The 118975-nt window shown below is 41.5% G+C and overlaps 7 protein-coding genes across 12 annotated transcripts; 2 read left to right on the forward strand and 5 right to left on the reverse strand.

The window, feature by feature from the left end:
* The first annotated feature begins 1933 nt into the window (after nt 1–1933).
* On the forward strand, nt 1934–11872 carry fancg (FA complementation group G). Of its 2 annotated transcripts, XM_042420077.1 has the most exons (14): nt 1934–2101; nt 3240–3336; nt 3462–3584; nt 3707–3879; nt 4432–4585; nt 5334–5464; nt 5554–5700; nt 7812–7972; nt 8132–8198; nt 8377–8693; nt 8776–8816; nt 8924–9097; nt 9661–9775; nt 11428–11872. In XM_042420077.1, exons 1-14 carry the CDS (start codon nt 2021–2023, stop codon nt 11519–11521), a joined length of 1875 nt encoding a protein of 624 aa, XP_042276011.1. In that variant the 5' UTR covers nt 1934–2020; the 3' UTR covers nt 11522–11872. The 2 variants fall into 2 exon arrangements, with proteins under 2 accessions (XP_042276011.1, XP_042276010.1); XM_042420076.1 differs by lacking the exons at nt 9661–9775; nt 11428–11872 and having other exon boundaries at nt 8776–8813; nt 8920–9039.
* An 874-nt stretch (nt 11873–12746) lies between these two features.
* Nucleotides 12747–21629, forward strand: LOC121904353 (valosin containing protein). Its single transcript, XM_042422045.1, has 17 exons — nt 12747–12878; nt 15024–15135; nt 15284–15456; nt 15540–15682; nt 15804–15934; nt 16025–16156; nt 16703–16805; nt 17384–17517; nt 17774–17909; nt 18567–18679; nt 19257–19421; nt 19530–19652; nt 19750–19962; nt 20113–20421; nt 20531–20686; nt 20819–20973; nt 21132–21629. The coding sequence occupies exons 1-17, from the start codon at nt 12862–12864 to the stop codon at nt 21235–21237; spliced, it is 2421 nt and encodes an 806-aa protein (XP_042277979.1). The 5' UTR covers nt 12747–12861; the 3' UTR covers nt 21238–21629.
* Nucleotides 21630–23503: 1874 nt separating this feature from the next.
* Nucleotides 23504–26529, reverse strand: akr1a1a (aldo-keto reductase family 1, member A1a (aldehyde reductase)). The gene is made up of 8 exons (XM_042421788.1): nt 26449–26529; nt 26227–26346; nt 25265–25416; nt 24973–25168; nt 24817–24866; nt 24569–24718; nt 24292–24451; nt 23504–23926 (listed from the first exon to the last, which is right to left on the reverse strand). The coding sequence occupies exons 1-8, from the start codon at nt 26527–26529 to the stop codon at nt 23861–23863; spliced, it is 975 nt and encodes a 324-aa protein (XP_042277722.1). The 3' UTR covers nt 23504–23860.
* A 1342-nt stretch (nt 26530–27871) lies between these two features.
* dnajb5 (DnaJ heat shock protein family (Hsp40) member B5) lies at nt 27872–38213 on the reverse strand. 2 transcript variants are annotated; one of them, XM_042422476.1, is made up of 4 exons: nt 37961–38213; nt 36305–36590; nt 34815–35476; nt 27872–29784 (listed from the first exon to the last, which is right to left on the reverse strand). In XM_042422476.1, the coding sequence occupies exons 2-4, from the start codon at nt 36513–36515 to the stop codon at nt 29551–29553; spliced, it is 1107 nt and encodes a 368-aa protein (XP_042278410.1). In that variant the 5' UTR covers nt 36516–36590; nt 37961–38213; the 3' UTR covers nt 27872–29550. The 2 variants fall into 2 exon arrangements, with proteins under 2 accessions (XP_042278410.1, XP_042278411.1); XM_042422477.1 differs by lacking the exon at nt 37961–38213 and adding an exon at nt 37381–37906.
* Nucleotides 38214–41505: 3292 nt separating this feature from the next.
* On the reverse strand, nt 41506–64041 carry epg5 (ectopic P-granules autophagy protein 5 homolog (C. elegans)). Of its 4 annotated transcripts, none has more exons than XM_042421466.1 (46): nt 63916–64041; nt 63343–63450; nt 62343–62999; nt 61631–61891; nt 61337–61535; nt 61044–61180; nt 60829–60936; nt 60671–60744; nt 60431–60539; nt 59531–59645; nt 59287–59434; nt 59040–59201; nt 58794–58951; nt 58419–58570; nt 57968–58108; nt 57676–57837; nt 57465–57587; nt 57120–57382; nt 56883–57023; nt 56619–56763; nt 55989–56186; nt 55530–55637; nt 55283–55405; nt 54874–55040; nt 54530–54766; nt 54287–54410; nt 54016–54160; nt 53500–53671; nt 53208–53370; nt 52963–53105; nt 52679–52835; nt 51951–52145; nt 51637–51850; nt 50375–50559; nt 50080–50287; nt 49877–49952; nt 49271–49374; nt 48993–49168; nt 48009–48233; nt 47704–47913; nt 46657–46801; nt 44472–44714; nt 44117–44330; nt 43105–43323; nt 42909–43023; nt 41506–42818 (listed from the first exon to the last, which is right to left on the reverse strand). In XM_042421466.1, exons 2-46 carry the CDS (start codon nt 63394–63396, stop codon nt 42636–42638), a joined length of 7758 nt encoding a protein of 2585 aa, XP_042277400.1. In that variant the 5' UTR covers nt 63397–63450; nt 63916–64041; the 3' UTR covers nt 41506–42635. The 4 variants fall into 4 exon arrangements, with proteins under 4 accessions (XP_042277400.1, XP_042277397.1, XP_042277399.1 ...); XM_042421463.1 differs by having other exon boundaries at nt 61631–61894; XM_042421465.1 differs by having other exon boundaries at nt 61631–61894; nt 63901–64041.
* A 976-nt stretch (nt 64042–65017) lies between these two features.
* LOC121903995 (protein limb expression 1-like) lies at nt 65018–70450 on the reverse strand. The gene is made up of 6 exons (XM_042421468.1): nt 70111–70450; nt 69281–69486; nt 67858–67998; nt 67637–67732; nt 66442–66519; nt 65018–66317 (listed from the first exon to the last, which is right to left on the reverse strand). The coding sequence occupies exons 1-6, from the start codon at nt 70190–70192 to the stop codon at nt 65853–65855; spliced, it is 1068 nt and encodes a 355-aa protein (XP_042277402.1). The 5' UTR covers nt 70193–70450; the 3' UTR covers nt 65018–65852.
* A 1050-nt stretch (nt 70451–71500) lies between these two features.
* On the reverse strand, nt 71501–75852 carry riok2 (RIO kinase 2 (yeast)). The gene is made up of 10 exons (XM_042421471.1): nt 75652–75852; nt 74668–74806; nt 74439–74555; nt 74169–74344; nt 73956–74044; nt 73626–73817; nt 73431–73523; nt 72737–73159; nt 72308–72404; nt 71501–72026 (listed from the first exon to the last, which is right to left on the reverse strand). Exons 1-10 carry the CDS (start codon nt 75715–75717, stop codon nt 71865–71867), a joined length of 1554 nt encoding a protein of 517 aa, XP_042277405.1. The 5' UTR covers nt 75718–75852; the 3' UTR covers nt 71501–71864.
* Nucleotides 75853–118975: the final 43123 nt, after the last annotated feature.

Below are 118975 nucleotides of genomic sequence, written 5' to 3' on the forward strand. Positions count from 1 at the left end.
TATTGTGTTAGAATATAGGCTACCTGCTGGAGAAATATTACAATCAAGCCCACATCTGGGGTTTATTAGCAGTGATGAAGGTCAGAACTCATCATTTATCAAGCAAAATATGATGGTTCCAGCTTCTTAAATATATGGATTTATCTGTTGTACATGATTGTGAATTGAATACCTTTGAGTTTTGGACTATTGACTGGACAAAACAAGCTATTTGAAAGCACTGCTTAGGACTCTGTGAAACTGAAATGGCTGAAAAGTGACATTTTGGAAAATGAAAATGAAAAAAAGACTCTGTAGATGAATTAAAAATTAAAATAATCATTAGTTGAAGCCATAGTTGGTCGTAGGCAACACCATCAGGTAGCTGTCGTGTCCTCTAATTCACCTGCGACTTTTACTAGTTTACCAGCCAAAATCCCATTTAGGACAGAAAAAATTGCCAGCAGATAACACAGAGGAGACAAACTGTCCAGTGACAGTCAGTAATACAGACAAATTATGGCTGTTGTTAGTTTCTCAAAAGGGACATAATCTGCATAATCTGGGGTTATCACTGCAACATTTTTAATCAAAGTTTGAAGCCTCACCATGTAGATGACATTGAGAGGGACAGGAGAATAGGAGGTGGGAGGCTTTTGCCATGTAACGACCTTGTCCTTGACGGGAATGTATGGAGAGACAGAGACAGGGAGGGAGAGAGAGAGAGAGATGGAAAATAGCAGGATCGATGCAGAGGAAAATGCCAGAAAAAAGTTGAAACCCAACCCAGGAGAAAGAAAGACACAGGGAGCCGGAATGAAAGGTATCTTTTGTGCATGTATGTGTGTGTGTGTGTATTCTTATTGAGATGCAAGTATATGAGTGTGTAGTGTGTAGCAGTGGAAGTCAGGAGCTTCCCCTGTTTTTCCACAGTGTTATATTTAGAGCTTTCTGTGATTTGAGACAATGAAAGAAAGGAGGATCAGTGAGGATGTGAGGAAGCCAGACAATGGAGGCTGTAGACAACAGGGAATGAGATAATGCACTGATGGAGGGATGGCACAGAGAAAACAGAGAGGGATGAGAGGAGAGGAACTGGGTGAGAAAAGAGGGAGTCACCTTGGAAGGGACAACTAGAAAAAATGGCTGTCCTGGCAGTCTCAAGGATGACTCAGCTGCAATACAATTAAGGCCTTGGATTGCGTTTACTTGCTTTGAACCTGGGGGTGTGCGTGCATGCATGTATATACATGAGATTGTGGCAGTCTGCCACTTTGGCCAATGCTGCCTTTTTAAGCAGTCAAAGGCCATCAAACTGAGTCAAAATTAATGCACTAATACAACTATTAACATTTCTTTATTCTATTATCAGTAGATTTCTGTTGTTTCCTATCAAATAATGGACATCTTGTATTATCCCCACTAACATCTCTTTATTTTATTATCAGTAGATTAAGACTTGCATTGTTTTTGTCTTGCATCATTAAGGTCACATTGAAATTGTACCAATACTAACTTGATACTTACTTATATTACTTATACTACTTATTACTTAAAATATATATTATTATATATTTTATTCTATTAACCAATATTGTTATTCACATTATTTTTTGTTAATTTCAGTCGTTAACCTTGTCTTTCATAATTGTAATTGTGCTTTGTCAACACAAGCTTATTGAAGTGAATTGAATTGAAGTGAATTGAATTGATCGTACAATTTTAATTGTGTCTGTATGTTTGTGTGCAGAGTTATGAAGAAACAAACAGCAGCAGCACTTCACAGTTTAGTTGCAATGTGCCATCCAGAGACTGGAGGATCCAGACCACAGCTGGACTGGACTCTGTCACAGCACCACCTGCTGGGCTCTAAGCAGACTGTCGGTGTCACTTCCAAATGCGTCCACAGGGGGCAGCAGAGCCCCGCAGCAGTAAACTCACTGATGTGCTGATGTTTACTTCCGGGTTGTTAGTGCCCCCTTGGCAGACGAGGGAAAGTTCAAATGAAACGCCACCATCCCTCCCCCAAAATAGCAATATAATGTCTGATAAAATGTATAAACCACCTCCTTTATTAGATAGATGGATTCAGGAAAACAACGAGTTGGTAAACAAATGGAAGGTAGGTTAAGATCTTTTTTTAGCTGTTGACGTTAGCGTCTTCTAGCTAACGTACGTTATGATTTAATGTTACTTAGCCTATAAGTGTTTTAATGCTCGGGAATAGATGAAGAGAGCAGAAAGTCAGTGTAATACTAACTAATGGTAAATTCATGCTTTTGGTGGGCTTAAGTGCTTGATAAACAGACCGTCTTTCACTGTTGTGTGTGATGTTTTAGGTGGGGACAGTCATTAATGTTGTATTATGTCGGTGATGAAGAAATAGTCATGCTTTTTCCTTAAGTAAAAGTACCAACACCAAACTACAGAAATACTCTATTACAAGTAAAAATCCTGCATTCGGGGGTTTTCACTTAAAGAACAGAAGTATTGATAGGAAAATATACTTCAAATATCAAAAGTAAGTCCTTTCAGATGATTACATGTATCATATAGATTGTATTATATGACTATATAATTATGACTGACGCACTTACATGTAAGTAGCATTTTAATGCTGTAGCTGGTTTAGGGAGAGCTAATTTTAACTTATTTTTATACATATTCTGTTGGTAGGTTATTATGTAACAATCCATCACATTTTATAAACAAATCAGATATTACTATTTACTATATTTCTATATCTATAACACAAATGTAGTGGAGTAAAAAGTACTATATTTCCCTCTAAATTGTAGTAAAGTATCGCAGTATAAAGCAGGGTAAAATGTAAATAAACGGGTACAACTACTTTAATCTTGTACTGGAAGAGTAGTTAAGTGAATGTACTCCATCACATACTATTCTCTAAATGTAGCAAACACTGTGTTTCTTCCTGTCCCAAGTTATCAACCCGTAATTAATGGACATGCCAATATTGTTCTGAATCCCATGGCACCTGGCACTTTATTTCTTAAATTGGTCTTAAATTATTACAAATTATTTCAAATAATTTTTGGTAATTTAATCTTTGCTTCTTTTTACAAAGTTGCATCTAATATAGTGTATTTGAATGGTTTTACTTATCTTTTTTGTGACGTATGATGTGATATCTGATGTTGATTGTCATGCAAGCTGAAGATGAATTTCTACTTTTGTGCAACAAATGTGGACAATAATGTTTTTTTCATTCATTTTTTCATTTCACGTCATTATTTTAGCATCAAGAAGGAGGAGGAGATGCTTTGGGCCGAGACCAAAACCAGAGCCGGGGATGGTGGTCCTCTGAGTTTCACAAACTTTTAAGGAAAATCCAAGGTGCTCCATCTTACACCTTCATCCTACAAAGACTCTATTTTGTGAATTTGGGGAACTCAGCTCTCACCTTTTTCTATCCTCTTCTCTTCCTCCTTTCCTTTCTACCTCATGTTGCTCTCCTGCAGGTGTTCCTCCTCTTGCAGACATGCAGTTGGAGCTGTCAGTCGTGTACAATGCCTGTTTGTACTCTATCGCTCTGTCTCAGGTTTCAGAAGCTGAGCTGCTCCTCACACAAGCCACGGAAAGAGGTACGTCTATGCTGTAAAAGGTCGATAAAACCAGAGACTGAGATGACGTGGAAAATAATCCAATTTCATCCAATTTCATGGTAGTCTGACTCTTATAGCCTCCCTGCTCATGTTCCCTGCAGTTCTACAGATGACAGGAGATGACCCCATGGCTTCAGACCCCCCTGTAATTTGGCAAATTGTTCTCAAATCAGTTGAGAACACAGCTTTGAATTCCAGTGTACTGCACCTTTTCTGTCTGCAGTGGGCAATCTGGCTGGCAACCTGCAGGCTGAAAACTATACAGGAACTTCAGGTAAGATGCTGTTTCAAAAGGCGTTTCTCAGCTAGTGTTCAAGTGAGCAGCATGTTTTTTTTTTTTTGGTTTTATGATGTAACCAACCAGACAGTTATGTGATATGGATATGTGCCTTATACATTTAGAAATTCAGGATCCTAACAAAATAAATTTACCTGATTTATCTGCTAATCCTGGTAACTATTTTACCCATCATATTCCTGTTCAGGCCAGAGACAAATGCCTCATGCCAAATACTATCCATTGTTGGATTTATCCTCCAAAATCCAACAGGGAAGTTTAATTTTCTTTTTGGTTTGAAATACAATTTTGGTAGAAAAACATGTAGAAATGTGAATTTAAGTGCAATTTCTCCCAATGTCACTTGTGTGCCCAGTGCACAATTTGTAGGATAAGACCACCTTGTATTTGTTAGTAATTGTCAATAAAATGGTATTAAAACCTAAAACTATTCCATAATGTTTGTATTTTACTGAGAATTACGTACTTGGTGTATATTGAATACCACTCATCAGTATGAAAGGTTATGTTTTTTTCCTGTGATGGCAGGAGGAGCTGTCCTCTCTGTTTGAGACACTCTCTGCCGGAGTTGGGGATGACATGAGAAGTGAGGCAAGGGGAAAATCTTCTAATGCTCCACTATTGGTGATGGACCCAAGAAGACTTACTGAATTATTGCAGATCTGCACCTTTATTGCCCAAGGTCAGCAACATTCATGTTTTTGTTTATGGATATTTAAGGACCAGATGGTTTTGGTATGGTTTGGTGTGACCAGACCAGATTATCATATGGAGCTTAATCATAGAGTTAATGTTAGTTTGATTGACATGGTATAACCATGGTTTAATCTATTCACCTTTTTTGCATGGATGCTATTAAAACAGTGCAGAAGCAGACAACCTCCAATACTGTTGTACTTAGAACAGAAAAGTATTATAAAATATATTATTTGAATCCAAACTGCTGCGTTTTTATATGTGTTTGAATTTTGATTGTTGTTGTCAGGGAGGCATTACCGCAGCCTGAGGATCAGCACAGAGAGGCTGATAAAGAGTTTCTTTCTTCAAGTTGTCAGAATGGACTTTGCTTAAAGAATGTATAATCAACCACAAGATCAAAACTGACTTTTCATGTTCATCACCACTTCACTCATGTTAAATTTCATATCCATCAACTACTATGACTCTTTATTCTTCACTCTTTTTAACTTTTAAAATTGCTCCTGTTCGCACACCGTCATTTTGCAAATACGTTCTGTTACATATTTTCAGACAATAGCAATGTAGCATTGATAAATGCTAGATAGTGCTTGTGCTCTAAAAAGTAAAAACAGAGACATTTTTCTTTTAACTGAAGGCAAAGAATCTATGTCAATGATTTATAAACAGACTCCTTGTGTTTGTAAAGTAATTAATCCAGTGTTTTGCTGTGTTCTTTATGATTTATTAAGGTGCAGAGAGGCTGAATGAGGGTCGGAGTTCAGAAGCGCTGACTGATCTGCAGACAGCTTCCTCCCTGCCAGCTCCCAGAACTCTAGTAGCATACTCACACCTCCTCTCAGGCTCCTGCCTCGCCCATATGGTACACACGCAGACAAAGTCTACACACACAAACAGAAAATGATGGGCATAACAGCAGTGAGAGTGACTGTGTTTTCATCTTGTCTCTAGAACTGCCCTCAGATGGCATTGCAGTGTTTCAGGAAGGCGCTGGAGACAGACTCCCGCTGTATATGTGCTCTTTACCAGAGCATACTCATCTACAGACAGCTGAGGAACACACAGGCTGAGATACAAGCTCTCCGTTTGCTGCACTCAGTGGGTAACATACAGTACAAATAGAGTTGTGCTCATAAGTTTACATTCCCTGGCAGAATCTGCAAGATGTGTACCATTTTTAGTGTCTATAGTTGTGACCATAAAACTTAATTTTGGTCTCATCACTCCAAATAACTTTGTTCCAGAAGTGTTAAGGCTTGTCTAGGTGCTGTTTGGCATATTGTAAGTGGACTGTTTTGTGGCATTGGCACAGTAACAGCTTTTTCCTGGCAACTGGACCGCGCAGTCCATTTTTGTTCAAGTACCTCCTTATTGTGCATCTTGAAACAGCCACATGTAACTTTCAGCTGAAGTTGCATGTTGGTTTTTCTTTGCAATCTGAACAATTTTCCTGGCATTTGTGGCTGAAATCTTTGTTGTTCTACCTGACCGTGGCATCAACCGTGGTATCAACAGAACCCTTAATTTTCCACTTCTTTATCAGAGCTTGAACACTACTGATTGGCATTTTCAAATCTTTGGATATATAAATATAGTAGAGTAGTATAATAGTATAGTAAATATATATCTTTGGATTTATAAAGTTCATCTCCCTTTTCTTGGAGGTCCTTGACAGTTCTTTTGCTTTCCCCATGGCATGATTTAAAAAGGGCAAACACAATTATGTGAAAATAAATGGCTTCACCTGACCACTATCCCTAAATAAAACAAAAGTTTTCAGCATGATCAGTCATATTTTCCAAAAAATGACCAATATTTCACAAATTCTACCAGGGTATGTAAACTTATGAGCACAACTGTATATATATAAACTTAGCACAAAAAGTAAGGAAACTTGTGTTTGGTAGATTATTTCTTTGTTGTAACAATGCTTCTTGGCAATAAATGTTATACTGTTGGAAAGCCTGTTTATTTCCCTTTTAAATGATGCCACATTTGTAAGGAACATGTATTTGTGGGATGAGCAGCAGAGCTGAGTATGTGGGTTGCGCCCATGAAAAATATGCCAAATCTTCTCTGCCAATGCCAAACAGCTTATTCTGCCATTGACTCTTGTTTGGTGTTTGGTGGATTGGATGATTGAAGTTTGAAGAAACAAGACATATTGGCAATTTAGCCTCAGTAGCGTGTGGAAGAACGATACACAGCCACAACAGCCTGGCACCTTCTCCTCATGCTGGTCACCAGCCTGGTCACACTCTGCTGTGGGATGGCATCTCATTCTTCAACCAGCATCTGTCGGTTTGTGGGGTTTATCAGAGACTACCTCCAGAATTTGGGAGTGGAGAGGATGGAATGGCCTGCCAGCAGTCCTGACCTCAACCCTATTGAACACTTGTGGGATCAGCTTGGGCGTGCTGTTCGTGCCAGAGTGACCAACACAACCACATTAGCTGACTTGCGACAAATGCTGGTTGAAGACTGGGATGCCATCTCACAGCAGTGTGTGACCAGGCTGGTGACCAGCATGAGGAGGAGGTGCCAGGCTGTTGTGGCTGTGTATCGTTCTTCCACACGCTACTGAGGCTCCTGTTTGTTAAATGAATAAATTGTTAAATTGCCAATATGTCTTGTTTCTTCAAACTTCAATCATCCAATCCACCAAACACCAAACAAGAGTAAATGGCAAAATAAGCTGTTTGGCATTGGCAGAGAAGATTTGGCATATTTTTCATGGGCGCAACCCACTTACTCAGCTCTGCTGCTCATCCCACAAATGAATGTTCCTTACAAATGTGGCACCATTTAAAAGGGAAATAAACAGGCTTTCCAACAGTATAAGATTTATTGCCAAGAGGCATTGTTACAACAAAGAAATAATCTACCAAACACAAACACAAATTTCCTTACTTTTTGTGCTAAGTTTACATAGAGGGAAGGTAGGAGGAAAAGCTGCATTTTATCTCTTGCCTCACAGGAACTCAATGAGTTCTGTTGCATTAAATCATGAATAATGAGAGCACTGAAAAAATCAGTGAAGTTATGTATTTTTATGAAAAATGCAGATAAAATATTTTTATTATTAAAGTATTCTCTGGATATATTTTTGTAGTTGAATTGCCCTTAGTAGGTGGGACCAAAAACACAAAGACACATTCACATAAATGTAATTCTGAACACTGAAACATGAAACCTCTCTTGTCCCACAGACATTGATGTTGCCCTCTGCCACAGAGCCTGTTGTAGCTGATACTCATCTCCTATCTCCGACCTTACTGCTCCGGAGCCAATCCCTGAGCAGTCTGCTCTTTGTCCCCTCTGCCTTCACTGTCCTCCACAGTTTGGCCCTGAAGTGTGTGCTCCATGGGAGGTGATAATACCAGCATGGAGCTCAGAATCTCTGTTTGTAGCTCTGCTTCACTGACACCTGACCACTACTGAAAATCACAAACTGTAGACTGATCTAAGAATAGCACTCACATACACTGGAGTTTGTTTAATGGGTTTGGTTTCTGTTGTGTGTCTGCAGGGTGTCAGACAGTGTTGAATATTATCTGGATCTGCTGGCTGCTCTTCACTCAGAACATCAACACGGAGTAAGACTGAAAACAGTGACAGCCACGCAAGATGATTTAACTACTGATGAGTTCTAGCAGGATATTAATGATTATATAATTTTTGTCCAGTCTTTTAACAAATATGCTGGAAGTCTTGTATGGTGAAAAATAATTTCATAAGCTGTTAACTGACATCTGTTTGCTGTGTTTGTCTCAGGTACATGCTGAGGTGCCTTCACTCCCCAGATTACCTGAGCTCTACCTGGAGGCTGGCGCTGCCTTGCTCATGGCCCGGCGGCCTGTTGATTGCATGGCGCTGTGTGATGAAGTCATCAGCACAACACTGGAGCTGCTGCCAGAGAAGGTGGTGTTGGAAGAGCCAGACGAGAGGAGTGAGGCTGAGACCGGGGTTGTGTGTGCAGAGGGTGAGGAGAGGATGGCGATGCTGCTCTGGACCGGTGCTGCCTACCTCCTCCAGGGTCACTGCCACACTCACCTGAAGGACTGGAAACAAGCTTTGACTCACTACACAAGGTCTGTGAGATGGGAATGACTTTATTTCTGTCATAAATGTTTGTCACTTTACAAACACACAAGACTGTATTCTGCATTACAGGTGTATCAACCTGCTGGTGAAGGTGCGCTTTAAAAAAAAAGGTGGGTACTTTTCTGGCTTTATTGATGCTTTGGAGAGAAGTTGTCTCTCCAAAGAAAACTGCCAGCTATTTTTAACTGTGCTTGTTATTCTGTCTGTTCAATTAAAGGGTTCCAACCACAGATTCCTAGTGCGGACATGGTTGACAAGCAGAGAACAGATCTGTGTATCCTGCAGAGGCTGAAGGGGCTTTCATTAGCTGGTAGAGGCATCAGCTTCACCCAGACAGACCAACTCAGAGAGGCACTGAGAGACTTACAGCTCAGCCTGCAGGCATTCCCAGGTACACACAACACAGTTGTACCTTAATGACGTATACAGCAGCGCTCAAATGTGTTTTTGACAGGATTATTGCCAGTGCACCGTAACAACTTGGTCATATAGAGGCAAGTTAAGGTCAGCCATTCGCAGACACTTAACACTCTACTCAGGGATTATTAACTACTTGATACCACTGTAATTTTCCCTCATTTCAAAGTTAGATAAACACATTTTCCCTACTACTATTATTATTATTTTATTTCATTGTTAGGGTCTTGACTAGAATTTGAAATTAATATATCAATCTATAACAACATATCTTAGTAATGACCGTACTGTGAAAGTGTCTGAGTGCAAGACAAAATAATCATCCACAAAACTTCTGTTTGTTAATGAGGAGCAGCCGCTTAAGAAATGTGAAAACGTTGCTGTAATTATGATTTTTGCATCTTATCGTTAATATTTTTACACACAGCACCTACCATTCTGTTCATTTATGAGTCAGTTTGGCATTAATGCACCATAGGGTTGTAGTGAATCTGTACTTTGTCATAATACGTCATCATGCTGTATGTGCTGTCCCAGATAACGTGGGTGCAGGGCTGTGGTGTGGTGAAGTTCTGTGGAGGCTTGGCAGGAGACGGGAGGCAGCTGCCTGTTGGGAAAAGACCTGGAGTTTCACCACACAGTCCACGACAGAGTAAGACACTGTCATTCTTACATTTAATGACTTTTAGAATGTAGTTTATACTATACATACAGGCCACTTGTGTACTCTTTAGCCCTCTTCATTCAAAAATGCATGTTGGGGGATCCGCTTACATGTGGACAGATCTAAATATCAGTGTGAATGCACCCAAAGTGTGCTGCAGATGCAGTGGGATTTGATTGTGCAAGCCATATTCAGAAGCGGTCATAAATGCAAATGACTGTACACTATTTAGAGTGGTGTGAACACAAATGTGTCCCCAACCACAATTAAGATGCACTTAGGAGTGGACAGCTTTAAGTACGTCTGTTTACACCTGGCATTAACATGCGTCTCCACATGCGTCCTGAGTGACCACTTGTGTTCACTTCCCCGCTCTATATGCAAATAAACACGGACATCATTTCTGTTTTCAAAGACCAAATTAATTCGTTATTCGTCCAAAGCTGTGTTCAACTTGTTTGATAACAGGATAAATATTCAGGATATATATAAATATTCTGCGTCGAGAGAGAGAGAGAGATGCAACTCTCGCTGCGCTGCATGCGCATTTACGCACAAGACACAGCAGCATAACTTCATTGAATATTTAAATCTCCAACACGCCTACAGGGTCAGTCAGGATCTAATGTTAATTAATGTTCTGTATTCTTCTACACACCCAATAGGTCAGCTGTTACACACACAGTCCAGGTTCATACAGTGAAACTGTTTGGAGTAAAGCAGCCGTCCTCCTTATAAATCCTGAGCTCATTATGTTGAACAGCACAGCAAAACTAAAAACTGTCGTTATCAACTTGACAGACCAGAGGAAACTATACAGCTACATTTACCTTCTGAAATATTTTTTTAAACAGACAAGAGAAAAATTAATAGTTTAATTTCTATTCTAATTGTCGATTTGAAGAGGGAATCCGGTTAGGGGAAAGGGAAAAACAGGAAAAAATGGGAGGTGGCTTATGTTTTTAATTCACAGGAAAAACAAAATAATTTGTTTATCCTGTTATCTAACAAGTTGAACAGCTTTGGACGAAGGGTCTGCCGGAAAATAGAGGACGTCAGTTGAGTCAGTTGGTTCTTCAATGTGGCCCAGGACGCATTGCGTTTACACTACTAAAAGGATGTGGTCTCATGCAGCCCAGACCACCTCCGAATGTGGTCTGAGTGATCGGATCTCAATCCGTCCTCAATGCGTCTTGGGTGCGTTTACACCTGTATTTAGAGCTGTCCACTTATGATCGGATCACCCAAGACGGATGTTAATACCAGGTGTAAACAGTCATTTCTGCATGTTCACATTACAGGAAAAAGTGTTGGAGCATATAGTGCTACATAATGTCGTTTCACCTCAGTGTTGTTGGCATGCAGGGGAAATGTAATCACTGGGTAACATTAAATCAAACATATAATTTACTTAAGTAATAAAGTTAGACAGATTTTCAAATATGAGCTCCAGCTGTCTCAGTCGGATCTAGATGCAATCTGAATGTGTTTATCTAAGGTGCTTAGTCTGAACAGAACATTTTTCAGAGAAAAAAAAAAGACCCCTTGTAGTGATAGTCTCTTGTTGCTTCAAGAAGGGTACATTTGCTATGCTGTGATGTTACTTTTCCTCTGACTGTAAGATACTTTTTGTGTTTCAGGACAGTCCCTGTGTACTTACAGGAACCCCAGTCTGGCCCTTTGTTGGATTCCACAGAGCTCCGCCACAGAATACAAAAACTTGGTCCTACGTAGTCTGCCTGGAGAGGGACAAAAGAAGAATGCCCTCTCACCTGCTGAACGGGATTGACTTTCTCAGGCCTGTGAACTGAGATCCGTACCCACAACAAACATGTATTTACTGGGATAGCAAAATAAAGCATCTTGAAGGGCTTACAGTCATTTAAGATTGAGAATGAACTGTGGATGGTAAACCTTGAAGGTGGTTTATGCATGAAATGTTGAGAAATTGCTGGACATGCTGTGAAGTTGCTTGGTCACTGAGGGTCTGCGCTGCCTTGTATGAGGGAAAAAATGTGTATATAAGACTGTTACTCTAATAATGTATGATGATTTTCAAGATAAACTTAAAGTTTCACTTTCACTCAAAAATGTGTCTTGCTTTTTGTTCCTAGCTTCACTGTACAGAATGATGCATGTGCAGAGTTTGAGAAGGCTTTTTTCATATTCAACTGCTGAAAGTGGAAAGTTTTTCTGTGCTCACTGAAAATCTGAGCCTATGAGCATGATTTGTGGCACACAACTAGTTTGGAGACAGTTCCTGATCTAGTATACAACTTACATAAGTGTGATGTGGAAACTTGAAGCCTCCAACTCACACACACTAGGGATGAACTTTTCAGTAAAGTAGGAGACAGCTTGTGTCCAGCAGTTAAAGTTTTGACATGAAAAATATTTGCATATTTGTAGATTCTGGGTTTTTCAATGAGGGAGGAAGAGTAGATGTAATTTTAAGAATTTTCACATGGTAATTATACTTTTTTTTGTGTGGGAAAACCGTATCAGACACACATTATTGTTCCAGAGCAGGGCATTTTTATTTGTCTTAATACATGTCTGTAGGGAATCTTAAATGAATACAGACTGCTTCAAAAGAAAAGATACGCACCATAAACAACTGCTGCTCTAAAATGCGTGTTTTCACAGCTTTTTATATGGATTGCTATATAAAACAAATTAATTTGCACTGATGCTGGGAGAAAATCAGAGTAAAAGACTATTTTCGTGTTTTCACGATTCTTCAATATCAACGCGGTACGTATCAATTGGATGACTGAAGTTTGGCGACAGGCTTAAACGACCAATAAGAGAAAAGTTGATGGAAATAGGCACCACCCACTCATTTGTAACTGGCGACGTCAGATTCTAGAGTCTTTGATTGGTTTCCGAATTTGATGGACGGCATGTAAGCCAATCAGAGCGGATGATGCATCCAGCTCACGGTATAATTGTAAAGAAAAGCACGGAAACTGCTGCTCTTTCGTGTGATATCACTGTTGGGTAACGAGAACCGGTTAAGCCTCTTAAACATTTAGCTAGAATTTATTTATTAATCGTAATCCAGGTGGACGACCATGGCATCGGGAGGGGAGTAAGTAGAAATAGCTTTCGGTCTTATTGAAATGCGTTTTTACTGAACAACGGTTGCCAGCGAAAACCTTTTTAAACGGTTAATATCCGCTCAGAACACGTTAGTTTATTAAAGTTAGCTCGATGGCTAATACATAACCGAGTCTGATAGCAGGGGAGCTAACGGGGTCAGGTACTTCAGCCTCCGCACTTTTGTCCGTTGGTTGGAAAACACTAACCGTTGGCCGATATCCCGACGAACTGTTGACGGTTGTCAAACGGTTGTTGTCGGCCGGTTAACGGTACTGAGTTATCCAGCGGTGTGACAGCGACGTGACAAAGCGCAGTCATCGCTGTCGCGTTTGAGTGCTAGCATTAGCTTAGCTTAGCAACAGTGTCAAGGCCAAAGCCAGCCACCATCACACCGACAGGCTGGCCTATCCGCCGGATAATAGCCTGTCTAGAGACTGGGCGTCAAACTGTAAATGTAACAAATACGAATCTAATCGCCAAATGGCATAGACTTAGCTAATGGGCTAACGGCTGGCTATAAACAAAAAAAGAAGACGCCCGTCATTCAGAAAGCTAACTTCAGGGCGAGCTGTGTACAGTGCACCGAAGCTAGCAGGCTATTCATTCCTAATGATCGACAATTTACTCTATTTCAGCTGTTAGCTAAACAGTCGTGAAATAATACATTTCCTCATCTGATTTAAAATGTAACGTTAACTTTAGCAAACGGTAACGCTGGCAGTTTACGTATTTAAAAGGCACAGTGTGAATTGTAACGTTAGTCTTTCTGGAAGGGGGAGCTAACAAAGTTTTTTTCCCAATTCTTTTGCTGTGTCATCTGCTTGCTCGCCAGTCAGTTAGCTTCAAGGCTAGCATTAGCATGCTAACAACATGAAAGAGAAACTGTAAAAGAGCATTTTAGAAATCTGAGGATATTTAAACCTAACGGGTTCTTTTTCGACGATACTTTGAATGTACATGTGATTATCAGTGTTAGGCATAGATGATTATTAGTCGTTGTAACTGGCGAGTTGTCTAAATGACCTGTTATGGTTAGTGTTACAATATTATTAACAACATAGGGACAGATCCACATACTACAATATTAATTAAATAAACTCATACCATATAAGTTAATATACAAGGTAATTTTCACCTTATTTTCCGAGCTGTGCTTGCCAGGAAAAAGTACAGAGACAATACAGTAAAAAAACATTTTTGAAAAACACAATCAATAGTAAAAGCACTAACGCCTGAGTGCTTGGTATGCCTGATCCCTCTTCACAACGGTTTCATCTCGGATTTTAAAATGATCCCAGTTGTAATCACTTTTGAGATCTGTGACCAAGTTCACCCTGAACACTGAAAGCAGAGAAACGCAACCTGAAACTCAGAAGTTTCACTGTGACACAGAACACCTGAGGAGCATGGCACATTTTAAAGAAGCTAACAAACTCAAAAGGTCCCCTCGGGAAACGTTTAAGATGTATATAAAATTCTATACTCTGAATAATAATTTGTGTCTGATATGGTTTTTCCACAAAAAAGTCCAGTTGTTAAAATCCTTAAAATGACATCTACTCCCTCCCTACTACTCCCTCATTTAAAATTCCAGGATCTATAAGTATGCCAATATGTTTCATTTCAAAAGTTTTTCTTGACAGAAGATGTCTCCTATGTCACTGTAAAATCCATTCTCAGCATATGTGCACTGGAGGTTTACAGTTTCCATATCACACTTGTGAAAATTGAACATTGGTCCAGGATTAGCTTCCAGACTATTTGTGATGTCATAAATCATGCTTGTAGGTCCACCCCATAAAAATCAGGTTTTCAATGAGCACAGATAAATTTTCCACTTTCAGAAGATGAATGTGAAAACATAATTTTAGTGTCACAGTGGAACTCAAACATGCAATTTTAGGAACAAGAAGAAAAACTAAATATTTTTGAGTGGAGGGGGACTTTAACATTCAGTTGCTGCGAAACCTGAAAAACCGAGACATTATTGTTTTCTTATGCTAATTTTTCCTTTTGCACAATGACTTATCAATTGGAGCAGTTTGTTTATTGTAGGAGCTGCTTGAGACCTTGAAGGTGCACAATAAGAAGACTTGTTTGACCTTGAGTTTCTTTCATCTGTTTCTCATCATAGAGCAAAAAATGATGATCTAGCCACTGCAATTCTGAAACAGAAGAACAGACCCAACAGACTGATTGTCGATGAATCCATCAATGAAGACAACAGCGTGGTGTCTCTCTCTCAGGTACACATTCAGAAGGCTTTATGTATTACTGATGTATCTACAAAATCAAAACCCCCATGATCTGTTGTGATACTATTTATCATTTTGATATTTTAAACGCAATAACACTGAAATTCTCAAAATAACTTTGTTACAATGTGTCTTTAAGACCAAGATGGACGAGCTGCAGCTCTTCCGTGGAGACACAGTGTTGATGAAGGGAAAGAAGAGACGGGAGACTGTGTGCATCGTGCTATCTGATGACACCTGTTCTGATGAAAAGGTTCGCATGAACAGGGTGGTTCGCAACAATTTGAGGGTCCGACTGGGCGACGTCATCAGGTATGGATAAAGTGCACACTTGTCTTAAGTTTGTCTGGAAGATTTCTATATAGAAGTGGTTTTAATTGTAATACGTCCCTCAGCATTCAGCCATGTCCTGATGTGAAGTATGGAAAGAGGATCCACGTCCTTCCAATAGATGACACAGTAGAGGGAATTACTGGCAACCTGTTTGAGGTCTATCTCAAGCCATACTTCCTAGAGGCTTACAGGCCAATCCGCAAAGGTGAGTGCAACACTTCCATTGTCAGGACAAATATTTTATATTGTCTGGCTGATCAAATCTGTTTAAATGTTTGACAAATATTGTGTACGAGTGCTAAAATTGACATCTTTTCCTTGTGAAGGTGATATTTTCCTGGTCAGAGGAGGCATGCGTGCGGTGGAGTTCAAGGTGGTGGAGACTGATCCCTCTCCCTACTGCATCGTTGCTCCTGATACAGTCATCCACTGTGAGGGAGAGCCAATCAGGAGAGAGGTGGGTAGCAGGTTCACACACTGTACATGGGTTAACATTATCCAAATTTACATTCAAATTTGATTGAACTTATTGTGTACGAACATGCAGGATGAGGAAGAGTCCCTGAACGAAGTGGGTTATGATGACATTGGAGGAGTGAGGAAGCAGTTAGCTCAGATCAAAGAGATGGTGGAGCTGCCTCTCAGACACCCTGCACTGTTCAAGGCCATAGGAGTCAAGGTAAGGCATCCTTTTAATTTACACTGAGGAATAGGGTGACATGTTTGGCCTTCATAGTGGAATTTTAAGTGAGCCTGTGTAACTTTAAAATGATTTAAAAGCACATTGTCTTATAGACTAATGTAATGCTGAACTTCTAAGCTGTAAAATGTGCTCATCCTCAACTTTAAATACTCACGGGTTTCCCTGCTACTGTCTTACTCTTCAGGTATGACCAGTGAGTGGCTCATGTTCGATATTACTATGAGTCTTGTAATTGAGTCAGTTTGTTGACTTTCAAAGTCTTCACTTGTGTTACTGTTCTGCCCCATTTAGTGTGTGATGGACATTTTAAGTATCAAATTTAAAGAGTAAAGTAAGCAGTTAACACACTACCCGAGTAGAGGTAGAGGACTTTTGTTCCTGTTTGACTCACTGTTTCCCTAATGCTGACATTAAGCGAATATAGAGGAACTCATTCATCAAATCCTTTGGACATTTCACTTGTGCTGTTTTCAAATCATAAATGAGTTTAAAAATTTGTTTTGAAACATTCACCTTTCTCAGCCCCCACGTGGAATCCTGCTGTATGGACCCCCTGGAACTGGAAAGACCTTGATTGCCAGAGCCGTTGCCAATGAAACTGGAGCTTTCTTCTTCCTTATTAATGGTGTGAACATTAATTTATTTGTTTTCTTTTATAAGGGCTCATTCATGGTCTGAGTCATTCTGTGAAAACACTGGCTTTGTTCCAGTCTGCATTACCTTATAGTTACTACCGGTTGTGTTCCTTTTGATTATTTAAATAAGCATATTTAACCAGAATCCTGAATACACCGGATGATGATGTTATTTTTACATCATTCTGAGTCAGTTTCAGTTTTAGAGTAGGAGATGTTTATCATGAAGGAAATGCTTCCAGAATCAGGAAAATTGGTTTGTATAGATAATACTCTGATAAACATGTAGTTTTGCTGTGGATTTACTGTAAATGCTAGATTTTAAAATCTATTTGAAATCTTACATATTGGTGGGTGATGTACCTGGCACATAGATGCAGTTAGGTGCTTTACTAACCCTCAGAGTCCTGTTTTGAATTTCTGTAAATTAGATCTGGGAGCTTAGTTTTTTTATTCTAGGCCTTTTTGTCCAGTTAAGTTTTTATTTTGATTTATGCATAGTATTTGAAGGGAACGCTGTGAGGTTAATGTTAATCTAAAATAAAAATGTTTCGCTCTCTGTTTTTAGGCCCTGAGATCATGAGTAAGCTGGCAGGAGAGAGTGAGAGTAACCTGAGAAAGGCCTTTGAGGAAGCAGAGAAAAATGCTCCTGCCATCATCTTCATCGATGAGCTGGATGCAATTGCTCCTAAGAGAGAGAAGGTGAGTGGGGAGAGAGGAAAACTAAACGGATGGTTGAAGGAATAAATGGAAAATGGCAAGGAGTGTCCAAATCTCAGCACAGAAATTGCACAGTGAAATCTGATATGAATATTTGTTTTGTACACTTTGTGATTTTATTTTTAAAAGAAAGAACTCAAAATTTAGAGACTAATGCCTAGAAAAAGTCAAGATGTGGGTTCTGTACCAACAATATATGTTGTGTGTATTTAATTTTATTTATTTATGTTTTTGGTAGACTCACGGAGAGGTGGAGAGGCGCATTGTTTCTCAGCTGCTCACTCTTATGGACGGCCTGAAACAGAGAGCTCATGTCATCGTCATGGCTGCCACCAACAGACCCAACAGCATTGACCCAGCTCTGAGGAGATTTGGTAAATATTGATTTTTAAGCATGTATTCAGTTGCTGTTCAAAACAAAAATTTAGGATGTTTCTATCACAAGTGCACCTCATATTAGACCGTATTGTGCCAAACACCATCAGCAGGTTGGTTTATGGTGTTTTAAGGAGGAGTGAGGAGTTATTGTAGCATGAAGGTTTGGACTTTTCTTCATCCCCAGCAAATTGAAATGTAGTTTTCAACCAACAACAGCACTTGAGTGGTGTTGTACTTCAGTGTCACTGCAAAAGACCAAAAGTTATGTTTTATTTCTGCTTGCTTGTTTCATGTCATTGATATGATGGCAGTTTTTGGTCTTTGAATTTGTTAATTTGTGGGTCAGTTTCTCACAGCGCTGTGCAGACACACCCTTTAACAGTGTATGACAGGATGTTTGACAGCTGGCATACTTGAGCAAACAAACACAGGGTTGGAAATGAATCTGGCTTATTTACCATTTAGCAGTGTTTTTTAAAAATCAACTTGTGAATGATTTGAAATATGTGCATTATGCTGCCACCCAAATAAAGTGGAGTCTATAAGTTCCTGAAGGCAGTGCTCTTAAACTTTCTCGTATGCATCTATTTTATTGCTACTAGTCTGTTTCAGTGGAACTAATAAGTGTGTTTTGAACCCCTCACCCTCTGCAGGGCGTTTTGACAGGGAGGTGGACATTGGCATCCCAGACGCTACTGGCAGATTGGAGATTCTCCAGATTCACACTAAGAACATGAAGCTGGCTGATGACGTTGACTTAGAACAGGTCTGTACACATAGTCAGGTGACATCTCTCAACACACTGTTTCCTTGAAGCAAGGTAGAGTCATGTGGTTATTATTGCCAGTAACTTCAAAGTAAAACCGCTCAAATTGTAGACTTGCATGGAATCTGATGGTAGTTAAGCTTTTAATGTAGAATAACCAGTTATACTATGAAATAAGATGCTCCAAGTTTGCATTCCTTCATTTCTGACATTGACTACTGTGATCTCTCTTGGCTAGAGTGTGCAGCATCCAGTATGTTTGTTTCATTCACTTTTGCCATTCTACATGAGGCAGACATGCTTTAGTTGGAAAATGGTGTCCGCACACTGCATTTTAGCTCCAAAAAAACTTAATTTAACTGAACAAAGCAACATTTTGACCTTACTGTGTCTTCATCAGGCAAATCCTGCATGAGTTGCATAAGTAAGTACATAAATATAACCATCATTTTCATTAGTTACTGCATTGCAGCAGAAGTTTTCATGGTTGGTTATACTTAATGAAGAAGTATTGGGCAGGATTCTGGACAGGAATTGCTGGTTAAGTATTATTGAGCTCTCTGTATCTTTTATTTAGGTAGCCAATGAGACCCATGGACACGTTGGTGCAGATCTGGCTGCTCTCTGCTCTGAGGCTGCCCTGCAGGCTATCAGGAAGAAGATGGACCTGATCGATCTTGAGGATGAGACCATTGATGCTGAAGTCATGAACTCTCTTGCCGTCACCATGGATGACTTCAAGGTAAGAGCTGTAGTATAATCTTTGCTATAAGCTGAAAGTAAAATGTTTTTCACATAGTCTATAATGGCCTCCTGAGCACTTACTAACATGCTCAACTCTGTCCTGCAGTGGGCCCTGAGCCAGAGTAACCCATCAGCTCTCAGGGAGACAGTTGTTGAGGTTCCCAACATTACCTGGGAGGACATCGGAGGTCTGGATGATGTCAAGAGGGAGCTGCAGGAGTTGGTGCAGGTATGAACCTCATCCAGAACTGCAATCATATCTCAAACGGAAGTATCACAAACTGTAAAGTTAGAATGTTTTCTTTTTTCCATTTCCTTAAATTCAGTACCCAGTGGAGCACCCAGACAAGTTCCTCAAGTTTGGCATGACCCCATCCAAAGGTGTGTTGTTCTATGGTCCCCCTGGTTGTGGTAAGACTCTGCTGGCCAAAGCCATTGCCAACGAGTGCCAGGCAAACTTCATCTCCATCAAAGGACCTGAGCTACTCACCATGTGGTTTGGAGAGTCTGAGGCCAACGTCAGAGAGATCTTTGACAAGGTAACCATGTTGATACGGAGTTGTTCTAAGTGTTGTAAAAGGTACAGAAGAGTAAAAATGCTTCAATCTTTTCAGATAATTTCTCTCTACAGAAATATTTCAGTTTTGTAAAACTATTGTGTGTGTGTCCGTTTTGTTTTATGTTTCCAGGCTCGTCAAGCAGCCCCATGCGTTCTCTTCTTTGATGAGCTGGACTCCATAGCCAAGGCCCGTGGCGGTAACGTGGGAGACGGCGGTGGAGCTGCCGACCGTGTCATCAACCAGATCCTGACCGAGATGGACGGAATGTCCAGCAAGAAGAACGTCTTCATCATCGGAGCCACAAACAGACCAGACATCATCGACCCTGCCATCCTGAGACCTGGCCGTTTGGATCAGCTCATCTACATCCCCCTGCCCGACGAGAAGAGCAGGATCAGCATCCTGAAGGCCAACCTCCGCAAGAGTCCCATCAGCAAGGTGACACTGCTGCTTCCTATTATTGACTCCAACACCCTTTTGACTTGAACATGACTTCAGCAGAATCAGAAAAGGTCTGGTATGTTTCTGACCTTGTTTTGTTTGACAGGATGTGGACTTGGACTTCCTGGCTAAGATGACCAACGGCTTCTCTGGAGCTGATCTTACAGAGATCTGCCAGCGGGCGTGTAAACTGGCCATCAGAGAGAGCATCGAGAATGAGATCCGCAGAGAGAGGGAGAGGCAGACCAACCCATCAGCCATGGTCAGTGCTTGCTCTTTTTCCCCCTTTTTGTTAACTTTTCACATCTGGCTCAACATCAGCATGCAGCTTCCTTCCCTGCTGCCTCTGATCTTATGTGTGTTTTTATTACGCTCCCCTGTATCTTCTTCATAGGAGGTGGAAGAGGACGATCCTGTGCCAGAAATCAGGAAGGACCACTTTGAAGAGGCGATGCGATTCGCTCGTCGCTCCGTCAGTGACAATGACATTCGCAAATATGAGATGTTTGCTCAGACACTGCAGCAGAGCCGTGGCTTCGGCAGCTTCAGGTACATTTTCTGACATTTTGTATTAGTTTGAGTGCAGGTTGCCGTGTGTTTTAGTTTTTTAACCATAAAAGGCAAGCATCATTCTTTCTGCAGTGTTGCGTAACAGCAGCTGCTCTGCTAATGAGCTAATGAATGACTGACTGTCTTCTTCCTCACAGGTTTCCCTCCAGCGCTACAGGTGGCAGTGGTCCAAGCCATGGCTCAGGAGGAACTGGCAGTGGTCCCGTTTTCAATGAAGATAACGACGATGACCTTTATGGATAAATGTACACTGCCCCACAGTGGTCAGTACTGGGATCACACCTGTACAAATTCTCACCAGATTCCACATTTTTAGGACTTTGTGCTTCTTTCTTGTGTTCCTTATTTTTTTTGTATGATTTCCCTCGGAGAAAGCATGTAGCCGCTTGGTTTGCCCTGGCTTTGATGTGGGTGGGGATAAGGGGATGTTGGAAATGGAAGGTGAGTGACTGACTGCAGACTTTTTTCAGTGGGGAGGGTGGGTTGTGGGTTATTGAGTGGCCTCATTTTCAGTATATCACAACCAACATGAATGGCTTTAGTGACGGGATTCTATGCTAGACTATAAGAAAGAAAAGAAAAAAACATATTGCTAATGACTTCCTCTTTTTTTTTTTTTTTTTTTTTTTTTTAAATAAACAGTAGCATATAATGTATTACAAATTTGTCAAGGTTATGATGTTGAAAATAAAATCTCACGAAATGGAAGTGCTATCAGTGTCTGTTTTTAAATATCTTTATTGATAGTTTTTGTTTATTCAAATTAAAGGTATCTGTTCTTATTCAAAAGTTTAAATGTCTTAAATGTGTTTAAATGAAATATTCTCTATGTATTTAAGGTAATTATGCATAGTTAAAAGAATTTATGTGGCCAACTCCATTTGAGAGGGGAAATAGATTTGTTCCCCTAATGTTGCAGACATATTGAGATGGGTCTACATTTGTGTTTATATTTATAATTTTAAAATATTATTTTTTTGGACAGTTTTGCTTTTATTTGATAGTTTCTCTGCAGAGACAGACAAACATTGAAAGAGTGAGAGAGAGATAACGTGCATTAATGAGGACTTAAAAATGCCATGTTTTCATTTAAATCGCTGATTAATGGTGGTCAGTTTCAGCTTGGAGAGCAGTGACGCTGCAGATTTGTGCCTGATTTATTTCAGTGATATTTGCCCTTTAAAAGTCTTAACTCAGTGCAGACACCATGTGATCCAAGCTAAAGGTGTGATATTGTCATTTGGCAGAGAGGCAGCTGTGTCACTGGTCAGTGTCACTCTGGCAGTGAAAGTTAAACCTGCAGTGCCGAACTTTTACATATAAATGTACATCCGTTACATTCAAGCCCTTTCCAAACAAGTTCACAAAATGTTAATTAAGCCCATCACTGCCAGATAAATCTCTGTATTTAACAGAGTGTTTAATCTGGTGTTGGGTTTGACATTCCCGCGCAGGCCCCTATACATACTAAATGTGCTCTATGGGCCGAGCCGGCTAACCTCTGGTTAGCACTCTAACTTAAAGGTGGTTAAAATAATTTAATTGTGCGGCTCTTCTAGACTTTCCAAATGTTTTCAGACTGAATGGATCAAATTCTGATTTGAGGGGTTGTCTGATGCTCAAAGCAATTTAAACACCTTCTTACAGACGCAACAGTAGACGGACTAGGCGAAAGTGGAGCCTATGACGTAAGCATGCATTGACAGTGTTTTTGTAATTACTCTCGCTGCCTGCTGAGGGAGACAAAAGTCCTGCACTTGACTGCTCTATTATCTGCAGTCTTGGTGAGAGGTGAATAAAAAAACATGTTTATTTGTATGTTTTAATTGAATTACAAACTGTATATTTTGGGCAAACACATTAAAATCCATTATTATGGTTTGTCGGTGAATTCAGAGGTAAAATAAGAACATCTGATTTATGTGTGTGTGTGTGTATATATATATATATATATATATATATATACAATATGTATATATATATATATATATATATATATGTATATACTCAACATTTTAATGAATATTTACTTTCTACACTTTCTATCAATTTAATGCAGATGTTTTCATTTCCTCTAAATAATCATGGATTTTATAAAGGTAATACCAATACTCACTGTAAATATTTCATAATTTTTGTAAATAATCTCACTTTTTCATTACTCTCCTCATGATGAGCACAATGTGAGTGCTTCCTGTTCATGTATTTCTTGTACATGTGTTGCTAGCTTTACTGCCCTGTTCAGAGGGCAGATGTGGCATCTCTTGTGCTTCTTGCCATCACCTGAATCCACTTGGTCCGTTGCTTATTGATTGGCTGCAGGCCCAGATATCCAAGCTTCAACTTTCTGGACAAGCTAGTATTTCGTTGATCATCTGGTCTGTCAAGCTGGAATTATGCTTCTGCAAAAAAACCTCTGTCTTAAGCAAAAATCTGTTGTAGCACTGAAACGAATGAGGCAACTAATTTCTATCCACTATCAGACCCAGTAAACAGAATAAAACCAATACACAGGACACGTTTTTACTTTTTGTCTGCAACTGTGAACATACATGAAAACACCAGGGTCCAATTAAACGTAATCATTGTATATAAATTCAGTACAACAACACACCAGTTTGTCCATATTTTGCACCTAAATGAGAAAAGATTTCAGGGTAGAAAAGAGAGGACAACCGATTTCAGACAAATTAATAGGAGAGTCAAGTGTGAGTTTTTCAATTTCCTGACAAATATAGTCCCTTGAATATTAAGGCAATTTATCCCAAAGAGAAAAAGTAACACATATTTTGATCACAGTTTTGTTTTCTTCAGTGTGACAATTATCTTCAAAAAGAAAATATTGGACTCCTTGTTGTGTGTAGACTCAGTAAAGATCGTGGAAAGGGAAATGAGGGTGTTCTGCATCTCTCCACACTCTCTTGCCTTCCCTCTGTGGAAAAAAAACAAACTAATTAGTTATGCTCACCTTTTAGTTACATACAAATGTTTGTATTCTCAGCATACAAAGCATAACTGCACACGAGTGAGGACATCTCACCCAACACCTAACAGTCCCGCTCTCTAAGAAATAGGATCACCTCTCTTTGCATATCAGAGATTCATGGAGATCTAAAACTGGCTGATGTTTCAGCCATGTGCTGTCCCTGCAGGGAGTTTACTGCAGTTAACATTTTGGACTGTGAAAGCTGTTATATATATAAACATTGAGTAATTTGTACATGGTCTGCGTCCAGGGCAGGAAGTGGTTTTGCAATCTTGTGAGGTGTCATAAGAGCTCTGAGGTGAGAGACTCACCTCAACTTTTGGGACGATGAAGCGCTCGTTCCGGTTGAAGGATTCAATCAGGTTCATGTCATCTTCTGACAGGGAAAAGTCAAACACCTCCAAGTTCTGCTGGATCCTGGACGGTGTCACACTTTTAGGGATACACACTACGCCCCTCTGAACGTGCCACCTGCAGATGTGTGTGGGATTTCACTCGTGTTAACAAATGTTAATGTAATCCAAGGTTATAACAGAACTATGGAGTCTTGGTTTCAATCATGTACAACTGAAAGACTTCCTTTCTTACCTGAGTATGACCTGAGCAGGTGTTTTCTGGTATCTGCGGGCAATGGCTCCCAGTCGTGGATCCTCCAGGAGACTTGGCTCATCAGGAGAAGCCCAGGGTCTGTCCCCACTGCCCAGAGGACTGTAGGCTGTCACACACACCGCCACTGACCTGAGGCAGAGGTATGAGCACTGTTACTGGCTCAGCAGGAACATTATTTGATAGTTCTAACCTCCAGAAAAAAAGGAATAAAGCATATTTACACTGACCGACAGTGAGCCAGCAGATCTGCTTGAGACAAATATGGATGACATTCCACCTGCGGCACAAAGAGACACACAATTATACAGGTTTTTCAACATATTTGTGAAAACCTTATCAAAGCTTATTGGTAATCACAATCACATGCAGTTTCTTTATTGTACCTGGTTCACTGCAGGTTTATGTTTAGCCATGCTGATGATGTCATCAGTCTGCCTGGCGTTGAAGTTGGACAGCCCTATAGCCTTGACCAGACCTTTGTCCACTAGACTCTCCATGGCCGCCCAAGTATCTCGGTAGTGTGTGTCAGAGTAACACACATTTCCATCTTCCCGTCGAGGCATCAGCTCCTTCCCCCGCCTAAAACATACACACACATACACAAAGGCTGCTTCAGGAAATTTGATCCATAATCTATCAGTTTGTTTTTGTGTGTGTGTGTGTGAGACTGCTCACTGAAATGCCATGGGCCAGTGCATAAGGTACAGGTCCAGATAGGAGACACCCAGATGGTCCAGACTCGTCCTGCATGCGTCCTCGACATCCTGGGGATCATGCTTGGTATTCCACAGCTTGGACGTTAGAAAGAGCTCCTCACGACGCAGAGCCTGGAGGGAAAAAAGGGTAACTGGTCTACAAGCCACTTACTGTTGAATTCAAGGAAACATTTGGATGGTCTGACTGACTGATACTCAGTCAGTAGTCAGATGTTAAAAAGTACATACTCTACAAAATGTCAGCCAGCTATTTGCTGCATATCTCTAACCTGGATCCTGATCCCAAATCCAGCCCTAAACCTACTCTAGTTTCCAGTTTCCAAACCAAAACCAAATATTCAATATATCTTAGAAACTGTATATATTCTCTACTTTATCAGCTGAATCTCAGTTACTTATATGTCATCTGAATCAAATGTGAGCAAATTGATTATCAACATTAAACATAATGATAAATAAAATGAAGTTGGCAAATATTCAACTCAAAACTCAAGGTCAACTTACTTATTGCAGGACTTTAAACCTTATCACACTGTCTTCATCAGCACATTGTTGCTCCATTGTCATGTAATTCAAGGATGTTCAAACTTTTCATTATTCTGAGCACTTGAAGCACAAAAGCTCTGGAACAAGCCAGTAAGTGGACCTTGAAATTATTTAGTTATCTGCAGTTGTAAATCTTAAGATTGAACTGCCAAGCTCAACTTTTTAAGCCAACAAGGACGAAGAGTCCTAAAAAATGCTTCGAATCACTGAACCTCTGCAGTTCCATAACAACTGACCAAATTACATCTACTGATGAACTGATACGTTTGAAAGCTCTGGAACGAGCAAGTAAATGGACCTTGAGTTGAGATTCCAAAGCCAAGAGTGAACTGTCAAAAAGCAATATCTAAATCAAGCATCACCAGAGTTTCTCACCTTGCCAGGACCGACCCTGAGAGCCAGAGCCTCTCCCACTTCCTGTTCATTGCTGTATGCGGCCGCACAGTCAATGTGTCTGTACCCACAGTCTAAAGCTGCCAGCACCGCCTGCTTCACCTGAAAACACATGGATACACACACAGCCAAAACACTTGTTTCCTAATCATTTCAGCATTATCAATCTCCAGAAACATGGTTTGCCTGAACTAACATCTCTACCTGTCCTGGAGCGCTCTTCCATGTGCCGAGCCCAACCATGGGCATCCTCTGCCCCGTCGAGAGGGTCAAGAAGGCGCTCATGTTCCAACTCTGAGGAGCTGACAGATTAGAGGAGTTTATGAGGTGTTCACATGTAGACACTCTTATGGAAGTGGACTCAGCAGCAGGCCAGTCATCATGACTAAGTCATAACACTCTGTTACTTATTATCACTTACATCTGAATTCATTAACTTCTGCACTACAGCAGGAAGCAGGAGTTGTGTGCATATATGCCCTATATGTGCAAGCAACAGCTCAAAATCTTTGAGCTGCTTTTTGTTACTTTCTCTTTCATCCTCAGAGCTGAAAAGTGTGTTTCAGTGGAAATATAAACTCTCCGTGAACCCAGACTTATTGCTCGAAATAGCTGATACAGCTATATGGAATTAGTCACAGTGTGGTGCTACTGCAGCACATCCCAGAGAGCCTTTCCATGGTTCGTTAATTGTCTGCTATATCCTTACCATGTGATACACACACACACATACACTTTTCATCAACCACTGCAGTTGTTTCACATGATCTCTTAACACAGATCACCTGCCCTGACTGCCTCCTGACCTGGCAGCAGAATAGAGTCAGCAAATGGTGCATAGATTAAATATGAAGTCAAAACAAATCTTTTTGGTTTTCAGTCAAGACTGTAGTTGGTGTACGGGTTCAGTTCTTACCTGAGACGACTCCAGTAGATGGATCGGTGATCAGTTGAGGGTAACTGTCTGTCTGTGTTTAAACTAGGTGAGGTCAAAGTCTGCCTTAATTTGTTTATATGTAATCCAAACTGATGGAAAACATCCAAACTCCAATGAACTCACCAAAATAGCACACAGTTAAACATTTCACCAATGTTTGATCACACTAGATTCCAAAAATGATTTATTAGCTCCCTTTATTTATTCCTAATAGACTGATAGCAGATCAATTAATAGGTTTACATGCTCAATAGTATCTCAGTTTTCAGTCTTATTCTAGTTTTGATCTTATTCAGGATATGACGTTTACATAGAACATGAGAAACATTTGAATAATTTGAAAAATTTGACCAAAGTCATCTTAATTCTTGAAAGAGAAACTCAAATCACACAAACTGTTAAGTTCACACATTTGGTTTATTTGTTGCCATTTTGAAAAGATCATAAATATTGGCAAATGCACATAAGCAGTGACGGTGAGTCTTTCAGCAGCAGCACATGTGCATTCTGGTTGTAGCCACAGTCTGGCGTCCCTGGAGGCTCTCAGAGGCTGGATACTCACAAACTCAGACAAGTCGTTCAAGTCTCTCTGATCATCTAACAGTTTCATCAGTATCTTCTATGACGTAAAAGTGCATTTATCAACATGTCGCATTCAAACATTTTCCCATACACATGATATATATATATATATATATATATATATGACCTACTAGGGCTGTCTGTATAAACCATACTCATACATACATTTTATCATTGCTATAAACTACAGTAGGAAGAGCTGAAAGGAGCCCTCTGCAGCTGACACAGAGAACAGCTGCTGCAATATTACAAAACCTGTTTCTTAAACAGGGTATTTTCTACTTGAAAAAACAGATGCAAAGATCGATGTACAGATGTTACAGAGGACAGAAGCAGTTATCAAATCACAAACTGAGGACTCCATGAAACCAAAAAAAACAGACACCAAGGTGGTCTGTTTTTGGCACTGCTCACAGTAGCACCAAGACATTTGCCTTCAAATGGCACAAGAGAAAGCAGAATATACACAACAAAGCTGGCTTTCCCAGAGGAATCTCAACTATTTACTACGGACTTCAGCTACACTGAATGATTAAAGTCATGCGTGCATTCCTCTGGGACGTCCAATCTTTACTGTACGGCACTTTACAGGGATGCATTGGCAAAATTCATCAGTCTTCATCAACGTATCTATTGTCCTTGCTCACATACAGTACATTATGGAGATTTACTTTATTGAGATTGACTTCATTGCTTACTTACTGTTTTTCCAAGATTACCAGCCCCCAATGGTAATGTCTAACACGGCACAGGGCAGTGTCCGTTGTGCACTGAACATGGCTGGTTGTATATATGACCTGTGTGTGTGGTATGACACCGGGCTAAGGCACCTAAATGTCTCTCAGACTGCGAGCCAGACTATTCAGTTCAAAGTAGCCACACGGCTCAGAAGGGAAAGCACCCATATTATGTGCAGATTGTATTATCCAAGCTGACACTGTTCTTACAGTATGTGATTGTCATTCCACGTTTTCCAATGCAGCTGGGATATGATAATATTATTTAGAGTAATGTGGGATTTTAAGTGTACTGTGGCATTGCACGGATCATAATATAACTGATTTTGGGGAGACAGATCATACTAAACAGGAAACGGCCTACAGACTTTAAGTACAATGCTTTATTATGCTGAAAGCATGAGAGAGGAAGGTGGGTGGGGAGAGGGGGTGTTATGTTAAAACTAGGGTATGCACTGAACACACTGAAGCTGCCGGTACACTCAAGGTAAAAATAAATAATTCCTATTTGAAACTTCCTTTGGAAAAGGAAATCCTGGAAAAAATGTGTCTTTTAAAAAATATATCACGCTTTCATCCTATCACAAAAAGACGAGGATCAGAGAGTTGGACAGTATATAAAACCACTGATAAATCCATAAAAAACTGAGTTAAGAAAAGAAGTTCCGGTAAAAGCCACATTTGTGCTGAGCCCATCCTCAGCACCGCTCCACTGCTCGGGTGCTTGTGTGTGTGTGTTTGTGTGTGTGTGTGTGTTTGTCTGTGTGTGTGTGTGTTTGGGCCAAAAGACAAAACAAACACAAATAATTACATCCTGATACTGCCATTCGTCTTGGCGTTCTTCCCTCTTCCTCCCACTGTGAAGTCCCTACAAACAACAGTGTCTGTTTAATGCTTGGTGCATTAACGCAGGACATGGGTACTGGGAGTGGGAAGGGTTACTACGATGAGGGTCAAAATATAAAGGAAAAGTTGATGAAGGAGTTTTAAGGGTTGGTTTTCTGGGTTTGGGCCTTTAATTAGTCTGGAGTGTGGGGTTATGGAGTCTTCCTATGACTGGGGGAGGTGTTGTCTGATAATCTCTCTGGACTGAGGAGGGATCCTGTCGGGGAAACGGACTGAAAACTCCACAATGAGGTCACCGCGCTGTGACGGGTTCTTGGGGAATGGCAGGCCTTCCCCTCTGAGTCGCTTCACTGTCCCTGGCTTGATGATGTCGTGACAGGGGAGCGAGATGATGCGGTTTTCCAGTGTGGGAATGCTAACTGTGCAGCCACACAAAGCCTGGAGAGGAGAGGAAAGGAAAGAGATTGAGAGGGTTAATATCTTTAGAAGGAATGAAATGCCAAAGCCATGAATATATTGATGACTTCATGTTTCCATGAACAAAAAACTTTAGTTTATCTTCCCCCAGTACGTCATCCTAATAAGTCAAACCTCCAAGTGTTTTGTGTGTGTGTTCATCGTGTGTGTGTGTGTGTGTGTGTGAAGGAAAGACACAGAAAGTAGGCCTTACTGACAAATCGTTTTAGTATCAACTACAGCACTGTGGGGTCCACAAAACAGCATTTGGAACAGGAACATTAGGAAAACAGGACTTGGCAGTAGAAAAGTTTTCCGGTCTTTCTGTGTTGTGTATGTGTGTGTTGTGTATGTGTGTGTGTGTTGAGGGTGTATGTGTAACTGTGTCAGTGTTGGAGGGGCTACACATTGCACAGGGGACTAATTTTAGCAGCGGTCTCATAGCCGGGGCTAATGAAGTGAGGCAGGAATCGGCTGAGCTCGTAAATAGTTGGAGGGCTTGTCAGATGGGCTGGCAGGACGAGGAAAGAGAACACACACACACACACACACACTAAGCCTCACCTCCTTATCACAATGCCTGATGAAGCCAGTCAGAGCGTAGAGAGCTCTAAACTAAACACAGAGACCTGTGGTTATCACGACTTCACAGGCTTTCCAGTGAGCATCATTCACCAGATTTGTGCTGAATAGAAAACTATTTAAAACCACAACTCTGTGAATGAACATCCTGATGAATAAAAAACTTTTCTTATATAAAGCTTTCCTAAGCAACTGTTAAAAATGATTTACAAAACCAAATAAGGTCAGTGAATAAATACCATAAAGGTGTGGAGACAGAAAGATGGAAAGCCATTGTGGATGACCTATAATTCACTATAGGAGCAGTTGTTTGGGGCTACGTGGAGAGATTGTGGAGAAGCTAAACTGATTTGAAAAAACTAGATATTACAATTTGAGTCTTTAACACCTGAACGCCTCATGTTGAGAGTGCCCAAAAACTAGTTAGCAAGCAAGCAGAGAAGTTGAAACAGTTAAAACAGTTCACTTAAAGTATTGGATAACTGCTAAAATAGCTAAAAATAATGGATAAATGCTAAGCTAAAAGTAATTGATTGAAAGAGCTAAAATTAATGGATAAACAGTGAAATAGTTAGCTAAAAGTAATTAATAATGGCTAAACTAGCTTAAAGTAACTAACAACAAGTAACTAACAATATTGGATATCTGGCGAAATAGGTAAAAGTAATGGATACATGGTGAGCTAAAAGTAATTGAAAGTTGAAATAGTTAGCTAAAAGTAGTGGATACATAGTTAAACTAGCTTTGGATAAACAGTTAAAATGGTTAGCTTTAAGTTATCAATTATTGTTAAAATATATAACCTGCAAAGCTCAAAGTAAGGACATTGTTCAAATAAACAGTAAGTAACTAAAAGTGATGGACAAACAGTTGAAATAGTGAAAAGTAATGGGTAAATGGTAAAACTAGATAGCTTTGGATAAACAGTTAAAATGGTTAGCTTAATGTAATGGATAATTTGTTAAAATTGCTAGTTTACAATTACAGTTAAAGAATTGTTAAAATATATAACTAGCAATATTGGATATCTGGTAAAATAGCTAAACGTAAGGAAATTGTTAAACAGTTAAAAATAGCTAAAAGCGATGGATAAACATTGAGCAAAAAGTAATTGATAAATGGTTGAAATAGCTATAATTAATGGATAAAAAGTTGAAAGAGTAAATCTAATGGATAAATGGTTGAAATAAATGGTGGCATCAACTGACAGGGTTTTGGGGGGGGGGGGGGGGGGGGGGGGGGGGGGGTCATCTGACAAAAAAGGTAGAGGGGCCATGTGGTTGCAGTTTACCTGATCACAAATCCCTCTGGAGACCTGCATGTCACCCCTTTCTTGCTCAGTTTTCTGCTGTACTTCAAATAAAAGTACAAAGGTTTGGGACTTCTGGTTAACTTTTGTTGCTCACTGAGTCCTTGGTACAACTAAAGCAGTTTAAAAATATTAATTTTAAATGTAGAGATGTTATTCTGTGGAAAGGGGTTCAAGTTACATGCAAGAGGGGTGCATACCTAGCAAATAATGAGATAAAATATCTATGAGGGGCACCAAGGACCTCTCAAAAGTAGCTGGTTATAATGGAAATGCTCCATCTAGGAGGGAATTCATGTTCAGTGCCTGAGCTTTAATATCTTAAGTCAATTTCATTAAACTTTACTACTCAAGGTAACCTTTTTGATGGAATGGGGTTCATGCCCCCCCCCCCCCCCCCCCCCCCCCCCCGATTTTCTCAAAACAAACCAACTCTAAATATCATGTTGAGTGAACAAGCTGGGTATGATGTAATAGTGATTTTGCCTGTATTGGCACGTGCTTAACCTCTGACACCCGGTCCGTGTCATTACGTGGTCAATTTTGTATTAAGACAGTTGGGGATTTTCTTGTCTCGTCTGGTGGTTTTTTTAACAAACAGGATGGACACGTGGACGGGTGAAGTTCAGTCAGGCAGAGCAGCTGCTTCAGTTTTCCAGCCATGACATCAGCCTCCTTTTACCCACTACATACTGTACATTAGGGGGTGATTTAGCCTATGACTGTGATGGAGACTACTGGCTCATCCTCTTGTTATGAGCAGTTCCATTCACTAACACAAGTCTTTACACACAGAGACGGGTTGCCATGACACTCGCCAGCTGATCTGAGGGCCCACTGATTGCATAAACCTCTGCTCAGACAACACAGCTCTAGAAACCGACACGAACACACATACACTTTGATTTTGCTTTACATATGAGAATGTTGAATAGACTTCCATTTATTCCCTAACCTGAACCACATTTGTTACATGTTTAATCTAAACAGTTATATTACTACTTAGGTGTCCTCACAAACCAAAGAGTCCTCACAAGACTGTCCTGTCATTTCAGTCCTCACTAGTATAGATACACCAACACACATACCCTTCGTACATGTTTGTCCTGAATACTGGTTACTATCGCTGTATTTAAATGCACTGACAGGATTAAAACACACACTTCCTGACTAGTCTATTTGCCTTTCTAAATTATATCAGAGGTGGAGCAGAAGCCACTTATCCGTTAGAGCCCAACAGCTACAGTTAGCACCTATGTGTGTTTGGATGTGGGTTTTGCTACTGATCTGAGTGCAGTGGTGCCAGGAGCTATAGATGCAGTGCCACAGTGTACTGATGATAGCAGAACACTTCAGGAGCATCATTAATGCCAGAGAGAGCCAGCCTATAGATCCAGGTGTGGGTCGGTTTCAGGGAAATCAATGTGTCAAAGTCATGCTAAGCTCTCTAACTGTTTCTGACTGATGTCACAGTGAAGACATCGAAGCTGCCTCTAGCAGTTTCTCCCTGGAGTTTACAGTTTGGTCACACGGGCTCAGCGGCACTAAACAAGCTGCTCATCTGGGCATGCTTCAGGCAGAAAAAAAAGAGCAATCAAATACCAGGGCAAACATACAACAGTCGAAATATGACAAAAATAACTATATCTGCTGAAGAAAAACCTCCTCTTCTGTTTGTATATGAGCACTTGCAGAGTTTTCTTGCAAATGGAAACAATCATCTTGCTGGCTACGTTATATATATAAATATATGTTACGTACTGGTGCAACATCTATCATGTGGCAGGTTGTCTGGTGTGCAGCATGTAGCTGGTGCTGTGTTTTTCACTGCAGCATTTAAGCATCACATCTTCGGGGAAACAGAGCAGAGCAGAGAAGTGGAATATGAGCTCTTATTTGCTTTGGATACTGAATCATCTGACCCACTTCCCTGATATTCCCCGGATACCCCCCACCCCCATCCACATCTCCTTCTCCCCCCCCCCCCCATCCCTCCTTTAGCAGCATCAGACTTAAGTCTCTTATCTGGCTGCTGTATGAGCTAAGGACTTAGCTGTGGGAGTCGTGCAATGCAAACTTAATCAGTGTGCAGGTTAGATCAAGTACCATCTCCTGCTTAATGTGACTCAATAAACTCTAATGTGGTCTCATTAACCAGGCTGTCTTCACAATAGTGCTGTGTGCAGACACCCTTGTTTCCCAGTGCACCACTTCTGTAGCAATTCATGAGTCAGAGCTGCTTTTAGAGGAAAACTGCACAAAATTGGCAAAAAACAACTCCCCTGACATCTCCAACTCTTTGAGAGCACCTGCCATTATGCTAACTACAAGGAGTGTAGACCAGTAAGTGGCAGCGCGATTAGAAACATTAAAGCTTATGTAATTCACAGACAGACCAGAGTTGTGCTGGACTCGTTGCCCTCATAGGAGTGGCTAATTAAATGTCCTGCCAGTCATAGTAATAGAAGTCTGGATTGTCACCACAATCCATCTTTAACCAAGCGTCTTTGCAAATACACTTGAAGATGCAAGTGTGTGTGTGTGTGTGTGTGTGTGTGTGTGTGCTTGCATGCATGTTTATGTGAAGCTTTATATGTGCCTGCCTGCATGTGTGTTTGTGCACAGCGGACAGAACAAGAAGAGGACGATGGCTCTATGCCAGTCACACGAAGACACCACATTCCTGCTGCTTCTCTGACACTGCAGTGACAGAGACTCTGTTCATTACTGATTCTGCCCTCCAGCAACACACACACAGATATGCACAGTCACTCTTCAATATGTTTTATATGACCATCCACCCAGGACATAATCCTACCCTTCAATTACAGTCACACCTCTCTGCCGGCACACATCCACTGTTTGCCCAGGTTGGAGTGACAAGAATGATAGAAAGAAAGGGAGTGAAAAATATCCCATTTTTGGATATTCATCCAAGATTTCGTAGCTCCATGAATGCATTAAATTTCTGCTTAGCTTGCTCCACCGGGAATCAAGTCTCCAACCTCAGCAGTGTTATCTACTCATCTACATGTAGAACCATGACAAAGAGAGAAGACTGATAGATAGAAAAGCAGATAGTAAGACAGAGGAAAGAGAGGTAAGACGGAACGGGACGCACCTCTTTTAGACTGATCTTGCAGTTATAAATTATATTGGAACCGTCTCTCTTGAAGTGGACGTGCCCTTTATCTTTAAGCACAAAGGCTATGTCAGCAGGAATGTTCTCAGGGGTCTCGTCTCCCTCCTTTGGGAAGGTGATCTTGGTCCCCTCCTTCCAGCCCTTCTTGATGATAATGTTGAGGATCTTGTCCTCTGTCCTCATGCTCCTGCCGTCTGGGTTCAGCCTGCGGCGGGTGATCTTCATGCGCTTTGTGCAGCCGTGGAAGATCTCCTCCAGTGATACCTTCAGCTCGTGGACCACCGGAGGGTCCTGGTGCTTTCGACCGGTCCCCAGGCGCTCTGATGGCGCCCCCCTCCTCCTGCGGCCTTCCCCCGGGAATCCATTGTTCATCCCCCCTGGAAAGCCGAACTGTCTCCCAAAATGAGCGAAGGGGTCATCCTCGTCCATGTCCATGTCCTGATCTGCGTCATTGCTGTGGTCGTTGTGGAAGGAGAAGCCGTTTGAGCGGTTGTGGCCGCGGTTGGAGCCAAAAAACATGTCAAAGGGGTTGGAGCCACCAAAGAAGGAGGCGAAGGTGGCGTGAGGGTCTCCATGGAAGGTATAGTGGTACGTTGAGCTGCCGGGAGCACCTGAAGAGCTGCTGCCTCCTGTCTTCAAACCTGAGAGAGAAAGAGAGAAAGAGAGAAAGAGGAACGTGAAACCTCACATGCAAATGCACACACTCAAACACCCACCAGCTGAAACACACATTCATCTGAACTCCAGACGCAGTGTGGGTAACAGCAGAGAGAAGAGTGGAGCCCACGTGGGCGGGAAAAATCCCACAGCATCACCGATCTTCCAACAGCATTGGAGGTGGAGGAACTCATGAAATACCAGGTCACTCCATCCAACACATACACACACACACACACACACACACACACACACACACACACACACACAAACACGCACTAATACCCACACACACCTATCTTGACAGAGTCACATGCACAAAACACCCACAAATGCAAACTACAGCAGTCGCTGCTATTCATATCTCAACCACGTAATGATCTTAAGCCATCTGTCTGTCAGCTAAAACACACACACACACACACACACACACACACACACACACACACACACACACACACACTTCACTAGAGGTGGACTGAAAGGAATCAGAGCTGAGTTGAGTGTTATTGACACTACAGATAACAATACACACTCATGTACCTGCACATAAACACAAACATGACAACATGGAGGAGACACAGCTTTATTACTTCAGCGGCCAAAGCCCACCAAAGTCCTCCACTGTGATATTAGATGCTGAGTCTGTTCCTGAGCTATTTCAATAACAACTTAATCCATCATAACGCCCATTTAACAAGGCTTCATTGACAGAGCGCTGAAGCCTGCACCCTCTGACCGGTTTTCACTCAATGATCCTGCTCATTATACAGACACAGACAGACAAATAAACAGACAGGCAGACTTCTCACCTTCCTCTCCCAGCTGGTCATAGACGACCCTCTTCTTGGGGTCACTGAGGACCTCGTAGGCCTCTGCGATCTCCTTGAACCTCTCCTCTGCATTGGCATCCTTGTTCTTGTCAGGGTGGAAGCGCAGCGCCATACGCCGGTAGGCCTTCTTGATCTCCTCCTCGTTGGAGCCCTTGGGGATGCCCAGGGTCTTGTAGTAGTCCTTCCCCATGGCTGCACACACACATACACTCTCAGGATTGGGACCCCCCTCTCTTCTTTCCGATCAGGCTCGTGGTCAGATTCTCTGGTGAGAGATACAGAGCTATGCTGTTATATGTTGTCTTATAATACTCCTCTGAGGTGGATGCTGACCAGTGCTCTCCATCAGGTCTTTACCATGAAGTCTATTTAGTGACAGCTGGGAGAGAGGACACAGAGTACTGGTTTTACTAACTGTTGCTATGGGGATGCGGTTGCCATGCTGATGAAGAGTCAGGTAGAGTACAGAGGAATCCCCTTCATCCTCTATATCAAAGGGCTTCTCCTTACAAGCTCAGCCTATATCAGATATGAATAACATCTGGATTCATTTATTGCATTTTTAAATGTTGTGATTTTGAGCTATAGCCTATTTCATGACTTGGCATGGTCTGCCCTCAGCTCTGCTGTGTTAAATCAGCTGGGCAGAGACACACAACCTGTCAGACAGCAGAAAGCCTTTCACTGAAACGCTGCGGTGCCTCTGAACAGGACACAATGAGCCTCTGTTTGACCAACAGAGCACAAAGGCGAATTAAAAAGAAAGCCTTCATTTACATTATTATATGCTGCTTAGATGCTCCTGCTACACACAAAGAGATACCGATACAGCCAAAAAAAAAAAAAAAAAAAAAAAAAATCCCGATGCCCGACCATTTTTTGCGACTATACCGACTCATAAACCATTTCATACTCGCTCTTAATAAGAAAATCACTGCCAGAGAGCCAGGATCAAAAACATGACAGAAGATCGGGGTATTAGGCTATAGATCATAATATATAAGAATAAATAAATAATAAGGAAAGAAATGAAAATGAAATAAAGAAATTCCTACCAGAATGCTCAGCAATTTATGGGGAAAATCAGATCAGCATGGTCCGGCTCTCTTATTCTTTCTCTTTCCTTCAGCCTGTTATCTGCCTGCCGCCCCGGCACTGCTGGGTCCTTATAAATTGACGTCAGGACGCCGGGAGGATCACAGGCTCTGAAATAGTCGGTGACCAAACGCTGAGGTGCATCTGACGTTTCACTGGAAAACCTCAGACAACTGACCCAAACAGCCACAAACCTATAGTCCATCAATCACATCTCCACAGTCCATCCGTCGCATCTCTACAGCGGTTATTGTATACGCGGAAAAAAAAGACACTGACATCACAAATAACGAGATTTGGAATGGAAAGGCTCAAAAAGTTCGCTCTCATTATCATAACCTTATTTATAAAAAAAATAACTTCTGATAAGAGGCTGTAATAAGAAGTTATAACTCTATTCCAAAGTCTTGATACATCTTAAGTCAACTCCCCCATCCATAATCATCTTAAATCAATGGTCCAACCACCAGTCTCTTGTAAAATCTGCACAAATAAAGGCGTTTTTCGCTTAAAAATGCATAAATATGTGTGTTCCGTTACCTTGTCTTGCCTTTTGCGTCCGATCCTGTCGGACTCTGAGAAGACGTTTTCAGTGTGGAGAGCAAAGCCCAACCCTCAGCCAGCAGCCAGCAGCCAGCAGGACTCTTTGTTCAAGGTCTGCTCACAAACACACTCTGACTATATGTAGCTTACACATGAAGTTGGACTGAGGAACTTGAATAAGAAACTGACCACATTGCCATATTATACTTAAGATCTCCCCCTGTGGAAGACTCAGGCATGTCAGAGGTTTGAGGCTGCTGTGTGGTTCACTGTGCAAGAAAACAAAGTCATATTTGGGGAGAGAGAGAGAGAGGGAGGGAGAGTGAGGGAGTCCTGATAGCTGACAGAAGAACAATCACCTGATAAAAGTGTGTGTGTGTGTGTCTTTTAAGCGTGCCAGTGTAGTCGTGCCTGGGTTGAGTTGGTATAAACACTGCTGAGTCATGTGATGACTCCATGCACACACACATACACACACACACGCATTTTGATCCTCTATCTTTGTGGAGAAAATGTATTTAAAGTCACATCCTAACCTCCACAGCACCCAAATCCTCAAATAAACCCCCAGTTGAATTCTTTCCCTAACATTAACTCCAAATGTACACCATTCCCTTCAAAATAACTCACCCTGCTCTTCACCCTGACCTTTAGGCTATTTTAATGTCTTGGCTTTGATACTACACTTCAACTCAACTATAATTCAAGTCAAGTTGCGTCAATCCTATTTGTACCGCCCAATATCACAAATCTTCCGCCCCCAGGGGGGTTTTTACAACCTTTGAATAAGGAAAAACTCCTTAAAAAAACCTTTAATGGAAAAACTGGAAGAAACCTCAGAAGGAGCAACAGAGGAGGGCTCTTCCTCCCAGGACAGACAGACATGCAGTAGATGTCATGTGTCCAGAATAGACCAAGACAGCAGAAATATTCAACCAATGACCCCAAAATTAAACACAGATATCCTGGAATGCGGATATCCTGGTGGCCCAGAGGTTAAAGGCATTGACCATGTATCACTCCTGAGTTGAGTCTGCTGGAGAACATTGTTTCATGTCATTTCCAGTTTCTCTTTCCCCTCATTTCTTCTCAGCTTTCTACAGTTCATTCTCTTATAAAGGCATAAAATACCCCAAAAAGACTTTAATCACATCCTATTTTATACATTTATCCCAATTTTCATGACATTCTCTAACTCTAAACCTTCACAGTTCCCCAAAATAAACCAGTCTACCTTTAACCCTGACCCTAATTTGAATGCCTTGACCTTAAGACACCTCACCTATCATTTCAAAAGTAGCCCTGACCTCAAATCCAGGGTCACTGCTTGAAATTCTGGGCCCCAGATTCAGTTATCAGTCCCACAATCCAGATATAACATTAACTTGGTAAAAAAAAATCCTCTCATTGAAGGTTTTATTCATCTTTTTCTTTAAGATTTGGTGCTCACACACACATGAACACACACATTCAGTATATTCTGAAAGCCAAACATTCATCACTGACTTTACTGTTCACAGTCCAGCGCAGCTCAACAAGCAACCCACCCACCTTTCTAAAAAATCCACATATATTACACCACCGATGGAGGTCTGACTCATTATCGGTGACTTTTATTGTTAAGTGCACAGGAAGGTACACTCAGTAGGGCGAAGAGCTTCTGCTCTGCTGGTTCAATGCGAGAAAGAGTGAGACAGAGAAATAAAGGCTCATTTAAGCTTGAGTCATCACTCCCCTCTGGACTGGCGAGGAGGTGCGAGAAAAGTGGGTGTCTTGATGGAGGAGACTGTCTGACACATGCAAGCACACACACACTGGCTCCCTCACACATGCATGTACAGCGTGGACTCACACACAAACACACACACTAAACATTCAAAACAATGCGATCATGTAGAAAAGTGTTGCATGGCTGTGGAGGAGAACGGGGAGAAGCATTCCTGTGTGTCCAGCTGAGTGTGTGTTTTGGCAGCAGGGAGGGACTTAGAGCCTTTGCAGCTGTCCCAGAAGAACAACTGGTCAGCAGTGGAGTGTTATTCATGCGGGGGCCCTCTGCTCAGCCTGTAACGGACACTGGAACATGCTGAAATCGCCTGCAATGCACTGACAGTAACATCTGGTGAAAATGGAATCTGAATGCTGCATCTGTCTGTGCCAAGTTTTCTTACTCACTATCATCAGAGGTTCTTGTGTAACTAGTCGGGTTTCAAATAATGCAGCCACATTGCTGCAGTAGTTCACTTTATACTGTCTGTTTCTGGACTGGATGCAGTTTGTGTGTTTGTTTTACTGTTTGTCTTCATCCTAATTGCCAGTGACTACCAATGGGAGCTGATCCACATGCTGCTTCGATGCTGAGCGTGCACTGAAACAGTCTAGGAACAACTATCCCTGACCTGATGCTGGGTTTCCATGGTGACACGGGAAACTGCCAGACAGTGATGTGTCTGCCAGAAATATTCTCAGTCTCAGCAATGGGACCTCTGTGCATGTGCGTCTGAGAACATGGGACGAGTGAAGGAAGAGGAAAATGTTTCAGAGCCAACTGTCACATAAATATCGACTGCTCCACCACCTGAGCTGAGAGACAGGAGGACAGAAGGCCGATTAGACAGCGCGAGAGACAGCAGACAAGGGGTTCACAAAACACACCGGAAACCATTTTCGAGTATGAAGAGGAGGCAGAAATGAGTCTCTAAGCATCTCCCACCTCCCCTCCTCCTTCTCCCTCTTACAGCCTCAGAACACCCAGTCCTCTCCACCTCCTCGCTCACTTTCAACCCTTTCTGTAACCATAGAGACCACTGCTGCCTGAAGAGAGGTTTTCTCCCAGACGCGGTGGTGTCAAATGAGGATTCTGGATGTATGTGTACGCATACACACATCAAAGCACACAGCTCAATTTATAGACTGCCTCCTTTGTGAGAGCTTCTTTCAATTGGGGACATGTACCTTCACACAGATGCAGAGAACAGCAGGATGCGCACGCCAATCAAATCACTCAGACACAGTGCATGCTTGTCATAACAAGCTTCTTAGACAAAGAAGCTTTAATTTTAGTTTGACCATCGGCAGTGTTATGCACGGAGAATGCAGATTGCTGTTAAGCTGTAAAGGCTGCGCTATGTATAGTGTCTGGATCTCTTCTGATTCCTTCACTGGTTCTTTAAAGCTCAATTCATGAATGTCTTTCCACGTGATGAGTTCAGGGACTTTAGATCTGTCTTCCTGCTCTCAGAAGATCAATGTACTACATATGTTCCCAGATCACCAAGCTGGTTGATAAATACCAGCTGCGAGACATTCAGTTCCCTTTATTGAAAAGAATCTTGTCTCTTTTGTGCAACCTGGCTCTATAGCTCCCCTCCCTCAGCGGCCTTACAGAACCAATCCTGATCACTGACTCATAAAAAAGAAATGCTTTTAACATTAATAGTCACCACGTAACACAGGCAATAAGGAAAGCTTCAGGCTGTAGAAGTGCAGCACGACTGTTATTGAGATGGCACAGAGCAACAGAAGTGTTGAAATGGCAAGGATGATAAAAATGTGAAAACTTGTTTTGGATGTACAGTAATGCTGAAGGTCCTCAAATGACCATTACATAACACCATTTTTGTACATAAATCAAGTTGTATGCTGTAACTAACGTCCCTGACCCTCTTAGTAATACTAACAGCATTAGCTATTTGTATTAATTTGGACACACTACTTTATAAGGAAGCCTAGTGGTGTGGTGCTTTGTAATTGGCACTCAGAGTACTTTCTGGTGCATGTGCTTTTTCAGACGTCAGATTGTGTCACAGAAACAGATGAAACGACCACAGCTCATTGTCCAGAAGATTTAAGTAGCTGAGCAGACAAAAACAACATCTTTGGCAGAAACAAAGAAAGCACTTTTGGCTGAACATGAACATAATACTGGCAAATGTACTGCAACTAAACATAATTATTTCACTGATCTGAATGTGTGTAGTACTTAGGATCCAGACATTTCTTCAACATGTAGTTCATAGTTAGATATTAGCATCAACAGCAAACATCATGAGTTTTAATCAGACTGTTAACCAGCTTACCTGGTGTGTCCTCCATTCTATTTTAAGGACGTACTACTAAACTGATAGGCCTATTAGATCTGTCCCTCAACTTCCTCCAAATAATCTGTGGACCCTTCAACTTTTTTTTTTGTCAGATTCCACATACAGGTGTGAAATTTGTAAAACCACAGTGTTGAATTCTGATTCATGAATTCTGCTTCAATAAATATGTGCAACATCCTCTCAAATCAAGAACAGAATAGATGGTGTTTAAAACCAACAGGCAGGTTACATAAAAAGCAACAAGGCATAAACATGAGTGAAGAAAGCAAAGTGCAAGAAAAGTTTAGCAAATGACCTTTCTTATACTTCTGACTGGTTTCATTTTTCATCACCAGTCAGAAAAGTCTTTTTAACAATTGCACCATGAGCTCTGATGAACGGTCATTTTCACTCACACACAGCTCTCTCTGATAACAATAGCACAGGTAGTTCAGTACTAGTGCCACTACTTGGGAAACTTTGTGCTCCAGCAAGAATTTCTCTGTGCAGAACAGAGTTTTACTGTCACTGTATTTGACACAGAAATGTAACGTCCGGCAAATCTCCATCATGTGTGTCAGGTTAAGTCAAGGTTAATGGATGATGTGCAGGTATTTGAGGTCAGGGTACAGGAGGTTGGCTAGCAGGGCGAGCAGTCTGGGTCCATCTTTGAGACAGTGTCCTGGGTAGCGGATGAACTGAACAGCTTTATTCACAGAGTCTTCTAACTCCGCATACTGCTTATTGCTGGGCATGGCCTCCAACATCCCCAATGTCTGCATCCACAGAAAAAGAAGAAAGTTATTTTAGGAGATAATTGCAGACTACAAAATGAAAACACTGTATTTGCAGTTTTTGCTGCATACTTGCTGCGCTTTTGCAGAGAGCTGCAAGTCACTGGTGGGTTGGAGTCGGAGCTCAGTTTCTGATGGTACCTGGACTGAAAGGAATGCTGCCAGACTGCGTACCACCACCCTGAACCTAAATGCACATTAGACACACATTAACAGCCGGTCTATCATTATCAGCTGGTTTGTTTTAACAAAACACATGTGAGCTTACCTATTAGAAACAGGCGACCTCTTCCCGAGGCCTATAGCTCCTAGTAGTCCAGAGTTGAGTCTTTCCTCTCCCAGCTGAAGCAGTCTGGTTTGCAACCTCAACAGACCCATGACGACTCCAGATACTTCACTGAGGCCCGCCTGTGGCTGTAGCTGCTCTACTGACAGATTCATTGCCTTGTGCCACCACAGAAACAGCTTGGCTTCATCACTGGGACCACTGGACACACAAAACACATTATAGCATGTGTAGTGAGTAAACTCACATGTAATGCAAAATCAAAATGATGGATCTTTAAAAAAGCCAAAAGAGGCCAAGAGGGTCCAACTGCAGCACCTCAGACCTCCCTCCTCAGACCTCTCTCATGTAGGTATTATCGCCCTGGCAGAGCCCTAGCTGCAGGAGACCACCATTTGCTTCCCGTTTCCAACCATGAGTTGGGACATTTTTAAAAAAACATAACAACATTTTCATGGTGTTTACTGTGGTCATGATGACAAAGGTTATGTAACTTTAAGGAAGTACTAACCACGTTTCGAGTGATCATTTTAACCCAAACCATGATCTTTCCTTAACCCTAACCAAGTGGTTGTGCCTAAACGTAACCAGGCCTTAACCACAGTGTTGTCACACCATAAAACGTAATAATTAGTTGTAGTTGTTTGGGGCTTTTCTGCTTCCGTGCCCCCCACAAGCTTGAAGCACAGCCAAGAAAAGCAGTGGCAACCGGCAGTGCAGTAGTGCCCTTGCCTTACGAAAGATTCAACAAACCTTTAAAGTAGGCCTTGTAGATCTAATATGAGTGAAGATTCAGCAACTAAATTGCTTATTTCTCGCCTCAAATTTGTTCAGAAACAGATTTTGGTGGACTGCTAAGGTGAATTAAGTGAAAGTTTATCCTACTACTCATGCTCAAACCCCATTGGCTCACAGAAATGGGTCCTCAGGAGTGAGATCTGCAGTTGGACCCTTCCCAAAGAGGCAAGTAATTGAGAGAATGAGGGGGTCAAACCTGGGGAAGACTTGATTGGTCCATGTGTTAATCAGACCCAGTGTCCTTCTCTCATTGGCTGCTGTGTATTCACTGTTAAGGCGCTGAAGGATGAAGGCATAGAGCGTCAGGAAGCTGCCTCCTGATTGACTCTCAGAGAGGAAGTCATCCACGGTGAGCTCAGGCACCTGCAGCGATGCCAACACAGGACCCCAACCTACAGACTCCTCCTCAGCTGAAATCAGGGAAACAAAAATAAAATCAGTGGAACATTAAACTTTCTATACAAAAGAGAGAAATTTAAAGGACTAAACCTACTTGTTGACGTGAGTTAATTTATAAAATAGTTCAAAATCTGAATTTCTACTTTTGTTACCATGGTTGAAGTAGGCTGTGATGCACGCCTCCATGATGCGGGTCATGTGACGCACTGATGCAAGACAGCGCGAACAGGCCGTGAGAAGAGGCAGAATAGGGAAGCCCCTCCCCTTCCTGTCCAGCCAGGTAATGACGTGAGCGGCAAGGGCCTCGCCCGTTGAGACACCCACTCCATTGAGCAAAGCCAGCGCATCGCTGAACAGACTGCAGAACGCCATGTGCCTCTGCTCCAAACCCGTCTCTGTAGAGGAAATAAAAAGGAGGAAGACGTAGAAGTGAGGCGAGTGTAGGATATCGAATTCTTTCAAAAACATTATGATTCCTTTTGGCGTAACAGTCTGTCTGTATAGGTGCAGGAGTACACACACACACACACACAGAGTCAGTGACCTCTGACCTAAAGGCACAAGGATGTCAAGGAAACATTGGACAGGACTAAAATCCTGTCCCTTCTCACTGCCAATCACAGAGAAAAAGGACAGTTTTGGAAAAGAGCGACTTTGTTTTTCTTTTGAGACACAAACAGTCTGCCCAAACCTGGATGGACCACCCTCCCTTCTCCTGCTAGCTCTTATCTCAAAAGTCGTAACTATTGGGATAAGTTAAATTCCAATTCTTCTCAAGTCTTCTCACTGTTTCATGATGTGTTGATGACACTGACGACAGATGACAGCTGGTGCATAATTTTCAGATATCCGATAGGAATTAAATTATTCCCCTTTAAAGTTGGAGGCCAGTTTTCTCTTCACACAAAGGAATTAATTAGTAATCAACGCGGTCCCTCAAAGGAGCACCAAAGGATCTTCTTTCTCCAAAACACGCCTCCAGGCTGTATGAAGTTTTACAACTCTTTGTCTCGCTCCTCTGTGCTCAAGCCTTTTTGGGCTGTTGCTCCTTTTCTGCTTTTTTCCTTGCTGACTGCTGCTTCTTCTTCTGTATTCCTCTCAGCCCTGCAGTCGGGATGGCCTGACATTTCGGGCATTGTTTTTTTTTTTTTTTCTATGACAGAGCTGAGAGCTCCAGAAAGAGACTCAGCTAAAGATGCCTAAGTCACAAGCCAAGCCGTACCATTTGACATTTGAATGATCTAATATTTTTGTTATCTCCTAATTTTATTGTGTAGTTTTTTTTACAGACTTTTCCAAGAACTCCTCTGATTAGTTTACAGCTCCATGCATCCAACTCTGCAGCCTGCCACTAAATGCACCAAGACTGAGACACATCCCTGCTGCGTGTGTCCACTACGTAGCCTCAGCTAGTCTGAGACTGGATTCACTCTCCTGAGAAGCAGTGAACCAAAGCTGTTTCACTGAACTTTCTACAGCGATTCTCATCTGGCTGTCACTCTGGCGACCCGAGGATAGCTGAGTCTGCTTCGCCTTGCTCAGCCCTCATAAAACCATCTCCCTGCCGATTTAATATTCATTCATTATTCATTTAGCCTGCAGTAAACCAAAGATAATGAGACCGTTTCCAATAAACATATTTAAACAGAAGCCAATATCGCGAGTAGCTTGTAGCATGAAGTGTGTGCGCATTCACACGCAAATCCGAAAATTCTACAACACAGAGAAGTTCCTCATCATCAGCCCTTCATCACCAAGGAAACAGTAGGAAAATCATCTACCATGTTTCTGTTTCAGAGTTGATGCAAGAGCAATTAAAATTTGAATTTTTATTGGCTGTAGTTAGTCTTGGCCCCTCATTGCATTTTTGACTTGTTTTTGATAACCTTCATCCATTAATTTCTCATTCTGTCAACAACAACTTAATTTAATTTACCCATTCATTCATTCATTTATTAATTTTAGTTGTATATATGTATATATATGTATATATGCTTAATGTTTCCCATTCATCCCTATTCCTTGGTAGTTAATAAAATAGTAAATATTTTGATTTATAGCCAAATCGTTGTATTTGTCTGTTCCTTTATATCAGAGATGGATGTTATATTATATATTCAGAGTTCATGACTTTCAGATATGACTGACTAATTTTATTTAATTATTTGTCATCCTAATCAATCAATTAATTAATAATTAATTAATCCATGGAGGTGGTGCCCCTATAATTTTACAAGTGCATAACATTAATTTTCAAGTGTAGTGTTATTCCTACAGCGAGTAAAGAGTTGAGATTGATGATGATGATGTTAAAGACGACAGTGAGCATTAGCTCACCTGGCGGGTTGAATGTGACGATGCTCTCCAGCAGTGTCTCCAGCTGGGTCTCCAGGGTGCTGAGGCTGATGCTGCCTCCTTGCTCCAGAGTCACTAAAGACTGCACACACCAGCACACGTACGCTCCTGCCTTCAGCGTCTCCTCCTGACACACAGAAAATGACAGAGATCAGAGGGTTTTTGTTTGTCTGGAGTAAGATTTATATAAAAAACACATTGATAAACCAAGAAACACACAACTTTGTCATTTACAATATAATGTATATACTACTTTACTACAGGTATACATGAACTAATTTCTAATATTCACAACATGTTTCAGGTTGTATGGATGGATCTCCACTGTTTTTTTTTTATTGTGCATATTTTGCTATAATTTGTAGTATCTATGTTTGAGAGCAAAGCAAGACTATTTTTAGAAATTAAGTTGTTGGTGAAATGTGAGGAAACACATTTCTGGATCTTGGCACAGTCCTGTGTACAGTATAGTTTGGAAGCGGATCGTGTAGATCTTGCCAAAGTCCCTCTACTTAACAACATTATTAAGTGGTGTATAAATGTGCCTTCTGCTGCTCTACATCCACCGTAGAGATTTAATTGCTACATTAATGTAAACTGGCTGAGTGACACAGCGCTGGCTAAGAAAGATGAATCGTTTATGCTAAATTTAATGAGGATGTGCCAAGCCTCCCACTTTTACACAAAACATGTCTGCCTGGGGCACTGGAGATGCAGATATCAGAGACTCCTGAATTCTTATATTCTCTAATACCTCTTTATAATATGGTTGCTCAATGAGAGTCATATCTAGTCTATTAATCTAAATTCTCCTTTTAGACTCTCATGAAATCTCACCTGTGAGCAGCTTTCATCCATTTATTTATGGAGTTATGAAAGAATTTAGTGGCTAATTTATTAAAAATGTCTGACTCACTGCATGTATCTGTTCATTCTCTCAATACTATATCATGAGTAGGGAGGTTCTATGATACATATACAGACTTATATATAGGTTTATGATGCTTTAATAAATCTGTGCTGTCTCACCCTGTGGGGAGTGTCATTAGGGCGGGGGTGGAGCCCAGCAGCGCTACGCAGTGATTTCAGCAGCAGCTGAGGTGCAGAATCAGCACTAAGCAGTAAGGAGGCGGGGTAGTGTGTGCCAACATATCCCAGAATGCCCTGGTATGAAGACAGGTCCAGTTGGTGCCAGGGCAGAGACGTGGACTGGACCAAAAGACTGAGTAGAGGGGAGTCCTGGAGGTTGAGGAAGAAGAAATGAAGAAGAATGAATAGAGCAGGGACAAGGGATCTCAAGTGGTTACAATGAGCCTTTTGTTTTTTGAACTCACCTGTTGACTCAGGAGCTGCTCCTCTTTTGCCAGAAAAACTAGCATGTATAACAGATAGACCAACATGGTGTGTGATTCCTTCTGAGTACCCATGTCGGGTAGAGGTGGATATGTTGTAGATGTGGCAGGCGTTTGTAAGTGGTCACTTAGGACGCTGACCCAGTTCACTTCACATAACACCTCTCCCATAAACAGGAAGCAGCTCTTGGGACTTCCTCTCTCCACCTGCAGGCATAGGAAGTTGAGAAAATAAAAAAATATAACAAATTACATCTGATTATATATGTCTGATTCCCACTTAATGCAAGCTGCACATCTATGGCTCAACTGATAATCGCTGTTATCTTGAAATCCAAACATCCTAAATATTAATTCAATTGGCATGTATCTTCTTTTAACTGGCAGGCCTCCACAAAGACATAACAGGGAATGACAGAGGTCTTCTGAAAATAATTACTGCTGCAGAAAAAACCTCCACAATTGCTTGTAAATGCATAAATGGTTACAGATTGATCCATCTACAGCAGACCTTTGATCTAATATTATCAAAGAGATCCATGAGAAAGAAAGATCGAATTGAATCACTAAAACAGAAGCTGTTTTTCCTTTCCTTTTCCTCCTCTTGTTTAAGTCTTTCTCTTGTTGGTACACTTTCATTCATTGAAGAGCAAATATAATCAGTCTTTGAGATTTGATTTTTTTTTTTTTAATGAATTCTAGTTTATTATTTTTGAATCAACTATTTGAGTAATGTGTACAAACTCTCTATATTAGCCTCTATGGATACACGTGGTTCTTGAGAGACAAGAGCTTGGTTAGTAACAGGGTGTTGAGACTGTAATTACGGGAAGTCGGGCTAATAATAGCAGCTGGGGGCCAAGGACCGAGGTCTCAAATTAACAAGCTCCCCTGAGTCATGCATGTATAGATCAGTGTGCAGTGCTGGAGGTGAGGGGTCAGGAATCAGAGGGTTGAGTGTCTCACATTGAAAAGCTGCTCCATGAGTTGAGTGTCAGGGTGCAGGTGTCTCCATTGCAGGCTGCGGAGGTGTGTGTGGTACAGGTAGAGCAGGTATTCAGGCGTGCGGGGAGAGGTGCAGCTCTCACAGTACTGCATCATACACAGCCATAGAGCACCTCTCTGGCCAGGGAGCAGGCGATCTGTAACATGCACACATAGTTATATATAACAGTACAGACAACAAAGAATAGCAGCACATTAACACTCACTCGAGTGTGAACACAGGACCGCTGGGAACCCACCTCTGAATTTGTGGTGCAGCGTGTCAGTGAGTTGAGCGTACAGACCGACCAGAGATCCTGCTGCACTCGCATCGGTCTCCAGCCACGGGTAACACTTGAGGTTGCTGAGACACAGAGACACTGATATTGACATCATTCTCTTTGTTTTTTTCCTTTTCTTTACCCTGGGAAGTACAAAACCCTCACACCATCTATCGACCAGGAAAAACACAGTACAAATCTCTGGCCACATGAGGTTGACTCACAGTTTAAGAAGTAAACAAGTAAAAAGTAAACTTGTGTTCTTTTCTTTCTGAGCAATGTGTTTTTTTAGTGTAATGTACAGTGTGCTTCAGAAATTCAGAAAAAAAATCCCCACTGTTGGTTCAGTTTAATAATGCAATGACTACAACACCACAAGCATCTGCTATCCACCTGCAAAAAGGAACAGAGATTACATCTGAAAAAAAATCAACCTTGTGGAATATGAATATTTTTTCTCTCCTGTTCTCTCTTGAGTCTGTGCTCACATCTGTTTCACATCTGCCTCACTGACAGCAGTTCAGCTCTACAGTTTTGTATCTAAAACCAACAGCTGCTTGAGAGCTGAGGGTGTGTCATACTTACCCGCCATCATCAGTATCCAGGGGAAAGATCCAAGGCTTGAACAACTTCACAATCTTACTGTGCAGGTCCTGAAGAGCTGTGAGACACATTTCTCTTTTATGACGGCAGATAACAACAAAGCATGTGCACAAAACAATCTGATGAATTCTGCGACTGATTGCAGGTCTAAATATCCTCTATGTATTCTGGTATTTGATATTTACCCTTCATTATTTTACTGCTGCCCACTGACTCTCTGGCACAGCTGCTGAGCTGCACGTTGATCAGACAACCAACCAAATGGTCCCAGAAGGAGACAATGTCACTGATGTAGGGAGTCCAGGCAGAGTAGAGGCCAAAGCTGCGGAGGTCTGTCTTACTGAGACGACTCCGCAGGAAGTAGTCACTCAGCCAATCGACTGTCTCATCCACCTGTTAGCAGCAAATACGACACGACATGTTAGCTATTATGAGATAACAAGGTTTGAGTCTGTTATCAACAACACCAACATTATTCACCTGCTGAGGAGAGAGGCTGATCGGGGATCTGTAGGGAGAGGCTGTGGGTCCGGCTGTACGGCTGGAGACGTCACTGGTGCTGAGCGCTTGTTCACCTTTGATCCTGCTGTGGGTTGGAGGTAAACAGCCCAGCACTCGCAGAGTCACCTTCCAGCACTCTGGGCTCAGTAACTGGTTTGAGGAGCCTGGTGATGTTGAGAAATGTCTGTTTCGTTAGGAAGAACCTAAACTCAATATTCTTGATATAAAAGTGCTGTATTATTTATATAGTATTATTCATTTAGCAGTTGTGGCTCTAATACAGTTTAAGAATTAATTATTTTTATCTTTTGTTGGAGTGAAGATGACTAAGACACATTCTTCCAGACAGACAAATTTGTTTTTTCTGAATCACTTGAATCAGAAACAAGAATATTTTTCAAAGCAGTCCTTGCTTCTACATGAGCAAGGACATGAGCATGCAAGTAAAACATAACAAACAAAAAATGAAAAGATGCTACAGAATAACCATATCAAGTGAGTTTCTGATTTTCTTTCTGTACTATCATAAATGTAAGCAGATGGCTCAGAGGTGGCAAGAAAACCCCATTCCTTAACCTTAAAATGTGTGCTTTGGTTGGCATAGGTTGAGGAAACAGTGAAATAAAAAATGCATTTTCCTAGTTTTCATCCTGTGTCTCATCATTTGATGACTCATCTTGAGGGGTGTATACAAAAATGTATCCAATCAAATGTGATTTTGGCCTACTAGCTAACAGCACCTATCATATAGAGTAAAACTGCACTTGAACGATTGTAGGTTGTAGTGGCTAGCAGAACAATATTATTCAGCCATATTCTTTTCATTTCCAAAAGAATGTGGCTGAGGTCTGATTTATTCATTTTTCCTTCATCCTCCTCCTCCTCCTGATCTCACAACATGGGTAAGGGAGGTGTGTGTAGAGGCCACAAGCTCTGTTTCTTTCTGCAGCCCTTTATTGTGCTGCATTTGCTAAGCCACACCCACTTTTAGCGGTCCAACACCATCCACATGTACTGTTTCACTGGGAAATACGTCACGATACAGAAGCTCGACACTAACTTCTGTTTGTGAGACTCTAGAAGCCTAATATGTGTAGTCTAATGTTGTCTCATCCTTTATTATATTAAAAAATGGTACTGATAATTCAAGTTGTGGCTTTGAGGCACAACAATAATTTGAATTCACAAATTTAAGGGGGCAACCCTTACACACAGACACAAACACACACACACACACTTACTGGTTGTAAGCAGTCGCAGGCAGTCACTATAGTGGTCGGGGAAATGGTGGCGTAAAAGCCAGGTCCAGTGTTTGGTGAAAAGGTGAAAAGGTGTGAGAAGTTCAGGCTCGGGGTCTCGGCCGCAGACACAGAGAGCTCCATGGACCAACTCCAGCAAACGGGTTCTCTCAGAAAACACAGGATGGGCTTCATTCAGCCACTGGGACAAATCAAACTACAAGGGGAGATGCAAAATTAGCTTCTGTAACTGAACCACCACTGGGTGTACAGTATATCATATTTCTTCAATGAGTTGTATTTTTGTCTGGACTAACCTTAGTGAGCAGCATGAAAATGACATCAGCACTGTCTAGGTGTAGGGATGTCACCACATCTTGGTAGAGGAAGACGAGCTGATTGGGTGCTGCATTGGGAGTGAAGAAGGGGGAGATGAGAGGGCAAAGCCGCCTCTGTTCCAGGATGGTCTTCAGGACGCGGCCACACTCTTCTGCATTGCCCTGGATGAACACCTACACACAAAACAAGATTTACAGGCTAATTCACAAGTATGTTTAATCAAACCAGACACCAGCCTTAACCAGGGTCTGCCCCATTATTCTGCAGGGGGCTGACTCTACAACCTGATTTTATCCATGTGATGCGGCCAAAAGAACATGAGTTGCTTCAAATTGAAGCTTTTGGTTGTGAGGTCTCAGTAGTTGAACTGTTCCCCATTTTTGTTCTTTATTTAAATGCATATAAAAATAAAAATTCTGCTAATAGCAGGAAGACAGTGGATTAAAATACTACTGCAGTAGCATTTCTGATTCAGTATCCTTCATTAATACCCCAAAACTCATCATCCTTTTGCTCTCTTGTTGGGAAGCACTGTCGGGCCTCTGGATTTGAAGCAAGTAGGATTAACAATTTTGGCCACAGATACAAATTGTTGTTCAAGGGGTGAAGGATGTAACAGTCTGACTTTGTTTGGATATTTTAAATTAAGCTAAACAATCCTTGATATAAATCTTGTAGTGCTATGTGTATATGCGTGTATGCACACCTGTCCCAGTATCTCCACACACGAGGAGAGGTACTGGCGTGTTGGCGGATGTCGCAGTGTGTCCTCACACACAAAGGAGACAACCTGGTAGAAGACAGACACGCCAACGTGCTGCACTGCCGGCGATTTCTGTGCCTTGTACATATTCACCAGAGCCCTGAACACATAAATAAAACACACATAAGCCAACATCATTTTTTTCCCCCACATATGTTTGCACTTGTATTTATTGTTATGTAGATCATGTATCTTCTTTCAGAGCGGTGGGATCTGTTTATACAGACGTGATAAAGTTCTCAGTGTGGACAGCAGCCTGGGCCAGGCTTTGAGGAGGAGGAGCCATGGCGTCGGTTTGAAGCTTCTTGAGATCCCTGCACAGTGATGTTATCTGAGTCTGCACCGCCTCCTGTCTCTGGACACGCTCACACTACACGGTTACACACACACGCACACACATTAACAAATCATGGGCAAGCATTTTACAGTGATACTTCTAAATGTGGCTTCTGTGCAGAGTGAGCGGTCGTACTGTGACAGTGATGTTTGCGGGTCCCTGGCACGGCTGCCCTCCCTTCCCTTTACACTCCAGGGCCATGCTGACTTGTTCGGGTCGGTTCTTATAAAGTAGAGGAAGACCTTCCAGCAGCTCCTGCTCCATTGCCACCTGCTGGGCTTCGCGTGCCACTGCAATCCTGACACCATCATGAACAAGTATTTTGTAATCAGAGCGTAGTTTTGTGTGTTTTCATGTGATTGTTGGCATGTGTACAAACGGGTGAGTTATATTTATATATAGTTATGTTTGTATGATCTCCATGTACCTGGCCTGGTCCTGCAGGATGCTGAGGTCTTGCTGCAGCAGATCAGCAGCAGCTTTAGAGTCGGTGAGACAGACAGAGGGGACCTCAGCTACTGGAGCTTTGTGGTGCTGCAGCTCCGGAGCTGAACGGGGAACTGGATGCTTCTGCAGGTTGGACAGGATACGTTCCCTTGCTGCACACAGAGAGACACAAAGCACAACATCAATCTGGTTAAAAAACACCCATGCTACCACAGTTGATGGAATTTGTTTTCAATATTGCATGCAAAAAAACTTAAAATAAAACAAAAAGTGTAAATTTTCATGCTGACTTGAAGGGATAAAATGGTAGAGGGCAAAATCACCACAACATAAGACCTACTGTACCATGAACGCCTACTTGATTTATGTGTTTATATTTGTGGAGATCACGAATCACAGTTCAATATTGTCAACCTTCACATTTACTGCAGCGTTTCTGCTGAAATTAACCTGAAGGCAATGTTTTGAATCTAGAAAAACATTTTTGGCTCAATACCATTGCTGAGGCTGGTGTAGTCAGTGAAGCCGGGGTTTTGGGCCTGAAGGAAGGTTGGCTCACTCTGAACCTTCTCCCACAGAGACAAAACCTCCCTCTCATCATACTGCAGACGCTCCTGGTCCACAAACTCAAGCCAAAGTTCCTACAGCAACAACACAGATTCAAATGTATGAGCAATATAACAAATCATCTGCTGTAACCACTGATCCATGTATTTTTCATTCATCAATCTTAACACACGTACAACCACACAAAAAGAAACACCCACCTGCTGCCGCTGCATGACCTGTGCCAGTTTGTGTGGCTCATACTCTGGAGGAAGAGAAGGAAGGTACACTTCCTGCTTCTGCAGTGTTTCATCGTCCAACCACACGGCAAACACACCAAACAACCTGTAGGCAACCAATCAGTTGAGATATGAGTATCTGTAAACACACTAATGGCTGCTACTACTTGCTAGACAAGAGGAAATAATCTATTTCAGTGCTAATATCAAGCATCAGAGACCTACCTGACCAGCTCTGTGTGTAGCTGAGGAGAAGTGAGGTAAGGGGGCCGGGGACTGTCGGGGCTTTCATCCCCCTGGTTGTCTGATGAGGGTGTGTGTGGCGGAGGCACCCTGAGGGCCTGGCTGGCAGCATGGTGGAAGTCAGACACCTCCTGTATTCTCTGTCTCAGGTCTCTGAGTAAGGTGGCCTGAGAGGAAGCCTGGAAGAACCTTTGGCCAATACATCCACCTGCAGCCAGCCTGGTGGGCGACACATACCAACAGATACATAGTACCTTTACTATACATGCATTCTGTCTATTTTGTGGTTTCTCTGGCTAAAAGGTTATGAAGTGGGTGCATCGTACCCATATTCAGGCCCAGGCTGTCTGAGGTAGAGCTGTAGGAACTTCTGCCAGATCAGAGGAAGGAGGGGGTGGTCAGGGGGCGTGGCTAAGGCCTGACATGCCCAGCGGTACACCTGTAGTCGCTGCAGAGACGGGGCTACTGGCAACTTCAGCCTCTGTTGCGCCTTCTGGCTCAGACACAGACAGACCATTAACACCATCTAAATACAGCACTCTGGATTATGAACCACCAGTGCTCTTTGACTTTGCAATTACTCTGTGCCTACATAGATAGCATCTTCTCTCAATTGTCTGAGGTTGTGCAACATTTTATTCTCTTATTTACTGTGTCACTCCTGTATTGTGAAATGAAACATCCTGATATTTCCACCTCAACAAATGTATAACTTTTGTGTGTTTGTTTGCATACCTTTAATGCTTGTTCTGGGGAGATGTTGGGCTCTGACAGGAGCTCATTCTCAACACATCGTCTGAGCTGAGAATCTTCCTCAAACACGCCCTCCATATTCAGCACCAGCCAGGCAAACCAAACCTACAGACGACACACACACACACACACACACACACACACACACACACACACACAATCAATCCTGTCAGGGACTGAGAACTCCACCAACGTGATCATAGTTCTTGCACATATTGTTGAGGCTTACCTCCACACTCAGTGATTGGCCCTCTATAAAGGAGGGCGTGGCATTTCCAGCAATCCAGCCAACCAGAGAGGAGAGCAGACCTCGATCTCCATGGTAACCCAAGGCATTCTGAGTGAGGTATGAAAATGGACAGAAAAAAAATCACAATTATTGTTGGTGTCACTGTGCTAGTTCCTTTTTATTCGGCAGTGCTGACTTCCTGAAGTTTTCACAAAAGAAACTTTCATAATACAATCACTAATGTTATGAGATCTGTTTCATCATGTGAACCAGCGGCAGCCTGCACAGCAGTAAATTTGTACCATGACTTAATGAGTTAAAGGTGTAAGTTGTCTTTTGCACTTACTGTAATGATAATGCAATGTTAATGTTTATACAGAGCTAAATTCAGCATGTGCACCTGCTGGACCTATGAGAGTCCCTGAATTATGCAAACCTCTAACACGACTCAGTAAATACCTTATGCTGTTGGTACAGAAGCTTCTGCACACATTCCTCCTGGTGGTGTGTGAATGCAGCGCAACAGATTTGATCCATGAGGAATAGGACTGTTTTGTCCCGGTACCACAGGTTCTGCTGAGTCAGAATTCCCACCCAAAATTCCAGCACTGCTGCAGCTCCGACACGACTGGGCTTTGAACTCTCTAATACATGGCTCTGGAATAAAACACACACACATTTAAAAATGTCTTCTTTGTTTTGAGGAAGATGTAAGAGTTAAAATGACTTATGCTCATTGTACAGGCTGTTTTTCATTTTAAAATTTTACCCATCTTTTCCATATTTTTTTGGAAATATTGAATTTGTAAAACTTCATTTCTTGTACATTTTAGTTGTATAGTTTTCATATTTTTCAAATGGAATTTCAGCCTTTTTCCTTTTGACTACTGAGTTATGATATTACTGACACTTGTTGGCATACACAAATACAAAGTGACTGTATCTGAATTTCTTTCTTTCTTAATTTTTAAGACAAATACTTCTTTAGATAATATTCCATCTTTTTCAAATCACTGTAAGAATCCTGCATGTCAGTATTGGTTTGTGATGGATGTGAAGTCATTATAATAAAAGCTATTTATAACATACCTGAATGACACTGTTCAGCAGTCGGACATGGTCTCCATAGGTGGTTCCTGTGAGGAGCGGTGCCACCCGGTGAGTGACCTGCTGTGTCACACCTTGAGGACACACACTGTCGTACTGCAAGAATAACTGGATACAACTTACAAACCTGGCATTAGCATAAGAAGGACACAAGAGAGAAGAGACATATGAATAAATGTTAAGTTTTAGACAGGCAACTTTTTCTGATCTTTCACGGGTTGTGTGTGAAGGATGTATCTTGCTTACTGAGAGTTGTTGAGCAGGTAGAAGCTGAGAGGATAGGTTGGGGGTAGGATGTTGTCCAGAAGATGCACAGCGGCTCTCAGGTGTCGAGACTGAATCAGACTCTTCAACAAACTAACTCCTTCAGTACAAAAGTTTTCCAGACTGGATAAAAAAAAAATCACAGAGATGAACTTCATTTAAATTCTATTAGTAATTCAGCCATAAATATTCAATATAAATGTATGTGTGAGTACAAACCTATGTCCAACTGTTGTCATAGCAATGGACAGGTAGCATCCAATAGGGATGCCTGCTTTTACAGCCCTGAGAACAGAGTGCATGCTGGGAGCGTGTGTAAGCTCTGGAGGTGGGTTGGACGCCAAAGCAGGGACCGACCAGGCTCCTTTCGGGTTCTGGGAATTACCATGGAGCTTCAGCCTTAGCAACAGTTGCCATGCCCATTGACTAAAAGATGCTTCAGGAGACACACCCAAACGAAGGACACTGGCAAGGTAAGACACCTGGAGGAAGGAAACAAAGTCATTCTTTGATACAAACGGTGGACCACACTAGATGTCGCCGAGGAACTGGTGCATGTGTTACCTGTTTGATCCCCTCTGATATGAGGCCACTGTATGGTTTGTCAGTGAGGTACTTTTGATAGGCTTCAGCCACCAGCAGAGCTACCTCACTGTGCAAAGATGAAGACAGGGCCAAGGATCCATCCTGCGAGACAAAACAGGCTAAGACATTTAACAACAAACTCATAACTGTACTCAAGACAGCAATTATTTTGAATGCACGTTTGACTTACCTGTGAGAAACCCCAGTTCAGACCCTCCAGTATAACACAGGCCAGCCGATTCTCCACCTCAGACAGAGGATGCTGGAGCAACCACGCACCGATCACACATATTTCCTCTGGCCGGGGCCGCCACAGGCTCAGAGGCAGCTCTTTACACAAGTACAGTGCCATCTAACACACACGTACATAGACAGAAAAAAAACTCGTGAGTTTAAGTTCTTCCATTTCCATATTTTCCTCTGATTGCGGTCGCCTACTTGCATGTAAAAGCTTTAAGTCACAGCAGAATAGCAGAACTAACCATGCCGACAGTTTGTATGGTCTCTCTCAGTCTCTCCAGGAGCACGGAGATAATGTAAGGATGGGCTATCGCAATGGCAGCCAGCAACTCCCTCCCCACCTTGGAGTAGATTTCTCTGGTAGACATACTCACATAAGCCACCTGGAGCAAAAAATAAGGAAAGAGATGTCAAAGAAAAGAGAAGGTATTATATGTCTTCTAACCAGGGGAATATATGATGAATTTTTAACCAGTTATATCCTTGTATGAACCTCTTTTCTCTTGCTACCCAATTTCCATTTCCATCCATTTATATATAGAATACCTGTCTCCTTCACAGTCAGCCTTTGCCCAGTGTAAAAAAAAATCTGTTAAAAATCAGCAGGATGTTAAACATCCAAATTTCTCGTCTTTATTTTACTGGCTAACACACACCTCCTCTAGTATCTCCCTTCGCATCTCCTCGTCATACCTGGTAAATCAGCAGAGTTATGGTTGTGATGAAGGCGGGGTCGGAGTGCTGAGCCGGTGTGGCCATGTGTGCTAGTGCGGTGAGGAGGGAGATACCGTCAGAGCTGTTCACCTCACACAGCCAATGCTCAAACTTCTCCTGGTGCTCCGGGTCTGTAACGGAGACAGTCATAAACTGTCAGGGTGGCAACAAGTTTTTGGATGTTTTTCAAGTGAACTCAAGGGGCTTTAGGAGGGAAAAACAACATTCAGCTTTACAGTGATATAACCCAAATCTAAGCATTATGATAATGATCATGCAGGTTAGAATTTTTGCTTTTTGACTAGATAATATTCTTGACTCTGGTAATATGTGGTGCAGGTTACGTGTGTGTACCTCTGAGAGCCTGAATGCAAGAATGTGTGTCACTGGCAGCGTTCAGTGTTTCTAGTCCTGCCGTCTCCGCACACTGCATAACATAAAGGACCCTCCACAGCATAGAGCTGGACAGAGTCCCATACGGCATCTCGGACATAAACAACCAAATGCCCAACCTGTGAGAGAAGACCACACAAAACAAATGTGAAAGCTCATAAAGTGAATATTTTCAGTTAAAATGAAAACTCAAGAACAATTCCTCACCTCTTGTTTCTGAGTACATGTAAAACAGCTCTGAGGAAGAGATGATCATATTCCTGCTGCAGCTTGTCCAAAGACAGCGAATGTACATGTGAGCTGGATTCACCAGCACCAGTCACACTCGCATACTGGGCCCAGTGATCACTGACATAACACAGTGTCATTCTGAGGGAAACAAAAGAAGACATGTGATCAATGCTGTGCATTTGCTTACATTAATTTAATAAGCTTACACTATTGGTGCACTGACCGTATGATGTGTCCTATGCGTTTGACTAGCTGTCTGTATCTCGCCCTGTTATAGGTTTGTAGGCCAAGAGCGAGAATTTCAATGAGTGAGGAAGCAAAAGCAAACACACGCATCATCTTCTGACTGGAGGCATGAGGCTCATACACACCTGGAAACAGAGTGTCAGCTGTGTCAGTTCTTTCAGTGAGTGATACAAACCAAAACAAAACAAACAAAAAAAAACATGACAGACAGACTCATTTACCCTGCTTGCTCATTCCCAGCATGTGTGAATAGAGCTGCTGGAAGGGGAACTGGGTCAGAAGGGAGATCAGGTCCTCCTCACACAGCAGCACCCAGCTGCTCTCTGGGTCCTCATCCTAAATGCAGAGAACAGCAGAGAAATGCAGTTACAGGTTAAATGACCACAATTAACTCATTTAAGTAAATAAGTCATAACAAGCTGTATTTTGCAGTTTTAAAGGAAACAATGCTAAGTGAATTCTAATCGCTTTTTATGTAAAATGGTAATTATTAAAAAGAAAGTTAAACAATATTTTATTTTTTAATTACAATAAATAACATAAAATGTCATTTGGCAAAGTAATATGTGTCTTGAAGGTTTTCAAAAGGTTTTCCAAGTTGTTCCTAAGCAACACATTAGTACTGGCAGCAGTTGTAGTTTGAAGCCAGCAAACTGATATTTAAACGGTCATAGCTGCTTATTTAGCACCCTTTTTACAGCAGCTTTGAATGTGACTCAGCCAATCAGGCCAAAGACCAGAACACTCTGTTTTATAAATCATCGTCTACAATCTTCTCATGTTTTCTTTACAGATATATGAACTTGGTATTTTTTCATCATAACTGCATCACAAAGGAAAACAAAAAAGATACTGTATTTAACAGGGCAATAAAATTAACTTTATAAATTTAGTTTGGTATTTATTTTTTCACACAATCGCCATGTTGGAAAAAAAAAGATTTCTTATTTTCCTTTTATTTTTATCATAGCCTTTATTTTCTTCCATTACATGTAAACATACACCTGAAATTGTTCATAAATATGAACTCAGCGCAATTTTTAGATAATTCTTTATTTTCAAAATGTGATGCAGAAGTTTTTTCTTTTCTCACAACACAATCATTGCCTGGCTACACGTACCTCTTCTCCTCCTTCATCCACTAGGGTCCAGTTGCCTGACTCAGGTCCGGAAGCTGCTGAGCTCTGGCTCTCACATGGCTTCATATGGCCCAGAAACTCTGCACGGTGTCTGAGTCAAAACACAGAGGCCACTAATCAGAGATGTGAGGTTGTTAGACCCTGAGAGGATGACCTGGATTCTCATGGAAAACGGTTCAAAGTCAGTGGTGAACAAAAGAGTCAAAGGGCTTCATTACTTACCTAGCAGGTGACATTAAGATTGCCAGAGCTTGCATGAAGTGCTGCACTCCACAGGTGTTCCCCCAAACTTGGATCTAAGCAGATAAAAACTCCAGTCATCCATATGTACGACTACTGACATAATAACAATAAATGAGAGACTGTTTTCCAAGACTAACCTGAAGGAAAGCTGCAGCCCACTTGCCCACCCCAGCGGGACAACACAGCAGATGGCACAGCAGGTAAAGGTGCTCTCCTGACCCTCCAACATGCAGCAGGACTGCCACCTGGATAACAGAACCACATGAAAAATGACAACAATACAATATCTTTCCCATGGAGTAAGGGTGGAACATAGAAAAGGGGAAGCCGTAGAGTGTTTTTGTGCATATACCAATCTTTCCAGCCAGTGGTGGATGTCTGTCTGGAACTGCGTATCATCAAGGACTCTACGTGTGAAGCTGAAGAGGACACTGATGGCCTCTTTCAGGGGTTGGAGAGAACAAGGCTGTGTTTGGCTGCCAGAACAATCTGATAACAAAAACATACAAACCAGTAAAAAACAGATAAACAATGTCAGGTACGTACTCGGCATCAGTGGTGTATTTGAGAGGCATGTTTGGAAGAGTGTTAACCTCCAATCTGTTATGTCCACTTCAACACAATTACAGACAACAAGTCTCTCACCTTTTAATAGGCGATACAAGTATGATTCCACCTGAAGGCGTGACAGAAGAGCAGTGTATGCGTGCAGCGCCACCTTCTGATGGAGCAGCTCACTCCGAGCTTCAAACAGTCTCCTCAGTTCAGCCAACACACTCTGACTAAACTCTGCCTGCTGGAAGCGGTGATACCCGCACACCTTAGACTGGTCTGCACACACACCCTGTAGTGAAGAAATTATAAAAACTGTTATTACAGCAGAGAACCATTACAGTTTTCTTAAATATATACTTTTCTTTATTGTTCCAAAAAACACACCTGAAGTGTCAGCTGTTCATCCCTGAAGCTCCAGAGACGATTCTGTGTGCTTTTGCAGTCAGAGGACTGTGTGTGTAGCTGTGTGTGTGACTGGGTCAGCTGTCTACGACAGCGCCAGTAGTTCTGCAGCAGTTCGGTTAGTTCATGATTCTCCTGCCGGGCCAAAGCGCAGAACTGGACTGCACACACTTCAACACTCTCTAGCCAAGTACGCAACCCTCCGCCTGGCTCCCAGACACTCAGCTGCTCCTGTGAGAACGGCTGCTGAGGAAAAACATCAATGCATGTGGAGTATGTATACAAGGCAACACTGATGGCCCCTAAGACAAGTCCATTGACATAATATAATGACTGGGTATGAACAATATTTACAATATCAAATATCACATAACTCAGTCTTGAAAAGTCTTCTTTATTTCTCAGCTAGAGAATATTAATAGATTGTGTGGCATTGCTATTAAAAGTGCAGGCAGATTACCTTCTTAATCAGAAGTAAAATTGTAAATGCTGTTTTGCCACCACAAATAAATTCTCAAGCTGTGAGAAACACTTCTACATGAAATAATAAAGCAGAGACTTATTATGTTATTTTATTGTTTCAGAGGAAAACATTACGCCACACATTATGAATAAACCCATTTCTTCTATTTGAATAAACCTAAAACTGGATTCATAATCTCATTGAATGTTATCACATGATGTATGAGATTACCTGAATCTCTGGCGCCGTCTTGGGTAATTCTGGGTAGAGTTTGCTCCTAGAAAATTCAGCTACAGACTCCAGAGGCTGCAAACTCAGAGGAGAGGACTCCTGCTCAGCGAGTGCCAACACCGCAGGTCCCTTTCCACAATTTTTAACAGCTTCCTCACTGAGCTGTATCACAGGGCCTTCCTCCAGTGTTGGGAGAGAGGGGTACAGTGCAGGAGCACTGGGGACATTTGAGATCTCAAACTGCGTAGAAACACATGGCTGATTCGATGACTGCTGATCTCCTTCCAGCTCAGTGCTCTGTGGTGCAACTTCAAGCTCAGCGCCTTGAACTTTGACTCCCCCATCTGTTTCATCCTGCTTTTCTGATTCTGTCAAATGCTCTGTAACTTCTGACGTCAGAGTTGACTGTAAAGTCTTTGTTGACACTGAGGTGGATAAAGTCTGTGATGAGGAGGTCTGTTGATTCTCAGAAAGCAGATCTGATGGCTGTCCTGTGATTTCAGGGGGTTGAACAGGGTCCTGCTGCACCACTTCTGGCTCTTGATATGGCAGGCTGAGAGGGATGTCGGTGAAGTCAGAGGCGGACGCCTCATCACAGACAGCTGAGGGAGCTGTAGCTCTTTTGTCTTCCTCTGCATGCTTCTGCTTCCTGACCAGCTGAAGGCATACAAAACAATCAGACACAGACTAATTCCCTTCAGTTAACAACTCTGCCTGTGGCGTAGTTTCCTACATGTGACAATGGGTGTGTGACTAAAGAGCAAACATTGTGATGAATATAGCAAAAACTAATACATTGTGCCAACTCAGTACAGTGAGCCAGTAAATCAGCTCAGTCATTTGAAATCAAGGAGACTTTCAATTTGAAATGTAAATGCTATAGGAGATCTGCAGACAGACATTCAAGTATTTGGATACTCTAAATTGTGCACCATTGTTATTGAGTGTGTTTGTATGTAACTCAGGAGAAATATACAGTAAATGTTTTGGTTTGAATCACCTGTGTTTTCCCGCTGGTTTTTGTCTTGGTCTTCTTTGGTCTTACAGCCTCCATCTTTAGTGACTGCTGACCTCAGCCTTTCCCACCTCTGAGATCACATCAGTAAAGCTGATCGATTGGAAACAAACAGTCGTCATACGTGAACTTGAAACACACACACACACACACACACACACACACACACACACACACACACACTCATACACACATACACACAAACAAGCAACAACAACCCTTTAGCCCAGCTGGAAGAGCTTGCGAGGTTTTTCTTGTGATAAGCAGCTAGTGGCTGGCTGTGTTGTCAAGATAAACACTGTCACTGGTTGTAAACAAAACCCCTCTCATGTGGCCTGTAGGGAAAATGATATCAAGGCAACGGATGGCACGTCTGCTTAACAGTGTAGACATAATGTCTAGAGACTAAATTTCAAGAAAACGAAACCAGTGCTTATGAAAGCTTACAAGACGGCGCTCTACCACTGCTAAGCTAGGCTAACACGTAGCTGTTAGCTCGTCTTTCTCTTTGGTAATTTATTCACCAGCGTATATTAACTTTACCGTATTGTTGCTCACATTGTTAAAATAAGACTCCAACGCGTCCAACGGAGTGACATGAGGCGGCAGCCCCGTCCGCTGGTCAGCTGTCATTTGTTTTGTTTATCCCAGGAACTCCGATATCACAATCTTTAGTCACGTGACTACACCACCTCTCTACGGAAAGTCTGGGAGGCCAAACTGTATCACGCAAACAGAACAAAGGTCATATTGGTGTTTTGTTTACATTTTTAAATAACAATTCTGTGTTCATAAATCAGTATTTACGAGCAAGAAGCCCAACTTTTCTTATCTCTTATCTATGTCAAACAATACTTTACGGCATAAATACATATACAGCTGAATGCAACAACAAAGACCTGCCAGATTTACAATGTTTTTCATTTTATTGTTTAATTTAATTTTAACCATCCTGCTCACCATGGCGTGTTTGTGTACACAAGCTATGCAAAAGTTATGCTTGTTTGTTTCTTGCTCTGTAATTGTATTTTACAACCCTTTTACTTACTGTTATTGTTTATTTTCATCTGATCTTGTTTTGTTAAGCATTTTGGGCTGCATCTTTGCATGAAAGGTGCTATACAAGTAAAGTTATTATTATTATTATTACGATGATAATTATGATGATGGTGATGATGATGATGATTATTATTATTATTTGAATGTAATATAGCTGTCCTTAATAGTAAGTAAGCTCACATTATATAATTTTTCAAATCAGGACTGTATAAACCCTGATTTTGAGTAATGAACTAAGCTACATTAACTTAAATGAACTCAAGGTCACTCAAGATGCACATTTTGAAACTTGAATGGGATGTGCTTTGTACCTTCAAAAATCATCTTTCAATCACTGTAGTGAAACAAGCAAGAAAAGTAAAGTAAATATAATTATTAGTCTGGTAATCAAATTACAATACAATTAATACTTTCTCAAGTATGTAGTCTGTAATATCACATTACATAAAGTGCCTTACTATTCCCAGCGGTGAACATAAGGATGAATGGGTTGGTAGTGAGAGACAGAAGAAATATTTATTTACAGATACACATTACAACAATTAGTTCAACATTTCCCTTTAAAATGCTTTCACACATAGGCTACAGCGCTTCACCAAACCTGAGACAACTGGATGCTCTAGATCTTTTATCAAGAATATATACGTGCTTAGTCCTTTAATTACACTTGCAGTTGATCCCGTATCACATACTAATCTCCTTGATACATACAAATGAGATAGTATTTTATATCCAGCTGGTCTTTACATTAACAATATGACAACATAACAGACTTTTGGTCTCATAACATTCAGCCAACATGTCACACAGTCACAGTCGGTATCCTGAACTGCTCTGGCGAGTAATGTCCATTGAGAAAAGTGACAGATGACATGCTAGACAGAGAGGGAAGAGTGAGGCACGGAGGAGCACTGAGTTGCTGGTAGGTAATGTCAGACTAAAGGCCAAATAATTCAAATAATTTTGAAACTCCTGTTTTTCAAACTACAGGTGGCATTGTGTATTATGATATACTTCTAAAAAGACAACAGAAATGACCATAAATAAAAGATAAGACAGTAAAAGATAGTGATCTTCATACAAAAAATGGATAGGTGGTCACTGCTAGAGTAAAACTAGATTTCAAACTATTTGATATAAATCATTTGAATGTAGTATTTCTTATGGTAAGAGCTGCAAATACATTATCTTTAAGTCTTAGTTCTATAGTCATAAAACTAAATTTGATATTAGAGTGTTAATAAGGTTAGAGCATTATTAGTACACAAAATAACAGTATTTGTAACTCTCATGATTACAGACCTTTTCTGTTTACAAAAAATGAGGACCATGATCATGATCAATAGAGTATGTTCTCCCTTATAGATGTCAAATCTCAGCTTTAGTTCATTCACAAAGTCATATGACAACTTTTATCCTCCACCTCCTGTTTCAGTCTATTCAAACTGATTTAGAGGCACATACGTCTGCTGTGAGCTGGGTGGAGAACCGTTGGAGGGCAGGTGTTTGCCAGAGGTTTGACAGACTGTTTGCTTTGTGTTTTTATGGAGGGTTGGTGAGGGACTGCGGGGTGGTGTTATCTGGACTTCTCTATCCTGGCAGTATAATGTTTGTAAAGGAAGTTGTTCTTGCTTGTATGTGTGACTCGGCGTCTGGCTGAGGGCCTCAGGTGTGTGGTGAATGTATGCTTGACTCAGAGCCAAACTGAGGATCTCTGTCTTTTCCTTGTAGAAGCGCAGCTCTATGCCTCGACGTCGGGCCAACACCAGCTCCCTCTGCGCCACTTGTAGCTCCTCTCCCAGTCGTCCAGGTGACCTCTGCTCCCGTCCAAGCCAGTCCAGAGCCATGCTGCTGCGCATGTACTCGTCAAGTCCTCGCTGAGAGTAATAGGCAATCACACTCTGAAAATGAGAGAAGAAAATAGTAGAGGGGGATCCCGCTGTAGCAGCAGAGATACTAAAGTTTGTTGTAACCTGGGTGAGCCTAGTCTAAAGCAGAAGGAAATGTCCTTTGCAAGACCTGTACCTGTCTGGAGCACTGCCTTTCCCTCAGAGCCTTCAGTGTCTTGTTCCAGTGCAACAACTGGAAAACTGTCATCATCCCCTACAAAGGGAAAGAGAGGGGGAGAGAGTAGGTGAGGAAAAGACAGGGAGAAAGTATTGTGCAACTCCATGAGTAATGACATGAATAACAGATCCAAACATCAAGGATTGTGTACGTAGGTCTGACAAAGATAACATATTATATGGATATTCCTTGAACCCATACCTAAACTGTGGATGATTGGTTTGAAAGGATACTGTAAACCTTTATATACCAGGTAGGTTTCACCCGGATTTATAAAACACTGCTCAGCTATAACAGCTGCCATGTGTTAAGAGCTCGTGACATTAGTGTTAAACAGAGAAAATCTATACATTAGCTGAATCTGACCTAATGGGACACAGATGGAAAATGGGACATGTACTGTATGTTTTCTGGGGTTGAAGTCCATGTTGTATCTACTGGCCTGTTTACACTGTTTCCAGCTGCGCATCTGCCCTGTGCTGCTTGTTTATGATTCTGCTTGGCTACCACACTATATGACACCACCTGAACATGTATATATTAAATGGAGCACTGTCAACTGAATACCCAACGGTTGATCTTGTATGTGCAGACATTTGAATGCACCTATATGTGTATGCATTCGAGTGCTTGTATATATACTGTACGTGTGCGCACGTATGGAGGTGTGTGTGTGTATGTGTGAACTTGTGAGCTGTGCTTTAGCAGGAATGATAATGAACCCATTTCCTCCCGCTAATAACCCTCTGTCTGCAGACATGTGATTATTTACACAAAGGTAGAAATATTGGGTGTTTCATACCACGACTCCCTGCCAGGGTCTGTCTAAGAGTGAGATGTAATGGGAATAAATAGGCAAAAACAGACGGTATAACAATAACAATGGAGGGTGGAATTACCACCCAGTGGTTGTGAATTTTGTTATGTTTGGCTTAATAATTCCTAATTATGTAAAGTAATAGCACTTTCATTTTGGGTCCAATTCTAAGTGCACTATTTAATATCCCTTAGCACAAAGTAGCACTTCACAGAGCATGAATCATTTGAAGTAAGTAGATCTTTCACACGATTACCACATGACTCCTCATGATTTATGAGCATAGCTGCAAGAAAAACAGTGTTTGCAAAATAGGCTTAGGCTTCATGTTTTTACCTGGAACTCCAGCATGGTCCTGCCTATGTAGGAGTTGAGAAGCAAACTGTAGGTTCCTAAACTTGTGCTTGAATCACATGCATCTTCTATAGAAACCTGTGTAGAGACGACAGTGCAGGTTAATATTCATGTTGAGACTAAACACTCTTCCATAGTGTCAGTCCAACAATCTGCCTCAGCTAAAGGTACAGTACTGTGTGTTTGAACTGGCTCACACTCACAGCGCTGTCTCTGGCGGCCTGCTGCAAACTCTGAGTGATAAACTGAGGGCTGATACGCCGACAGGGCAGCTCGTTCACAAGTGAGTTCATCAGAGCCACACGAGCCGCATCTCTACGGGCCTCTGCCAGAGTGTCACACACCTAAGGATGAAATGTTAAAAAGAGTAAAACTTTGTCATTTCAAACTGAAACATAAGGGCCTGCTGATATGTAGTTCAGGGTTGACTGACTTGAGTTGGTCGCTGCCGTCTCTAAGTGGATGCCAACTCTCTCACATTTTGATTTTACACTTCACTACAAATAATCATGGGATCAGAACTCAAATCACCAATGAGATTAGGACATTAGAGGCATTCACAGATAACCAATCACATGCCTGCTCTGAGCTGGGGGCTGCTGTCTGGGTCACAATGAACCCATTGAGAGGCATCATGGGATTTAAGCTGAACAACATCAATTTAAAACAACCTCAAAAGTGTGTGTAGCTGTGTGAATAGTCCTTGAATGGTGCTTGTAATGGCTGAACTAATACAACATATCACAAATTCAAATGCTTTTAATCAGAAAAATGAATATCTGTAACAAAACTTGTTTCTGGCAGCAGCTGTACTTCTGATAAGTTACAAAGGGTTTATACATTGTAACTAATGACTTTATTAATGGTTAAATCATGCTTTATAGATCAATTAAAAGACTTTCTAAGACCAACCTTTGGATTGCCAGTTTGTGAAAAATACCTAATTTCAGTGAAAAATCTATCATTTCTATTTAGTAATAATGTCATTATAAATGTTGATATTAACAAATACTTGTTAAGTTCACACTTTCTAATGAGCCATCCCGTATTCAGTTATACACGTTATTAAGTGTTAACAAATGGTTTTTGATTCTCCAGAGGTTTTTCCAAAGGGGGTCCATTAGAGGGAATTTTTGATGAGTTACAGAGCTAAAAAGAACAATGTGTTGGTGTAGAGTAAACACCTGCCAGAAACACCTGGAAAAGTTGGTCTTATTAAGGGTTTATAACTGATCTATAAAGCATTACTACATGACTTATTAACAAATAAGAAAGTCATTAGCTACAACTTACAAATGCTTTTTAAAGGGTGACTTATTAGAAAGTGGTACCTGACAGACTTATGGCATCTATTACATTTACAAATTATGCTGCAGTTTCTCAGCTCTCTGCAATTTCATTAGCACAAGCTCAAGGCAGATGCATTACCTGCATAAGATGATATCATTAAATACTGACTTTTACCTCACGTTTTACTGTCACTTTTGTGTATCCGCTACATATTGATGATATTTCCAAGAGCCGATGAAGGATAACTGGAGTCATTGGGGCAGTGCAGGCACATTAGATCAACTACAGAGTGCTGAAATCATGCCAGACATAACTGATGATAAATGATAAACACACCTTATAGTTACCAAAACAGCTTCCTCGAGGCAGAGTCACATAGCAGACGTATGGGGGACCGGGGGAAGGTGCAGACTCATACAGCAGCAAGCTCTCTGCCTGGCTGGCTGCATCCCTGACAGAACCATCTGATTCAGTGGATGAACCATTTAACTGACTCGTCTGCTTCTGCTCCCAGAAGTTATGGAGCATGGCCACTACATTCACTGCACAAATGATGAGGAAACATGGGTGTCACAATGAAGACTGACAGCAGTAAAAGTATTAATGACCACAACAGTGAGAATGTGTTGCTCAATCGGGGCATGAAGCGCACACTGTTGGACTGTAAATTAATGCATTTATCTCAATTAGACCCAGTTCATCAATCATGATTTTCTTTTAAAATTGTTTCAACTCTTCTGAGTCTGAGACGACTTGTTAAAATGTGTCTAAATATTAACCCGTACAAGCCAGACATCTGTAAATCAACATTTCCAGACAGTGTTTATGTAAGTAGAATTAGGAGCTGAAGGGAAACACCCCATAACTTCCACAGATCAGCATTTTGTAACCCTCTGAGCTTTTTGTGACCTTGAAATAGGTTTAAAAGTTTCCTGCATTTCCCCTGACAGTGTGCCAAACAATTACAACTCAGTTTAATTCATCAGGTAAAACTTGACTGACACTTGTTGCAGGAATTGCACTGGGCAAAAAATATAACAAAATTATGAGAAAACAATGAACTGCCTTCTTGTTTTTGTAATTTCTAATGCTTCAATAGCAGGTTAGTGATTAACACAATTCTAAGTTGCATTTATTTATTATTGTGTTGTCTTTCAGTTACTCACGGTCTTTGGGGCTTGTTTCAGTCTCACTCTGTGACAGGTATGACATGATGCTATCCTCAACTTGCACTTTACTCATCCTCATCCAGCGCTTACTTCCACAGCTGCTTCAAACACATTCGGTCCACTTTTTCTTTTTCACTTGTCTGGTTCAGCTTCCACATGCTTCATCAAAACGGTCGATCAAAACTGCACTCATGAAATGAGCAGCCTGGGAACATCATAACGAATACACTTACTTAAAATCTCAAAGTCCCTCCACTCTCTCCCTCTCTCAACCTCCTTTCGCCTTCTCCCCTCCTCCTCTCCTGTGTGAACATCTCACCAGGGTTTCTCTTTTGAAGCAGACCACCTTTGTCACCCTCGCTGCCAATTAGCTCAGAGGGCCCCTCACTCTTTCTACACATGCACACACACACAGAGGTGCAGAGCTGGAATGCTGAGCCCCTCCCCTCGGGCCGTGCAGCTGGCTAATCCCTGAAGGGAGTCAGACAGTTAAAGACCTGCACTCAAAATTACCAAGTTGAAGCACAGACAGAACACTAAACCACCTCAAGGACAGGAAAACAGTTTATTCTGTGGAAAGTCTGTGATATTACAGGATGATTTTATAAAATGTCAGTATACGGCATCATAATGCTGCACATGTAGCATGAACGATGTGTGGGGGGTGGGACACTTTTGACTTCACACACTAGTTTGAGCCCACTGAGCCCCGGGTCTGAGGTCCATTCACTCTCTTCAATATGAATGGCCATTGTTCAAGTCTGAATTCACCCGCTCTCTGAAGGCCTCTTACACATAAATGAACCAAATTCTGAAAAAGAAGTAGTTTCTCAGCTCCAACGTCCTGTCCTCTCTCATCTTTTACATGTTGTGCCTCACTCTGTATGTTACGATGTGACAGTGAGAAAGAGCGTTGGCTATGTGTGTTTTATTTCCTGCAGCTTTTCATCCAATGAATGTATTGATGTTTTCTGGAGCCTGCCTGTTCCAACATGCTTGTGTCAGTCTCTTTTTTTTGATTGGTTGCTGGGAGGGTGGATGTAGCGAACTATTCAAGCAACTATAATAGTTGGAGACCTTTGAAACTCAGGGGTTCAGCACAAATAAAAGCTCTTGATGAACTTGCATTCTGTTTGAATGTTGAATCCACTCCCACATTAGTCACTGTCAGCATTATAACAGACGTAGAATGAACTTGAGACTTCAGTAACAGCAAGATACTCAGTAGGTTTCTATCTGTTGTGGTGATATTGGAGGTTGATATGTGATGTATTCATTTAAAAGAATGTGTGCAATTGATTAACAGGTTTCATGCAGCGTCACATGAGCCAAAATTACATTTTTTTCCTTCTTTTAAATTAAAAAAAAAAAGAAAATCACACCTTGGTAATGTTTAAATGGTTTAATTGTCAATCACACTGCTCCATTGTAAGTAGTCCATATTTACATTATACTGTATGTTGATGTTTACATAGAGGAAGGACATCCTCTAACTTGACAGTGTGGGAGCCAACTATAAAAATACACAAAGTTTGTTTTCACGGTGGTGTGGATCTCAGTTTTGTCATTCTTCCCTTGTGAATTTTCCATGACAGTACAGGACAGCTGAGATGATGCACAGACACTCTCTTGTTGGGTTTTTCCATCAGGCATCATGTGTTTACATCTCTTCAGACAGAGGAACCATGTCGTGCATGTTAACCATAGAAAAGGATGTTGACATGAATTCCCTCCATCCATCACATTCCTGTTTATCCCCAGAAGGAGGCGCTCTCCATACTAGACTTGATGTTCATTTGATTCTCTCTCCTGGATTTGGTCACCAAGTTGGCTTCTCCCCTCTGCAGACGTCTCCTCTGTGCTGCCTTCTGCTGTTTGGTGAGCTGCCTCCGCACCTTCTGACGGACTACCTCCTGCGGCACACACAATAACAGAGGCAGCAGGTTACTACAAGCGCTCTATACACGCACTGTCTGTCTCTGCAGAGCAAACACAACAGTGTGTAGACTGTTTCTTGCCACATTCTTTCACAATCTGCAACACCATGTGAAAATTCTTCGGCAACACCGGCAGGACACTCCATTTTTTTTGTCCGAAGTATCATACTTTCAAGTATTTGTATTTTGTATTAAAACCCCTCAACCCAATTCCTGCATAATTCATGTGCAGTTATGTGTGTTTATGTTTTACTTACTGGTGGGATGGTGGAGCAGCTCCCTATGCTGCCCATTGTAGCCTCGCTGTCTGTCCTCCTCCTGTGTTCTGGTATGTGTAGAAGGCTGTCTGAGTCTCTGCAGGAGAAAACACAGACACACACAAAATATTGCTATTATGGTACATTTTACAACAAAGCACAAAAGTGAACTGCAGGGGTGTATTTAGAAACTCATTTTAGAAATTCTTAAAAAACAAACTCTCAGCCAAGGAGGAAAACTTCCTTAAGCATCTTCAATAGTGGCTGAAATTTACCGACCATTTCTCATTTTGCCAGGCATTCCCATTAACAGACCTATAATTATTTGTTGGCTCTGTATCACAGCTGCAGGTACAACACATAAACATAGCTGTTTCTTATCAACTGTGCTACATTTTGGATATTGTATTAACTTTTTATTGTGTTTACCTGAAAGGTTTGAACTCTTTGTTGGAGGCAGAAAGGTCTGTCAGCTCTGGGCAGTCATCCTCTGCTTCCTTTAACTCTTCCTCTAAGATATTCTCTGCTTCCTCATCACTTCTAGCTTCAGGGGCTCTCTCAGTCTCCTCCTCTTCTTCCCTTGTCTCACTCTCCTCCTCCTCTTGTTGTTTGTCCGCATGTGTCTCGCTGACTTTCAGACCCTCCAGTTCCAGCATTGCATGTTTATATTCATCCATATCCACACTCTCCTCTTCTCTCTCTGCTTCCTCGTCTGTTGAGTCTTCATCGTCGTCCTTCTCGTCGTCATCGTCCTCTTCCTCAGGTCCAGCTGGGTGTAGCAATGCACCATCTCTCTCCAGGTCTTTGGTGAAGCCGCTGGCTGAGACTTCAACGTCTAGAGAATACGACCGTCTGTAGGAATATACAGTGACAACAAATAAAATGATTAAAGTCATGTTTTCCACCTTAAAATCAGCCTTCTAAATAAATAAAGAGAAGTAAGACAACTCACAATGTAAAATTCCTTTTGCTAAATGTTGAGTAATGTAATACATCTAACAATGATTGTCTGAGAAATTATTGTCATGCAAACATACAACTGTAACCCGGTTCAAGTATGGCATTTAATTTTAGCTGATAAAAGAAGTCCAAAACAAAACAAAAAATAAATATAAGCAGTTACCTGATGTCTTTGAAGGTTGGGAAGAGCTCGCTCTCGTAATTAAACCGTTTTGCAAAGAAATCTCTGATGCATTTTACATCTCGATCAAAATACCTACAAACGAAGATTGGAGAAGGAAACAACACGTAAAGCTTTTGTTTTACTATTTAATTTTAATTGTTTATGAATGCTCAACTTTATGGCATAGACACCAACCATTCAGCATTAGTGTGTGAGGTGGACACCATCTGAGGGAAGTCGATCATTGTTATGTGGTCCTGGTCATCTAACATAAGGTTGAACTCGTTAAAGTCTCCGTGAATCAAACCGTGATTGGCCAGTTTGACTATGAGCTCCATGAACTCACTGTACAGGGCTGATGGGTCTTGCAGCTCGTGCACTTGACACCTGAAAGAGAGAAATTATTCAAACAATTCTTTCATCACATTAAACCTTTTTTTGAATAAGAAATACAACAGCAGACTCTACAAAGAGTGAACTACATAACACATTAAAGCAAGAAAGTGGAAATTCTTGTTTACATACAGTGGATATCCATTGATGAGCTCCATCACTACAGCATGTCTGTTGTAGTCCACGGGCTTTGGAACGGGGAAGCCTCGATCATACAGTGCCTGAGAGGAGTAAGATGAAGACTCAAAAGATGCACCACACTAAACTGGAGTTCTACCACACATCTTATAGATAGCTGATGATGATGTGCGACACTGTGTCCGTAAGTAGAGACTGGTCCTTTACCTTCATGTAGGCAAACTCCTTCATAGCAGAGAGTCGAGAGAGGTAAAGCCAGGACATGTTCTTCCTGTGTTTGTGGTAATCTCTCTTGTTCTTTAGGTTCCTGAAGGAGGTACGGCCAAGCCTGTGAAGCTTCAGAGCATACTGGGTCCCATCTGGACTTGCCACAATATATATATCTGAAGAGGTGAACACAAAGAAATGTGTGTGATTATGACTACATGAGAGTTTCGAAAAAATTATGTGCATACTTTTTGTGACTGTCTTGCTTACCTGACTCTTTCCCCACTCCCATCTGGTTTCCAACTGAAAGGATCACTTCTCTAGAGCACATGGTCTTCAGAGCTAGGTAGTCATATCCTCCATAGTTTAACCTGTAGCCCTGCACCACTGGAATCAACGTATACACACCTGTTAGAACTATACACCTCCATGTGTGACATCCATCCATTTAACATGTACCAGGACTAGTGAGAGGTACAACAAGCATGTGTTTTCTTACTCTTGGTGCGTTCATAGACCACAAGTTTGTGTTTGACAAGCTCCCTGAGGACCTTGTTGCAGCCACCGTGTTTGAGGCTGGCAATGGAGGAGACGAGACTCACTGGAACAATCTCGTGGTTCTTCATCCCCATCTCAACCTGTGTGATAGGGAAATTCACATGAATATGATCATGGGAAAGCAGAAAAACAAGCCAGGTTGAGTTGAAAGACATGCAGACAGAAATGATCGCTGTTTGTTGACCGATTCCTCAGTCTGGGATTTTAGTTACAGCAATGTGGTGATATTAGGGTGATGAGGGCATTCCACCAATTTTACACACATTTGTATAATGTCTTTTGTGGCACTTCGAAAGCTTAGTCAAGCCTGACCAGATAAACCATGATGATGTAATCAGGCATGCAGATTCATACCCGAAAGCCTGCTTGACAAACTCAGGATGCGGAGTTTGAAAGATAATTCCCAGACCAGGCTTAAGATGCTTCTGAATGCACTATGGGACATTAAGAGTGATCTATACTGGAGACTAAAAGTCAAGATATCTCAGCTTCTTCAGTTTTAACCATTCCTTTATAATCACTCTCTCGAGTCCCCTCTCATGAATCACTCTCTCAGTTAAGTACCCCATAAAAAGTCTTTGCTATTTACATTATTGACCTGTTTGCCACACTACCTGGGTGTCATTACTAACTCAGGGTTAGTAATGACACCATATTACCCGTTGTAACTGTTAATAGCACCATAATCATATCCACATGCAACCACAGTATTTGTATACCTGTACAGTGCTTTGACAACAGTATCATTATTTAACACACTGTGAAGACGACACACCATCATCAAACTATCTGACAGGTCGTTACCGAGCTGCTGACATGTGTACTACTACACTATCCAGGTTTGTTATAGTATTGTCAGATACACCGACACATTTAAACCTTAGCATAGCACAGGCTAACTGAGCTGGGACATCACTGTACTTACCGCCGTGAGGACTCGGAAGTCATCTCGAGATAAATATCTCAACACCACAACATTCAGCTTCCCCATATTTCAACCAGTGCACCGTTAGTGAGAGTGGAATATGATTAATATTATTTCTTAAGCCAAGTGGTCCACATTTTTTGTAAACACACGTGCAAGGCGGAAGTTAAGGGAACGGAAGATGCGTCACTTCGTCTTTACGCGCGACGTCATGCGAAAGCGTTGAAAAAAAAATCCAAAAGCGTTTCACAAAAGTGTGTTTGTACAATAAAAAAGCACGTGTTTTACAAATTTCATCAAATTATTACAATAAAATGAAAAAAACCTCTCACATCATACCATTGAATAATATGTACACGGTGAGTAGACCGACTCTCCTTAGTGAACCATTTACTACCACCTACTGGTAAAAAAGTAAAGTTGAGTTTTTCCATACATTTGACCTTTTTCAAAGCAGGCATTTAACTTGTCAAACACCGGTGTAGCTATAATCTCATTATTAATTGCTGGAACTGTGCCATCATCAGTGTTATTAGTTCCTGCTATGACAAGTCAAAATGTCTGCTGTCAAAAATGCCCATTGTGTTGTGGCCCAACTCCATACTAACTGTATAGCTTATATGAACCATATATGGAATCAACATAGCCGACTTTGTAATGTGTGTGTATGCGTGTTGTGAATACCACTGCCGATTTAAAGTCACAAACAGATAGCTAAATAATTTCCCCAGAGATTTATTTTTTGTTTGTTTTCTAAATCCCAAATATCTAAAGCTCCTAAACAACCATTGTGCACCCACAGAGGTGTTTTCACTTATGTTGCTTGATTAGACCTCTTCTCAGAAGCCTGTTGGTGTGTACAAACTGTCCTTGACTGACATCTACCTCACTCTGTTCCTCGTACAGGAATACATTGTTGGCTGCAAAGGTTGTGCAGTATTTTTTTTATTGCCACTACTGAATAGATCTTTTTTCACAGAAGACAGTTTGATGTGTCTCGGTAGGAAAAATACAGGTGCAAATAATAAAATCAGTGATGGCTGAATTCCATTTAGTTGCTCTGGTTTCAGGGTCCCAGTATTGTGCATGCTGGCTCACCGTCACTATCATATTATTAGTAATATCTATACTTTTTCTGCTATGACAATTCAGAATGTCTGCTGTGGAAAAGACATATGGATTAGCTTATTGTAAAATAATATTTAGTTTTGTTGTATGGATGTGTGTATATTGTTATTTACTGTGAATGTGTTTGATATTATTAATTTGTTGGTTGTTTGATCTAGTAAGTTTAGTGTTTTGTAAGTTTTCCCTCAGAGACAATAGGCAACATTGTATCCTGTTGTGAAATGAATTAAATATATCTAAAGTGATGCTACAGGAAACACTGAGTCATCTCACTATCAGTATCAAACTGTGGAACCTGAGGGTCAAGTGTGTGTGTGTGTGTGTCTGTGTGTGTGTGTGTGTGTGTGTGTGTGTGTGTGTGTGTGTGTATGTGTGTGTGTGTTTGTGTGTTTTTGTTTGTGTGTGTGTGAGAAAGAGAGAGGCGAGGTGTTAAAATGAGATTTACCTCAGGTTTCTGTTGCCAAGGCAGCTGGATTCTGTGCATTCCACAGGCAGGTAGGGTCTAAACAAAGTGTGTGTGTGTGTGTGTGTGTGTGTGTGTGTGTGTGCGTGTGTGTGTGTGTTTTCTCCAGACTGCCCTGTGACAGACAGCGCTCTGTTCTGCTTCCAACACACACACACACACACACACACACACACACACACCACACACACACACACACACACACGCACACATGCACACACACACACATGCACATGCACACACACACACACACACACACACACACACACACACACTGAGCTCTCCACTTCCAGGCTGTGTTGACTCAGTTGAATTCCTCCACTGGTTTATTTAACATTCTGCGGTTCAGCAAGTGCCTGTGTCCGAAAAGAGGCCAGGCATGCAGTGTATGTGTGTGTGCACGTATGTGTACGTGAAATCGTGAGCAGAAATTATGCAGAGGTGTTTTACTGGCCTTTGTGTGATATTATACCGTAGAATTTTATCAGCTTCCTTTTTAGTAGTTAATTTATAACAAACTTTTACTATTAATATATAACAAGTTTATTACCCAGAACAAATGGACAAGTGTGCAGAGTTTATTTGCTGTGTGAGTCACTCGGTGTCTATAAATGTTCTGCAGGTCTCTAGAGTGTTTGTCTCCAACAGTCATTCACACCCTTTGCACTCTGTCATGGTTGTTTCCTGTGGCGATGACCACTCAGTGCTCCTTTCTGCTCTGTGTCACTAACGTGTGCTTCATGCATTCAGCATGCTCCAGCAGCTCCAGCAGGTGTGTCTTAGGTGGTAAAACATACATCCATACCCCACAAAGTAACACATCTCAGTATAATGCAGTCAAAAACCACATCACCACAAACTACAACCTCAAAAATGACCACAGAGTTGAAGGAACATGTTTCTGACACATTCTCTACAAAAACTGAACCTTAGAAGCCTTAAATAATGAAATACAGGATTATTGCAGTAGAATGTGTTAGACTGCACTGATTTCCACCCCATTGTATAATGAGAACATTGAAATTGAAAAAAAAAAACTGAGATAAAATTGTAGGGGAGCATCATGAACCTGTGCAGGATTCAGCTCGGTGATTCTGCCCTTTGCTCTCAGACTTTACTGCAACATGCCATCCTTAAGGTACATTAACGTAAAATTTAGGATATTTCAACTTCAACAAAGACAAAATGAGTGTTTGTGGTTGAATCATTGCAGAAAAGGCCCTTGCAGTTCTTTATTTTGTAGCTAGATGGCACTGTGACACAGGTGGCTTACTGAGGCTGCTGAGCCGCTGTCTTTTGTCTCATATAGACTATTGTTGTCTGATTTAAGTTACTGAGACTGGCTAATTTGCCTTGCATATGTGCACCTGGTCTTTTGTTTGAACTGAAGACTCTTTGAGAAATTGGGCAGACAGTGTTTCTAAAAGCGTCACACCTTTGATTGCAGTATGAGTGTAAAGGGCAGTAACACTGTTGGCTGCACAGTGTTTACTGAACCTATGGATTTGTTATTTCATTATGTTACCACAGTGTTAACAAACATAGCGTAGATACTATTCAGCTGAAAGTGTAAAACTTGAAAAACATGGTTGGAAATATTCTGATACAACTGACTCCCTCATTATATTACTTATCTTTATAATAAATGCAGTCAATTCAGCAGACCAACCCTGGCCCATCATGCTTTTACAGTAAAAGTGTGGAAATGTATGGGAGGAATTAATTTTTTTGTTTCTACTTGTCATAAAAATTACACATACACATCTTTTCCTGTTCAGCTTTTTGAAAATTTTCTCTCTTCTTTGACTCTCATTCCACGCTGAAGGCAAATGGGAGCACATGATAACACTCTAACATGAATGGATACTGGTAATAATAGACCAACGCTGATTTTGATTAGATTATCATATCATCCCATAACTCAATTTCTCATAGGAATTCTCTTAATATTCTTCTGCTACAATAGCATGACTACTTTGATATGATGTTTTAATTTATTTTTATTTAACCTTTATTTAACCAGGAAGTCCCTTGAGATTGAAATCTCTTTTCCGAGGGAGACCTGGCCAAGACAGCACACCAGTTACAGTTTAAATAGAAATAAAACACAACAGATAGGGAATACAAACATCAAATACACAAGGAAAAGACTAAATCCAGCTCAAATAAGGCAGTTGCATCTCCCAGTTACATGGACTTTTAACATGGCTTAAAATTTTTTCCAAGGGGACTAGATTATTAAGATTCAAAATGCTCGGCAGATTATTCCAAGTCCTCCTTCCAAAGTAGGAGAAGGTTTTTTTCCCAGCTCAGTGCAAACCCTTGGAACCTGGTAATGAAGCCACCTAGTGGAACAAAGCTGAAGACTGCTGGAGGTCCGCATCAAGAGGTTACATATATATGAGGGGAGTTTACTCAGCATGGCCTTGTACACAAAAACATATAAATGAAGTTGTCTACATAGACTCAGTGATGGCCAGTCTATCAATTCATAAAGCATACAATGTTGGTTATAAATCGTAGAGCACAGTAGTACACAGAATCTAAAAGGTGGAGTCTATAAGAGGCAGCATGCATGTAGACAACATCATCGTAGTCCAAAACACTTAAAAAAGTAGTCTGCACAAAACCTATCCTTAGTTTCAGCTTCTTCACACACCAGATTTTCAATGTGTACTTTGAAAGAAACTTTTTTGATTGAGTCCCCAAATCTCTAAAAAGTTTGACCATCTGTACAAACACACTGTGTGCGCTCTGTAAGATAATTCCTGAACAATTTTATAGCTGTGTCCCCTATTCCAATATCACTTAATCTATTTAGCAATAGCTCATGGTCTACAGAGTCAAATGCTTTTGACAGGTCAACAAATAAAGAAGCACAGTGTTACTTTTTTTTTTCCAGGGTACTGACAATATCATTTAATACCAGCATAGTTGCCGTAACAGGTTAATGGTTTAAAGGCCTAGGTAGAAATCTGTGGAGATATGATTGATTGGGCTGCTGCACTGAATGTGTTTTCTGCTGATAAAACTTGTGGTTTGCTCCTCTGGCTCTCAGCAGCTGCAGATTGAGAGTCTCGAGGCAGAATTTCTTGTTAAACAGCCTATGACAGACAGGCGCAGTCGTCTGTTTCACTGAGTCTGGACAGTTACACACAAGCACAGACCAGAGTGACCGATGGTGTGTTAGTGGAGCTATGCCGGGAGAGTATAGAGAGAGAGAGAGAGTGTGGACCCGCCTGTGTGTGGAATTATCTGGAACTTGGCGGAACGGCCATTCCTGCATGCGCGTGCTCATAAGCACACGCACTCACACACACTAAAACAGTGAGATAGTGTCTTCTTTCCAGATGTGTGTAAGGGAACTTTTTGCCTGGGTCAACACAAAGCAGCTCTCTATTCAGTCTTCCTACCATTGCATCTTTTTCTCCCTCATCTTGCCTTCACTCCTGTCTCGGCTGTACGGATTTTAACACACCTGATTAAAAAGTGACCAAAATGTTGAGACAAAATGAGAACAGATTCACCTTCACCTTGTGTGAGTGTTCATTTGTGTAAGCCCTCATGTGTCCTCTGGGCCTCAGATGTATTGTTTAAAATATGATGACCCCATCCACTTTCTGTGTATAGAGGGCTGAATATCCTCAATGGACCTGCAGTGTATCAGGATCCTTTGATTAGAAATTAATGAGCCCCTCGTTAGCGTTAGATGAAAATAAGAGCTGGATAGGTCAAAGCGATGAAAGGACCTTTTGCGCTACTGACTGAAGTGAAGTGATCTTTACATTTGATGTACACATAGTGTATCAAAGCCATCGACCCTTCCCCCTATTATTTCATTCACATGAAGGAAGAGGTTACGTTTGATGTTTTAATAATGCATGAGAGCTTAAAAGTGATAGCCCATCTACCACACCATCTTTGTATTCCACAAATATAAGGATAATCACACACAGGTTAGGCAACAGAGAAAACTCAACAAACCCCTGAACAGCAAACTGTACATATTTCTTGTAAGACTAAAATTCTCAAAGGATATTTTTAAAAGGTTGTTTGTGTCAGCGCTGTCTGTTGGTGTTTGAATTTTCTTTGCTGTATTGATGCAGAGCAAACATGGGATCACGGGAGACTTGCCCCCATCAGCCCACAGAGGATGTCCGCTCCATGAACAACTGAACAATTTTGAGGGGCGTAAACAATTTTAACACACCTGAGCTCACACTGTGTTAGGCTGTTAAATTGCTTTCTTGTTGTTTTGCTGCATTAAGCTTCAGGGAGAGAATGCTGACTTGAGGCAGGAATTGGAGAGGTTTAGGTAAGTCGCCGACAACAAGCGTGGGCCTTGTTCAAAGAGTATCATCGGTGTGCCTTTAGCCAGCTGCTGTGTGTTTGGAAACATCAAATTTGATTAGATTAGAGCAGAGGAGAGGAGATCTACTTACTCCGCCTGTTCTGCTGGAAGTCTTCTAAACAGTAATCTACTCTCAGGTGCCAGTTCAAGCAGCTAGTAAATGAAGGGCCTGAGGAGAAATATGAGGAGGGAATGCATAACCTGCTCCAAACCCAACCAATACAGCTTGAGACAGGGACACACACACACACACACAGACACACATACAGACCCTCATACACACTGAGGTACAGGAGAATAAGTATAAGCTACTGGTGATAAATTAATGGCTTTTAGCTGGATTTTACAGGTAGTATTTTGTAAAAACTGTATGCAGGATGAAACTTTGCATCCTTTGTTACTAAAGTGAGCATAAATGTGCATTAACTATTACCATATATACAGGTAGTTTCTGTGTAATCAAATGTAAAATATGCACATTCATGTACAGATAATATGCATGCACACAGGTCACACTGTGCAAGGATTGCACCAAGGTTTAGACTCCATGGTTTATTGAATATTTATTATTATCATTGTGTGCATTTGTTTGTGTGTGTGTGTGTGTGTGTGTTTTGTATCAGTGTAAGTAATGCAACATTGAGACTGTCTCTCAGTCTGAGCTGACTAGACTGGCTAAAATGTGCTCTGCTCTCTCAGGCAGGCGGGTTGGCGCTGCACAGGAATAACAAGGTACTGGGAGGGCAGGTTTGCATAGAGATAAAGACTAGTTGGCAGTACAGTATGTACACTTCATTGCAACATTCAGTGTAATTCTTATAGGCTCCTGTTTTACTGCTATTCTAAAAAGTTTTAAAATTGTGTGCACTTGTTTTTTTTTTTTGTTGGTCTGCTTACATCAAGCCCTATAATGTATGTAGGGGTGTGTGTGTGTGTACATGACCAGCAAGCTAGACTTCCCTTTTAGCTTCAGTGACTCATGCCCAACCCCCCCAAACTGCTAATAATCATAGTTTTTTATTTGGCTGATCTCATAAGCAAAGGGCAAGTTTGTGAGTGGATTTGTTCTTCTTACACTACTCTTGTGTCTTCGAACTTCACTTCATAGTGAGGATATTGTAAGGTGGTGTCCTTAAGATTAATACTTGGGTTTATATTTGGGGAATATGGGGAGAACAGCACTTAGTGGTTTTACAAGGAGTTATGTCCTAGAATTTTCTTTTGGCCTGGTACAGTGACTTCATGGAGTCACTATGAGGTTATTTTTTACATTTCTGTTTGTGTACGGATTAAACAAAATGAGATATAACAAGTTAATCAGTGAGATTTAGAGGTGTTGAAAGCGATTTCTTTTTACCTTTGGACAGAGCCAGTCAAGCTGTTTCCCCCTGTTTCCAGTCTTTATGTTAAACTAAGCTATGCTAACCGTCTTCTGGCTCCAGCTTCAGATTTAGTGCACAAACATAAGAAAGGTATCGATCTTCTCATCTAACTCTCAGCAAGAAAGCAAATAAACGTATTTCCCAAGATGTCAAACTAAGGAATACGGAATGGATGCAGTCAATGGAGAGTCCTCACAAAACTATCAAAACAAATCTGTGTGTGTGTGTGTGTGTCTGCGTGTATGTGTAAGCATGAGTGATGTAACATAGGCCCTAGCTAGATAATAACATGCCACAGTGATAGAGAATGCTGCTAACTAACAGCAGCTCTGAGACGATCCCCTCCATCACACACAAACGTGCGCACACACACACACACACACATACACACAACCTTTGCTTGTCAGACCCTTGTAATGGGATCACTGAGGGATTGGTCCTGCATCAGTCACAGCGCAGGTGCAAATGTGTACACACAAAAGTACAACCACCCACCCACCCACACACACATACACACATACACACACACACACATACACACACACACACACAAACACACACACACATCATCTAGAGGCAACATGGCTGTGTATCACTGGAACAGGAAAGCTGCTCTTTATCTCAGATGTTGCCGTTGTTCAGGCCATCAGATAGCAGCTACATCTTGTCGGAGTGTATGTGTGTGTGTGTGTGTGTGTGCGCGCGCACATGTGTGTACATGTGTGTTTGAATCTATGCACATTTGTATCTGTATGTCTAGTTTAATAGCATTAACTCCTGCAAGCGTGAAATGAGACAGTCTCCCACTATCTGTCTTTAAGAGCAGGGCTGAGAGAGTAGAGTGGCTGAAATGAACTGATGGATCATGCAGACTTCCAGTTAGATGAGCCTGTTAGCTGTAATAGAAACTGGCCTGGTCTCAGTAGAGAGACATCTCACAGCGAACCACAAAAATCACTATATACTGTACCCTCTATATGTGCTCTTTAATGTCAATTTGTCAAGTTATAGCTTGATGTGATTTGCTTGCATATTATGTTCAAAGGGAAAGCTTAGGTTGACATATTTCTGACTTCTAAGCAAAGCTTTCCTCAGCTCATTTCAAAATCTTTAGGCCTCAAATTTAGTCTTTGGGAAAATGACACTAGTAGCCTCTGGGGAAAAAGCTAATCAAATGCATGTCAGCACAGACAGTTTTATTGTATTTTCCTATTACAGCTAGTATAGATCAATATGTATTAGAATTCAGATTGCAAAAGGAAAGGCTTTTTTGTGTGAAATTGTTTACCACTGAGCGGAAATGCAAACACAAGCTTGTTAGCTTCTCATAAATTCAAACAAATGCTGGGAAAATCTTCTAAGTGTCCTGACAGCAGTCTTGGCAAGCGATCAATGAGATTACTTCATAAAACCCCAAACATGTTGTCTAAGGCTTGCCTCCAGGTCAGTGGGCACGATAACTTTGATAACTGCCAGAGACGGCATATATCAGCCTATCACAGAAAATCTGAAAAACATGTTTTTTTCCCGTCTGGTAGTTTTGAATCTCACTTGTGTCCAAATCCTTCTTCCAGCTCTGTGTGAGCTGTGGCCCGGGGAGAGGTGAGGTAACACACACGCACTTGACACACAAACATCAAGACTGTGCATCACAGTAATCACACCGCAAGGGATGCTGGGTAATTTGGTTAAAGATGTCAGGAGCGTAAATCACCTCCAATCAGTCCTGCTCTCTCATTGGTCAATCCTCCCACCTCCAGAAGAACTTCATTGGTCACTCGTCCGCCTGGCTGTCTCTGTAGGTCTCTTACTGTTTAGCTGTTGCTCACCAGGACACATCGGCTGTGAGACTTCAGGCAACAATACAACTTGATATAAGTGAGCCACCTCATGTGAGAAGAGACTGGTAAAGTAGACACACACAATCTACAGTGACAAGACCGAATGTGTGTTGGCTTTAAAGGAACAGTTTGACGTTTTGGGAATTACACTTATTGACTTTCTTGCTGAGAGTTAGAAGAGAAGATCAATATCTCTCTTGTGTCTGTTCAGTATATATATTGCTTCATAGTATATACGAAGCAACCCCAACCAGGCAGTTAGCTAACGTTAGCACAAAGATAAGAAACTCTGTCCAATGCTAACAAAATCAACCTACCAGCACCTCTAAATCTCATTAATTAACATGTTATATTTTGTTTGTTGAATTCGCACAAAAACGTTACAACACCACGTTGTGGTCTTTGTCATCACTATGAGGTTGTCAGGCAACCAGCGGAGACTCCAGGACTTGGCTGGCAATGGCTTCCAACTTTGGTTTTTGTAATGATTAAACAAACAAGACATAACAGACATTAATTAGTGAGCTTGCTGGTAGGTGATTTCATGTTTACTGTACTGACAGGAAAGTGGTATCAATCTTCTCATTTAGCTCTAAGCAAGGAAGTGAATACGTGTATTTCTCAAAATGTGAAACTATTCTTTTAAAGGGGACATATTACACACATTTCCTGGTCTATATTTTTAATCAAGGGGTCTACAGGAATATCTTTGCATGTTTTACAGTTTAAAAATCTCCTTATTTATCTTATACTTATACTTTATGCAGCTCCTCCTTCAGCCTTTGTTTTAGACAGGCTGTTTTAGCTCCTGTCTCTTTAAGGCACCCCTCCCACTGAACCCACTCTGTTTTGATTGGTTAGCTTCCTCTTCTATAGAGGCTACGTAGAAAAACAGTAGTAGTAGGATTTCACTTTTTGACTCATTGCTCAAAATGACAACTTCTCAAATACATTTGTGCATGTTCGAGCCAAAATCCGATCTGAAATATGTGAGTGGACAACACAAATGTCTCATGGAACAACCTTAACAACAAAACCAACGAAAGAGATGGCTGTTTGTGGGCATACATGAACAATCTGACGTCAGTTTGTTAGGGAAGTAGAGGTAACTTGCAAACACAGCATCCAGAGAAGAATGAAGCCTGAGCTTTTGACTTACAGGGAATATTTTTACATATGTGTACCTCAGATTTTGGAACTTCAGTCATGCTTAACATAGACATTTGACATTTTAACAGCAGATAAAATGTCAGAAAATCAGAAAAAGCATGTTATTTCCCGTTTAAACTTGTTCTCTCCTTAGAAAATGTCGGATTAATTGCCTGCCCAGCAATTTAGTCTGAGCAGGGAACGAAAAAGTGTAGCATACCAGTCAGGCACCCTATATCACGATAAATGGTGTGCAAGTAAGTGTTTCATATTCACTGTGCATGCCTGCTATGGTTTAATTGTTGTGTCACATTGGCTGCTGTAAGATCAAGATATTGATTAAATTCCAAATAAATTTCCATAAACCTCATTTTGATTTAGATACAACTATTGAATATCGAAACTAATTATACTCTCTGCCAGATGTTTCACATTGTAAAACACATGTGGGGGGAAAACTTTCAGCCACCTGACTGTACTTTAGCTGGGGTGTATATTTTTGTCTGCTTTGTAGAGGAATGGCGGGTGAAGGCTTGTCACCTACACACGCACGCACACATACACACACGCATGCCCGCACACACACACGCATGCACACATGCATGCACACATACCTTAGATGTTCAGGGCTTTGATTTTCTCCAGTCTGCACTACAGGGTAGACAGCTAGAGAGCTTCAAACAATGCCTGGATAACACTCTGACACCCTTACTGCATATCTAGTGCTAATGATTACTTCTTAAGCACATCACACACGCACACACACGCACACACGCTCAAACTCACATGCAGGCTTGAGCTCAGACTTGATAATTATGTGAACGCTGCACATCTCAGAGCCTGTTCCGCTTGCTCTCTCTCCCCTCAGGCAAAGACCTTCATCACACCGCCGACCATTGATTGGGACGATACACAGCATTAATAAATTAAATGAGCGCATGCAGCCAATAGAGAGAAAACACGCACACAGGTAGAAATATGTATGGCATTCCTGAGTTTGTTGAAAATGATGAAAACGTCAAACTGTGGCGGTGGGTGTTTGCTTTCGTGGACTGGGGCAGCGGAGGTGATGGACAGTGAAAGAAGCATACAAATGATCAGCCACCCACGGGGAAAATCATCCCACCTTGGATGTTTACTGCACAGGGACCGCTCTGTATGAGACTGCGGTTCTCAGTAAATATTCCTGGTATGTGTGTATGTGGTTGTGTATGCTCCCAGGAGGGTGTGCTATGTGGAGTGCTAGAAATGCAGCAAAAGAAGGGATGCTGTGTGTGTGTGTGTGTGTGTGTGTGTGTGTGTGTGTGTGTGTGCCCTGTCCAGGTGGATGTATTCTAGGTCAGGCTGTTTGTCAGAGCTGAAACCAGATCGATGTGGCTCTAATCTAAGGCAGTATGATGTGATTGATTACCTCATATTCTAAGGCCCTGCACATAGACCTCCACCGGGCGTGATGGACACACACACACACACCCACACAATACGCACACACACTATGGTCAGTTCACCCAAGCAAAAGAATTGATTGGGATGAAATGAAATAAGAGCAGATTGGTTTTGCTGGGCACAAGGCTGGACAGTCTATCCAAGAGGGTCAGAAAAGATGATGGGAGCAGAAAATGTTCATTGACACCATCTTTCATGTGTGAGATGTCAGCGTGCGTGTGTGTTTTTTCTCTGAAATTGGTTTTCCTTAGCACCATTAACTGTGCTATTTTTTGTCTGTCTAAGCCCCCCCCCCCCTCCTCCGATGTCTGCGTGTGTGTTCATGTAAATTTGAGAGAGCAGTTTGTTGACAAGATGTTTGTTTTTGTAAAGCGGTGGAACACTGACAGATGAGGAAACGGTTCCGTCTGAGCGGCCGGAGGAGTGTGTTAAATGAGCTGAGCTGCTTGCCCCCACAGCGTGGCAGGGTGTTTGCATAATTTTCCATGTTTGAAATGTTAATGACACCTGTAGGCTATGTTATAGTGAATCTGCTCGTGAGTGAATCTGGTGAGATAGTGATGTGTGCATGTAATTGTGGGGTATTTCTGTGAGTTACCAGATTTTCTGTATGTGGGTGGGTGCGTCCTTGTTTATTTGGGAGTGTGCACAGTGTGAGTGTGGTTTTTTACACACTTGGGCTTCAGCCTGTCCTCATTGACATGCATGGTGTCAGGAACCTCATTTGAACTACTGGTAATGGCTTTGCTGTGTTTGCCTGCTGGGCTGTACGGTCCTGTCTCCTTTGAGAATGAACTTATTGTTTGGAAATTCACCACGCCTCCTCCTCTCAGTCTTTCTCATTTTCACTGTGGATTGAAGCGCTCATATTTCATCCGCTTGAAGTAAATGCAAACTTTTATTATGAACATGCTGATAACGAATTCTCTCTTTAAAAAGCATATAGTGATATTCTTATGTAAAAATTGCACATCACTCTGAAATGACGCTGCAACAACTTACAGCCAGTTAGATAGATGGAGTCTGTTCTTACTGTTTTGTAAGTTATGTCATTTCAGAGTAAGTCTTTGCATTTCATTTCAAACTATTACATCTGCTTTCATGCAGGTCCATAAGCATGTGGAATGATGTGATGCAGCTTTAAAGGAATAGTCAGATGTTTTGGGAAATACACTTATTTGCTTTCTTGCCGAGAGTTAGATGAGAAGTTCGATACCACTTTTGATATAAAGCCGGAGCCAGGAGGCAATTAAATTAGCTTAGCATAAAGACTGAAAACAGAATCAGCTAGCCTTGCTCTGTCTGAAGGTAACAAAATCTGTTGTTTTTTTAAATCCATACAAGAACACAGGTGTAAAAATGATAAGTTGTGGTTTTATGGAGGAATATATGCAGGACTATTTCTTGGATGGGGCAGTTTTTACACTTTGGTGATTGTATGGATTACACAAATTAGATATAATGTGTTCATTATTGAGCTTTCAGGAGATTTTTGTATCATTTGGATAGAGCCAGGCTGGCTGTTTCCCCCTGCTTCCAGTCTTTGTGCTAAACTAAGTTAACTGGCTGCTAGAAGTAGCTTCATATTTACCATACAGACATGAGAGTGGTATTGATCGCCTCATCTAACTTTCAGCAAGAAAAGTGAATAAGCGTATTTCTCTAAATGTCTAACGATTCCTTTAATATTAATGTTAATCGCCTGTAAAAAGAAGACCAATTTGTCTTATGTGTGATTGTGTTCACAGTGCAAGGCCTCACTATGCCCTGGGTAGTATCTAAGCTTGAATAAACAGCCAATCACACACTTGGATGTGTGTTAAGGTCAAACGGAGAGCATCAGCCCCCAGCATGTGGCGAGTCTAGTTGCTGATTTTTTCGACTGGGGTTTTGTTGTGGTTCCTTGTTAGCCACACATTAAATAAAAACACTCTTGACTGCATTTCATTCAAGGTTATGAGTTTGATGCTTTTCATCCTTCCTCATTACACAATGTGAGTCTTTTCTGTGCCTGTTATTTAAATATACGCTGGGCTTCAAATACCTTACAGAAATCACGGCGCTCAGATCCAGATCCATGAGTGCCTCTTAACCCAAATACACACCTCTCTGTCTGCCCTCAGCCTCACAGGACCACACTCACCACAGGCAAACACACAACTGAACACAGATAAGGCCACTCTGCTGGATTTATCACAGCTACTTTCACTCATCAAATGTGTGAACCACTCCCTATCTGCCCCCCTCTTTCTCTCTCTGTCGCTGACTCCCCTCTTCCCCTTTTTTGGACCTGTCTCCATGGCTCCATATTGTCGTTTTATCTCTCTCCCATTTCTCCCCATCCCATCCGTCACCCTGCCTCTACTGGACCACGAGAGGAGGATGATGTCCCTTCATGTTGTGCCCAGGTTTGCCTCTCTGAAATAAATGTGTGTATGTGTGTGTATTTGCACGCTTGCATGAGGGCATGAAAGAGAGGGAGAGGGAGGATTTAAAAACACCATTACAGAGCAGGTGTCCTTCCATCTGTGCCGATCACAGTCAACTTTTTCCTTTTAGTATAGGCAGACACACTTCCACTACACCAGCACACATTCACACAAACACTTTCGCTACAGCGCAGCATGACATTACTGACGGAAAATGAGAAAGTGACAGAGTAAAAGAGCAGGAGAGGGGACTGTGGCAGAGAGAGGTGGGGTGGTGAGGTGGTGCAGAGACAGAGCTCAAATGCACAAAGAGATAAGGGACAAAAGAGACAAGAAAGGATTGATGCTTGTGTTACAGAAAGCAAAATAACTTGTGTTTACATGGAGATTGATGAAAAGGACAAACAAAGAGGCTTTATGTGGAAACAGACACTGAAGGGAACAGTGTTTGGATAAAGAAATGCAGTATAAATATTAAGAGAAAGGGGAAGGCTATGGTATTGGTGAGGTCACCACTGCTGATATGCATGCAATTTTATGCAGTGTTTGATATGCGTGTGTGTGTGTGTGTGTGTGTGTGTGTGTGTGTGTATCTCAGGAGAGCCAGAGGGGCCTATAGTTCAGGCTCACCATTAAAACATGTCTGAAGGCTGCAGGAGGCAGCTGAGCCTCTCCCAGGGGAGAACAGCTCACTGCCTGGGTGGATCGACCAATTTTATGAATGTTTACGTGGATGTATGGATGGATGAATGGTAGTCAGATTTTCAGATGTATGGTCAGATGGATAGACAGATATATAGATAGAGATATCTACCTGCACTGTAAATGGATGGAAAAACAAGTGGCTTACTTAAATAAAATAAAAAAAGTCTCAAAAAAGTCTTTGGTGAAGTTTCAGTTATCACTAATTCTCATAATTATTTTCCAGGCACATCAGAATAGCTGCAATTTCAGAACCAAGCAACAGTGTTTACTGTAGTAACACAGTAACTGGGAATGAAAGTGGCAGTCCATGTTTTTTGGTGATAAGTGATACTTGAGTCGTGAGTTGTTTTTGCATTGTACCTCCCAGAGATCAATGCAATTGCAATGTCTTTTTCCCTGGATTCTCTGTTTCTTTAGGTGTGGTAATTCCGGGTTTTTCTTTGTCTGTTCAGTCATTTATTCCAAATAAATTGTTTGTTTTTTTTGGCTGCCGTAATCTTCCATCACATCACTTGATTAAAGGATATTTTGTTGTTATTTTGTTGTTCTTGTGAACAAAGCTCATGCACTAGCTTTTTGTGCTAGCCAAGAGGTTGTGATATGTAGCACAATAAGCTTGCAAAGCTCTGTAAACAAGCCTTTTTATAGCCTTTGGTGCAGCTTCTAAACAAACTACGGTAGCCGTTGTCTTCGGGGAGAAGGAACATGACAAGATGATGCACAGATGCATCAATCCGCAACCAAACCTAAAATAAACATGTATCATGTAGGAGGTGAGGCTTAAATATCGGCTCCACCACCGGTCCATATCTACACTTTAATACTTGTTTTGCTTCAGTGACATCGATACAACTGGTCTGTTTTCCTGGACAGAACTGAACTGATTCCCTGCTCTATAAAAAGAGACACATGACCTGCTTAGGCTATCATTCATGTACACCCACACACACCCCATCACTCTTCTTCAGCTGCTACACAACACGACCGAGCCCGTCGTATTGACGCTGATTATGATGTTGTTTATAATGACATATTGACGATATTCACTGCCACCTCCTCTCATTTGACATCTGTGATTTACTGATGGCCTCTAGTTCAGCAGAAACACTTGAGAGCTTCCTGTCAGCATTTGAAATTGACCAGTCACAACTCACAGAGAGAACTAGGGCGGTGGCTGCTTCTCAGGAACAAGTTACAAATAAAATGTTCAGCTCTATTTTATTTTGTTGAAGTTGTTGTTGTAAATGGTTTGATAAGTGTGTTTTACATGTAGCAGGAACAGACAGCATTTCAGAGGAGCTGAAGGACCTTCAGAAGATGTACAATTCAATGCAGATCCACCTGGATACACTGAGGTGAGAGAAAAGCTGCACATGCCCATTTGCCACACTGGCAGGCAACCACAATCCCCCCCCTCACCCCCAACAATGAGACACTTGACCCACTTTCTTACCCATCTGTAAAAGGGTGCAAAAGTCCTTTCCAAACAATGTTCCTGTAAACACGCCACGTGCAGCTCTCCTCAGAATCGTGTCTGACATCTCAAGACTCCCAGCAGCTCTGGGTCACCTGGAGGCCAGCCAATCAGAGGGCTTGTAGCAAAGTCCTCGCCAGACCCCCCTGGCAGAGCTAAGCAGAATAACAGTGTATCATCTTAATCAGACAGACATCTGGAGAGAGTGAGTCTGCTGCTCCTACAGTCGTCTATCCTACCTCTGTGGTTTTATGAATGATGTAAGTATCTGTTATGATTGCCCCTTAAGTCTAACACAACACCTTATTTGCCCTGAAGTATCACACACTCAAGGGAGCAAAAGGGGAAATAGTGAAGCCTTGTTGTCACTGTGTCTTTCTCCCTCTGAGGTGATTTAAGGAAACGAGCAGCACTTATATGCTATGAGCTCTGGAGTCAGACGTCTGGATGTATCAGCCCAACCATGCATGTGTGTTGTGTGTATTTAGGCCTGTGTGTGTGTGTGTGTGTATGTGTATGATTAAATGTGTAATTCTGTGTGATGTACTGTAGCAGGCACCTGCTGGTGCACTTTTATGGGATTGACCTCGCAGACACACTCTCACTGCGCTCCAGATGCACGTTTAGTGCACTCAGCTTGTTGGTAGTGGTGAGATGGAAAAATGGTCCACGCAGCCTGAAGGAGAGCAGTTTGTTTTATTTGTCCCCATTGTGCAAACAGGTTTTCTCATTCACTGTGTTATAGTCATTAGTTGTTTTATATTGGGGATTAGAAAAGCAGCTTTTAGGAAATTTTTTATTACTGTCAGTTTTATCACTATTTAACCCTTACATACTGTTCAAATTTGACCCATCTTTACATTCAAATATCACCATTCGAAAAATGTGTTGCATTCTTCACACTCAATGAAATTCCTTGAAATCATGATGGCTGTCATGCTTTTGGTAAAATAGGACCTTAATATAGTGTGGCTCTCCATAAACGACTAAATAATACTCTCTCTCTGCTTTCTGAAAGACTCATTAAAGATTTATCACCAATTTATTGATGAGTGATGAGGAATTTATGAATGAAAAATAGACTTGTGGTTCAGAAGTTTGCTATAGAGAGAAATTATAAGGGGATATTGTGAAGGGTCAGAACTTGAACAGGATTTAAGGGTTAAAGGATTTCTTAATGAAAGTTGCATGAAGACATTTTTTTATCACCGTGTGATGGTGGTTGTTCATTTGATTGCATTTATCAGTGATGTCATGTTTGGAAAAATTTGGAAAAAATAATGCTGTGTGAAAACACAATAACCGCTTAGGACCAATCACTGCAATTAAAAATTCGATTATGATAGGAAAAAAAATCATTGCCTGAATCTAAGGGGGATTTAATTAATTACATATATTTTAGTAGAGCAGCTTAAAAGGGGAGGAGATAAGCATTGAAATAAATATGATTAAAAAGTGCTGCATCATTCCCAGTTGGTTTTCTGAGATATTATGTCTGATTAATGCACAGGTGGAGCCAGATCCATTGCTCTTCTGTGCTCTATCGGTGTTGGCAGCAATTAACACGTTCACTCTTTGTAATTGGCGAGGCACAGTCTTTGTCATTGCATTTGCATATTAAGATGCACATTGTTTGTACAACATTGTGTAATTGTTGGTTTATCAGCGTTTCATTTGTAAGCCTTATTCCTGAAAGCTATTAGAGCCGATTTGGTGTCAGTATGCTTTTTGAATGTCAGACAGATTCTCTCTCAGTGGATCAGAGACACAACAGCTACATGTTTCTGCTGCTCTGCTCTCATCCTGATATATGGCACCTGGAACATTACACTGCCCTCATTTAGCCTCTCCTCTCCTCTCCTCTCCTCTCCTCTCCTCTCCTCTCCTCTCCTCTCCTCTCCTCTCCTCTCGCCCTGTCTGCTTTCCTTTCTTTCCCTATCTCCCTCTCCTTCCTCTGGTTGTCTGGGACCCTTTCAGTCCCTTACATTGCTGTCTTGCGTCTGACAGCCTCAGAATGGAAACAAAAGAGAGGGAAGAAGATGGAAGGAGGGAGATAAAACAGCAAAAAGCCAAGTGAAGTCATACTTTCAGCCTCGCTGCTTTCCCCCCCACTCTTCCCTACTTTGCTGTCCTCTCTTTTGCTTAATGTTTGAAAGAGCTTTTATTCCACAAATTCTCTACACTCTCATGAATAATGCATGAGCATCAGAAGCAAAGTCTCTCTCTCTCTTTTCGCTTTATCCCCACCCTTTTCTGCTCTCGCTCTCTCCAAAATACACACATACACACTCTTATACACACTTCACTCACAGATGGCCTGGTCCAGGTCATTTCCTCTGTGGATGGAGGATAACTGGATTTACCAGTCTGTTGTGCTCTGTTGTTCTGACAGATCTCTTTATGGACAGAAAAAGGCAAAAACACAACCAGCTAATAAACTGCACCAATGTGTGTGTGTGTGTGCATTTAAATCCTCTAGGACTTTTATGTCCGCAGCAGCAGGGACTCCTGCTGATGATCTCAATGCCTCAATACTTCAGTAATAGTGGTAGTAGTTAATAGCATATCAACCACCTTGTGACAGTATAATGTTAAGTTAATGTGTTTAGCAGATTATTCCATTACGGCTCTCTGTGTTTTGCCGAGAAGGCATAATGGTGTTATTTCTCATTTTTGTCACTGTGTGTGGTTACCATTTTTTCTTGCTTTATGTGCACACAGTCATCCATGCACATTATATTGCTCTGCTGAAAAAGCTATTTTCCCATCAAGTCTGATAGAGTTTCCAGTGAAACTGCTAGTGCTGTCTAAAACGCAGATATTTCATTTTGCAGTAAATGTTTCAGCCTCTGAAAAGAAAAGTCGCTCCATGCCTTTGGAGCTGAACGAATAAAAGCACCCCGGGAGGATGCTTGTATCCATGAAACACTTTTTGAAGTTGGAAGTGAGCTATTTAGAAATGGCGGTTGTACACTCTTGGGTTATTTTCTGAACACAAACAGACAAAAGTAGTTTCTAGGCTAGAAAGTTGGGTTTCTTGTCATATGAGCACCTGATGATGACATGACAGTGTTTAAATACACACAGCATTACAGTATTCACATGAAAGCTACCTAGGAGAAAGTAACATCTGGCATAGGCAGGATTTATGTTTAAACTTAGCTTTTAGCTGGTGTGTGTTTGTATATAGGGGAGAACGGGGTAAATAAAGCCAGTGGGTAAAATGGGCCACCCCCTTTATCTAGGTAACCATAAGCAAAAGTAATCACGTGACCACAAGTTAATTAAGTATAGTTCATCCATCCTGGACTCAAGCACATGGAGAGAGTGGTTAGCAAAACAGAGCAAATAAAATTATATTTGTCATGCCAAGTGAATTCATCATGTTACTTAAGTTATGAGTCTTGTATCTTAATTAAAAAAGATACATTTTGGACATTATTACATGTTAATTTAAGTCAGTGTAAGCTACAAAACAAGGTCATAAACTTAGCACAACTGTGAATCTGAGCCACTGTGTGAAACAGTTTTGTCAAAATGGAGGTTGTGGGGTAAAACGTGCCAGTGATGTTGGGGCAAGTTGAGTCAATAGCTCAGTTTACCCCCAAAAATTATTTTCTGATATTCTAGAGGCTAGAGACACTGTTCATGTTTGATCCCTGTTACAATGTTGATGAATAAATACCTAATTGTTGACTAATGTTTAAGCCACACACAAACATGCTGTACATACAGACAGATGACAAATTAAAAGAAAAGCCGACATAAAGTGTCTTAGTAAGGTGTTGAGCCACCAGAACAGCATCAATACTCCTTGGCATTGATTCTACAAGTCTTTGAACTCTTCTGGAGGGATGAACACCATTATTCAAAAAGATATTCCCTCATTTGGTGTTTTGATGATGGTGGTGGAGAGCGCTGTCTAACATGTCAGTCCAAAATCTCCCATAGGTGTTCAATAGGATTGAGATTTGGTGACTGTGAAGGTCAAAGCATGTGATTCACATCATTTTCATATTTACCCCATCCTCATGCTCATTTTACCCCTATCTTGGGGTAAGTTGTGCCATAGGACTAACTTTTTTTGATGGGTCATCGTCCTAAAACCACAATAATTAGATAACTTGTTTTAATTTCCATGGGTACACAACAACCTGAGGTATATATAGTAACTATTATTTGAAACAAATACACTTTAATTTTGCAGTAAAATCATCAAATGTAAAAAGTGGCTCATGTTACCCCATTCTCCCTTATCTGTGTTTGGGAGATCAGTTTCTACCTGTGGAAGCTGAGTGTCGCACAGAAATAACCAAGTTGGTCAATAAACTGTGTGTGATGTCATCGGCCCACACAGCCACACTGCAATTTTAATGCCCCCATGCTTCAAAACAACACACACAGGCACACACACACACACACACACACACATGCACGTCTCCAAACTAAACAAATCATTACAGTTAACTATCCTTCCCCAGGGTGTTGTCTGTTGGGAGGTGCTGAAACATAACATATTTCATGTTTTTGACTTAAGCTGTCAGTCAGCTGCCAGCTTTTCTGTAGGCCGCACCATTCCACTCTGAGATCACGGATCAACCGACAGGTAGGGAGACACAAAGACAGACAGGCTTGCGCTGCTGGAGATTTTCTTTCTTTTATAATTCAGCGTGCCATGTCAGGGGACACGGCACACTGTGAGAAGCTAATTTAGACATCATAACGTCACTGCTTAACATCAGTTTAGCCGTTGTAATTAGAGGGGTGGACACCTAGTTATCACACCTCAGTTTCCTTTGTTATTTGCATGACATGGCTCGATGGATGCTCAAAAAAATGACCCGTCCTATTCAGGGATGGTGTTTGTGTCTGCGTGTGGTGGTGGATGCCAGGTGGAGACAGCATGAGTTGAATTCAGATTGATTAGTATTTGTCCTCTGAGCACCTGCTTAAACACTCAAATGTAGCGGTGGATGAATTCCCAGTCCCATGTTTGAGCTCCATTACAAATGCATACGTAGTGTTTAGAGTGGCACAGAGCTCCTTTCATATGGAGATGTGTTTGACGAGCCCGGGCTTCGACCTGCCACTGCCTATCTAGTGCAACATTACACCCACAGCTGCCCCCTCTGTCTTTAATATGTCTCTTATCCCTCCTCGCTTCCTCTGTTAGGCTCTTCCTCCCTGTGTCTGCTCCCTGTAGCCTATTATAAAAAACCTCTTAACAATATGCACTGCAGAGGAACTTCTATTAATAGTGATGACAGTGATGCTGTCCCAGTTGTTTGCCTTTGTTGGTAGCCTAGATACTAAATTAATGATTCTAAATTCAGCGCCGTCTGTTAAAGGGATGAAATGTAAATGCATGGTACTGGGAAAATGAAAAGAAAAGAGCTTCCAGATAGCAGGGTGAGCGCGTTTTTCTAGTCTGCCAGGAGATAAATATGATGGAGATGAATGTCAGGCGAGCTCATTGTGTGGCTGCCATGGGAGGTGTAGGCAACTCATCATGTGTGTCAGTGTGTGTGTGTGTGTGTGTGTGTGTGTGCTAATTATATGCATGTTTTTGAGCTCCAGTCTGATTGTCAGCGTCTGACGTGCCTGCTCACCTTTGTCTGAGGGAGGAGAAAGAAGGAAGGAGGGAGAGCGGCGGGAGCGTGAGATGGACAAAGATTTGGAAGAAGTTTAGGAGGAAGCAGGAGGCTCTGATCAAGCTTTTGTCAGAAATTTGTGTGTCTGTGTGTATGTGTTTGTCAGAGACAGAGAGAGACAGAATGAGGGGAAGAAGCCTCGCCATGACAATATATCCGTTGCTTAGCAGGTGCAGTCTGACCTGCCACACTCTCCCCCACCTCCTCCATCTCTCCCTTTTCTGTTACATCCCCCTCTGCCAAACAAAAGCAAGGAAGTCTGTTTCTATTGATGTCAGGCTGAACAAAGACACTGGTTGAAACACTCTTCCATTGTAGCGGTGCCTTTTTTTGTACACACTACTTCAAAACACATTTTACTTCCATGACACCACCATCACAACATCATTTTACTGCTATATATACTGTATGTTTTATATATATATATATATAAATATATATATATATATATATATATATATATATATATATATATATATATTCTTATGTAGTGTACTGTACGAAGTTCTGAGTGTTTACCTTTTTATCAATGCAAGTCAGTGCTTTTGGCTTTTACTTCCAACATCTGAAACAGCAACACCTGAACTGAACATATAGATGGTCGATATTTATATTTTGCCCTTCCTCTTCCACCCTTCCCCCTCACACACACACTCACACAAGAACACACACAAACTTGCTCAGAGATCAGCCATTGATCTTCCCTTTCCCCCCTGCCTGGGCAATTATATCCCTAATTATTCAGAATCCATCTTCAGCTCAGTGTAAGCCATCAACCAGGAAACTAGCAGTGTGTGTGTGTGTGTGTGTTTGTGTCTAGGCGTGTGTGAGGATATGTGGTAGAGTGGGACAGAAGCTGCTTCCTTAATTGCTTAAAAAAGCAGGGAGCCTACTCTGGTTGACATTTCCTTGCACCCTGCAAACGGCAGTCTGTGTAAATCAGGAACCGGTGTATGCACAAGCTTCCCTGCCAGATATGTATATACACACACACACACACACACAAACACACACAAACCCAGCACCACCACATAGACAATATGTCACACCTGTCATATTTAGGGAGCCATTAAAGGAGAGTCAGCACCCTGGCTCTTATTAATGATGTCACTGTGGACAGTATGTCGTATTAATGATGTCACAGCAAGGAGTGAGTTACAGCAGCGGGTGTTCATCAGCCTATGCAGGCGTGTGTGTGTGTAGAGTGGATAGGAGAGGGGTGGAGCAGTGCTTCATTTGTAACACGGCCCGACCTTGATGCCTGGGAATGAACGATGGGGGAGGGGAGGAGGAGGAGGAGGTACAGAGAGGTGTAACATCTCTTTGTCATCACTCCTCTCCTGTGGTTTTCCACTCGGCCCTGACGCGCCGCTCTGTGGTGCTTATAGAGGCACAACCTTGCTTTGTGTGTATGTGTTAGTGCCCCTGTCCTTTGCTTTCCCAGTGTGGTGAGTGTGTGTACACAGGCCCAGACACCAGAACAACACCAGAACATTCCTCCAGCCTGAGCGGGATTACACCATGCAGTCATGCAGAGAGAGGCAAAGACATAATAAAAGTAAAAGAGAAAAGAGAATTTAAAGAGCGGGTCTGAATATATGAGCGTGTAATTAACAATACGGTGATGCTGCAGGTGCTTTGCATCAAGGCAAGGGAGCAAAGGATGGGGGATTTTTATTGTCATATTCTTGCTCTGAAATGTTTTAAACAGACAAAAGCGGTTTTATTAGATAAAACAAAAAAAGAAGAGCTGATGTCAGAGGTTTACGTGAAGCTGATGTCAGTTTAGAGGAGTTTAGAGAGAGAGGAGAGGTCAGGTTACCATGTGTGTGCATGTGTGTGTGTGTGTGTGTTGGTTTGAGAGGTTATACGCACATAGGTGCTGACTGCACTGTTCCACGCCACACCAAGGTTGGATTAGTGTGAACAAACACAATTTACAGTGATTTATGCCCTGACTCATGAGGACAAGGTTACAGAGAGGGCTCCCGTTTTGTGGCTTTGTACAAGCTGGACAATAGATGTGTACATAACGTTTCTCTTTTTCTGTCTCTTCATGCCCAATCACCTTACTTCTGCTTTTTTTATGTCATGTTTATGAAAATTCAATATCCCTTTTTGGGGGGAGGGGGGTGTAAAAATGCTGCTGCTGTGTGTGTGAAAGTGATGCTCATCCTACTGTGCGTTCAGTGTGTGTTCAAAACCCTGCTGGCAATAGTATTAACATCTGGAAAATAATGTGTGTGGTTGTGTGTGTGTGTGTGTGTGTGTGTGTGTGTGCGCGCGTGTGTCTCTGTCCTGCAGCCTCAGACTAATAATGTTTTTGACCTGCTCTTTGTCTTGAAACAAAGAGGTGCTTGTGGCCATGCTTTTCTTGGTCACACACATAATATACACTTATTGAAGGGTGTGTGTGTGTGTGTGTGTGTGTGTGTGTGAGAGAGAGAGAGAGAGAGAGAGAGAGAGAGAGAGAGAGAGAAAGAGAGGGAGTGTGTGTAATAAATGTGCATGTGTCTTTGACAGCTGCGTCCATGTGGAGGACACTTCATTGAGATGCATTGAAATTATTTGGGATGTGTGTTTCTGAAGCAGCTCTTCAAACAGCCCCAGCCCTTCTCGAATCACCTCTGCTTTAGTGTGTGTGTGTGTGTGTGTGTGTGTGTTTGTGTGTGTGTGAGAGAGAGAGTGTGTGTGTGTGTATGTGTATTAATGCATGAAACTAGTCCCAGGATGTAATCTCCATAAGTGATGACTTGAGAGTGCAGACACATTTTGGGGTAATTATCTCTATTGGTCAATGTTGCCTCTCTCTCTCTTTCTCATACGCATGCAGTGCACACACGCACGCATGCACACACACAGACCTCCGTGGGGGTGGGTATGTGCTTCAATTATCACCAAAGTCACAGTGTGCTGTGCTCACACAAACCAGAACTGGAAATATCACAGCAAACAGTTGTGGACAAACAGAGATGTGGACACACTTCCACTCTCATTCACACATTCAACGATTGAACAGCTACAAACACACAAGCTTCATTACACACACACACACACACACACACACACACACCTGACAGTTAAGTAAATACAGCTATATGTAACGTCAGATAGGACTTGCTTATCAGGAGTCAGGCAGTCCAGAGACTCTCAACGCTGTGAAGGTGAAACTCAAGATTATTGTTCATGTAAAACTGTTGGGTTGAATTTGTTTGGGCACTGTACTATAGAATAAAAAACTAACATTACGTGAAATATGAAATAAATAAATCAGATTGTTGGATTTTTTCCCCCTTGAACATAGTGGTTAAATGATGAAGTGTCAAGACTAAAGTCATCCATGTGACCCTGGTTGGTTACTTACACTTGTGCTTCATGTTAATACTTGTTTACATCTAATGATTTAATCTATCCAGGTATTTCTGATCGCAAGAATGAACACAAATTCACCTAATCCACAATATTTTTTGAGATTTGAAATTTGTTTCAAACCCCTGTAATTTTTCTGGGAGCAATGACCAACCTGGAAGAATATTTGCCAACTTCACCAATCACAGCATAAATTATTCTAGTTAAGAAACTTTTTATGAGCCAAGTCAAGTACAGCTCAAGCGTTAGTTTCCACAAACAAACTGTCTTGTAACTCCCAAGTTTGTCATCTCAGGCAGTGCTTGTCCCCCGTTTACACATGGCCACAACAAAGCTTCTCCAGTTGACCATTTTTAAAATGCAACCACTTTTAATCTAATACCTGATCATTTTGTTTATGAAGTTTGTTGGAACTATGTGGCACAGTGGGAAGCACTCCTTTTACCCAGCTTTGAAACAGTGAAACCACTGTAGGTGACCTCACAAGCCAGACACATCATATACTGATAAATGAGGGTGGTTCTGTTGCAGCTTTGGAGGCTGATCCAAGGCAGCAACTGCTAAGATGTAATGAACCTGTAATGCACCAAAATCATATCTTTTGATTGGAGGACTCTATGATGTTGTTAAGCACAAAGCACAGGATCAAAATCAGGTGTCACTGCATTGAAGCCTGGTGTTAAGTCAGACATCATCCATAGTCACTATTTGACCGTTTCAGTCTTTTCACCAGTCAAAATCTTTTTTCCTTAATGATAAATAGTAGAACTGGTGGTCGTCTAGACCTCATGAGAGAACTCACAGATTTATTTCACAGTATGATCAGCCTGCACAACTCGTATGTCTTCCCAATAGCTTAGTTGTTAAGCAGTTTACAGTTCTTGTATCCTATATTGTGTAAATGCCCCCATTCGAGACCAGATGTAGCTGCACACAGTTCAAAAAGATTAGTGACAGCATGTGGCATTTTCATGTTTGGCTTAGCAGCCAAGAGTTTCTATAGGCCAATACCCTAACACTGTTATATGCAACTAAAATAAGCAGAGGTAGGCTGATTGATGGACTCACGCTTGTGAGGTGAATCCAATAGCAATTATTCAGTTATTTGTGCCAAATGAGTCAAGAGAACTCAGGGTTCCTTTCCTTCAAAGTGAGATTATTAATGCTGCAAAAAGCTCTGAAACCGTGTTTAATAGATGATGCACTTTCTTGGGTGTTTGTGATGTGTTGGGTGCTGCTTTGGTGCTACTGGGTGCCGGGAGTTCTAAGCACATATAATCCCATTCACACCTCTCACGCACACACACACGCACACACACACACACACACACACACACACACACACACACACACACACACACACACACACACATGGGCATATACACAGAGAACATAGTTTCTTCATGGTGTGGCAGCTAGTCTCCCGTCTGGGACTGAAGATAACCCTCGCTACCCACTAGGGTATGCAGCAAAGTGCATGGCATATGTGTGTGTGTGTGTGTGTGTGTGTGTGTGTGTTAGTGTGTATAAGTCTTTATTTCCCCCCGTTTGCTCTTTCCCTCTTTCTGCCTCTATCTGCTGGGGTTGACAGAGGACAGAATGTGTTGCTGAGCGCTGGACTTCAGCATCTGTGCAGAAATGTGTGTGTGTCTATATGTGTAGTCAGGGATAGCTATGGGAAAGGATTAGGACAGCTTTAGACAGGCTTTGTTTAATAAGCAGCGCAACGGCTGCTCCGGATGGGAAACCACCCAACTCCAAACATACACACACATACACACACACATTAACATACACACACAAGCATACACACCTAAAAAAACATCACAAACACAGGAAAGATACCATTAGGCTAAAAAAGCTTGGACCCCTGGTTTTGTTATGGTGGAAGCTGGATTGTGGCTAAGTGGACTGTATTTCTATGTGTGTGTGTGTGTGTGTGTGTGTGTGTGTGTGTGTGTGTGTGTGTGTGCGTGTGTGTGTGGTTCCAGAGATTGGGGTCCCTGGCTGTGGTAATTGGGACCGATGGAGCTGAAAGCGAGGGATGAACCAGGGGATAAAGGATGGATAAAGGAAAGGATGGAACTGTGCACATTGCCCAAGGAGCTCTGCACTGATTGGCTCATAGTGACCACGTGTGTGTGTGTGTGTGTGTGTGTGTGTGTGTGTGTGTGTGTGTGTGTGTGTGTGTGTGTGTGTGTATGTGCGCGCACATGTGCATATATGTGTGTTTGTATTGCTGCAGATGTGAACAGCTTAGCAATTCTCTCAGTGGACCAATTAGAGGAAGGGAGTTTTGGTCCCCAGGTGTGAAAGCCTCCTGGTAATAGGAGCTTGATTAGTGGGTGTCTTAACTGTGTTTTAGCCAATGTGAATATGAGTGTGTGGATCTGTGTGTACTAATTTCTGTGTGTGTGAGAGAAGGATTAAACTTGGCTTCCAGTGATTTGCGCATACTTATGTGGGTATATTTGTATGTCTGAGTCTAGTCAGTGAATTGATGCTAATTTAGCATAGTCAGCCCCAAAGAAGGGAGCAACAAATCCCATCCCTTGACTTAATACATGCAAATAGATTCCTTCTGTGCTCATCATAACAGAGATTTTACCATCAGAACGTTGTTTCCTAACTAGGTCAGCGGGATCAGAGGGGCAGAGATTTGGAGCTAAAGGCAGAGAACGACTTAAACTAACGTCTTCCTTGCAACAGCGCTGTTATATCCACAAAGGCAGCATCTTAGAACCAACATCTCCAGTAATGGAGAGATGATGAAAGTGGATGAGTGGGAAAGAGGCAAGGAGGCGAAGAGAATGATAGAGACGGAGAGGGCAAGAGGAGAGAGGTGAGGCCTGCTTTTGGGCACCACTCATGGGAGCCTAAATGCCTCCTCATCAGTAAACAGTGAATAATTCATCTAGTTACCATAGAAAGCACACTCAGTCACACACATCTGCATGCGCGCGCACACAGCAAAAATCATATTCATGTCACAGACAGGCCATTTTTACAGCAGACAGGCAGCCCGGTCCAGTGTGGGGTTTTTATTATTCACTAGCTTGTGAACTCTGCAGGACCCTTCACTCTTTGACTGTCTGCACGTGTGTACTTGTGTGTGCGTGTGTGTGCAATTTGTGTGTATTTGTGGCATGTAGGAGTTTCATTTCCCTGCATCTGTAAGGATGAAAAGGAGGACACAGAGGAGAGGCACGCAACGTTGCCCTATACGTAACCCTGAGACATGCACACACACACACACACACATACACACACACACACGGACAGAGTCGACTGCTCTGGTTTTATTCCAGAAACAAATATACAGTTCACCATTTCTCAGGACCTCATGTGTATATTACAGCAACTAAACTATCGATCCAGGGTCACCCAAGTTACACAAGCACATATTTTCCACATACGTATATACATACACACAATAAACACACCTCTTGTGTACACACTGTCATTCACACACAAACAGCAGCGCGGTGGCGTGAGAGGTGTGATTCCTTCCATGCTCACACACCCTCATTCCACACTCATACTCGAGTCTTTAATTCATATTTGTCATGTATAATAACTGGATGTCTAAGCGGAATAGTGCTGCATACTGCAGAATAAAAGAGCAATATTTTATTTCATTTCCATAACTCTCCAGTCTGTGAATTATTATTATGTAAATGTTGTTGCGGAGCCACCGCTACTGTGTGCTAAGGTGCCAGCCCCACTTTTTATAAACTGAAAGGAAAACACAGTGAAACACAATAAGCGGTGGAATAATCAATGGTAAACTGTTTACAAAAGCGACTCGCGTTGCCATGCGCTCTCATTATTTGATCACAGCAGCATTTCACATTTCAAACGAAACCAAATATTAGGCAGAGGACTGTGACATGGTAATGAGGTACAAGAGGAGGAAATGGGTTTTGTCTCTGGGCAATTTCTGCACTGCCTCTGTCCATATGTGTGTGTGTGTGTGTGTGTGTGTGTGTGTGTATGTTGTACGTGGTGACTGATGTGTCTGACCATAACCTCTGCCCCAGAATGCTATGGACACCTGTCTTCCCACGCAAGATCCTCCAGGACCCTCCCTTTCAATGCAGGCCTGATTTATTAGACCCCAAAGGCTCCCTCTCTCCCTCGCTTGCTTTTTCTGTCCGTCTCCCTCTTTCTTTCTCTCTTACTCACTGACACTCATGCTCACATAGTCACACACACACACACACACACACACACACACACACACACACACACACACACACACACACACACACACACACACACACACACACACACAGAGAAAGAGAGAAACAACCATCATCCTGAAGGGCCATAGAGAGAAAGAGAGAGAAATGGCTCCTGTCATTTTTCCTCTTTAAACTAGGGCTCTGCAGTGGTCTCTGTCACAGAGCCCCCCAGGGGAGGACATCAAACAAAGGAAAAACCTTTCACACTTTATTGTCTTTTACCACAGAGAGCTCATATCTCTTTTCTCCCTCACTCACACTGTCTTCCTCCTTTTTTTTATACTTCTCTCACATTCCACCCATTTATCTCCTCTCCCCATTTCCTGCAGCCTCTGTATATCGCTTTCTATATCTATATTTCATAAAGTTTGACGTTTTTTACAATGCCCTTTGAGTATGCCAGCTTGTCAAAAATATAGAGAGGGCAAAGAGGGAGAAAAAGGGGGGGAAGTTGTAGAGAGACTGCAGAGCCGCTGAGAAGTATTTGAGTTTGGAGAAGAGAGAGACGGACGGCAGTCTCAAATCTAAACAGCAGCGTGTCAGATCAGAGGAACGTTTGAAGATTTGAGGCGCGGTAGGAAGCTTTACCTGTACAGAAAAAACACCTGCAGTATATTTCACGTGTTCAAAATGTGCAAATAATGACTCAAATATCATAAAGCAACAAAACCTCGGATCAATCAAAGTCACTTGAGGACTCATATTGATGTTGCTCATGTTATTTATATCACTACAGAACTCCTGTGTCTTTTGCATCCAGAGTTTTCATATTTGCATGTTTGCAGATGTTTAAATATAAATATATCACAATAAAAATGGGTTTCTGGATTTTCATCTAGGCTCATCCAGCACATACACATTTTTGCAAGGCCACAGGTCACATATGATTTAAATGCTTGCTGCTGAAATGTATGTGTTCGTGTGCAGTTTCTCCTAAACTGAAGATGCACCTTCATATTCCTGCAGACATAGTATACTGGACCTATTCTTGTATTAGCATTTTGACATTTTTAGTTTTCTACATGTGGGATTGTTTAAAGTATTTCAGTTAAATGAATAATTTATAGGCAGGGATATAGAGGAAGGCAAATTATTCTACGAGAAGTAACATAAAACAGCCTTTTTTACAATTAAATAAAACTTGTACCCATGTGAGTGACTTAGTTAATTTGTACACCACTTACTGTTTTTCCCCTTTATGTTTCTTTTTAATAGTTTCTATAATTCTTAGAGAGGATGCAGTGTTTTTTTAATAACTCATAACTGAATGCAAAACTCTCAAAACTGCCCTGACTTCTGTACACCAGACAACTGTGGCTGTTCATCACAATCCAACTGCTGCTTTTTTCTCCTACCAGTGATATAGTTCACGATTGTTTTGACAGTGATACGGTGGTTTCATGAGGAGATACTGCCAATAGTAATTTTGGTTTTGAACAGGAATGTCACTGAATTTGAGTCTTTATAATTCACTCTGTAGAACAATTCCAGTTTGTCAAAAAAATGTTCTTTGTCCTGATTTTAGCTGCAGTGTCATAAACTTTTAGATGGAATCAGATTTTAAAGACAACAAACGGTTTCAGAGGGATGAATGTTGATTTCTGTCTCGAAACACACAGACTGAATAGTGATTAAAAAGTAGATCTGGAAGTAACACAAATAGAGCATCTTATTAATCTTTGATAAACGTACTAAATGTTACATTATGATATTACCATATTGAGTCATTAGGCCATAGCTTTGGAGAAGAAACATATTCATTTTGCATGCATTTATCAATAATGTAAAATGATTTTTTTGTCTTAGGAGAATACTGATACTGTAAAACTAGAAATCGCTTGATGTTAATCCCAGGCACACTGCGTTCTTACTGACAGACTAGCTGATTACATACCACAGACACACCAGCCAGAAGAGAGATGAGCTCAAGGACTAGTTACACACAGTATATTACACACACACACACATATTTAGTGGGACTGGGGCAGGGGTTAAAACAAATGGCTCGGAGCACCCTTCATCTAAGGTAACTGTTTCCCTGTGGACTTCCTGCCCTTTAGCAGCCAGCAGAATTTCTCTGAAAGAAGACTCTCGCTGCGTCATTATTTTCATCTTCCATGCAGGAGACGGAGCGCTTCAGGAAGTAAATGGCTTGACACAGCTGGCATCTTCTGGTCTGAGTTGGGGGTAGGCTAATCAATACCACTGAGGGAGATCAATCCTGCTGTGTCTCTTAGTGGTTTTCACACTGTGTGTACGTACATGTGTGTATGTGTGTGTATGTGTGTGTATGTGTGTGTGTCATTTCCCAGGTGTTTGTAGTGTTGTAGCTGTTATAAGACCTAATGGGGGACCTCCTGACGACGGCTGTTAGGAGCAACATTTGGCCTAAACACTGAGTTTGACACACAATCTGATTGGCTATTGGTGATGCAGTTTGTGTGAAGGTGTGAGTGTGTTTTTTTTCTACTTGTGTGTTTTTGCGCATATGTACGTGTGCGAGAATGTGTATATGCAGTATATAAGTATGTGTATGTGTGTGTATGCATGTGTAAGAGCTGTACCCAGGTGCACTGCCTGGAGGTTGGTGGGGTGAGGGGAGGGTGTGTGTGTGTGTGTGTGTGTGTGTGTGTGTGTGTGTGTGTGTGTGTGTTTAAAGAGATGACAGGATGCGTCAGGAGGATTCATTTCCCAAAATCCCAACACAGAAAATAAGGTCAAATTCAAAATACTGAGTCAGAAAAAGAGCTGGAAGGTATTTTTATGTAAATTAGGATCAAACCACTGCATTATAATTGTAGAATCAAAATTCAAAATTTCACTTAAATTCTTACAACAGCTCAATAACTTGTTTTGTTGATGAGATAAATAGTAATGGACATAATGACACAATGACTAATCCCAGTGTCCTCAAGGATGTGTGTGTTGAGTTGGCTACATTCAAGAAGAACATTTATTGTTTATTTACTTGGTTCAATTGAACTTTAAGAAATGCATCTAATTTGTATTTGATTTCTATTTGTTTTTTTTGGATTTCCAAGAGTGGGACACAAGAATTTAAAGTCTACATGAGCTGTATACGGTGTGGGTCCCATTCTTGCAAAACTTTAAATTTGTACACACCTATACACTTAAAAGGAACATTTTAAGGGGCTCATTTTTCGAGGCATGGCTTTACTTTCACAGATTTTGTGTATTGTATGTACGTAGGATAATAAGATACTCTGTAAATGAGACAAAGAGACATATAGTAGGAAGAGAAGAGTGGGGGACACACCTGCACGGCCCTCACCTCCCCTGCTCCGTTATTCCGTTTAGCCCTCTGGTGATTGGGCGTGTGTGTGTGGGTGTGAATACGAGCCTGTAAAATAACGGGAGAGCACACACACACACACACACATACACAGATACAGACACCACACAAGCACGTGCAGACACAATGGTGTCTGAATATTTCTCAACACTCAGGCCTTGAGGAAAGCAGGATAAATCATGTGTGCAAATATTTGGTTCACAGCCTGAGGTTCCACCTGAATAAGCCATCAGTTGGAGCCGTGTGTGATGTGTGAACATGTGTGTGTCTGTTTATGGTGCCTGTCTTGTTTTATTTTTGCAGATATATGAATTACAGCCTTTAGCTTATGTTTTTCTGCGAGCTTGTCATAAAACAGAGAAATGACCCTCATAATATTTAAACTTTAAAGACGCCTGGGGTGAATGATAGGAGGGAGTGTGCACTGTTATTGTTTGCTCATGTTATGTCAGCTGGAATAAATGACCTTGATATGAAACAGTGGTAGAAATATGCCAAATTTGTAAAATACATGCACTAAATCTGCTGTTGACCCCAGCTGTTAAACTCTCATTTGGCCCAGATTTTACTTCTTGATGTAACATGCATTACAAATCTGTCTCAATTAATTAGTTCTACTTATTATCATATTTCACCAATGCTTCATGCTGATAAATGGCCAGTCATCAATGCTAATTTTTGTGCTCTTTTTTAAAAAATGGAGTTAAATGAGAAAATTAGACATGACAATTATCCCTGATGGATGAGGCCTTTTGAACTTTGATCATAGAGCCAAGTGCTACTTTCATTAAACTGGGCTATCTCTCATAAACACCAAACAAGATTTTTCAGTTCAGTACTGTTGTAGATAAGCAAGACATAAAGTCAGATTTTATGAGTCCGACATGATCCCTGCTGGCTAGTTATTAGTATAGATTTCATTCCTATCTTCTCTATTCGGCTGCTGTTGTATCACAATGCATTTTCTGTAAAGCAAATATTATTTTTAAACATGTTTTTTCATCTCAAGAGAGAAATTTGACTTAGATTACACAGCTTCTCTTATTTTCACTTTTTTTTTCCGGGACATTTGTAGCTCCAGCAGGCAGATTGTTGTTGGATGAGTTTTGGACATTGCTCCCCACCCTTCACCCTGCCTGGGTGGGCCTGTCAGTGGGGTGCCAAGCAGGGTGTCTGTGGCCAGTGATGTGAATTGACCCGCTGTTTAAAAATGGATCTACTTAAATTATTCAGTCTGTTATTTTAGTGTCAAGATTCAGCGATGATGTCTGGTTGTCACGGAAACATAGTCCCATGATCTCTAGCCCACAGCTGAGTCCCCCTCTGGATGGAGAGAGAGAACGAGGGAGGGAAAAAGAAGCACTGTACCAGTCTGGTCATTTCCACAGAAAATGAGGTGAAAGTAAATACTGTTGCTCCATGTCAAAATGTGTAAAAGAAAAAATGTCTTTTCTGGAGAGAGAGAGAGAGAGAGAGACATAGACAGAGAGAGAAAGAGAGAGAGGCTATATTTATGTGACCACTAGCTGTGAGACATTATGCAGGGCCACAAAAACAATATAAAATGTTATGAAGTGTACGCTGTCAGTAGGTTGTAGAGGACATACAATACTTGTCTGAAACTGATGAATACACACAAGCGTCTCTCTCTCTCTCTGTCTTTAAAACACACACACACACACCAACATACACACAGGATGAGTCCCAGGCTGTGTTGGTCAGGCTTTATGGATCTCTGGTGAGACATGAACACATGGAACAGTCATCTAACTTCCAGCTGCTGGTGTGGAGTTTCCCACTGAGATACTCTCTGTGATGAAAGGCTGCATCTGGGGGTTGGCACTTCACTCACTGGACACTTGTCTGCAAAGAAAACTCCTATTGATTGTCAGTAAGCTGTCCATTTGCATCAGCATGCCTGTAATTCTATGTGTGTGTGTATGTGTGTGTGTGTGTGTTATATCGTGTCTTTGTGTGTGTACAGTAAACATCTCTCTGTGAGCAATCAGTCTGTCGAGGCAGAGAAACGGCTGTGAGAACAGCTGGGAAATCAGACGGCGATTTTGTCTTCCACCTAAACGCAGGGATTTACACACTGCCCAGAGCCCAGACACACAGCGCTTATGTGCCAAGACGAAACATGCATATGCATGCAATCATACACACACACACACACACACACACATACACACACACACACACACACACACACACACACACACACACACACACAAAGGACTCTTCCACTGGCACAGATTGCATCATGCATTTCAGGTCATTTCATCATCTGTTAGTAATTTTTCATTATAAGCGTTTCACCTTAAACAAACTACTATAACACACTCATTGATTTATTCAGAAAGAGAAAGGGAGTCTCTTGTTCAAGCAGCTTACTGGTGATATAATATGCTACCTACTGTTTCAGTTCATTACACACTGACTTGGCAGCATTTTAAGCCCTATTTAATCAGACAAATTGACAATCTCAGAGCTGATTCTTTCTTCCATAAGCAGCACACAATATCCGTGTGCTCCTGCTTCACACTCAGAGCTTACCAGTTAAACCAGTGTACAGCCTTACCAGATACTGAGAAGCCTGTTAGAGCACAAAGAGGTGATGTGACACTTCAGCTATGCTACCTTTAACTGTCACAGACACTTTGTTTCTTGAGTGTTGTACAGCACTAGAAGCTTGGCTGCTGTATTGACAGTCCCAAAAAAACACATTTAAATTTAAAGCCAAATCAAACGGAGCTCTCTCAGTCACATTTACACAAAATGAATATTTCAGTCATCACTTGAGATGCTGACTGCCATGTAACACAGGACTTAATGCCATTCAGGATATGTTAATACCCTCAGCAGCCATTTGGAGACACGCAGCCTGCTGTCTTCACAGTGTGACTCCAAATCCCACCGTCCCAAACGCTCTTTCATCCCTACCTGTCAGCAGATGAGAGCTGCATACACCTGCAGCAACCCGCGTTCGTGTGTGTATGTTTGTGTACGTCTGTATGTGTGCCCACTGAGGAGCTTGCTGTGCAAGCATATTCACAGCCAGCATTTCTGACAAGCCTAATGAATCTCCAGAGATCTGCTACCTGCCAGCTTTCTCTTGTTCTGTCTTGTCTTCATTGTTCTCTCGCTCTGTTTTCTACTTTCTTGTAGTACTTTCCCCCCTTTGCTGTTTATCCACCTAAACCAATGCTGCCTCTCTCAGTGAGTTTTGCCTCCATCAGCTAACAAGCTTCCTTCGCTATGGGTACACATCTTACATATCCCCGTCCACTCCCAAGAAAGTAAATAGTCAGAGAGAGACCTTGCTGTTACTCGTGATGGGGAATTGATAAACTTCTCTCACACTGATGCCCATTGAGGCATTGTTACTCCAACTTCTGCTGTGTGTGTGTGATGGGGAACCTCCTTCCAGAGAGGAGGCTTTAATTATACTTACCCATGCTGTATTAGTCATGCCTCAGCTACACTTGTCTACCGAAAATCCATTACCTATGCCTGAGGAGGCCTTGTTAGTTCACAATTGAGTACTAATTACACAACATTATGATACATAGGCCTCATCTTGCTGTAATCACAGTAATTAGGGAAATAAAGTCGGTCTACATGAGCAGGGAGGCAGAAGAAGCACGGCTGTGGAGAACAAAAGATTCAAATTCAGTCGATCGAGCATCCACCTTAAATGTCCTTCAAAAATACACACACACACACACACTTACACGTGCACACACACACACACGCATATATATACTCACATGTCAGTAAGGAAGTTGTGACTGCATCGCTGATCTGTTGCCTCACATGAACCGAGGGGGAGCGTGCACACACAGAGCATGAGTAATGAAACGCTTCACACTCATTTGGCTTTTGCACTTCAAATGAGATTGGCACGGCGCAGTGTCTAAAACACAACCATTAGATCTATAATGACTCCACAGCCTACTCCCCGTGGACTTGACTACACACACACACAAACACACACACACACACACACACACACACAACACCCTCCCAGCCCCCCAAATAGTCTATGTATTATGCATTCCACCCATCTGCCACTCTGTGAGCACTCTATCCCAAGGGGAAGAGAAGGGAAGAGAGGGGAAGAGAGGGGGAGGAGAAGAGAGGGAGGCACTCACAGCTGGATATAGGAGAGAGAGGGGCCATGAGCTGTCTCTCTACCTCTCTCTCTCCCCATCTGTATATCTGTCAGGTTGCGGGCTGCTGGAATGTGAGAGGCTCACCTGTGTTTGGGGCTTCTTCCTCACAGACAGGTATGAGCATATGGCTCTGGAGTATGAGTGATTTATAGATGCCCATACCTTCTCTCTTTCTGTGTGTGTGTGTGTGTGTGTGTGTGTGTGTGTGTGTGTGTGTGTGTGTGTGTGTGTTGAGGGGTTTGTGTTTACCACTGAAGGAAGTAGATGGCCCAGCAGGAGATGGAAGCTGACCATCTGTAGCCTCAAGACTCAAAATATCTCTGAAGCTGCAGCGTGTGTGCATGTGTACACATGTGTGGAAAAAAAGGGTAACAAAATAACCTGCTTGTGTGTGTGTGTGTGTGTGTGTGTGTGTATGAGGCGTAGAGAAGAGAATGAAAGATATATGCGTGCGTCTAATGTGATCAAAGTAGGTGCACAGAAAGCAGCAACAAACTAGATGAACAATTAGCATCAGTGCTGCTTTCATGCTCAGATGTATAAATGCTCCAGTTTTTGAATGTGATGCACAAGTAAAAGATGTTAGGCATGTATGCACAAAAAGACATCTCGTATCCCAAAAATGAATCACAATCACAAGGCGTCTGCTTATTTAACTTAATGTTAGCTGGCAAACTGACTGACAAAACAAGCCTCACTACAGAGCGAGCTGGAGGCGAGAGGGGAGCGAGTTTAATAGCGCGTCTTTGTCTCACAGCTGCCAAACATTCACCCTGACCCAAACCAAACTGCAACCCCATGATCCTCATCTGCCCTATTACCCTTCAGCTGTTTCCTTCTTACTGCTCCATGCATGTGTGTGTGTGTGCAAGTGTGTGCCTAGTGAAAACAGAGCCTTCGTTGTCATAGCGCTGTCTGATGCAGCTGTGTGTGTTTCAGATGTTTTTACACAAAGGATGAAATGATAGATGAGGGAAATGAAGAGGGAGAGGGTAAAGACAAAGATGATAAAGAGATGGTAGGAAAGAAAATGTGTGAATTTGTAAGATGTGTCTTCTTTATTTACTTTAGATTTATTCACAGATGGACGGCTACCCATTTGTGGGAAAATATTCACTTTACAATACCAGTATATGTTAGGTTTTTTTCCTCAGGCATGATGCCTTGTCAAGCTAAAGGACCTTACATGACAGGTGTGTTGCTTTCCATGGATGTTCTGTATGCTTCAAGTCAAGTTTAGATTTTTAAAGTTTTCATCAGACTAAAACCTGCAACAAAAACTGTTTTTAAAATCCAAGACATCTTGATTTGTGCTTATTCAACGTATATATAAATTCAAAACACATTCATTCTTTACATAAGTAAAAATACCAATTCCACAATATGAAAAGTAAAACTCCACCATCATCAAGTCTCAAAGATAAAACTACATATTAGGATATTAGAGTGTTATATTATTGTATATATTATGTTATTGGATGCATATTATTCATGCTTTAACATATAAGCAGCATTTTAGTGTTGTAGCTGGTCTATGAGAAGCTGTTTATATATGTTCTGTAATTTAATCGTTGACAGTACCCCATATTTTATAAGCTGATGATTTACAGTTTTTATGTAAAGTAACTGGTGATTATAGCTGTCAAACAAGAACAGTATTCCCCTCTTGAATATAATAGAGTAGAAATATAAAGTAGCATAAAATGGAAACACTTAAGTAAGGTAAAAGTACCTCAAAATTGTACTTAAGTACAGTAATAGAGTAAATGTACTCAGTGACTTTCTACCACTGTATGTAAATACACAAGCAGCATGATTAAAGACTAGGTGAGGGGCAGGAATGTATTTCATTTTCTGTCTTCTGTGGCTATTTTAACCTGTAGTGTTATGATTTTACGTTTATGTACCGGTCCATCAATGCACATCAATGTGCTGGTCTGGGACGAGCAGACTGGGGTTGACAGTGTAAGAAGAGAGGGATCAATGTGACGATCTTCCTCTCTGGCCTGCGTTAAAAAGGAATTCTCTCCCACCGATCTGACTCCTCTGATAACGCTTTCTCTTTCTCTTTCTCAGCGTTTTAAAAGATAAACTGACCCCCACGATAAGCACTCTCTCTTTCCCACTCTGACACTTTTTGCATAGAGGCACCTGAAACCTTGCTCAGTCTCTCTCTTCTCTCTTCTTGTAACAGTGAAATGAATGTGCAGACACAGGCGGACTGATAAGGCCAACTCAGGTAAAACACAACATGAGTTTGAGCCAGGGAGAGAAACAGATATCAAACAGGCTATTATAGTATTGAGTTACCACTCGCATTACCAGAGGCTTTGATACCTGGATTTTATCTTTTATGTTATCGTCTCACATCAGGAATATAAACACACACACACACATACACACCTGCAATCCCCCCTTAACTTTTACCACCCAGCTATGAGTCAGGAACTGGGTATGTGGGATTTGTGTGTGTGCTGCGGTGGCTGGTGCTGAGAATGAGTGGAGCATAATTTAATAAAGTGTGTGTGCAATGGTGGAATGTGACAAAGTGTGTTTACTGAAGTACTGTACTAAAGTACAATGTTGAGGTACTTGTACTTTATTTTACATTCCATGCTTATACTTCACTACATTTCAGATGGAAACATTGTACTTTTTACTCCACTACAAGTATTTAAGAGCTTCAATTACTTTACTAATCAAGATTTTTCATACAAAACATACACATTATGACATTTTTGCATTTGTTCCCAGCAAAAATCTCCTCTTCATCAAGTCATTTTATTCTATAACTGATATTACCCATTATTTTACTGCACCAGTGCAGTAAAAATATTCTGTTCAGTGCGAATCAATTTGTTTCAATTACTTTCAAAAATAAAGTTTCATTTTTCATAATTCCAGTGCAGCAATGAGCCCGATACTTTCTTGTTTCAAGATGCGGTCAGTTCTTTAGAGTTCATTTGAAATGAAATAAGTTGAACTACTTTGTTTTCAGTTGGATTAAGGAAATAAAGGTTTTAGGAGCCAGTTATAGCCAAATTTATCTTTATCAGAGACAGTGGAGGTTTGGGGCTTTTTCGCTGTGAGAGACTGAACTTCCTGGCAGTACATACACATTATTATACATTATTATATCAGTGACAATAATCCAATAATATGATCCATCTAGCTAATAATATAGGCCAGTTGTTTTGTTTTGATACTTTAAAGATCCCCTCCAAAGACAGGGGACAAATATTATTCAAAAGCCTGCTTTGAATAATATTTAGCATCTGATGTTTTTCCCCCAAAAAAGTTCAATTACCTATTGAATTTAAGAAATTCTTAAAATTACATCTCACCCTTAAACCTCATTGAAAAACCCAGAATCTCTGAATGTGCAAATATTGATCATTTAAAAAGTTTAACTGCTGGACACAAGATGTCTCCTGTAAAGTCCATTATCAATGTATGTGTATTGGAGGCTTCAAGTTTCCATAAAGATGATTACTGGACCACAACTGGCTCCAAACTATTTGTGATGTCACAAATCATGCTTGTATGCACACACCTTAAACTCAGATTAAAGGTGAGCACAGAGAAACTTTCAGGAGATGAATATGCAAACAGCCTTCTGGTGTCAAACTCTGCACATACATCATTCTGCACAGTGAAGCTCAAACATCGAACTGAAGGAGCATTAGGAAAGACACATTTTTTAAGGAGAGGGGGCTTTAAGTACATTTTTCTGAAAATACTTTTTACGTGTAGGTATGATTTTTTTAAAAACTTTTACTTGTAACAGAGTATTTGGTGTATTATTACTTTTAACTACAGGATTTGTATATGTCTTCCACCGCTGTGCGGGTGTTTGACAGATAGTCAGAGATTCATTGCAACATCTTACCGTTCCAAAGCACAGCCTTTGACATGTGTGCAACAATACAAACTCTCAACACTTACACACTCCAGCACACACACTAGCACATGCACACACAGGTGTGCGGAACTGCGAGAGCCATTTGTTGAATGACGGCCTGTTTAGAGTTGGGGTGGGGTGAGGGGGGGGTGGAGAGAGGTAGAAGTGGAGAAGGGAGTTAGAGGTGTGGAGATGAAGACAAGCTGGACGTTCAGAAACAGACTGTCTTTGTGCCGCCTGAGGCGCAGTGTGTGAATGCATGTGTAAGTAGGCAAAGCAGCTCTGTGGAGAGGCATGTGTGTGTGTCAGGAGGGGTGGGGGGGGTGAGTGAGTTTCAACGTCCTCTGCTCCCAGGTCTCAGCTGTGGTGTAATTGATTAAATGAATTAGTATGAAATATAGAATTAAATTCGATGAATAGGGTCATATGTTATCCTGGTTTCTGTGTGTGTGTGTGTGTGTGTGTGTGTGTCCATGTAGGCGGATGTGTGATTAAAATGAAATATGAAATTAGTCCTGATGAATAGCACCATATGCACAGATGTAATTGAATTAACCACTCTGTGTTTGGAGTGTTAGCATAAATGAAATGTTCACCTAGTGTGCTCCATCCTGCAGAGACGTGGCATGCTGACAGGTTGGTCAGAGAGAGACTGTCTAACTGGCAAAACGCTACTTGGATCATTTCTGTCTCAATATTCTGTGTTCAGGGTGAACAGCTGGGTGGAAAATTAATTTACAAACCAAAATAATGTGTCTCGAGCAACCAGAACATTTTCAGTGCACCACACATTTCTGTAGCTTTCCCAGGAGGGATTAACACCATTTTTTCCAAAAGATATTTCCTCATCTGGTGTTTCGATGACGGTGATGAAGAACACTGTTTACCATGTTGACCAAAAATCTGCTATAGATGTTTAATTGGGTTGAGATATGGTGACTGAAGGCATATGATTCATATCCTTTTAATACTCATAAACAGTGGTGGATATCTATTTAAAAAAACATTTGTAGAGAATTTTATGACTTTTTATTTTAATAGTCGACAGCAGAGAAATTACAGGAAATGAAGGGAAACCCACATTTGCCAGATGTGAACCGAAATTGCAATTCATGGTCAGAGCCACAACCCCTCGGCCACCAGGGTGCTCCAGAAAAAGAACGATGTGAGATTACTCCATTACAAGTAAACGTCCTGCATTCAAACTGAAGTTACTAACTAACTAAAAAATAAACAAGTATCATCAGCAAAAAGTATGAAAAGTACTCCTTTTGCCTGATGGTTCTTTTCAGAGTACTATAAAATACTATGTTATTGGTGCAGTCTTATTAATTCAGTAACACATATGCAACATGTAGTACTACTAGGTGGAGATAACTGCAAGTACTTTTTACACTGTTGGGTAGTTAAATCTACTTTATGAACTGATTATATGTTCTAAATAAAATCAATCTGTAAAGTAATTATAGCTGTCAGGTAGTAAAAAGTATTTTTCTTTGACATATAGTGGAGTATAAAGTATAGCGTTGAACGGAAACACTCAAGTAAAGTACAAGAACCTTAAAGCTGTACTTAAGTAAATGTTTAGACCACTACTCCTCAGACCGCTCATGCACTGTGTACAAGTATTTGTTAAGTCTCTCCATTCATTCATTTATTTAAGTTTTCCCTTAAATTTGTCACCTGTCTATATGTACTGTAAACTATACTCACATACACACACTGGACAGTACACGTGTATACAATACATTAAATCATCTGACAAGATTTCCTCACTCATGGACACACACACACACACACGTGCATGCAGACTTCCTCATTGGTGAGATCAGAGGCTCCTGGCACAAACAGGAAGCTAATATAATCTAATATCAGAGCCTGTTTGAGTTGCACACATCATTTCCTCTGGACACACTGTCAAATCCTCATGAGCGTTATAGTGACTGTGTGTTTATTTTACTGACACAATCAACGGGGAACGAGCGGCCGTGCCCAAACTTATAGCCATCAGTGATGTGAGTGTACGTAGTTGAGTCATGTTACCCGGCTATGACACACAGCACATAAAATATCAGCCACAGAGAGGCTCTGTTTGCTGTAAAGCAGTCAAGATCACATACATTCACACAATGTATGCACATATACATGCAAAGAGATTAAGACAGGGTGGCACAGTCTGGCAGTATGAATACAGAAGATATCAGCCAAAGCACATGTGCACACAGCCCTGCACACACACACACACCTTCAACACAATCTTAAAAGAACACAACTTAAGCATTAAAAGAACAAACACAGTATTG

The sequence above is a fragment of the Thunnus maccoyii genome, chromosome 9 (genome assembly GCF_910596095.1).
Source record: "Thunnus maccoyii chromosome 9, fThuMac1.1, whole genome shotgun sequence".
In the NCBI taxonomy this organism is placed as follows: Eukaryota; Metazoa; Chordata; class Actinopteri; order Scombriformes; family Scombridae; genus Thunnus; species Thunnus maccoyii.

What these genes read in the sequence shown, in the direction of transcription:
- fancg (XM_042420077.1), top strand. Translation starts at nt 2,021, where the DNA reads ATGTCTGATAAAATGTATAAACCACCTCCTTTATTAGATAGATGGATT. An exon ending in GGTGCGCTTTAAAAAAAAAG is followed by an intron (nt 8,817 to 8,923) that starts GTGGGTACTTTT and finishes GTTCAATTAAAG; the next exon opens with GGTTCCAACCACAGATTCCT. An exon ending in CAGCCTGCAGGCATTCCCAG is followed by an intron (nt 9,098 to 9,660) that starts GTACACACAACA and finishes GTGCTGTCCCAG; the next exon opens with ATAACGTGGGTGCAGGGCTG.
- LOC121904353 (XM_042422045.1), top strand. An exon ending in TTTCTTCTTCCTTATTAATG is followed by an intron (nt 16,806 to 17,383) that starts GTGTGAACATTA and finishes CTCTGTTTTTAG; the next exon opens with GCCCTGAGATCATGAGTAAG. An exon ending in AGCTGCAGGAGTTGGTGCAG is followed by an intron (nt 19,653 to 19,749) that starts GTATGAACCTCA and finishes CCTTAAATTCAG; the next exon opens with TACCCAGTGGAGCACCCAGA.
- akr1a1a (XM_042421788.1), bottom strand. Translation starts at nt 26,529, where the DNA reads ATGAGCGCCTTCTTGACCCTCTCGACGGGGCAGAGGATGCCCATGGTT. An exon ending in TCAGGGTCGGTCCTGGCAAG is followed by an intron (nt 25,417 to 26,226) that starts GTGAGAAACTCT and finishes TTTTCCCTCCAG; the next exon opens with GCTCTGCGTCGTGAGGAGCT. An exon ending in ATAAACCTGCAGTGAACCAG is followed by an intron (nt 24,867 to 24,972) that starts GTACAATAAAGA and finishes TTTGTGCCGCAG; the next exon opens with GTGGAATGTCATCCATATTT.
- dnajb5 (XM_042422476.1), bottom strand. Translation starts at nt 36,515, where the DNA reads ATGGGGAAGGACTACTACAAGACCCTGGGCATCCCCAAGGGCTCCAAC. An exon ending in TGACCAGCTGGGAGAGGAAG is followed by an intron (nt 35,477 to 36,304) that starts GTGAGAAGTCTG and finishes TTTCTCTCTCAG; the next exon opens with GTTTGAAGACAGGAGGCAGC. An exon ending in GCAAGATCAGTCTAAAAGAG is followed by an intron (nt 29,785 to 34,814) that starts GTGCGTCCCGTT and finishes TCTCCTCTCCAG; the next exon opens with GCTTTGTGTGGCTGCACAGT.
- epg5 (XM_042421463.1), bottom strand. Translation starts at nt 63,396, where the DNA reads ATGGAGGCTGTAAGACCAAAGAAGACCAAGACAAAAACCAGCGGGAAA. An exon ending in TTCTGTACCAACAGCATAAG is followed by an intron (nt 55,638 to 55,988) that starts GTATTTACTGAG and finishes TACCTCACTCAG; the next exon opens with AATGCCTTGGGTTACCATGG. An exon ending in AGGTCATGCAGCGGCAGCAG is followed by an intron (nt 54,161 to 54,286) that starts GTGGGTGTTTCT and finishes TTGTTGCTGTAG; the next exon opens with GAACTTTGGCTTGAGTTTGT.
- LOC121903995 (XM_042421468.1), bottom strand. Translation starts at nt 70,192, where the DNA reads ATGAGGATGAGTAAAGTGCAAGTTGAGGATAGCATCATGTCATACCTG. An exon ending in TGAAACAAGCCCCAAAGACC is followed by an intron (nt 69,487 to 70,110) that starts GTGAGTAACTGA and finishes TCATTTGTGCAG; the next exon opens with TGAATGTAGTGGCCATGCTC. An exon ending in AGGCCGCCAGAGACAGCGCT is followed by an intron (nt 67,733 to 67,857) that starts GTGAGTGTGAGC and finishes GTCTCTACACAG; the next exon opens with GTTTCTATAGAAGATGCATG.
- riok2 (XM_042421471.1), bottom strand. Translation starts at nt 75,717, where the DNA reads ATGGGGAAGCTGAATGTTGTGGTGTTGAGATATTTATCTCGAGATGAC. An exon ending in GGGAGTGGGGAAAGAGTCAG is followed by an intron (nt 74,345 to 74,438) that starts GTAAGCAAGACA and finishes TCACCTCTTCAG; the next exon opens with ATATATATATTGTGGCAAGT. An exon ending in AGGAGTTTGCCTACATGAAG is followed by an intron (nt 74,045 to 74,168) that starts GTAAAGGACCAG and finishes TACTCCTCTCAG; the next exon opens with GCACTGTATGATCGAGGCTT.